The 103,536-nt window shown below is 41.7% G+C and overlaps 2 protein-coding genes, 1 long non-coding RNA gene and 1 pseudogene across 3 annotated transcripts; 2 read left to right on the plus strand and 2 right to left on the minus strand.

The window, feature by feature from the left end:
- The first annotated feature begins 738 nt into the window (after positions 1-738).
- Positions 739-39,289, plus strand: GAD1 (glutamate decarboxylase 1). The gene is made up of 17 exons (XM_006213960.3): positions 739-831; positions 2,287-2,431; positions 5,725-5,787; positions 11,330-11,488; positions 13,207-13,449; positions 17,949-18,039; positions 24,693-24,805; positions 25,950-26,065; positions 26,149-26,228; positions 26,454-26,508; positions 27,775-27,891; positions 29,126-29,190; positions 32,034-32,112; positions 33,201-33,350; positions 35,390-35,497; positions 36,920-37,009; positions 37,840-39,289. The coding sequence occupies exons 2-17, from the start codon at positions 2,350-2,352 to the stop codon at positions 38,011-38,013; spliced, it is 1,785 nt and encodes a 594-aa protein (XP_006214022.1). The 5' UTR covers positions 739-831; positions 2,287-2,349; the 3' UTR covers positions 38,014-39,289.
- LOC140696391 (uncharacterized) lies at positions 13,924-23,243 on the minus strand. Its single transcript, XR_012072656.1, has 4 exons — positions 23,037-23,243; positions 22,444-22,643; positions 15,048-15,229; positions 13,924-14,228 (listed from the first exon to the last, which is right to left on the minus strand). It is a non-coding gene; the product is annotated as an uncharacterized lncRNA (long non-coding RNA).
- A 2,599-nt stretch (positions 39,290-41,888) lies between the features above and the next one.
- Positions 41,889-64,378, minus strand: LOC102539693 (MKI67 FHA domain-interacting nucleolar phosphoprotein pseudogene; annotated as a pseudogene).
- Positions 64,379-74,523: 10,145 nt separating this feature from the next.
- On the plus strand, positions 74,524-103,138 carry GORASP2 (golgi reassembly stacking protein 2). Its single transcript, XM_006213959.4, has 10 exons — positions 74,524-74,772; positions 87,954-88,034; positions 89,227-89,430; positions 89,893-89,979; positions 90,734-90,864; positions 93,629-93,761; positions 95,456-95,579; positions 99,153-99,239; positions 100,267-100,377; positions 101,987-103,138. The coding sequence occupies exons 1-10, from the start codon at positions 74,710-74,712 to the stop codon at positions 102,334-102,336; spliced, it is 1,371 nt and encodes a 456-aa protein (XP_006214021.1). The 5' UTR covers positions 74,524-74,709; the 3' UTR covers positions 102,337-103,138.
- The last annotated feature ends 398 nt before the right edge of the window (positions 103,139-103,536 follow it).

Here is a 103,536-nt window from a genome sequence, read left to right on the forward strand (position 1 = left end):
ACCCCTTTGCAGGTGGCACTGGGTAGCTGCGCTCAGGTGAAATAATTGGGGAGGCTCCAAGCTAGATGAGGAAACTAAAGTGAAAAGGAGATGGAGAGATCTCTTAGAGTCTGAGTTTTCGCCCCTTATCTCTGCCTTCTTTGCTTTTACAACAATCCTGGCTCAGTAGAGAGCCAGCAAGGACACGACTCGGAGCGCGCTTTACCTCAAGGAAGCCTTGTGAGGTCGCAGAGCTGGGCGAACTGCGGGGAGAGAGACTGAGGCAAAGCTACTGCTCTTGACATCCCGAAGATACGGGAGTGGGAGAAGGGAAAGGCGGGGGAGATGCACTCAGTGAGGCAGAATTCTTCGTAGGAATTATCTGTTCCCTCGCCTTACCCGACACTGCCTATTTCAAAAAGCGGAGCGTGTTGAGTACGTTCTGGATTACTCATAGTCTTTTTCTTTCCTTTTTTTCCCGGGCGCAGACCCGTGATCTGGATTTATAATCGTCCTATAAACCTCCAGAGGCGGTCAGGCACCTGCAAGGAGCCCCGCCGCTCTGCCGACGAGCTGCCCCCGCGAGCAAAGGCCTCGTGATTCCCCCGCCGAGCCGGTCCCCGCCTCCCCACTCCTCCCCCGCCTCCCCCAAAGCCAAGCAGCCGCCTCTCTGGATCGCTCTCTTCTCTTCCTGGCGCTCGCGTGCGGGACGGTGCTAGCGGGAGCGAGGTGGCTGCTGGAGGTGACTCCGGGGAGATTACGCCTGTGGCAGGGCCGGGCCGAGTGGGTCAGATCGCAGGACGCTACGCAGAAGAGCGACCGGAGCGCGGGTCTTGCGGTCACCCAGCCTAGGTGGGTAAGTGCGCGGCCGCCCGGACCTTCCCAGAGCCCAGCCCAGACTGTTCAGCTGGGTCCTCTTCTCCCGCGGTTTCTTGACCACCCCACCTCCTACCTCCCGGTGTCTGCCTACGGAACGAGTGCGTTCCGCTGGCCCAAGTCCTGGCTCTCTGTTCTTGCGCGGCGCAAAGACCCCAGCCCTCTCAATCATCCTATCCGCACCAGTGCGATTCATGCCCCGGGGATACACAGAGACTAAATCTCCTGCAGAAGTGCAGCAAGAGCGATCCCCCCCACCCGACCCCGCTTCCCGGCTGCGAGCACCGGCCCCATCAATGGGCCTTTGGCCAGCAGCTGCCGAAGGCGTGACTCGGAACGGTAACCTGTTACTTCCCCAGAAGCCACGGTCTACCCGCTGCCTGTGTTGCTGTGCAAGTGCGCGCTCCGGGCTAGGTATGGGGTCCTATGGAGGGTGTGGAGGCGGTGGCCAGCGGGCGCTACTGTGTAGGCGCTTAGATCTACCCAGCTTCGCCCGCACTCCTTCTGTCCTCCGGCCTTCGGAAGCCATCGCACCAGCGCCAAACGCGGAGCAGGGGCGCTGCGCACGTATCCTTGTCTGCCGCCTCCCGCGCGCTGGGTGCAAGTTCCTTTCCCCGGTGACGTTCACCTTTCTTGCCTCCCTCACCCTTTCTGGGTCTGTGCATCGAGAAATCCAGGGACCTCAGAGAGTTGGGTGGAGGAGAAATACAGGAACACAGACCCAGCCCCGTCCTTGGCTTTGAGATGGCTCAAAATGGGGTGGGGCAAGAGGGAGACAAGCGAGGTTCCGACTCGCTGCTTTCTGGCTGTCTGGAGTACAAGGTGACGGTATTTCTTCCCCGGCCAACTCCGAGAGAGAACATAAAGATATGGGCCTTTTTTCCTCTCACCTTGTCTCACCAAAGTCCCGGGTCCCCGGAGCAGTTAGCCTTCTTTCCAGGGAATTAGCCAGACACAACAGCGGGAACCAGACACCGAACCAGACGTGCCCGCCCAGTGCCCCCCCTTTCCTCCCGCCTGCCCTCCCGCCGGCTGCCGAGAGCCTAATAGGGCTTGTCGCGGCTAGACTGGAAAATCGTGCACTGAGCCACCCTAGCCCTCGCGTAGCCCAGTCCTCTGCACCCCCAAGACCTGCACTGGCCTTGGGCTCCCCTGGTCTCAGCCCTGCGCTCCCTCTCGCCCCACCGCGTTGCCAGAGTCGCCCGGGGCTACGTTGCCGGCGCCCAAGTCCCAGAGCTCGCGCGCACGTTTCCTCCTCTCCCAGTCCTCCGCCCCGCACACCCGGACCCAACCCGCTAGCTGCCCTTCCTCTCGCCTTTCTCTCCGGAGCCCAGACTTCAGCGCGATCGTTCGCGCTCGCGTCCACTCAGTCGGCTCCCGCGTGCCGGACCCCGGAAGCCCTCCCCGCACAGCTCTCATTTCTCTTTGCAGCCTATTCCTGCGCCCAACCGGCCGAGGACCCTGGACATCAGAGGCCCCGGGACAACTGAGCTGATGGCGTCTTCGACCCCTTCCTCGTCCGCAACCTCCTCGAACGCGGGGGCGGACACCAATACTACCAACCTGCGCCCCACAAGTAGGTCCTGCCCCAGTTTCCTATCAAATGGACTGCGGGGAAGATGGGGGCGCTGGGACGTGAGGCGGCAGCACTGGCGGAAAGGGAAGGGGGAGAGCCGCCCAGATGATGGAGATTGGAAAGAAATGGGGCCCTGACCCAGGTTCCGACCAGAGGTCGTTCAACTGCCAGGGATGCTAGGCGATTCCAGGGCACTAAGAAAATGGGAATCATGCAGGACCAGAGCGGCGGCGATCCTCCGAGGCTTAGCTGCAGGCGAAGGACGCTTGGCGAGAGTGTTGTTTTTGTTGTGTATGGTTTCTTTGCTTGGAGGGACGACAGGGGTCAGGGCACCGGGCGGTGTGAGGAGTCGGGAGTCTCAGCTGGAATAGAGAATTTTCTGTCTTCAGCTTTCGTTGAGCCGAGATCTGACTGCCCCCTCCTTTCTTCCTGCCTTGTGCTCGAAGTCTATAATCAGAGGAAATTTCGACGTTAATTGCAGCTTTTAGAAAACTCGGGTTCCCTAATTGCTTCAAATTTGCGTTGAGCTATTGATGAGTGAGGGAGAAGCCAGGGGTAAGAAAGGTGCATAAAACGGTTTGAAATCAAGCCTCGACATTTTAGACAATTACATTTCAGAGACAAAAAAAAAAAAAAAGAAAGAAAGAAAAAGAAAAGCGGGCAGCATCCTGAGTGGCAAGAAGTAGGGAACCAGGAGGAGGCCAGAGCTTTGCCAGGGCTAGAGAGCAGCCCTCTCTTTCCTCCAGCGCCCAAGACCTGTCAGCAATTGACAAGTCCGGAAGAGAGAGGAAGAAAAGGGGAACCAGATAAAAGGTGGGGAGGTTTATGTTTCCCCACCTCTAGCTCCACGCGGCTCTGCAACCCATTTCCAGAATCTGTCTTTAATTCAGATTGATTCCCTACCTCTTTGTAGAGGCGTGGTGATGAAGGAATTGTTTTCCTTTTTTCCGATTTGGTTTGAAATGTGCTCCCTCAAAATCTATCAGCTCCAGATAGTAACAGCCCCAGAATTTCTGTGTAAAAGGGGCTTAGGGATGGTAGTGTGGTTAGAAAAAGGGCTTATTGCTTTGCTTTTATGGCTCTTTATATAAGCTTGAGAAAACGTCAATTGTTCTCACCAGCGAAGACGGGGCGGGGGAGGGATGTTATTGGGTAAGCCCTCTTTCCAACTCCTAGGTGTTGCCCTTGGCTTCCGGGCCAGAGGCCTTCTCTTAAATTCCAAGGCTACGTTCCAATTCCCTTTGCAGCTCCCTCTCCCCGCTCCCCATGCAAGCTACAATTACCCACACAACAAAGAGGGGCTCGGGAGAGCCTCCAGCCTTGGTGGCACGTGAGCTGGGCACTGGCTACCAGAGCTGGCCAGAACAGACCAAGAGAAACAGGAAGCCTGCGCGCCTTTGTCTGATGCTCTGGCCTTGATAGATTTCTTTTCCAGTCCTCTGCATGTTTCCTATCCCCTTTTTGATGTCTGGCAGGGCTGGGAAGCCGTTTTGTTCACCCACCCTTGAGACCCACACCCCACAGCCACCCGCGCACCTACTTTCCAGAGGCAGCAAGCCCTTTGGAGCGCATTCGCCCAACCCTGGGTCCGAGACCCAGCAGAGGTGCTGACCTGAGTTCGCACACGGCCTGCCGCACCTGGAAGCCACCAAGGGGGAGGGAAGATAGCCAAGGACCCGGCCAGGGAAGAGCATGAAGCACCTGTACTGAGAACACCATCGCCTGCCCTCCAGCCCAGCCGGGGCATGAGCATCTCCTAGGCTGCACACGCATGTCTGGCTGTCTACCCATTCTCGCCCTTTCTTGCAGACACATCCTCACCCGCCCAGCTGGCTCTGCTTCTCTGCCGCTCTAGGTCTCCTTGCTCAGTCCGCACAATCTTACTCCACCTTTTGCTCCAGCGATCCCCTCCTTCTTGCCCTTGGCCGCTCAATCTTTCCTGCTCTCAGTACCTCAAAGGGGCTCTCTCACTTCCTCTCCCTACCTCTCCCTTTCTTGCACTATAATCCTCAACTCTAAAAGGCAGTGCAGTGGATCTAAACTCTAATGCCATGGCTGAGTGACCTTGGAAGACTCCCAGCATCTCTGAGCCTCAATGTTTTTATTTGTAAAATGAGTCTCAGATGATGACTCCTCTTGTTTCATAGGGTTGTTATGAGGATTAGGTGAGACACTGTTTAAAATAAAAGCACTCTATGGGGTGGAAATAACTATTTAACTGCCAGGTATCATTATTAGGGTTTAGTTTTCACACCAATTTACTGTCTGTTGCAGGAACTCCATATGTGGCATGCTGTCTCACTGATGTCGCGCTATTTCTTCTCCCCGCTGTGGCTCTGTTGTGCCTCGGGTTTAATGGATGTCACTGTCCTTATCGCAGCCAACATCCGCGCCCTGCTGAAGGCACGGGCCAGGATGGGGTGGGGGATGGGAGTGATTGGAGGAGCCCTGCTTTGAGGAATCCTAGGGGAATTTCACACTAGATTCACCACGCTGGAAGTTGAACCCCGGGGGCAGGATAGACGCCGAGGAGTTTGAGAATATGGCAGCGCCTGGGTCCGCGATTCAGACGCAGAGGATAAGTGTCCGGTTCCCTTCGCCTTCGCCTGCTCCAGATCTGAATGTCTGAGGGAAGGGTTAATGAGGGGCAGGTTGGGAAGAGAGGGCAGGGGATGAGGACTGGAGGCATACTGTTGTCTTACCGACTCCCCAGTCCCACTGAAGAGCAGCCATGCGAGCCCGATCATCTAGTCAAATACTATTTTTCACCCAATTAATTCCTGAACTCTTCCGCGACCCCATTTCATGCCAGTTTATTTTAAGCTGCCACTCGGCTGGAGACCCGCCAAGAAATTATGAGATGTGTTGATCCCAGATGTCTCTGTGTTCCCTTTCCGGGCCGCTGTGGTCGCCCTTCGAGTCTTCGGGGTGGAAACCAAGGGACAGAGCCCGAGGGTCGGTGCTGAGTAACTCGAGGGTCCTCGCCTGGCCCTTTGCATGTGGGGTCAGCCCTTGGCTGCTACTCCACAGGGGCCGCTCAGAGGCAAGGCCGGGTCTCTGGGTTCGCGGCTCTCAGAGACATTGTTCTGTATCCAAGGTGGGAACAGAGAGGGCGTGTGGTAGGGCCTCGGAGGGCTCAAGTCTGTCCATCGGCCCGAAGATCTGGGTCTTCGTTCCTTTTGGGAAAGAGCTTCTCAATGAGGCGCACTGGCGAAGACCTGCCCCTATCCTCCCCAGAAAACCTTTGCCCCGACGGTCCGACCCTCACTGATGGCACCTCTCTTGCCTTCTAGCGTATGACACCTGGTGCGGCGTGGCCCACGGATGCACCAGAAAACTGGGGCTGAAGATTTGTGGTAAGTGAAAGAGCCCGCTGGGGCCCCGCAGCGAGGCGAGGCGAGAGGGCTATGTTGGTTAAGAAGAGTGGGACTTAAGCGGAAGGGGATCCTGGATTTTGCGTCTGGTTTTCTATAAGGTGTCTACAGCCGGGACGCCCGGCAGAGACGCTCGTCTACTGGCCTTGACCCTCCTCTGCCCTCTCCTGAAGCGCCCGCGAGGGACCTTTCCCGCTGGAGTCCCGCGCTTCCGCGGGGCTTCCTGGCTGGGCGCGAGCACAGCGCCCCCGCGTGACAGCCCCGCTCTGGGGCCGTATCGACCCATGCGTTCCGCCTGCGCTTCCCGAAGGTGGTGTAAAACGGCCTGGCTTTCCTGGAGAGCAGGCCCAAGGCAAGATATCCGCCTAAGACTGTGGCTGACACGTTGTCCCCCTTCCCTCTCCACCATCGCGCGTTTCAAGTGGCCTTCTCGGCGGGAGGTTTTTGACGTCCGTCGAAATGCGTTCAGATTTCGTTCATTGGGGCCTTGGCAGCTAAGAGAAAGGATTGCCTGCAGCCCTCGTGGCCTGCCTGGAGGAGGTGCGGGCGGCACAAGCTCGAGGGTTTGCCGAGCTTGCCTTTGAAGGAGAGGAAGGAAGGGAAAGAGGGCAGGCGGGGGTGTGAGGCCGCAAGAGGGAAAGGGGGCATCAGGCACGACTTACCAGAGAGGAAGGAAAATAGATCTGGGAGCTGGAGAGGAAAAAGAACTGCTTTCTGGAGACGTGAGGGTCTAAAATGAAAACGCCCAAGGGGTGCAATTTTTTTAAAGGAAAAAAAGGAGATTTGTTCGAAGGGATACAGCTGAGTGGCTCCGGCTGAACAATGAGGACTCGATTTCCTTGCTACATTTCACCGTCTAAAATCTCTACCCTTATCAGGCCAGAAAATACGGACGTCCCAGGGCAGGGGGTGGAGAGGCGGAGGAAGATTAACGAGGGGCTTATTAAAAGGCCATCCGTCAGCTGCTGCGCGCGGGAGATAGCGGCGGAGCAGGCGCTGGGCACGCCTGCCCAGCCTGGGAGCGCCCGAGAGGGCGGGCGAGCCGGTGGTCTCTGGGCCAGATCTTCCCAGCTGCCCCGCTTCCCGGGGCTTCCTGGCGGCGGCAGTTTGTGGCTGGAGCGAGAGGGGTTCTTTAGCAGCTTCCGGGGGTCACCCTCCCTCCTCCGCTTTGCCACGCGACGCCCTCCCCGCGTTTCTGCGGCTCGGTCCCCTCGATCCCGGAAGCAGCATTTACGGTGAGAAAGGGCTGCTCAACTCCTAGTCTGAGCTGTTTTACAGGGAAAGCCCAGCCCCGCGGCGGCGTGGCCCCGAGCTTTGACCCTCTCCCCAGCACGCGAGGTTCGTGGGGCCGCGTCCCCGCGCGGGGGCAGCTGGCGGCAGCCGAGCTTTGTTCTATAAATAGCCCCCTCCCCCAGCCGCCATTCCCAGCTTAATGGACCGTTTAGCGCCAGGTCCCTTCGGCGGCCGCGGCGCTCGGCTTCAGCAGCCGTCATTGTCTTGCAGCCGGGCAAGCAGAACTGAGCGAGCCCCGGGCGCCCGACGCGGTCGAGGACAGGGAGGAGGAGGCTCGGGGTGAGGGCTGCTTTCCCCGCGGTCCTAGGCCTGCCTGGCAGGCGGCCTTCATCCATCCGCATCCCCGCCTCCTGACCTCGGCCCAGGGAGGTGCCTCCTGCCTCCCCGACTGCAGGTCCTGGAGTCCCAGAGAAGAAAAGGTCTAAACGTCCCAAAGAGAGACACACCTAAAGTATCCCTAAAGGGTAAAGGGGCAGGAGCTTCCCCTGGGCCCCGAAATAGGGGAACAGAAGTTTGCATCAGCTTCCCCTGAGGGTGAGTTCTTGGGCATTTGGGGGCTACCACCCTGGGGGAGTTTCTTCTGCTTCTACCCAACTCCCCGACACTAATTTCAGGAAAGTTGCGACACCTGTGACAGGAGCCAGCTGGTAGTGTGTTAAGGGGAAGTTGTCTTCTGCTAAAGGCAGGTTAGGAGGCTCCACATTAGCGTTTATTTTCCATACTTTGGGCCAACTCAGGCTTTCTCCGTTAATTTAGTTCCCAAGACAAAGTGCAGTCTTTGGTTTTGACCTGAATCCACAGGCTCCTCCCCTCCTCCACACAGATACCTTCATCCCTTAATCCCAGACCTTCATGACCCTCTTGACCTGACACTATCCAGATTGGTTTGACCTCTGATCTTAAGGTAGCTGAAGGACTAATGGTCATCTCACTTCCAAATTCATTGCCCTGAGTGACCCCCACTAAGCATCTTCAGTGCCTTGAATCTTGATTCAACTGCTACCCACTCTCCTATCCCCTCTCCTGGATTGCCCCCTCCCCTAGGAGAATAAAGCTGCAAGGAAGGCCCCAGGTCTCACCAGTGGAACTCTTTGCTCTGGAAGCAGAATCCCCTGGGAGAGCAGTCGGCCAGAAGAAACCCAGGGTCTTGCCAAGAGGTAGAATGGGATGGCTACAGGCATGATGGCATGACCTAAATAGAAGAGATGTAGTGAGCCCTCAGTTCTGGCTCTGGGGTCTGCTAACTTCCCAGTGTGTCCTTGGGCCTCAGTCACTTTTTTACGCAGAGGTCCCAAACTGGCTGCCAGTTACAGCCCTTGAGTAGTTTTATTTAGCCTAGGCAGTGTGTGTATGTGTTTGTATGTGTGTGTTTAATTTTGTATGATTTGCCAACTTTTTAACAGAGAAAGACTTCAAATACTCTATATCTATGGCTTCTCTTAAAGTTAAAAAAAAAAAAGGTTTGGGGAGAGGAGATCTGGCAGGGTAATTTTAGCCCAGAAAAATCAGGCAAATAGCCCCTTCCTCTAGGGAGATGCAACTCCATGCTACAGCTTGGTGAGCCAGAGCAGGGGGGTTGAGCTTCGGTCCTCACTTGCCCCCTTGGGCATGTGCCCTTACACCAGGCACAGTTCCAAGCCTCACTTGGAAACAACTGGCTTGAGCTAGTGCTCTCCAGTTCTTCACACTTACGGTCACCCACTGGTCTGATTAGGCCTTTAAGTTGGGGGCAGCAGTGAGGAACCAGCAGCAGGATCCTCCCTTGGCCCAGAGGTTGAGTCATGATGGCCTTGCCTCCTATTCATCCCTGGAAGCTAGTCAGGGCTACAACTTGACCAAAGCCAACCGAGGCTTCAGCTCTCCTCTGCTTGCCTCTTTGCCTCCTAAGAATGTTGAGCTAAGTTCCCAGTTATTCACAGGCTTAACCCAGGTCCTCATAGCTGAGATGTAGAGCCAGAAGGGAGTACAGTCAGCTTCAGTCTCAGGGAACTCTGTTTCCAGGACCCCTTGTTTTCCAGGGAAGTTGTCAAAGTACAGACCTCAGTATCATCCACTATCCCATCATCCTTGGGAGAAGCATCCAATTCCTTCCAGAGCCTCTCAGAGCCCAGAGAGGACTGGGTCATTTCCCTTTCATTGAGGCTCCCAATATTTTGGAAAACAGATACCTTCCGAAAAAGTTATTCCAATAATAATATCCATTTAGTGTTTATATTAGCTAATTAATGGTTTTTAACACAAATTGTAATTTAATGTAAGTATGTTATTCATAAGACAATTACAAGATGTAAAAACACTGATTCCTAGAGCATTTCAGGAAGTGTGTCCAGGAATGGGATTCAGGTTTAAAGTTGTGTCATAATTGTCATTTCCGTTCCTATCAGGATACCTCTGGGAACGCCTGTGTCAAAACCTCCTTTGGAGATTAATATCCAAAGCCCAAATGGAAGTCCTTTCTCAGAGGAAAGGAGTTGCTAAGGGCTTTCAAGGCAGAGAGACTTAAAACTTTGCCAGAAGTGAATCCAAGCCTACCAGAGATCAGAGACCGAAAGAGTAGGCATTCAGCTAGGCAGGACCTCACCTCCATCTGGGCACATGGATTTGGTCTTTTTAGTGTGGCAGCATTCCACAGCTCCCTGTTCTGGGCACGGGGGAGCAATCTAACTCAGGAGCCAGGGAATCCTGCATCCATCCCTCTGGTTAATGAGTGCAGGCTCCTGGTTTTGGACTCTGGGGATTTGGAGGAGGAATTCAGAAAGTAGGAGAAGAGGCGAGGGAGAGGATAGACCACCCCAATCTTTATATCCAAGCATGGAGCTCTATTAGAGTGTATGTCCCCCTCCTGATATCCTTTAGGGCTTTTGTGGTAAGTTTAAAAGGTGCTGGGAACAATGAAAGGCCTGATGTCTCTGCCTTCCTATTCTTCCCTCCAAAAATAGACCCTGCTCCTGTGTGTGGGAGGATTCTAATCGCCGCAGTCTTCCCCTGCAGCCCTCCTTCCTCCACCCCTCACCACTGAACTGCAATCCTGGGGAAGTAAAGCCAAATTCCCCAGATTAACTTGTCTCTCCTCCAACCTCCTGGGACTTTCCTCCAAGCCTGCCTTGTGATGTGCATGACTCCCCAAGGACCTTGGTTGGCATCTACAAAGACAGCTTTGGGGTCACTGAGGAGTTTAGAACTTTCTTTTTTTAAGGGTGTTGCATTTCAGGCTAAGATCGAGGCTGAATTGGAGAAGATGCTGAGGGAAGGAGTGGGTCCAGAGGGGACGGGTGGGTGGAGGAACTGAGGCAGGGAATGTACTCCTAGTTGGCAGTCTCCAGCCCTTTTGGGTTTTCTGCTGGTGGTGTTTGCAGCTCGTCTCAAGTTGGAGAGATTTCCACTCCTTCTGAAGGCCAGAGTGGAGGTGCTTTAAAGCCTACTCTGGGCTCAGAGGTCAAGTCCGTGGAGTTCTTGGATGGCTTTCTAGCTTCATTACGTTGTTGGTCACCATCTACCAAGCTATAAGCTCCCAGAGAAGAGGGGATCAGTCTCATTTATCTTCATCTGCCCCATCCTAAATGCTTAGCAAAGTCCTTTCCCACAGTGGGTGCTCAATCAGTATTTCTAGAATTAAATGTCACCACACATAAAATTTTAGGCTTTCTTGTCTCTTTCCCCAATACCTTTATTGAAGGAGAAAGGGTGGTAGAGGAAAAGCCGCACTTTAGGTTTGGGTCCGAAAAATTAAACTTACATTCAACCCTGGTAGCATTTATGTGGTGCCCAAGGAAAAAATCTTCCCCAATCCTCAGTGCTGGTCCTCACTCCCTCCCTCTGCTGGTCCTCACCCCCTCCTCCCTCTGGTTGCACAGCCCATAAACCCAGTGCTGGCAGCATCCTCTCCGTTTGCGTCCCTTCCCTTAAAATCCCATCCTGGGGCTGGTTACTGGAGTGGAAGCTGTCCAATTGACTTAATTCTGCATTCACTGTCATGTTCAGAGAGGAGAATGGGCTTCACTTACTGTTTTTCTCTCTTGCATGACTGGGTCTGTGCCACTGATGACACTTGGCACTGCCCCCTCCCCGCCTGAAGGCGAGCAGTGCCAGACTCCTTGTATATAAAACAGACACTCAGTGGCTTCTCAGGAGAAGTGAGAACCCTGTTTGGAGAGCTGACCTGGGCCAGCAGCTGACCCTCCAAGGATGGGAGTTTGGTGCACTCCCTCTGACCCAGCTTCTTGTGCTACAGGCTTCTTGCAGAGGACCAACAGCCTGGAAGAGAAGAGTAGGCTTGTGAGTGCCTTCAAGGAGAGGCAGTCCTCCAAGAACCTGCTTTCCTGTGAAAACAGCGACAGGGATGGCCGCTTCCGGCGCACAGAGACCGACTTCTCCAACCTGTTTGCTCGAGGTAGTCCCCAGCCCCAGCCCCATCCCTATCCAGTAGGTTCCTTATTTGAATTTCTTGACTTTTTCCTGAAATTTTGCTTCTTTGACCAAAAATATCATTACTCTCTTTGAACCATCACAAAACTGCTTTTCCCATATTTGAATAGAATATACTCCCTCCTTCCTTACTTCCCATGTCTCCAACATTTGAGAGCTGAATGAGGGCAATCAGAACAGTCAACTCTAAAGACACTTGCAAGGACAAACATAGATTCATAGCATCTCAGAATCCAAAGAAAATGGAAAAAAATCCAATGATCCGTTAACATTTATCCTCCAAGGTGGTGGCAACAACCACCACAGAATCACCCTGCGGGAAGCTGTGTCACTGAACTTCATAACCAAGCACTGTCCTGAAACTCGATTTCTTTTTGGAAATCTTTCACTCATTACTGCTGCCCCTGCCATGTGGTCTCAGGCGGTGCTTTCCCGGTCTTTCCCAACCAGCTCAAAGGTAAACCCACCCCGACTCCTTTCCATGAACTCCCCATAAGTCATGGAGGCCAGACCAGAACAGTCAACAAGACTCACTAAACCTTGGAGAGATAATCCAAGAAATAGACACAGAGCCTCCTATGCAGACAGTCTGTTTTTGAGTAATGGCTTACAACTTCATTTTGGGGCCCCCTACAGATTTCCTCCCCAAGCCTGATTCTGCCTAACAGAGGCTGGAACCCAAAGTCCCCTCCAGGCATCCTGAAGTCCAAGCCCAAAAGGATAAGGTCAAGAGAGAGGCAGGAGCTCCCTCTCCCACCTTCCTGAGCCCCATCTTCCAGTTCTAGTTTTCTGTCTAAAGACACCATAAAGAACCACCCTCTTTAGGGGGACCTCAGCCTCTACTCACAGAGGCCTTACCCTCCACCAGCAGCAGATCAAGCACATCATAACATCAAACCAAAAGCCCAGTACCTGAACCAGATGTAGAGGCACTCACCTGGAATTGGGGGAGGCAAGACAGAAGCCCTGTCCATCACATGCCTCACAGGTACCCTGTCAGCCTGCAAATGGACAACAGCAGTGACAGGCTACTCATGGATTCTTGAAGCACTTTTTTTTTTATTGAAGTATAGTCGGCTTACCATGTTGCGTCAAATTCTGGTGTACAGCATAATACTTCAGTCATACGTATGCATATGTGTATTTATTTTCATATTAGGTTACTACAAGATATTGAATATAGTTCCCTGTGCTATACAGTGTGAACTTGTTTATCTATTTTATATATAGTAGGTAGTATCTACAAATCTCAAACTCCTAATTTATCCCTTCCCACCCACTTCCTGCCCTGGTAACCATAAGTTTGTTTTCTATATCTGTGAGAGTCTGCTTCTGTTTTGTAAATAAGTTCATTTGTGTGTTTTAGATTCCACATATAAGTGGTATCATATGGTATTTTTCTTTCTCTTTCTGGCTCACTTCATCGAAGCACTTTTTTAATGATCATTTCTGAGCAGCCTAACTATTAGAAACAACTTTCTATATATGCAATATATGCAAAGCTGCCATGCATATGCATACGTGCATTTTTCTGGGGAGATGGTACATCAGATTCTCAACATGCATACATATCCTGAAAGAAAATTAGGCCTATAAAGATATTATGGCTATTGGTGATTTCTAAGCCGAAGAAATCCAGATAGGAGTCACGTTATAACCACTCATTGGCTATTCCCCCTTCAGATCTGCTTCCAGCTAAGAATGGGGAGGAGCAAACTGTGCAATTCTTACTGGAGGTGGTGGACATACTCCTCAACTATGTCCGCAAGACGTTTGATCGCTCCACCAAGGTGCTGGACTTTCATCACCCCCACCAGCTGCTGGAAGGCATGGAGGGCTTCAACCTGGAACTCTCTGACCACCCCGAGTCCCTGGAGCAGATCCTGGTTGACTGCAGAGACACTTTGAAATATGGGGTCCGCACAGGTAAGGGTGAGAGCCAAGTGGACATGCAGTGGCAACCTTGCCCCGTGTTGGACCTTTGCCAGTTGTAAGGTTGGCAAAGTCATGCTGAAGGAGAAACACAAGCCCTGGTAAGGGAAGGCAGCAGAGTGCTCCTTGACCACAGGCCAAGCAGAGGCAGTGGCATCTGGGGGAAGGCCCAACCCAGGCAAAAGCCCGTCATCATTTATTGTTGTAAAAATAGATTTTAAAGATACAGCTACATGGTGCCATGTCAAGTCTGTATAAAGAGTTTTCATTCTTGGTTTTAGGTTGTTCACAACCTAAAGAGAGCAGAATGACCCATCACTACTTCTTTTCTCTCTTCCATTTTCATACCTCCTTCATTCAGATAAATCCTACCCTTGCCTGTCCCTGAAACTGGGGAGAATTGGGCCCATTTCCTTCCCTTTCTATATTAGTTTCCTAGGGCTGCTATACAAATTACCACAAACTGGGTGACTGAAAACAACAGAAATGTATTCTCTCACAGTCCTGGAGGCTAGAAGTTCAAAATCAAGGTGTCTGCAGGGCCACGCTTTCTCTGAAGCCTCTTGGGAAGGGTCCATCCTTGCCTCTCGCAGCTTCTGGTGGTGGCAGGAATTCCTTGGCTTTCCTTGGCTTGTAGATGCATCCCTCCAATCTTTGTCTTCACTTTCATATGACATTTTCCACACGTGTGCCCAAATCCGTCTCTTCTTTGGATTAGGGCCAGCCCTTATCCAGTATGGCCTCATCTTAGCTTGAATACATCTGCAAAGACCCTGTTTCCAAATAAAGTTACTCAGATGAACACTTGAACCTATCTTTTACAGGACACAATTCAACCCACAAAACCTGCTATTGGTGAGGCCCAAAATTTACACACGTCCACACCCTTTTCATTCTATTCCATTCTCTGGAGTTTAGACACACTGAGGTACCAAATCATATCTCCAGTGGAGGGAGGGGGTTGCTCTGGAGAATGCCCTCTTGCCTCCCTGTCATGTTATAGGAACCCTCTCTACTCAGCAATCCTGGCCAGATAGGTTACTTTCCAATTGCCTCAAGTTCAAGGAGTTTGGGGATCTCTGTCTGGCTCTTTCTAAGCCTAGGGATAAGAGGTGGTTTTTTTTTTTTCAATCTCCCTGCTGTCTTTCCCCACTGCAGCCTGGCTTTCCTGAGCTCTAGGGTAGACTGATCTGCAGAAATTGGCAGGCCATGGCATAGTTGTCACCACAGGAGAGGCCCTGAGGCCATGACCAGGAGCCCCTTGTGCTTTTTGCTTTCTCCCTCCTTTATTATCCCACTCACTCTTCCTAGTCATTTGGTAATATGACAGGGGAGGTTGTGGTAATAGAGCTGAGCAAGGCTATTGGATGTCAAAAACAAGTGTTATAATGAAATAATGAGGCTAGCCAAAGAGACATTTTTAAATAAGGAATCCCAAACAGCTTTTGAGGTCTGCCAACACCACTGGAATAAGTGTGGCTTCCTTGAATAACTGCAGGATGGACAAGGCACAGTTATCTTACAAAGCCTGTGTTGGATTTTGAAAGAAAAGCATTCTCATCAATTTAGTTACATCTCATCTTGTAACTCACCTACATCCGATGGCTAATCTGTTCTGCTGGAGATCAAGTAGTGTTATTTACTGGGGGAAAAAAAGAGAATTCTCCATGTGTGCTTTAGCTTAACTAGCTTTGGTCCAGTATTTGTTATTTTGTCAGTTCTTAGAGAGATGAGACCATATACTTTTATCATTAAAGCTCAGAATACTGTTGCCCTACAAAAAAAAATACACAGATTTGTCATAAAAGCAACCCATATTGCCCACAAAGCTGAAGTATCACATGGTGAGAGAAGCATGGACTCTTGAGCACAGTGTGTAAATGCACTTAGATATTTAGCCTACAGACATTCATCCCTGTTCTTCAAAGCAAATAATTGCATTTGCAGAGTTCGTAATCTTCAGGCATTGTGAATCCTGCATCTTTGCGTGTTGACCCTGGCAAAGTGTACTGTTGCTGCCCACGTGAAAACACAGTTCCTGGTTACTGGTCTGTAGTTTAGATGTAGTTACTGGAGCAACAGAGTAAACCCACATGTATTCCACATGGTGGAAAAAAACCTTTTAACGGTATTAATGCTCAGCAAAAATAATGAATCGGGTTTTAGTATGAAAACCTACTGATCTGGGTACAGTCTGTGGAGGGATGATGATAGCATTTGGAAATTTCCTTAAAAACTAACAAAGACTTCTGACAAAGGAACCAGTGTATATAGATTCTCCTTGAACTTAGACAGCAGTCAGCCCTCAGTCACAGTAGATATGCCAGCTTCCTTATTTTCCTTTTTATCATCAAAATTTTAAGCTTGTGCAGGAGTAAAATAGTAGAATGAATCCCATACACTCAACGCCGAGCTTCAACTGTTATCAGCTCTTGCCAATTTTACTGCACCTGTCCCCCCACCTGCTTCCCTCTCTTCTACATATATGGAAGCAAATCTCAAATATAATATTATTTCAATTATAAATATTCTTCACCCTCAAGGACTCTTAAAAAATACACTATCATTGGTACATCTGAAAAAAGCAAAATTTAATATCAAATTGTCAGTGTTCAAATTTCCAGTTGTCTCAGGAATGTCATAAATGTTTTATTTTGTTACGGCTTGAGTCACAATCCAAATGAGTCCCCCACTGCAGTTGCTTAATAGTCTCTTAATCAAGAGTTTTCCTTCTCCATGTCTCTCGTTCTTTTTTTTTTTTTTTTTGAAGTTTATTCAAAAACTTAAAAAAAATTTCTTTCTCCCTCTACCTGACTCTAAGCCATGTGCTGCTCAGTACCACATGTGTCGTCTGTTACTGTTTTCATTGACTATAGAGAGTTGAAATTGAAACTAGGTCATTTTGTTACTTGGTAGAAATTCTGGTATAAGATTTGGGGTATTAGGCTGAAGCCGTAAGACAAAAATAAGAAAAGTAAGGGGGGACTTTGTCCTTTATATTTTAATAGACAATGAAATCTGTTTGACTTTTGTTTGAGGGTATCTATGTCAGTCTATCTTTGTCCATCTTTTGCCTCTGCCATGCAGCCTGGTTTTGATACATTGTCAAATAGTGATTGCATTTATTTATGATTTTCTTAAAACAATGTTATTAAAAGTTTTCAAATGGGTATTGCATATATAATAGTAAACAGATTTCAAGAAAATTAGTCATGTTGTAGGAGATCTCATAGATTTTATTGGCAATGAGCAGAGTAGAGTGAAAAGACTAAGCTATTTGAGTCGTCTATATGAATGTCTGGAATCTGGCCTTGTGCTTACACTAAGCTACTGTTTATGCTTCTTTTATTTTTTCTAAAGATCAGTATTATTTCTGGGCAACTCTTGAGGTGCAGGGATTGGTATATTCTGATAGAAGAAATCATCAGCCAGGTGTTCTGAATGAGTTCCCATCATATGTAGAGAAAGACAGACTTCCTCAGAGAGGAGACTGAGATCAGGAACATTCAAACATCAGCTCTCTGACAGTTTTTTCAGAGGCAAAAGCAATTTCCACTGGAAACACAGCAGTCAGCATATCTTTCTAACACCAGTTCTCTGTCACACACCCCTAGATAATCTATTGCGTTGACTCCCTCATGACAGTCAAGCCAAGCCTGCTGATGTGAGGTTGAGTCTTCTGTGAACGCCAAGTTGGCCAAAACTTGGCAATAACCCTGAATTTGCTGAGAACAAAGACTGATAAAGCATAGAGTAGGTTGAAAGGGCTTAGAGTTACATAATAATAACAATTATTCTACCAACAACTCAGCGAGTGAATGAGGCTGTGTCTGCCCCTGTTTCACAGAGCAGATGCCAGGTCATCTCAGCAATAAATTTAGCTTGTCAGCCACCTTATTATACATGGGCAGGGCACACCAATGCTTGATGTTGCATTTGACTGACACGGAGACCCAGAGAGTGATGGCAGGCCCTCCACATCAGCCTCAGGGCTGGCACTTTCCCTGGGCTTGGTTTGGTCCACAGAGCCACCAACCCACTCTGAGGCCTGCAGCCTCTCCTCCTCCATCAGTAAACCTTGACTTGGGGATTAACTCCTTGAGATGTTAAATTAAAACTGGAAACATTATGGAGAAAATCAGGATCACCATATCCTGATTTATAATTTAAAAAATAAATACAACAGAGGAGTTCATATGGAAATCAATAAAAAAGATACCAGATTATTTGTTTTATAACATTGGATTTTGTTTTTAATTTCAAAGCATTATGCTGTAGAAACATATAATTGGGGAGGGGGACATCCTCAATGCTAAAGGTTGGTGTAGGGTGGGTCAACCTGCCCTTCCTTCTCCAATATTCTTGGGCAGCCCTATTAGACCATTGGGATGGAGGTCCCATCATTGTGGCCTAATGGAATGGACATTCTGCTTTGAAGATAGCTTGAAAAATCTGGGTTTGCCTTGATGCTTGCCTGTTACTCACCTCTCTAGGTCATCCTCGATTTTTCAACCAGCTCTCCACTGGACTGGATATTATTGGTTTAGCCGGTGAATGGCTGACATCAACTGCCAATACCAATATGTAAGTCCCCCATATTATTTTCACATAAGCAACCATGGTGTATGAGTATGGCTTATTGCACTAGAAGTCCAATTCCAATGGTTCTATAATAATTTTATTACAGGTGCCCTAGTCATCTTTTCCTATAAGATATTTTAGGTTTATCATAGTTCTGAGTTAATTGTAGATACTTGATAAAATATTTTTTAATTGAATAATACAATTTTATAAGAGCATCATCATGAGAAGTAATAACTCTAGCTTTCAAAATTTAGTGTGCAGCTTCATGTTAAAAGACTCCATATTTCTTAATGATATAGTTAAAGAGGTCATCTTTTAGGGTATGATCTTGGTCCATTTTCCCATCCAAGCATATTGGTCCTTATCATTTAGGTCCTATTTTCTTCATGATTAAAGCTACCAGAAAGCCACAAATCAATGTGATCAACCTATTGCTTAACTAAAAATTCCAAAACAAAATTCATGTTTTGACACATTATATATTCCTTTCAAAATACGTGGGGTTTTTTTTTTCTGAATTTGACATTTTTTCCCATACTTATTTGAGTAGGCAAAGCCTTTGTTTCTACGTTCTTGTAAATTTACATGAAACTGACTCTAAGGTCCTGGGAATGGGAGGGGTGGGTGTATAGGTACTACCTGGGTAGTCTTCTGGCAGTCACCCCAGTTTCTTCTACATACACATGCCATCTTTGGAGATAGGACAGGTTACAGGCTGATGGAGGGTCATCATAGCCTACTGAGTACTGTCTTTTTTTTCAACAGTATGATAATATCTTATCACTATACAGCCAGAGATGGTACCACACTCTATGAAAGTTCCAGGGGGAAATAATAAATTAAGTTATTTTACAATAATTTAAAAACAACTACATAAGAATTATATGAGTTTTAGTCACTGTGGAAATATTTAGAAAATAACCATCCACATTTTAAGTTTATGGTAAAGCAGATTTGAAAAATGAATTTGGGTGAAAGGGTGGTATTGTTTGAAATGAGAAATTCCGTTTGACTGCAAGATAGAATGTAAGTTATTAAAGTAGAAGTATTCTGTTTTTCTTAAAGAATCTACTACCAGCCACAAAACCTGAAAGGGCATTTAAAAATTATATATTGATTTGTGTGTGTCCCAAAGCTGTTTAATGCTGTGACTCAAATACTTAACTACATTCAGAGAAGTTTCTATTAATTAAGGAGTCCTGCTTTGTTTGCTAATTTAAAATAACAATGGCAAAATTTAAAAAGCAAATGTGACAAGTGAAGCCATTAGTGCTAAAGGCATAAAAAATTAAACTGGTTGAAAAACAAAATGATTTTCCTGCTCCCTGCTTGCAAGTCAAGGTTAACTTCACAGTGTGTCCAGGTTGGGTCACCAAGGCTCTGAAGGGCCAGGAGGAATTGGGTCAAAGGTACAATTGCCTGTATGATCTCCTCAGATAAAAAACCCTTCTTTGCAAATCTTTACTGTATTACAGTTTGTGAAATAAAAATATATCAGTAAGCACAGACATTATAATATACTAATTATAACTTGAAAAAAGACACTAATGTTTAATTGGAACATCTCACACTAAGGAACCATTTTAATTAAATAAAATAAAGCTTTATAAAGAAAACTTAACTATTTAGAAAATAAAAGAAAAATAGAGTAGGACGTATATACCCATTAATTCCCAAGTACCATTATTAATACAGGAACCGAACTCACCCAGTATCCTTAAGTGTGTATTCTGTAGGCCTCTTAGCTGATTTCCTAATACGTAGAGCTCAATCTCAAGGTTAATAGAAGAAATTCACCCTGTTGAACCATTTATGACCACATATTTCCCTAAAAGGCTGTTCTTTAACCAGCAAGATCTCACAAATTGTCCTTTATCTGGTATGTGTTCATAAAATCAAAGTCCCTCCCTCTTCACTTACCTCAGCTCAGCCATGAAACGCTAAAATATATTCCAGCCATCCGAGGTCAAGGCTGGCCCAACTAAATGGCACATCGTAATTGCAGCTGTCCCGACCAGTAGATATTTATGAAATACGGTCCGATTCCAACAGATCAATAGTGAAGGTTATTTAAAATAGTGAAATAGTTTCTGTCAGTTCTAGAGACAAGGCATTGTCTGAAGAAGTAATAACTATTATGCAGAAATTGTTCTAAGCCACTTCCCCTGGAAGATCATGAAATGTGGCAGCACTGTCAAGTGCTTATGCAGAAATTTGCTCTCTTGTGACAGTTCCTCCTCCAACTGGGAACAGCGTTCAAAACAAGCCTGGGAAAGAATGGCAAAAGGATCTTTTCTGGCAGAGGATTTAATTAGTGATATATTCATTTTTTTTGACCTGCACAAATAATTGAGTTTGGGTGGTACTAGCAGTAGGGAATAACAACTATATGCCTCAGAATAGTCTTTTAGAAGAGCTGTCCAGTATCTTAATCTGAGTGGCAAAGTGGGAAGTGTCTGACTGTTAGAATAGAAAGAACATTCATGTTCATGCTCTCACTCCTGCCTGGGCATGTAGCTTTGAGATAAACTCTTCCAAGCAAGGACTTAGTGACTATCCAAAGAAAACATCACCAATATATAGTTAGCCGTGGCATGTGCAGCTCTTTTCTTCCAAAATGGGGCCACCAAGCACAACTGTGCAGGTTGAGCAGTCCCCAGGTGTGAGCAACAGCCTACCCTCAAGCACCTGACGACAACACATACTCTTAGTGGCAAGGTCTATTACAGCCATTTGTTATCAGGTTATGATTTCAAGTATCTAGTCTTTTTTTCATAGAATTACCCAAGAGAGATTTTCTATGGGTTATCTGTCATTTTATGCTACTAGGTAGGTTGTTAAGAGGAGAACCTGCAGGAAATAGTTCTCCTTTGTCATAGAAAAGCAGCTGTGATGTAAAGGACTTAGAATTTTGGCTCTCAAAACATCCTAAATGTGAGATCTTCAAACAATTCAGTGAATTTCTCTGAACCTCAATCTATTCTTCAGAAAAATGGATAATTATATCTACCTTACAGGGTGGTTCTGAAGACTAAAAAGGCACCCATCTTAAGTACCTAGTGTATTTGAGGTGTAGTGCATGCACCTAGAAAAGGCAGTCACCCCACAGGTCACTGTTGCCATTTGCTACCCCTCTCTTCAACTTCCCAACCCTTTTGTTTCCATCTCTCATCATCTCTGGACACCAGAGGGGCTCACTAAGCTCCCCCCTCAGGTGTGTTATCTTTTAAGGTAAAGATGGGCTACCCACCACATCTATAAGGAGGGAAAATCTAAGAGGAGCATCGAATTTGAGAGTCAACATAGAAAATTATTTCTTTTTCTCATTAAAGATGTTCCCGGTTTGGCAAGATCCTTGTGCTGTTTGGATCCATATTATGCATGCGACTCTTGTCTTCAAAGTGACCTCATGGTACAGGCTGGCTGCTGGAGTTCTAGCCATCACTTATGAGTTCCAGAACTCAGGAAGGAGGGAGGGAGGAGGTAGGAAGGAAAAAGGAAGGAAAGAAAGAAAAGGAGGAGGGCGGAAGAACAAAAGGGGAATACACTCTTTCCTTCTAAGAAACTGCCTCAGAAGCTCCACACAGCATTTCTCATAGCACCTCTTTAGCCAGAACTTAATCCCATGGCCATACCTAGGAAGACTAGAAAATACAGTTTTGATCTGGATGAATTTCAACCCCAAATAAAGCTGAATGAAGGAAGGGAAAAATGATTGTTAGCACTCAGCAGATTCTGCCACAAAAGAATTATAGCTTAACAACCAATTTGCCTTGATTTGGAGTGAATCCCTCTGGGAAGGTGAGTTGAACTACTAAAACGGGGCTCACTGCCCTACTCAGAACATAGAAACTCTCCTTCAGTGTCACTCCATGAACATCCCTAACCTACTGTTTTTAAACCCTTATTTTCAATTCCATGTTCTTATGCTTCAACCTAGAGCTTTTGGCAGGTTTAGTTTCTTATCCTCTGACTCTGAAATGTCATCTTGTATGTACCATGACGTTAGCATCTGATCAGCTTCTTCTGAATCCATATTTGACCTTTGATCTCTTGACTTTATCCACTGTCATCTGTCACTTAGGGAAGGGGTACCTAACCTGGAGTCCCAGTTGCAAGAGGAGAATCTCCTGCAAGTATATACAAAATGAGATGCATATATCCTCATATTCTTCCTTGAGAGAGGGACCGTAGCCTTCTTTGGAGTCCCAAAGTTATCAGCAACCTCAATTAATTTAAGAACCACTGCTCTAGAGTGAACTGAAAGGCCTTCCCTAAGGCTTTGGGTGCAGGCAGACTCCCAGGATGAGAAGGCTAGGTCAGAGGAAGTATCGGGAACAGGGAACACCAGGTTAGCCCGTTTGTCAGGCCAGGCTGAGGATCCGCAGCCATGGAGCCACCTACCATCTTCCAAGAGAGGATGTCAGGACTAAAGTTACGAATCAGGATAAGCTTGTTGTTTGCTGTGGGATAACTGGTCCTTCAGACCCAGGCATGGACTGTCAGATAGGATGCAGCTAAGGCCAAGAACCAGATGCTGGATTCATTCTAGTAAGCTTCCTCCTCAAGGTTGGAAATGGTGTCTTATAACATCCAGAAGCCACCTGGCAGAGAATAGTCATTCATTAAGTTTTGTTGAACAGAATTGAAAGAAAGGTTTAGGATTCAGGAATCTGACATAAATAAGGAACCTGAAATCGATGAGATCAGAGAGTCTTACGACAGAACTCTCTAGACTCTTCCTCCTGATCCTGAGAGTAATGGCCACGTTCCTGGTCCTTAGGTAGGAGACTGATTCATGCAAACCTGGGACTGATGGATTCAAATCATGAAGTGGCCCAGCCCCCTGGCTTTCAACCCCATCCTTTCTCCCTTCCCCATGTGGTTCCTGCACTGACGTGACTCCAGTCCAGTTTCCATCCTGTCCTTGATAAAGTTCTGATATTATGGTATATGATTCTGTTTGTTCCTTGCCTTACCCTAGAGACCCTTCTCACCTTGTACTGTGAGCCTCCAGCACACACACTGCCACCAGTAACTCTTCACCACGCAAACATTTTTGCCATTCCAACATTTCCAACAATCAGGGGCACTGTTGATAACACATTTGTTCAAGAGTGGTTAGAACCACATCGTGAGTTTGCCCCCTTGGTACCCTCAGCAGCACAGGCTAAACCAGGAATCCTTCTCTTCTTCTTCCTTTATCAGGCCATCAGACATGAGGGAATGTTGGTTGCTACGGTGATGGGGCTCAGAGCAGAACCAAAGCATGATTGTGACCTCCAGAGGTGATGGTAACTGAACATATGATTTCCAAGGGTCTTCCTCCTAAATTTCAAGGGTCCTCCCAAGGAAAATGGATATATTCTTTTTTGGAAAACAGAACTCTTCTGCCAAAAGATACACCCTGAGGATCCTTCAGAATCTTTTTGTCCTCTTTTACCACCATGTGATTAATTTGAATGCTATATTTTTCTCCATGGTTAAAACTTAGGACCTTCACCTGTGTCTTAGGTACAAGTATTATCTCATCTTGCAAATAACTTTTCTAAGTCATTAAGCCAGCAAAAATTCCTGTGAGTCCTCAGCATTGGCATTCAGCCCAAACACCCTGACCAGTGATAAAGTCTCTCCATACCACTAGGCTGAGTCAATCCAGGAATCTCTCTTTAGCAAGCATGGTCTGAGGCGAGCCCACAGACTCTAATGCTTAAGAAGGTCAAGCGAAAAGAAGAAAAACAAACAGCCTCATAGTCAGTAAATATCTTTTTGTTTTCTGGCTTAATTTTCTGAAGATAGACTTTCTTTGATTTCTCTGAAGCCCTATGCTTGGTACCATGGTCTTGTTTCAATGACTAGTCACCAGACTGTGCTTCTGTTTTGAATTGTTTTGAGAAGAGGATGGCTTGCTACTTTTGAATCAGAAGACAAAGCTAACCTACCAGTGTATCTGATGCCCACAGTTAACTGTGTATACCAGTTGACATTCTTCTTGGGTTTTTTAAATTGGTAATTAGAAAATCATCACTTATAATTATTCTTGACAGATATTGACTTCAGCAAATTATAGAAACATAGCTGTCCTGGGGGATTATCAGTAGAAAAACCATGTAGATAATTATATTGAGATCTTTAAAACCTGGGTCAATATTTCCAATTATCTTCACAGTTTACATTGTTTTTAAAAGATAGACTTTGGCTCTGGGTTTTATAGATTCTACACGTGTGAAATTGGTAGTCAGTTGTTTTTTTTTTATTTTGCAAACCAATTTTATACAGAGCTTAGAATACATTTTTTCGACTAGCATTTGCATCATCCTATAATCTTAGAGGTGAAAGGGACCCAGAAGGGCATTTTCTTTCCTTCTATTTCTCTGTGTGGACCACATCTAAGACATTCCATTCAGATAAGAGTTTATTTTGTTGGTGAAGGATCACAGAGCCAGGTACTTCCACCACCTCTCTCGGTAACCCAGGCTGGTTTATGATATTTTATGGATGGTGACTTAATGCATTTCCAGGAAATGAATTGCTTCAGTGGTTTTGAGCATCTCTTTTTAGAACCCAAGTACAAATACTAAACCAGTTATCTGTGTTCCTCCATAAGCGATTCGAGTGCTTTATTTTCATTCTTTTTCTTACCGCCTTTCCAGGTTTACATATGAAATTGCACCAGTGTTTGTCCTCATGGAGCAAATAACACTTAAGAAGATGAGAGAGATAGTTGGATGGTCAAGTAAAGATGGTGATGGGATATTTTCTCCTGGTAGGTTTCTGTTCTCTTCCTCTGACTCTCCTCAAGGTTTGCAGCATGGATCCTTAAAAACACTAAACACAAAACGAGTTTGTGGAAGAACGATGACCTTAAAAATATGCGTTTTCAATAGCCCTGCCTTCCCGTCTTTGTCAGAATGAAGGCTAGGAAGACTGCTACGTTCTGTGTGGACTAACCAACAAAGGCTGTGCCCAAACCTACACAAACTGACAAAGGCTGTGTCTAAATCATGCTCAACAGCTCTGGTCTGTCAACAGCATTTGATGAACCGGGGGATTGGGGAATCAAGATCATCAATTGACTAATCCATGTCAGCCAAAATGGTGTATCTACCTTAAGTCTCTAGTTCAATATGGATGCAATAAGAATCTCTAAAACAAGGGCAGATAATCTTCAAGGTAGGAAGGAGTTTGGGGTGGTGTCAGAGACAACGTGGTTGTGTACAAGGGGAAGAGAAAAAATAGGAATTGCAAGTAGGCAATTTAAGCTGTCCATGAATTTGCCTGCTTTAATGTCAGGTAATTGATACAAACATGGCTCGTTTGTGTTGGCCAGACATACCTGCTTACCTCAGTTCTCCTTGCATCTTTATTTAAGTAAACACGCATTTGGTTTTAATTTAATATACTTAGAGCTCTCCTAAATGACTCAATAACTCAGTTGGGCTGTTCTTTGACGAGAGTATCCAAGCAATGTCACTGTTTCCTTCCACAGGCTCTATTACTCTCTGTTCCTCTGTCTTTCTGACTCAGAGAAAAGATTCATCTTTGTTCAGTAAATAGATAGAGCAGAAAGTGGAAGCAGGAAGGTTGTAACTCACCTGTGTCTTTGCAGCCACTGCTGCTGTCACCTCTTATATTTCTGCCTAGACTTCAGGTGGAACAGGCACTGACGTATGTGAATCACCTCTATCTAAATTGCCTAGATGGCTTGGTAATGAGTGTGATTATTTGTATTTCCAAGGCAAAGGGGCCAGAGGGAAGCCCTGGCAACAGAGAAGCCAGCAAAACCTATCAGGATATTTTCCTTCCCTTTTCTGACCTCCCTTGTCTCTTGAGACACCACCTCATCCTTTGTTGTTAGAAACAACAAGGAGGGAGTCCCAACACCTCCCCGTGTGTCTGCTTGCTGATAGGGGGAGCCATATCCAACATGTACAGCATCATGGCTGCTCGCTACAAGTACTTCCCGGAAGTTAAGACCAAGGGCATGGCGGCCGTGCCCAAGCTGGTCCTCTTCACCTCAGAACACGTGAGTTGGTGCTCTTGCTCATGGATTGCGGTGTTTTCCAAGGGACTCTCTCACATCTAACCTCAAGCCTGTGTTTGTTGCAGAGTCACTATTCCATAAAGAAGGCTGGAGCTGCACTTGGCTTTGGAACCGACAATGTGATTTTGATAAAGTGCAATGAAAGGTAGGCAGGAGAGAGTGAATATTAGGTTCTTGATGTATTAAATGTGCTCATCTGTTAAATTTGTTTTATTGTGCTTAAGGACTGACTCAGTACAGTGTGCCAAGCTGCTAATGGTCTGTTGAAAATATCCGATTAAATTACTTTTTTGCTGCTGCTGAAGTTTTTTTCCATGTGCAATCTCATTGATTCTTCACTTTAATTTCTCTCCTTTTATAATAATTACAGGGGAAAGATAATTCCAGCTGATTTAGAGGCAAAAATTCTTGAAGCCAAGCAAAAGGTATGTCCCCTAGGGTGCATCTAAACTCTGGTGAATACAAATTTTTAAAAATTCCTTTTTTCTGCCCTAGACAATAAGTCTTTAATAATACAAGAGATAATTTTATTGCATTACTAAAATTCTTTTCTTCAGTGTTTGCTTATTTCCAGCTTGTGTGATGACTTGGCTTTAAAGCTCTGTTTATACAATATCATTTTTTAAATGAAAAATTCAGTCATTAAACCCCCTCTGTCTTCATTGTGCCAAGTGATTAATTTGATGTAGATCAATAAATCCAGTCTCTAAGCATCATGAAGACACAGCCTAATTGAGGTTTTCACTTGCTACTTGTTAAGTGAAATTTCATTGTAACAAATATCATTTTAGGTTAGGATTCTATTTAGCAAAGTGCTTACATGCCCTGGCAGGTTGCCCATGATACTTGGTGAATCCAGCCTCAATAAATTCTATTAAACAGAAAAATCACATACAACAGATGTATCCACAGGGCACTGCCAGGTAACTGTCAGGCCATTTACCAACTCATCATTGTTTTGGTTACATTCTTGTACATCCTTCTCTAACTGTGGTTATTTGCCTGGATCTCAGCAGAGGAGATGGATAGAAATGTCACTGGGACTGAGCAAAGGGTTGAAGGGGCAGCTTCTAGGAGTCAGAGATTTCCCCAAGCCTGTCTGAGCTCTGTTACTCCACCTTATCACGTATTTCTTGTTCACATTGAAATTTTATCGTATCCACTATTAGGGAAATGGTGTATAGACTTGTTTTCAGTAACCAAACCGTGCTTCAGTATTACTATGGCATTAATACACTTAGAACTACACAGCTTCTAAAACATATGTCCAGATAACACCCAGAGCTACTTTCCCATCGCTCCAAACACTTATTATCACTCTTTACTGCTTTATTGTTTGCTATGTAACTTGCCGCTACTAAACATACTATTTATTTGGCTTATTTAATTTTGTTGATTGTCAATCACCCCCCACTAGAATGCAAACTCCCTGAGAACAGAAATCTTCTTTTGTGCTCGCTGCTGGATTCCCTGCATCCACAACAGAGCCTGGCACGTAAACGTCATTCAAAAAGTATTTGTTGAATAAATGAAGGAATGAAGGAATGAACCAACAGAGGATCTTCCCAGAGAGTCTGATACCACACCAGCTTAGCTGATCGCTGTTAGAAGTCAGTGCTACTGCAGATCTTCTTCATGTGGAAAGGAGGGAGGTTGGAAAGACTAATCAGCCTGTCTGTCTTACCTTATAGGGATATGTTCCTCTGTATGTCAATGCAACTGCCGGCACGACTGTTTATGGCGCTTTTGATCCGATACAGGAGATTGCAGATATATGTGAGAAATATAACCTTTGGCTGCATGTCGATGTAAGTGCTATAATTCAGAGTGGCCTGGTCCATTCAGGATGGGTGGGGTGGGGTAGGGGGGAGCAGCTCTGCTTTATGATTTGCCTCAAGCTCCTCCCGTCGCCTCTCTCCACACCACGTTTCTCTGCCCCCTGCCCCTTGGTGGGCCATTCACAGCAGGTGCATACCCCAGGCCTGTCTGTTCTCTGGGATTCATCCAGTCCTTTCTGGCCAACTGCTGTCTTCTGTGGTTCATCCTAGAATTCCATCTCTGTCACTTTCCCAGAAAGCTTTTGTCTGAACAAATGGCTACAGAGTGAAATACAGATGGGAAAAATATAAGGTATAACATATAGAAAGTGGCCGTGAATCTGAATCTGGACACTCAGCAGTATTCCTTTAGTCCAGCCATCTGTGAGACTTTCTTTATAAAAGAAAGGAAGAGAAGGTGGGAAGGAAGAAAGAAACAAAGGGAGGGAGGGAGGAAGAAAAGAATGAAACACATTATCTGGTACATATAGGAAAAAGAAGACAATATCTGGAAGGTGTTATCAATTAAGAGATTTATTTCCAGATTTTCCCAGGAACACAAGAAGTACATTTTCACACATGTGACTTGGTGGGTTTTTTTTTTCCTTTTTCTCTCTCCATTCTCATATGGGTTTAACTTCTCACAACTGGACAAGGGGGTGATCCACCCTTCTAGTGAACAGATGATGACATAGGCTGTTCCTGTGTCACGTGGGGTCCCAAGCCATTCGATAGACATGTATCAGGGGACCCACAAAAATGTCTTGCTGTTGCAGGAGCTGTTGTGGGACCTCCAGGTCTACCAGGGCTGCTACTTTCTGAGTTTTTCAGGAGCCCTTAGAGCTCTACTGTAGGCAGAATCAGACAGCAGCCTCCAGTCCTTTGTGTTGCTTCTGGAGCTCCCCAGGGGGCCCACTGAGTGTCTCTGGCTTTCCAGAGCACTTTGGGCCTGGGTCTTAGCACCACAGGCTCAGCCCCAGTTGACCTGAATCACTTGTGCAGATGCTCGATGTTAAGCTGGAGGAGCTCTTGAAGGAGAAGTGATCAAAATGAATAACTACAAATGCCCTCAGCTGAACAATCAGTGAGGGTTCCTCTTGTTACAGAAGCTTCTGTTTCTCACTGTTTACATTCTCTCTCATGCTTTGCTGGGGTGTGGAGGGGGCCAGGTTTGGGTTCTTCAGTGTCACAGCCCCCTTTCCCTCTCTTTTCTCTGTCCTCACAGGCCGCCTGGGGCGGTGGGCTGCTCATGTCCAGGAAGCACCGTCATAAACTCAGTGGCATCGAAAGGTAAGGGCTGAGCCAGGGCCTCCTTCCGCTCAGGCCATCAAACCTGCTGTGCTACCGAGTCCGCTGATGTCCCTGCCCTGACTCCCAGAATCATATTCAATCTAAGCTCATTTTCATTCAGCAGGAACTTACTGAGCACCTGTTATACGCTAGGTACTGGGAAATCAGTCATCTTTGAGCTTTCCCCACAATGAGTTCATGGTTTAGAAAGAGAGAAAAACAAGTAAACAAAGAGTGACCACACCTCGTGATAAGCTCACTGGCAGATGTGATTGCAAGGTGCCCAGGCAGGAGAGAAGGGAGACTTACTGTGTGGGAATTTGGAGGCTAAATGGGAGTTTGTCAAGGGCACAGGAAGGGGCACTGATTCATTTCATTCTTCTTTTTCTCTAAGCTTACACCTGGGGGAGGGGTAGGACACTCAGCTTACCTAACTTACTTATTTTCTTGTTCACTATTCAAGTTCAGTGGGTGTTCTAAGCCAAATATGATTTTGACCTGACTTCTAATTATTGATCCAAAATGAATTCATATTGAGTCATGGATTCACTAAGCAGGTATTTACTGAGTGTCTTTCACAAGACAGGCAGGCATGGACGTGAATGCTCAGGTACTCGTATTCAGTCCAGCCACCTCTGACACTTTTCTAAAAAGGTGTACCTGGTACATATAGGAAAAATAAGGCAACATGTAGAAGGTGGTATCAACTAAAAGATTTACTCTCCCGAAGCTTACTGTCTATGAATTAGATGTTCATAAACAAAAAGATATTTAATCTGCCAAGGCGTGCTATTTTAGACAGGGTCATCAGAGGCCTTTCTGAAGAGGTGACATTTCAGCAGACACTAGGATAAAGGGAGACAGGAAGCACAGATACAAGGAAGAGTATTCTAAGAGGGGGGAGGCCAAGTGCAAAGGCCCCGTGGTAGGACTATTCTTGGTGTGTTGGAGGAAAGCCCATCAAAGAGGCCAGTGTGGCTGGAGCAAAGTGAGAGTTCAGAGCAGACTGAGGTTGGAGAGGTGGAAGGGAGCAGGCATCAGGGACAGCACTCAAGTTGTTTGAGTTTTTGTTGCCTCTCCTATACTTCTTCCCCTGCGTTTCCATTTTGAAAGGCCAGTATTAAAGTGAGTGGGACTCACAGAAGCCTAGTTATGTGACCCTTAACTTGGAGGACAATATCTTAAATGTAGACGGGCCAGTCTAGCTGTGCTTTAGCTCTCTTAAACGTTTTGCCCTAGACTTTCTCTTTTCTAACATTTTAAAGCGTATATATCTTCTGAAGGAAATTGAATCCATATCATGTCTTATTACTTTCCGTTTGTAGCACTGAAGAATCATTGACCTTTAGGACATTAAAAAAAAAAGTTTAATTTAAGACATTTTGTGTGATCTATATATAGTTTTTTTTAATTGAAGTATAGTCAATTACTATCTATAGTTTTTAAATGATTCACTAAATGATGGCTATGAGAAAATTGGGTAAATTCTCTGCCTTGTAAGTATGGCTTGACACTGATGCTTTCTGATGAGATACATATTATAGTGAACTTTTCCCAAGTCTCTTTCATAAAGGCTTTCTTTATTATGCACGTGGCGGAAGGTACTTCAGGCCTCTCTCTCTTCTCCTTGATATACAGTGTACACCTTATAGTCACATATACACTAAATTATTTTCCCTGTAAAGGACCAAAGCAAGAGGAAGAGGTTAAAAATTCACAGCAGGAATTTAGATCCAGGGAGAGCAGAGGCAGTATAATTCCAAGCCAATTGATACGTCTGGGGAAAACATCCTTCACAGGTATTAAAGCACAGAGCCCAGCTGGGGGCTAGGCCATTGGGAAGGAGTTATCCAAGTTTTAATCATCATACATTACACTTAGTTGTTTCCGTAATGTCCTAGCTAGTGTGCTCCTTAACCATTTAATTGTGTCTGACAGAGTGATGCGGTTGCTAGGAGACCATGCTTGTTAAAGCTATCACTGCAGCCTAAACTGGCAAGATCATGTTTATTTAGCATTTAAACAATGCTGCTAAGTAGTCAAAGTCTAGAATTGTCTCACTGATTCTTGCTTTAAAATGTCAGTCTTCATAGTACCTTACAAGCAGCATCCCCAGCCTATAAGTAAGAAGAGGAAGGCAGAAAAGCCAGTCCGTTGACTAGAGGGAGGTAGTCTAACGGAGGCGTTATGAGCACTGGCTCTGCGGTTAGACTCCCTGAACTTGAATCTTGGCTCCAACACTTCCCAGTTATGTGACTCTGGGTGATGTATTGAACCCTTTTGTGCCTCAGTCTCTCCATCTAAAGTAAAGGTGATACTCATCCTTATGTCATAAGGTTGTTGTGAGAATTAAGTATTCCAAGCATGGTTATTAGTATTATATATTTAGTGATTCATTTTATCCTTTATTCAATTCCTTGAGGTAGACACTATTCTCCACATTTTAAAGACAGGAAAACTGAGCCACAAGGGAGTTATGTCATTTGCCCAAACTAGCAAATGTCAGAGCCAGGATTCAGACTTGGGTAATCTGGCTCCAAGCTTGAGTTCCTAACCATGACACCATACTGATAAAATGCTTGTAATACTCTTAGGACAGCAGGACACATAATAAATGTTCTTCATAAAAGTTAGCTATTATTAACAGAAGAGACAGTCTGCTGCTTAGTATTCTGAGACTGCCAGCAGAGTATTTGCTTACTACCTGATTAGTCAACTTAGGGGACTGGACACTGAAAACTTGTATTGACTAGGGTTGCAGTGGGCAGTGCTTTTCTCAAGAGGACGGTTGCCTCTTGTCGCCTCCTGCACCTTCTCCTCTGAGCATCGTGTATTTCTTTCAGGGCCAGCTCGGTCACCTGGAACCCTCACAAGATGATGGGCGTGCTGTTGCAGTGCTCCGCCATTCTTGTCAAGGAAAAGGTCTGTACTCCCCTCAAAGATGATCTGGTGGCCTGCACCCCGTTTAGAAGGCCCGAGAAGAGAAAAGCATGGGGTCTTTTTACAGTACTTGTAGAGGAACTCACAAGACTGATAGCTCTGTCTGGACTGCCCGTGTCTGTGAGGCTCCAGCTAACCTCGCACCCGCTCTGGGCTCCTGCTCTGTCTGCCCTCCTTCCTGGCTCAGGGCTCAGGGCTCCATCAGTGATAGAAACGACAAGGGCGTTATTTCATTTCACGTTCCTTCACGTTTGTTCAAATGAAAGTGAGCGCTATAGGGTGAGCCGCTAACCCTCACCTCACTGATGACAAAAAGGGGTCGCTGGAACGTACTTCATGTCCTTAGCATGAACTTGTGGTCCCAAGAGCTGAAACAAATTAGGCAGAACCAGAACTACAAATGTTAGCTTAGGGCAACCAGGGAGGTTGAGCAAGAAGCTTCTGCAAAGGAGTTAGTAGTGTATTGTCTCCTTTAAGCACCTGATAATAGGACCCTGCCCTCGAGAGCACTGTTCCTCCAACAAAACTTGCACACTGAGGCACTCCCAAAAGTCTGTCACCAACTTGTAGGATCCGGAACCTGCACAAGCTCCTTAGTCCACTCCTAAGTAGAGTGCCTGTTACTTCCACAGGAGATCCTGGGAAAGATTGGAACACTTTTTAGGGGATGCTTTGGGGGAAGAAATTTCTTCCACACTTGAGACTGTCCCACCTTCTACAGGAAGTTTATATCCCTTACCACTGCCGACTGAATGCTACAGCTCTCTCCAGCTGTCGAAGTAACCCAAAACACCCACACAAATTTCCAGATGCCCCTCAGAGGGACAGTAGAAGGGCGCTTGTTGGCATCTGAGATAAAAGATCATTTTCAAATCAGAGTGATAGAGGAAAAGGGGCAAAGGTTTTTCTAAGGATGGTTTTAGAGAAGGACATCAGAATAACGGCAAGGCCTCACGAGACGTGAGAAGGTTGTATGTACATGACCCCCAGTCCAGCCTGTCCTGTTTCAAAGCCATCCATGCCTCTGACCTGTGGCTGCAGTTACACACCTGCCTTGATTCCCCTGACAGGGTATCCTCCAAGGATGCAACCAGATGTGTGCAGGGTACCTCTTCCAGCCAGATAAGCAGTATGATGTCTCCTACGACACTGGGGACAAGGCCATTCAATGTGGCCGCCATGTGGACATCTTCAAGTTCTGGCTGATGTGGAAAGCAAAGGTACGGAGGAGGGCGTCTGGGAAACAGAGCAGAAATGTAATTTTCACAGGCTGGCTGGTGAAAGTGAGGCAAAGATATATTACAGACAATTTATTATGTCCATAATCAATAGATAATTGAGTTAACGGTATTTTCTTTGTTTGCGAATGAATTGTTTTATCCTTTATGTCAAAGTCTCTCTCCTTCCATTCAATCTCCTCAGTGTGAATTAGCATGATGTTTTCTTATAACTTTCTCTGATGAGCACTAAAAATTTTGCCAAGATAAGGACGTCCCCAGCAATCCTTAGGGATGCTGATATTATTTAGTGCAGATGTAGAGAAAGAGATAAAGAGAAAATTACTGCATTATTCTGTGCAGATCCCTGAGTTCCTTTATGAGGCCTCGAGTCATGGGCTATATCTGACAGTTTTAAGTTCTTTTTAAATAATGGCTTTCCCATTATTTGTACTTTTATACTCTCTTCTAGAAAATGCATACTTTATCCGGAGAAATCCTAGACAGAATCTTTCAGGTTCTATTTCTGGGTCTAGGGGAAAAAAAGCAACCTGTTTGAATTTCCCTCAAAATAAGGCTAAGGGAAAGGAATACCATGTGACTGTTTCAAAAGTATTTTTATGCAATCAGGTAAAGGCAATGTGAGTTCACAGCTTTCAGTTGCAACCATTGTTTTTATTTATCTACTGTAAATTAATTTTAATACATTTCCAAGTTTAAGACTGGGGCTACTGATACCCAAACAACAAGGTTTTCCAGCCAAACATCTAGTCAAATGTTTCTTCTGTAGGAAGAATTTGACAGATTATTTTTTTTCATCATTACATCATTTTGTCTTAATATAGAAATAGTCTGAATTTGATTTTTACCACAAAGTAATCATAGGTATTTGAAGCCTATATAGACCGAGAAATGGCAACAAGAGAAAGAACCCTATCATACAGAAACCTAATAACCACATGGCCTGTCTCAGGAATCTGCCTTCGCTTTGCCTAATAATTACCGCTGGAACCTGGGCTCCCAGTGAATTGATTCCTGAGGTGGGACTCTGGGGCGGGCTTCATTCCCAAGTGGAAAATGGACTGGCCGGGCTGTCCGCTCAGCAGTGACTGCTGCTTGGCCAGGATTGGACTTCATCCAGACACGTTAGCGATCCACCAGCCTCGTGCATCTGCTCTCCCTGTGAACACCGACCCACTCCACAACCCCTGTGCTGCTGTGACTAATCAGCCATGCTGGCTTTTGAAACTCGTGCTCAACCAGTTTGTCAATAGTTGGAGCGATGGCAATCTCGGGTACACATGCCGAGACCAGTGGCTTCCCCATCTGTCTGCCTGCCTGTCACCAAAAAGGGATAATAGCGTGTTGTGTGAAAGTAAGCCTGCCTGGGTGTAAGGGGAATGGCTTTGGCCAGGATTTCCAGTTGGGGAAGGTGGATTCTAAAGTAGTATTTCTCCACCTGTCTATGGTGCAGAACTAATTGTTTTGTTGGTTTTTTTTAACCTATCATCCACCAATACAATAAAGATAACTTGCTAGAAAAGTGAAATAAAAAACCATACAAAGTACATACAAAGATCAATTTTAAAAATGAGATTCAAGACATAAAGTTACTGTCAGATAGCTATACAGATTTCTTATTGCTTAATCTAAATTTCTCTGCTCATCTTATCATGGACTGATTACAGTTTGTGGACTGGCTTCAGTCCATAGAGGAGGATTTGGGTGACACTATCCTAAAGCAAACCAGAAATGGGCTTCAGGTTCAGGCTATGAATTACTAGCAAGAAGCAAAAAGCCCTTTTGAGAATAACTGCCCAGAGACCAGAGTGCCTTCAAAAGAGATTAGGCACACTTCATTTTATTGCATGCAGGGCTATGAGAAAGCTGTTCACATTTAATGAGATGCTTCCTGCTAACCATCTCCAAGAATATTCCTATGTATACTTCCAATAGACACAAACAACACAGCCCTTGCAAATGCCATCGCAGGGAAATGCAACCTCTCACCAATAAACATGACTTTTCTTGTTTTAAAACAGGGCACAGTGGGCTTTGAAAATCAGATCAATAAATGCTTGGAGCTGGCTGAATACCTCTACACCAAGATTAAAAGCAGAGAAGAATTTGAGATGGTTTTCGATGGTGAGGTACGTTGACATCCTGGACTTCTGGAAAATCTATGAGTGATGCTCCTGAAGCCATATTGTCCCCCATTGCCTATTTTCTGCTGAATTTTCTGAATTTTCGTTCTATGCATCCTTCATTTAATTCCCTCTGTGCCCACGAATGTTTCTTCCATTAGCATTGGGATGACTTTTCCCCTTTGCCTCTTCTAAAATGGTATACTCTCAGCCAGCCATTTGCAAACAAAAGGTCTTTCCTTGGCGGATCTGAATCCTTTATCATTCTCAGGTCTGATTATTGTGTTGCACCTCCAGGATAAAGTATTCCTCAGTCCCAAGAAGCTTATAGGATGGGTATATCCTTGTCTCCCAAGACTGGTTCTAAAGTGAAGTTCTCCTTTATGTAGATTCATTGTGAGGAGAGCAAGATAAAATTGCCTCTGCCCTGAGTTCAGATCCACACTGCACACAATAAGGTACTTGTCATTCCAGTGTTGACTGAGGGCCTGCTGGGTGCCCTCCCCTAGGCCAGGCGCTGGGACATACACTAGTGACCATAGCAAGTGCTGTCTCCGCCTTCCTGGAGCCCACAGCTGGATAAAGAAAGTTGGAATAGGAGCCAGTGTTGAACAAAAGGAAATCTACTCATAACCCAGTGTCATGGACCACCACCCACATTCAACTTAGTCTACTTAGCAGGCTCCTAGCCTGCCAGGAACATCCTGGAGAGTCACCAGATGAGCAAGAAGGAGCCCTGAGCAGTTCAGATCGGTCATATGGTGCTTGTGCATTTCACCTCTGTGGCCCGCTCTCATCATTTGCACTGTTTTAAACATTCTACTAGCAGGTTAAAACAAATGTGATGTCTCAAGCCTGTGAAAGTGATGGCAAACAGTAACTAGGAAGAAAATTGAAAAACAATAGCGAGAGTACAGAAGGACTCAAAAAGCACGAGAGTCTTTGGGATGGGAACACCAAACCGTTCTAGACACTCAGCAAGCTTGGTCTTAGCGTTGAGAACCGGTATTAATGTTCATTATGATAATCCTGAATCGTTAAGAGAAGGTTCAGTACCAATAAAATTAACTATGTTTCAAGCATCCTCTGTATATGAGGCACTGCAAAATGGCAAGGTAGATAATACTTTTCTTTTAAAACTCCCCATATGTAATTTTTTTAACATTTCAATGTTTAAAGTTGGGTAACTTTAGTCATCTAGAATCGGTTATGGGAAATAACTCTCTTGCCAAATATGATGGGATAAACCAAGCTTTGTTCTCCCAAGTGTAGAATTAACATGAAGCCTTTTATTTCTTTCTTTCTTTTCTTTTCTGATCTGAGGGACTACCACTAGGGGTACTTAGGGGTTTTGGAACAGCTTTCTCTCAAGTTCTCATAATTTTCTGTTTTGTTCGTATGTGTGCTTGTTTGTGAAAATCTCTGCAGCCTGAGCATACGAATGTCTGTTTCTGGTATATTCCACAAAGCCTCAGGGGCGTTCCAGACAGCCCTGAGCGACGGGAAAAACTGCACAGGGTATGGAATCTCTCCTTGTCTCATCTAACTCGCTGTGATTTCTCTGGCTGGTCAGAACATCCTCGCTCTAATGTGTCTTTCTAATAGGGGAGAAAAAAGGCTAAAGGCTTGGAGTGGTAGGGAATATCTTGTTACAGTCTTCTTCTTGGGTCTGGATGTCCCCTTGCTGTGGTTCAGATGCAGCGGGAACTCTGGGGGAATGCATCCCTGTCTTGGGGTGTTGTTTGTCATCATAGGGGCCATATGCAGGACAATTGAATAATATACATATTCCTAGGACCTTTCATATTAAACTATGTCTGTTAAGATAGCTTCTAAGTTGTAGTCTTCTCTAATCCTGACTCATTCTAGTTGTTGATTTCTGTGTCTAGTTTATATATGGTGTATAGTTGTTTGTATTATATTTAATTTATGTAATATTTCCTTGATCTAACTATTCAACACATATTTGTTGAGCACAGTCTATGTGCCAGACAGTACCCTAGGTGCTGAACAAGCAGAAGCCCTAATTTGTGTTGTTGGCCATGTGAACTTCTCAGTTTTGTTTTTGATTTTAATTTTATTATCATCATTCTAAGTCCGACTGTCAAAATTCAGTTGCACAGTGCTTTCTGTGGGAATTCATGATTGGGTAGACTTGAACAGTCGTTAGCTATTAGCCACTGAAGAAACCTGGATATAAAATATTTCTTTGCCTTTATGTCAGTATAAACACAAATCACAAAAGTCAAATAGCTCTTTTTTTTCCAACTAAGAAATGAATTGCATTGTTAAGAAGAGCATGGTGTTAATATCAGTCTTGAGTTTTGTTTTGTATTTTCCCTCACAAGGTGGCCCCCAAAATCAAAGCCCTGATGATGGAGTCTGGCACGACCATGGTGGGCTACCAGCCTCAGGGGGACAAGGCCAACTTCTTCCGGATGGTCATCTCGAACCCAGCCGCGACCCAGTCTGATATCGACTTCCTCATTGAGGAGATAGAAAGACTGGGCCAGGACCTGTGATTGTGTCCATAGACCATGAGTTTCTGGGAATTCCCTTTCCCCTGGCACTCTAGAACAACCTCTCTATGTCGCTGAAACACATAGGCCATCTCATTGGGTGAAAACTTCATCTCTTGAGGAATACTGTTCAAACCTTACTTAAGCTTGTTAGAGTTAGCAGGAAATAATGTTCTTTTTAAAAAGTTGTATCTTAGGAACCCAGTATATATGTACAGTTATATATACCTCTCTCTATAAATATATGTGTGTATAATGAGCGTGGTTTAGTAATAGATCGCAGCATGTCTCCCACTCCAAGAGAATGAACTTCACCATCAGCAGTTACTGAGGGGCCAAATGTGCTGCAAACCAGCTTGCCCAACCACCTCAGGAAAGAAGTTTTTCAAAATGTCATGTGTTCGAGACCAAGGGAAACACTGTTGGCGGGAGTTGACCTCATTGTCAGGGTTTCTCCCACCTGAAGTGATGATGGATGAGAAAAAGTGCCACAGGATGACAAGAGTCCCACCCTCCCCATTAGTACCCTGTTAGGGGGAAATAGTAGCAGCGTCATTGTTACAGGTGTACTATTGCTGTATTTTTAGAGATTAATTTGTGTAGATTGTGTATATTTCTGTTGTCTGACCTTGGGGAGGGGAGGGGAAGAACACATATAATGATTTTAAAGACTGTTTAATTGTAGGTAAATGAAATACTTGCTTATTTATATTCAGAGATTTACCATGTTAAAGAGGTGTCTTGTATTTTCTTCCCAATTGTAATGTATGATGTTTATATATTGATGCAGTAAGTTCTGAAAACTGTTTATGGTCTTTCTGTGCATTTGTGAGCCAAAGAGAAAAGATGAAAATTAGTGAGACTTGTATTTATATTAGAGTGCCCTTAAAATAGTGACTTAAGCATAAGTTTACTGTCTGCAAGAGAATCTGATACTGTATGTAATGTTGTATCCATGGCAATCCCATCACTCATGTGGCATCTGCTCTGCTCTTACCCTCTCTGTCTGGCTGTATGTCTGGTGTTCTCTATGCTTTTGTAGTAACTGTTGGATAATAACTAGACCTCCTGTAATGTTGTAGTAGTTCATGACCAATCTCTGTGACTCGCTTAGCTCAAACCTAAAGCAATGTTTCCCAAGACCTTCCGAAGAGCTCAGATAAATCGACCAGGCTCACAACTGTTTTTGAAGAAAAGGGAAATTCACACTGTGCGTTTTAGAGTATGCAAGAAGAATCTAAGTAAATAAAAATATTCTCCATGGAGAATTTGAACTTAAGTTTCTTCCAGTTTCTGTTTTGTGTAGGAAGAGAGGTTTCCAGTGACAGGTATTGGGATCACCACCAGCCATTCACTCTCCACTGACTTTAGGTGATGCTCAGTACCTTTATTCAACTAGGAATCAACCCATGGTCTTAGGTTCCCAAGCCCTTTACCTAAAAATCAGTGGGATTCTAATTAAATAAAATTTGCTGTTCACACCTAGAAAAAAAAAAAAAGCTCTTTCTCTTTTTCATTTTCTTATCTGCATCTTGGAGTTCTGTTCATTCAGTCATTCAACAAGCGTTTGCTTCCTCTAGAGCAGGCACTGCTCTAGCACTGGGGTTACAGAGGTGTTCATGGCAGACAAACTTTCCATCTAGTGGGGAATCTTTCATCATTTGGCGTCTGTGGTTCTGAAAGCCTCTAAGATTACAGAATTACTCCTTCCTGCTGCTTAACGCTTGTGCAGTGGGCCCAATTCACTTCCATGGGAAATACATTTTGATGCTGGATCATTAACGAATAGGATCCATTTTCTATGATATCCTATTAAGCTCTGATAATTAATTATCCTATTAAGCACTATAAACTTTAGTGTGCAAATTTTCGTGTGAACATAGGTTTTCACTTAACTTGGGTAAGTAACTAGTTGTAGGATTCCTTGATTGTACGGTAAGAGTACATGAAACTTGCTGAAACTCAAAAAAATTTTTGTTTTCCAGAAATATATCATCTATGGGTGACAGTTGTGTTTATTCCTTTCTGATCCTTATACATTTTCCCCCCTTTTCCTTGATATACTGTGCAGGCCAAGATACCCAGTGCGATGAGGAAATGAAGTGTTGGTAGCAGGCATCTTGCTTTATTCCTGATATTACAGGAAATGTTTTCACCAGATACCATTTAGTCTTATGTTTCCTATAGGTTTTTCTGTAGATATCCTTTATTGAGTTAAAGAAGTTTCTTTTTATTTCTAGTTTGCTAAGAATTTCAATAATAAATGAGTATTTAATGTTTAGTTAAACATTAAGTATTTAAGTTTTCCAAGTTTTCTTGAGTCAGTTTTTGTGAGTTGCATTTTTTTTCAGGAATTTAATGCATATTTTTGAGTTTTCAGGTAATTATGAAGTTGTCCATAATATTTTTTTCAATCTGTTGCATCTGTATGTATATTCTCCATTTTTTCCCCTAATACAGTAATTTGTTTCTTTGTTCCTTTTTTGTTCATTAATCTTAAACAGAAATTTGTCAGTTTCATTAAGCTGTTCAGAAAATATTTGTCTTGGTCAATACTCTCAATTGTATGATGGCTTTTTACCACATTAATTTCTGCTTCTGTGTTTATTATTTCCTTCCTTCAACTTTTTTTAGGCTTAACTGCTGTTCCTTTTTCTAACTTCTCAAGTTCTATGCTTAGGTCATTAATTTTGAGCTTTTCTTCTTTTCTAATAGAAGCACCTAAAGACATACTTCTCTGCAAACATCCCTTTATTTATATACTACAAGTTTGGACACATGATAATTTAGTATCGTTCAATTCTAAGTAAGATGTATTTGTCTATTTTTCCTTGTAGTTTAATTTTTGCTGTTATTACATATAAACAAGTTTCATCATATTTTTTCTGGCAATCTAAAACTTTTATCATTATGTAGTGACCCACTCATTTTTGCCTTCTTATCAATTTCATCTGATATTAATATAGTTATATAACATTCTTTAGTCTTTGCCTAATACATATGTCTCATTTGAACTATAATATTTCTGTATCTTTAAGTTTTAATTGAGTATCATATAACTAGCTGGATTTTATCATCTTTTCCGTCTGTGTCTTTCAGCTGAAGGATTTCATTTACTGTGCTTACTGATATCTTTGGACTTAATTCTATCATCTTATTGTGTGCTATCCATTTGTTCCACCTTTTACGCTCTTCTTTTCTCCTTTCTTGTAAAAGATTTAGATTAAGTGAGGGTTTTTTTTATGTTTCTTTTTTTTTTACAAAAAAATACAGAGAAAGTTTATTTGGTGGTCACCACCTGAATCTGGAAATACAACTCCAGGTTGATGATACTGACACAAAACGGTCGTTATTAATTAATCCATGCTAGCCCACCCCAAACTAACTGAACATCAATAAAAATGATCATATATACATAAATGATCTCTGTTAACATCTGCACTGCATTCTCACTTTCCATATCACTTAATTTCCAGTTTCAGCCATCTGATGGGTTAAATGTTCGTGGCCTAACAGAGAATCATGTAGATGATCAAGCAAGATTTCATTTTCTTTATTTGGTGGTAACAAAGGCTACAGTTTAGTTCTTAAACCTACAGCTACTAGTGACCTTCTATCCAGGCAGAGTAACAAAAGACAGCTATGAAAGATGCAGAGAAGACTAGAGGAGACCAGGACAAAGCAGCACAGGCCTGGCTCTACGCTGGCAGGCACCCTGTCCTTCAGCAAGGGGAGGTAAATTAGCCCAAATTAGATAGTCTTTCTTGTTGACTTGAACTGACAGTTTTTTTCCTCCAAAAATCTTGTTACTGACTGCATTCCATTTATCTAGTTAAATACAAATATAATCACATGTTTCAGAAGAACTACATTCAGAATCACCGATTGGCTTTTCTTCATCTTTTTTTCCTTGAACTTGTAGATGTTTGAGTCGCCTGGGTTTCTTCTTTTACACCAGATATGGTTTGTTTGAAAATGATTTCGTTATCCTTATCATCATCATTCATTGCAGCTGCTTCGGATTTTCGTTTCTCCAAAAATGTTAGTGTACAAACTGGTGTGGGGCCCTGGCTATCCGGAGACTTCCCAAGAGGGTTAGGAGTGACTGAAGCCTCTTTCTTCTTCTTCCCACGTAAAGCCTGGCACTTTCTGGAATTTCAAAGACTCGTGTTTGAAGCACTTTCCTCATTTTTATGTAAAATTAATGAAGGGAAATCATAATTAATTCCCTTTTTAGCTGATTTCCTCCTGAGTAATTTTTCCTTCCTTTTAAATCACTCCTCCATCCACAACTCTTGAAGAAGTGTCTGAATCTGATCACACCGTTTCACCGCTGGATACGTCAGCCTTTTAAATGGCATATGCCACTCTCTAAAAAGTTCTTCGTGTACTTTTTCAGGTGGTATAACATGACACTTCAAGAGTCTTTCACCAAAAAGATAGTTGTTCATTGTTTCAGCAACTATTTTGGCAACATCTTCAGACTCAAACTCCAAGAAGCCATAGCCTTTGCTGTTTCATCTTTTTACTCCTGGACAGCCTGAGTCTCGTAACAGTGCCGAACTGGGAGAAATACGCTCGGATCTGGGATTGCTAAAGCCATGGAGGTAAGTGGCCCACATACATTACTCCAGGAGTAGGTTTTTCTTTCTCCTGTCGCTTGGTTGCATGCTGGCAAACCTGCGCCAGCTTCTTCTGGAACTTGTCGTCCTCCTGCGGGTTCAGGGACAGGAGCAGCTTGGCTGGGCCAGAGGAGACCCCCAGGCTGCAAGCTCCCAGGATGGAAGTGCCCTCCCCGAGGTTTGTTTTTTGTTTCTGTTGTTTTTCAGTTTTAACTTAGGAAAGTATAACTGCTCATAAATTATACTTTCTATGTCTACCCTAAAGATATTTTTCCATTTCAAACGTTAATAATTTTACCCTCCTCCTGAATCACAAAAGAAACCTAGGATACTCTTATTTTGATCATCTTCCTCCCATTACGTATGCCATTGTTATCCAGCATTTTAGGTCTCTTTTTTTTAAGCCTACAATGTGTACATTATTAATAGTTTTATTCAACTGATTTTTGCTTAGTTATACCCACATAGTTACAACTCCTTTGTGCATGAGTCCTTACATCTCAGACCTTCCATTTGGGCCATTTTCTTTTTCCTTGATCTGCGTGTGTTTGAACTTTTCTTTATGGAAGCCTATTAATAGTCCCTCTCTGAGAAGGACTCTTTAACTTTGCTTCTCAGGCATAATTTGTGAGGCTGGATTGAAAGCACAGTGATTCAGGCGATTTGCTGCCTTGAAGCTGGAAAAGGTAACTATTAGATAAGTCAGACTTTTTAAAGAAGGAAATGTTCCAGCCATATCCAGGGCCTTGCTTCTGAGCATTATGGGGATTCTGTTATCTCTTACAGATAAAAGAAACCAGATACATGCATCAAATTTACTTGCAAGAATCTTAAAATCCTTTAATCTGACCAAATGATGTAAAGCAATTTAATGAAAGGAATCTCGCTTTATTTGAGGTTGAAGAGTGGAATTTTTAATGATACAAGGTTGCTTTAATATTCCAGTAAAACTACTTCAGAACTCCTGATTCCCTCAGCCTCCATAATGGACAACTGTGGGGTTTTTTTTTTCCCCTGTCTGGCATCTATACTCTCTTCTTCTGATCATACCACTCTACTTTGCCTTTGAGAGAATATCCTTTCTTCATTCTTGCCCCGTGTAATGGAAGGGATCAGAGCCTACGCTCAGATTCCAGAGATGGTCATCTGACTCAAGTAGGGGTGCCCATGGGTAGGATCCACTATAAATTAAATGTGAAGTGGGGCCAAGGTACTTCCTGACAAAAACCTTATCTGAGGAAAAGAGACAGTTGATGGTCCAAAGACAATGAATTGGTATAAAGAGGAATCTGTTATGTTCATCAGGGGATGTCTTATTGAGATTAAGTTTTTGAAGAGGGAGACCTTGGGTTATTCCTAAGAACTAACACCAGAAATCTGTGAAGAAGAGGTGATAAGAAAAGAAGTCATTTCACCACAAACTGTGAGAAATTTAGTGCACAAGCTGGCATGGCTTTGTAGTCACATAACAGAGTGGAATCCACATGGGGGAGCTTAAGGACTAGAGTCCAGTGGCTCTGTGGAAAGGGTCATGCCTTCTGCCTGGACCTCAAGCTATTGGATTAAGTTTGGCTAGAACGAAGAGTCCAATGACATGGCTTCAGAGTGGCTAACTTTTGGGAGTATTTTTCCCCACTCATAAAAATATTTCAAGTCCTCAAGGGAAGAGAAAAAGGTGCAAAGGAAATAGGTATCCTGTTGCCAGGGCTGCAGGTGTTTCTGCTTAAACGCCAGGACCACTTGGCCATTATAGAGCCCTTCAGCTCCACTCCAGCAGGTATGAGCAGAGAAACAACAGGCAGACCTAGTGGCAGAGGAGGTGTGCTGTTTCAGAGTCTGCCTGTGCTCCTGGTCCTCAAAGCATGTGGAGGAGGAAGGGAAGAAGGTGTGCGGGAGGGTTTTGTGCTCTGTAGCAGGTTACTGGGTGGGGTTTGCCCCCAAACTGGTACTTAGGATCCCAACGTACAGACAAAAAGCCGTAAGTACTTCACATTCTAAACAGCAGCCGTAGCCTCAGACCAGCCCTTCAACCCCACCACCTTCCCAGAGAGGAGAGAGGGGATCTTTCGGGGTTGCCAGTGGGGACCCAACACCCCAGAGCAGTTGGAGCCTGGAGATTAAAGGGGAGGAGTCCTCCCAGAGGGGATGCAAACCTCCCCCTATCCCCAGGTGAGTGCTGAAGGAAGAGGAACCAGCGGTCCATGGCCCTGCCTCTCCCGCTCAGATCTGTGAGCTGTAAGCTTGTCAAGATGGGGGAGTGGACAGCTTTGAAAAGCTGGAGCGTCTTTTAATAGTCTAGAATGAAGAAGAAGTTACAGAATTTAAGCTATTGACAAGGAATCTCCCTATAGAGTGAGAAAGAAAGGTTTACCAGTTGGAGCCAGAGATTGAAGACAAATAAAACAGGTTCATGTTTTACCCCACTGAGTTAGGATTGTTCATAAATGTTTACAACAAATTTACAGTAATGGTAGAAAAAGCAGCAAGAATCTTATTTTCTTCTGACAATGGGCAAGCTGTCCTATCTTTTCCTAGAAGGGAAAAAATACCTAGAGAGAAGGGAAAAGAAAGAGAGGAGAAGACTAACACCTGTGGCCGAACTTAATTGTAGGCCTTGGAGAAAATCAGCTGAAAGTAATGGAATGAAATGAGGTTGCTCAGTGGGCTCCAATTACAGCCTAACAGCAAATGAAACTGGTTGGGCAGTGGTTTCAGACTTAAGATAAAAGTACAGCCTTATTGCCTTACTCTAGTCAGGGGAGTCGGAGTTGCTGGAATCCTCCCGGGAGGGAGAAGTAGAAAGGTGACTTGTTTTAATGTTATTTTTAGGGTTGGAGGTGGTGGGGGTGGTGATGGTGGTGGGTGGAATAAGTAGAAAGGAAAAAGAAAAGCAAAGCAAAAGAACACTTCCTTTGTGCTGTTTTAACAAGAAAGTTTTCATTCTCTCCTTAGGCTCAATAGACGCCACCTAGTGGGCCAACGGTGGACTCACACTCAGTCAGCAGCTGTGGCCAGCCCAGGTTTGACATTTCATACTTAATTGCTTTGCCTGCCAAAGGCAAGGGTGTAAATGGTGTTTTAGCTCCTCGAAGGCTGCCCGTCACATTGGGGTAGAGGCAGCAGCTGATTCAAGCTGGTGGAAAGGGGCCCAGGAGCGCCAGGGAACCTGGGCACCTGATGAGGCTGGCTGGAACTCACTGGTCCTTATGACAGAAATCTGACATTTAGAGGGTCATTTTTATTCAAGACAGTGGCACTACCAGCAGAAATACAGCAGAGAGATTCACTCGAGGCAGGGACCATCTGTCCTCTGACCCAATCTGTATTTTATACCATTTCATGTGCATTCTGGGCCTGGAGAAGTCTCCTGGGGCTGGTGGGAGCCAGAACGTAAGGAATATTTCAACCAATGTAAAATGAGGTAGTTTTTTTTCTCCTAAGATATAGTTGACATGAAATATTACATTGATTTCAAGTGTACAACATAATGATTCCATATTTGGATATATTCTGAAGTGATCACCACAATAAATCTAGTTAACATGCATCACCATATATAGTTACAAAAAATGTTTTTTCTTGTGATGAGGACTTTTAGGATCTACTCACTTAGCAACTTTCCAATATGCAATACAGTATTATTAACTACAGTCACCATGCTGTACATTACACTCCCATGACTTACTTATTTTAGAACTGGAAGTTTGTACATTTGACCCTCTTTACCCATTTTTCCCACTTCCCAACCCCCAACTCTGGTTCCCACTTCCAAAACCCTAACTCTGGCAACCACCAATCTGTTCTCTGCATCTCTAAGCTTAGAGATTTCTTTAATGTTTTTTAGATTCCACATACAAGTGAGATAATATGGTATTTGTCTTTTTCTGACTTATTTCACTTAGCATAATGCCCTCAAGATCCATCCATGCTGTGGCAAATGGCAAGATTTCTTTCTTTTTTGAAATTGCTGAATAGTAGTCCATTATATATAATATATCACATTTTCTTTATCCATTCATCCATCAGTGGACATGTAAGTTGCTTCCATGTCTTGGCTATTGTAATGCTGCAGTGAACATGCAGTGGGGGGTGTATTTATCTTTTTGAGTTAGTTTTTTCTTTTCTTCAGATTAAATACCCAGTAATGGAATTGCTGGATCATATGATAGTTGTATTTTTAAATTTTTAAGGAATCTTCATACTGTTTTCCATAGTGGCTGCACCAATTTATACTCCCACCAACAGCGCACAAAGTTCTCTTTTTGACATATCCTCACCAACGCTTATTACTTCTCGTCTTTTTGATGAAAGCCATTCTAACGGGTATGAAGTGATATCTCATTGTGGTTTTGATTTGCATTTCCCTGATGATGCATGGTGTTAAACATCTTTTCATATGTCTTTTGGTCATCTGTATATCTTCTTTGGAAAAATGTCATTCAGATTTGCCCATTTTTTAATTGAATTGCTTGGATTTTTTGCTGTTGAGTTATAACTTATTTATGTATTTTTGGATATTAATTCCTTATCAGATATATGATTTGTAAATATTTTCTCCCATTCAGTAGGTTGCTTTTTCATTTTGTTGATGGTTTCCTTTGCTGTGCAGAAGATTTCTAGTTTGATATAGTCCCTCTTGTTTATTTTTGCTTTTGTTGCCTTTGTTTTTGGTGTCAGATCCAAAAGAATTCTCATTGAGACCAATGTCAAGGAGCTTACTACCTATATTTTCATTTAGGAGTTTTATGGTTTGGGGGCTTTTTTCAAGTATTTAATCCATTTTGAGTTAATTTTTGTGTATGATATAAGATAGTGGTCTAGTTTCATTTGAATTGATTTTACGATACTCACAATCAAAAGAATCCTAAATAATACAGCTGCTCAGTCCTACTGCAAAGCACTTTTGAGAGTGCCTTTGGTCAGATATAAAGTGGCAGTAAGGCAACAAATATGATCACAGTACCTACCTGCCAATATCCTCTTCTAAGGGACTGTCCTGCCTAGAATATCTTTATGAAGGTGTGGGTCTAAGCATGTTATTCCAAACCAGCACTTGGTCAGGAGCAGGTACTCAACCCTGGGACAGTCAGGATAAACCTTAAGGTTATGCTATCTTAAGAAATAGCACCCATGTTATTAGTGGCTTAAAAGAACATGGGCAAATAACGTTGTAAATCAACAATAGATCAATTTAAAAAAAAAAAAGAACATTGGAGGAGGGAAGAACATGGGTTTATTTCCTGATCTCACTCTCTGTCCGTAACATGTCAGGTAGTGGTCCCTCTCCGAATTGTCCTCAATCCAGGAGAGGTTGAAGGGGCAACCACCTTCTGGAGCATTGCTGTCACTACAAAACAAAACAAAACAAGAAAATGGCTGAGATAATACAAAAGGTTGAATTGTCAAACTCACAGGGATCATAGAGCCTACCTGATACTAAAATGTATTAATAATTCAAAGGATATAGGCAACTCCAAGATACCAGTTAACAGGGAGAAATTTGGGACTGTCAATGCCGTTTGTTTTCTTTCTTTCTTTTTTTCTATCTTTCTTTCGTCCTTTCTTTCAGATATTCTTGTTTAGATTTAAAATCTAAATCTAGGTTCTGAGGAGGGTTTCACTTGGAAAAAGTTACCAAACATCTCCAATTTATGCTCTAGTCGTGACGTAGCTGATTGACAATTTCCCAGGGGGTCATGCCCCATGAATGCAAAAATTGCAGATTTGTTGACAATAGCAACCTAGACAGACCAAGCACCTCCTGCTAATAACATTCCATAGGCAAAGACTCTCCATTATCTGCCATCAGGAGATGTGCTTAGCACATTTACAGGAATAATTTTTCTTTGAATCCCCCCTACTACCTGTCTATATTCCCAGGAGCAGGAGCAGGAGAATGAGTTGCAGGCCAGCTGCTAACCTCTTCTTTTCTGATGGTGAATCATGCTTTGGCTCTTAAAGGTTTCCTTCTGGAAATTAAGCATATCACTACTACTCACGTTTCACTGGCCAAAGCAGGTCACATGGCCAAGCCTGGAATCAAGAAGGTGGGAAGTATTAGAATCCTTCCTTGGGGAAGGAAACCAGATATTGTTGGGCTGTTATACAATCTATCTCAGGCAGCCAATTCATAGTCAGGAAGGGGGATCCTGATATACAGATTTGCATAGTGCTAAGGTAATGCTAACTGCTGTAACAGATAAGCCTCTCAATTTATGTTGCTTAATACAAAGAATGCTTAGTTTTCTTTCATATTATAATTCAATGTGATATTTATTTTTGGTTTTGTTTATTTTTTATTGAAGTATAATTGATTTTCAATATTGTGTTGGTTTCTGGTGTATAGCATAGTGATTTAGTGACACATATATCTGTGATGTTCCCTGTGCTACACAGTAGGGCCTTATTGTTTATTTAATATATAGTAGTTTCTATCTGCTAATCCCAAACTCCCAATTTATTCCTCCCCATCCTCTTTCCCCTTTGATAACTGTAAGTTTGTTTTCTATGTCTGTGATAAATAAGTTCATTTGTGTAACTTTTTTTAGATTCTACATATAAGTGATATCATATGATGTTGGTCTTTCTCTGACTTACTTTACTTAGTATGATAATCTCCAGGTCCATCCATGTTGCTGCAAATGGCATTATTTTATTCTTTTTTATAGCTGAGTAGTATTCCATTGTATATACATGCCACAACTTCTTTATCCAGTGATCTGCCGATGGACATTTAGGTTGCTTCCATGTCTTAGCTACTGTAAATAGTGCTAAATATGAACATTGGGGTAATAGCAGCTTAAAAAATTTTTTCATTTCTTATATGTAGAAGTCCCAAAATGAGCAGCCCAGGGATAGTATTTGGTTCTGCTCCTTCAAGTCCTCAGGGATCCAGGTTCCTTCTATTTTGTTTTAAAAGTCACTGTCTCCATTCCCAAGGAACAGTTTCCTCCTGGTGTCCCCAGTGATGATTCCATGTCCATCCATCTGTCTATAGTCTAACCAATAAGAAGGAAGACAGGACAAAGAAGGGTAGAGGGCTCATACTTCCTGTTATTTTCCATGAAAAGTTCCTGGAAGCTACCACAGGACACTTCTGTATATATTCCACTGCCCAAGACATATGGGCAAATCTAGGTACAAGAGAAGTCTTTATTCTTGTAGGAAGAAAACTGCTCTTTTGTTTTAGAAAAACAGCCTGATGATTGGAATTGGTTTTGAATAACTAGGATCCTTGCAGATTAACCTAGACGGGAAAGCTTTAGTTAAAGAGAATTCAATTGCTTTTCACAATAAAAATTAGATTCTTTCTCGGTTGTGCAAAAGAGCAAGATTGCAGGAATATAGGAGAGAAAGAGAACAGTCTTGGTGGAGGGGGGATCTCGGTACAATGGTGTATTGGTTTCCTAGGGCTGCCTTCACAAAGTACTTCAAACTGAGTAGTTTAAACACAGAAATTGATTGTCTAACAGTTCCAGAAGCTAGAAGTCCAAGATCAGGGCATTGGTAGAGTTGGTTCCTGCCAGATCCAGGGAAGGATCTGTTCCAGGCTTATCTCCTTAACTTGTAGATGGTCACCTTCTGCCTGTATCTCTTCTTATCATCTTCTCTCTGTGTGCTTCTGTCTCTGTGGCCAAATGTCCTCTTCTTATAATGACCTGGTCATTTTGGATTAGGAGCCACCCTGGTGACCTCATTTTAACTTGAATTCTTCTGTAAAATCATTATCTCCAAATAAAGTTACATTCTGAGGTACTGGGGATTAGAACTCTGACATATCTTTTGAGGGGACACAATTCAACCTACAACAAACTGTAAAGAAAAGGATGGTTGGTGAGAATTCTCTGGGAAGGAGAGGCAAGGGCCTTTAAGAATGGCAATGTTTAATATTCAATTTCAACGTTCTGCTTATTCAGAATAAGTATATTCAAATTTAGATGTAACTCCTCTCTGTTACCCCAGAACGTCAGTACAAAGTCTGCTGCATATGAATGACATTCAGCTTAGGGGTGCTGCGGAGCATGGGCTTCTCTGTCTGAGGAAGCAGTCTCTCCTGCTTGTCCTGCTCTGCCCTGCCTCCAAGCAAGCCTGGAAGGTTAGTGCCCGGGAAGCATCCCCCAGCCGCTTCCAGATGAGGAGTTAGTGAGTAAGTACCCCAACTTCCTCACCCCTGTTGGGGACAACTCTGAGGTTCCTTCCTGTCATCTCCAGATGCCCCAGGGGCACTGACACCCAACTGCCCACAGGGGGAGTGCACACTTTATTCACTTCCTTCTGCTCCTGACCACACACCCTACTCCCTTACTGGCATTTCCTGGGATCACCTCACAAATAAACTAACCCCAGTCCCGGCCTTGCTACCAGATGATCCTAAACTTAAACAATGACCAAAAATCTGAAAACTTACACTGGAATTCAAGAACTTTTTTATCTTAGTAAGCTTAGGAAAAAGTCCTACTATTCTTAATAAATGTCTACTGATGTCTTTGCTAATCCCCTGCCCTGGAAAGCAACACTGGATCAACATCATTGTTTCATCCATGAGCTTTCAGCATTAGATTTGAAAAGGTTGGAAATAACAAATAATTGTATTTTCAAAGTTTATTTTGACTTTGCTCCCTGCTCGCACCTTGAAACAGATGGTATCCATTCAAATGAAAATGAGGTATAAAAGTGATTTTTATTAAAATTAACATACAATTTAAGTTTTGCTTTATTCATACTACAAATAGCGATGTGAGTTCCCAGTAAACAGGTTGTATATATGACATAATTCATAGTTATTTGTGCTCTACCAATTATATTGAAGTTATGACTGACGTTACCACAGAACCTCAATAATCATTAGTATATAATTTACAGTTTTCCAGATTTGGGAGCTCTCTGGAAGCTGCAAGTAACTAGCCAACTGTTTTTAGAGAGTACAGTAATGACTGTGATTACTGAGGAGTTAAGTGAAGCTCCTTTTTATGCTCTGAAGATTACTTGATATTATACTTGATGCTATCATTAAAAAAAAAGGAACCAACAGACAGACAGACAGACAGACAGCAAACTAACTATAATAACAGTCCAATAACCTGGGCCAATATTGTTGGCTGTGAAAATTAACAATCTCCCATTGTTTCTGATTTCTCTAATGAGAACACCTGCCTATACAAGTATGCTTAATTAGATGGATTGCCCTGACTCATGAGTGGCATTAGATGAACAATAAGTGAAATTAAAGGGAAGGGAACATTTCTGAGGTTTTGTTTATTGTGTGAAAGCATAATCGGCCACAGAGATGACTCAGGCTCAGTCAGCTCCCCTCACCTCACCCAAAACAAACCTCGCTCTATCCTCCCTTCAGGGCTCCTAGAATGTGGCGTCCAGACCCACCACCACCATCTCCTTTCAGCCATCTGGCCCTGGCTTCTTTCCCTTTTAAACTAGATCATGGTAGACTTTCTCCAGACTTTTTTTTTTTTTTAATGTAGGGAAACATGCTTCTCATTTAGAACTGACCCTAGGTTAAAATGTTAGAAATTCAAGTTTGCTTTCAGTCCCATTAACCTCCTTTTCTGCCTTCCTCCTCTTCTCACCTTTATACGTTCAGGGCACATCTGAGCAAACTTGCTTTTGTAATGGTAACTCCTGCCATCCCCTGAGCTATCTTTACTGATGATGATTACTCTGTAAAATTTACCTCCAGGGAGTGAATAAAAGATTTTCTCCCCATCCTAAAGTACCTCAACCAGGGGGAGGTCAAGTGGCTTCTGAAATCTGATGTTAAGTTCCCTTCCTGCAAACTGTGTACAACCAGTGAAACTGCCTGCCATCCTAACTTCCCTGCTGGAAGAATGGAAGTCCCTGCCTGAAAACAGCCACAAGGACCGCATAGAGATTGAGTCTTTGGTGTCCTCATTTCCTGCAGCAGCTATTCCAAAATAAAAGCTCCTGCCTTTCACTAGTAAGTTGCCCTGGGAACCACTTTTAGAAGTCTATTAAGATGTTTGTTCATGCGCCATCTCGCTACTACTATTGGCTTCCAGTTCTAATTTTAATAAGACTTACACTGGCTAGCTCCCTGAAATAGCCCTCTTATATTTTTATTCAACTGACTAATTCCAACTGTTTTATGACTAAACCATTTTATTTAACGGTCTCCAAAAGCACCCCATAAAATGCTTTGTGAGTCCTTTCTTGGGGCCATTTTATCGAGGAAGACCTACTACACTTTCACAATTCTTGTGATCAAGTCTCAACCACTTCTGAAAGACTCCAATTGATGGAAATACCACCTGCAGAAGATCTACTGGCTGTGTGGAATATAAACACAGACTGTCCAGACAGATAGGAAGGCTGGAGTGAGACACTGCTGGGGCTCTGCCCAGCAATCCCGCTCTCAGGAAACCTCGTCCCCTCCTTCCAGAGTTGGGCACCGGCAGCCATGTTTACACTACAAGTGCCCGCTGTCTGGTCACAGCTGATTGGACCTGAGGGGAACAACTAACAGTCAGGCCATCCAGGTCCCTGGCCCCAGGATTTGGAAGTCAGACTGAGAACTTAGTTGGTCTGTGTATGTTTTGCATTCTCAGACGCAGGGGTTGGAGGTGGGAGGGGCTTGTGACAGCCCACCATGTGGACAGGGGAAGCCAGAAAGAGAAAGGAGAGTGAGGTGAGGGGAGGAGAGGACTAGGATGGAGGCGCAGTGTTCTGACAGCATTCCAGTGCTGGCTGGTGCTCAGCTTCATTTCCGCCTTCCCTAGGGCTTCATGAGCCCCACAGCCTTTTAACAAAGCCCCAAGTTCTGCTTCAGCTGTCCTCTTTCTCGTGGCCTAGGTGGTGGTTTTAAGACACATCCACAGATTCTTTGACATTCCTCCCTTCACAAGGTGAAGGCTAAATTCCCTCCCCAGAAATGTGGGCTGGACCTAGTGACTCACTTTTAAGAGAGAGAATGGAGTGGATTAGACAGTGTGGGACTTCCAAAACCAAGTCATAAAAGGCATTGACACCACCTTGCTCTCTGGCATCTCGCCCACTCTGGAGGACTCCAGCAGCCTCCAGAGACGCTCAAGTTGAGAGGCACTGAGGCCTCCCACAGTCCACCAGCTCTTCTTGCCCACCATGTAAGGGAGCCACTTTGGAAGCAGATCGATCTTCAAGCCAGTTTTCAACTAAAATCTCATAAGATTCTTAGCCAGAACCATCCAGCTAAGCTTCTCCCAAATCTTTGACCCATGGAAACTGTGAGGGTAATAAGTGTTGATTGTTTTAAACCACTAAGTTTGGGGTAACATGTATGCAACAGCCTTCAAGGCTCCACCCTATCTGGGCTCCCTTTCAAACCTCATTTCTGGCCCCTCCTTGCTCTTTATGCTCTAACTACATATTTTCCTCCTTACAGCCTTCACCCACAGTATTTCCATTACCTGAAGTCCTCTTCCCACAAATAGTGTTTTCTCATCTTTTAGGTCTTAGCTTAAATGACAATGCTTCCAAGAGACCTTATCAAGACCTTGCCCAAACTATCCTTCCACCCTATTCTCTCACAGTATTCTGTTCTTTGTCTTTGTAGATTTTACTACAACCTGTATAATTATTTGATTTGGGGTTTTCTTGTTGATATTTGCCTTTCCACAGTAAGTCCAAGGCCAAGCACCCAGTAGACTCTCAATGGTATTTGTGCAATAAATAAGTGAAGGGGGTTCCATTAGCTATGACTAAGGAGTTCTAACTAATGGTTCAACAAGTAAATACTGGGCCAGGGGTCCCAAATTCCATTTCCTTGTTTTCAATAAGCCAAATACCCCTTTCAGGGGGGTTTTAGCTCTTCCATGATATGTTTAGGACAGGTGGATACCTAATGAGGAGGGCCCCCAAGCCCAGGTGGTTACTGTCAGAGGCCAACGAGTTAAAAGTCCCTGGATGAGCTGGCAGGCCAGTGACTGAGGACCACAAGCACCAGCTTCAACAGGACGCTCCGCCGGCTCTCTCTGTACTCCCATGGATTCAGCATACCTTGCTTTCCAGCCATTTTTGGAACAGCAGTACTGACCTGAATCCCAGAGTGTTAGAAAGATCTCATTATCAGGGCAGCCGGTGTGAACTTTCTCCCTATACTAGAAACTCTCTGCTCTCCTGCTCTCCTCCATGGGACCACAGGGGGGCGTCCTTCCCTCGTCCCTCTCATTCCAACCCCACCCTGCCTGACTCACACAGCTCCTCCCCGAGGGCCATGTTCTCCACTGTGTTCTCAGACTCAGTGGTGCCAACAGCGCTGCCCCACTAACCCCCATCTTAAGTCTCTAGTTTACCTTTTAGGATATTTGAAGCTTCTGTGACCCCCATCCCTAGGGTCACCCACAGGTAAGGTGACTTGCTCACAACTAGCCAGGATACCAAGCAGGGCCTAAGCCTGAGGAGTACATGGATGACCTCCAGAAGAGTAGCCGTTTCATGGGCAGAGCCCATGGCTTAGGGAGATGAATAGAAAGCCACGGCTACCCGTCATCCTCCCCTCCAACCTCCCTCACTCCTTCCCTCTCTCTCCCTCTCCCCACCCCTCCCTCCATCCCCTCCCCTTTCCCACGATCTCTGGTCTCATCCTCTCTGCATTTACGTTTCTCTCCCTGCATCTACTCCATTCCTTTTTTTTCAGTCTCAACCAAATTCCTCTGTTTACTTACCTTATACAAGGCCCATCCCTTCATTTCTACAGGACCCAGTAGCCCAGCACCCATGGGTCACTGGGATTTCCCTCGGTGTCTGTTAGCTCGACTTTTTGAGACAGCTTGTGAGAATTCAGATCATCTTTTCAGGCCAAGCTATGGCAATCAGGGCAGTGGCTCACCTCTGCATGGAGGCATCTGGGGCCACCAGGGGCTGGGAGCAGGGTCCTCAGCCTACTGTGGGCAGGCAGGCTTCCAGAAGGGTGCAGAATGGGCAGGCCTCCTCAAGTGCCACTCTTCCACCAAGACCTGCCTCTTAGGAGGGTATTTGAGGGTCACCCCACAGCCTAAATATCTACTCCATCAACCTTTGGAATTCAAGGAATTTTCTCCAGGAAAAAAAAAAATCCTGATACTGGATAGTGTTATACAAGCACAGCTTAGAGTCTTACAAAATGGGACTTCAGAGACCATCTGCTCCAGGAATGGCCAACCTAACTCATGTCAGGCCAACTGTGCAGCCATTGTATTATAAAGAATTGTGCCCTCATCACTCTGTGATGTTTTGGTGTGAGGATTTGCTGGATACTTGCCTGGATGTCTTGAGTCATTCAGCATCACTTCTTCGAGGAAACCACTCTTTTCCCAGTCAATGTGGTGGAATGGAGTGTCCCTTATGGTGTCCTGTCCCTTCCATCCTTAGTGGTGAGCACACAATCCTGATTGAATCAGTTCTAGCCTGGCCTCTGATTGGTGCAGAGGTGGGACCCCTGTAGGACCACTTCGAGTCTTTTCTGTGATAGCTATGTCTTGTCAAACTAACACACCCTGAGGCTGCCAGGTGCCCTCTTTCCCATGACATGACAAAGCCTGCAGGCAGCCTGAAGACGAGGACATCCCACAGAACATAGAGATGGAGAGAGGGAGGGAGAACCTTAATAATACAGTTCCAAAGAAACCAGTTCCTTCCTTTTTTTCTTGAACTACAGCAGCCCCTCCCCCTGCTTAATCGCAGTTTTTCTTTTCATGGTTTCAGTTACCCGTGGCCAAATTTGGTCTGAAAATATTAAATGGAAAATTCCAGAAGTAAACAATCCATAACTTCTAAATCGCGGGCCTCTCTGAGTAGTGTAATGAAATCTTGCACGTTCTGCCCTGTCCCGCTTAGGATGTGAATCATCCCTTTGTCCAGCATATCCTGCCCCTTAGTCACATAGTCCACTCGGTTATCAGAGCCACGGTTGCAGTATCAATGTGCTTGTATTCAGGTAACCCTTATTTTACTTACCAGTGGCCCTGAGTGCAAAAGAAGTGATGCTGGCAATTCAGATCTGCCAAAGCAGCCGTAAAGGGAAAAGGTGAAATTTCTCTACTTCACAAGGGAAAAAGAAAACTTGTATGCTGAGGTTGCTAAAACCTGAGGTAAAAACTAATCTTTTCTCTGAGAAATTGTGAAGAAGGAAAAAGAAGTTCATGGAGTTTTGCTGTCACACCTCAAATTGCAAAAGTTATGGCCCCCATGTATGGTGATAAGTGCTTACTTAAGATGGAAAAGGCATTAAATTCATACAAGATTATTTTGAGGGAGAGACCACATTCACATAACTTTTAATACATTAGTATATTGTTATGCATTCTATTTTATTGATTATTGTTCATCTCTGTGCCTAATTTGTAGACAAAACTTTGTCATAGGTATGTGTACGTAGGAAAAAGCACAGCATATATAGGATCCAGTACTCTCCGTGGTTTCAGGCATCCATTGGGGTTCTTGGAATGTATTCCCTGCAGATAAGGGGGAGATGACTATAGTTTGAGTTGAGTTTTCTGTCACATGCAACTAACAGAATTCAAACTAATAATCCCATCTGCTTTATAGATGAGCCTAGGAGTCCAAGAGGGTAACTAATTTGTCTAAGACCATTCATCTAGTTAGTTATGTGGCCATTCAGGAAGCAGGTTCTAAAAGACTGACATGAGCCATCTCTCCTTGCTGGGTCGGAGAAGACCCTGCTGAAAGCTGTTTGGATACTGATTCTGTCATTAGCTTTCTCTTCCATTCCACGTCACTGGAAAATTTGATAAGCATCCCATAAATGTCTAAACCACTATTAATATTCTGAAAACAACACTAGATCCTAACCACAGAACCCTCCCCCCATGATGACACTGACCCATTGACCCTTCGTCTCTTGATACAGCTGTTGAATTGCTCACTAATCCACAAACTGTACTATTGTGCAGTCTGTACCCTTGCCACTCCAAGTGTGGAGTCTGGACTTGTACAACACCTTGGAGCCTGTTACAGTGCAGATTCTCAGGCCCCACTCCAGCCCTTCAAAATCTGCATTTTAACAGGTTCCTCAGGGGAGTCACTGTATGATAAAGCTTGAGAAGCAGGGATCTTTCTTACCTACCTTCCTTATGTAAGGATCCTTACCTTAATACACACACATACATTTTTGCCATATGCCTTCTGAAATTTAATAAACTTAAACCGTGCTCTTCATCTAAAAGTTAGGCAACCCTGTTGCAATTAGGAACATAGTTAATTTAGTGCATGTTTTTCTTGTTGAACCTAGGCAGGCTCCCATTGGTCCCTGATGATAAACCATAATTGTAATAAAAAGAAATATTGCCCAGGCTTAATGCCAAAATGCCAGAACTACAGATTAGAGCACCTTTTTTTGGTTAACTTTTTGAAAATTGGGATCATATTTGTCCATCTCACGTCTTTCCAAAACCACCCCTAATATTCTTCCAACACATTCTTCACAGTTCTTTAAAGATGATCAAAGGGGTTCAGTGATTTCATTTGCAAGTGTTTTCAATACTCTGGAACTCCTCCAGGTCAGGTCATTTAAGCTAATTTAGAGTATCTAGGTCAGTAGATTGCAACCCTGGCTGCACATAAGAGTTGCCTGAGATAGCTTTAAAACTACCCTTGCTTGGGCCCCTTGACAGAGCAATTGAATCATCATCTCCGGGTGGAGCCCAGCAGGGCATTGCTTTTTTAAGCACCCCCAGGTAATTCTAATGTGCCACCAGGGTTAAAAGCCATTGAACAGAGGGTGGTTTTATTTAATCTAACACCGAGGGCCCATGAAATCAGAATCTCTGTGGCTGAGGCTCAGGCATCAGTAGTTTTAAGCCCCCCAGATGATACTCAGGGACAGCCAGGATGGAGAACCATTGATAAGAAACTGTTCTCAATTTAAGGCAGGTATTATGCTGTATGTGCAGCCTCACCTAATCCAAACTGATGCAAGTAGGGTTCACCATCTGGGGAAGTTCCCCAGACATCCTTGAGTCCTCTAACCCAAGGTCTCCTGGAAAGCAAAAAGAAAAGATCAATTCAAGGAAAAATTCCAAAGACCAGTTTAGGAAAAATATATAGCTGCCAGATCAACTCAGTAACTGACGGTTTTATTGTTATTGAACTGAAAACATTCTTCTAAACCAGCGCAAAAATGTTAAGATGGCCCTTTGCCTGACCAGAAGAAAATGATTTAAAATCTTGTTGGATTTTGCCCCAAGTCCATAAAGGAAGCCTAAAGGAGGCTGGGAGCAATAGGAAGGAGGATGCTGGGTGGAGGGACGAAGGGAGGGAGGGTGCACTGTCTAACAGTGCCACCACGTGTAGGCTGATTTCCCCCTATATAGATGTAAAGATGCAGGAATCAATTCGAAGTGTCACTCAGGTCCTGAAGCTGACTTAGTGAGGCCTTTCAGTGTCACCTCGAGAACTAACCTCATGGCAAGGGCAGCATACATAGTAAGAAGCTCTAATTACTTTTTTCTTTTATTGATCTTGGCCGATCTATTCATTGGGTCCAACCTGCACTGAATGGAGGCTGGTCCTTTTAGCCTCCTCCTGGCTGAGGGGCTTGCTTAATTATTTTTGCCATCTAGTCATCACCTTTGAGCCTTCCTTGTGAAAGATGTCATTGACACCTCAGAGAAAGGAGTTCTTTATAAAGCAGCATTTTTCTCTGGAGAGGGTTTCGTCTGCCAAAATGGGAAAACACAGCTTGTCAGGCAGACAGGTGGAGCAGTTTTCATGCTCAGAGAGTTCTCTTTCAGCTGTTCAGCAGGCTGTGGTCTGGGTCATTTTCAAGCTGTACTGAGAGTCAGTGAATGGCTGCACCCACCGACCAGGCTGCACAAGCCACACAGCCCTCCTGTCCTTGGGCCCCCTTCATCACTACCATATGACTTTAGAAAGAGCAACAAGCCCCTGCTCTGGGTTCAGATTCTGACTCTGCCCCTGTGATAGGGGAATGTCTAGTAAGAAATACTTATATTGGTCTCTGCCCCCTGGTTCCTGACAGAGAACTCCTGAAACCCTTGTAATTTCTTGGATGATAGGAATGTCTTTTATTCCAGTGAAGCAACTCTGGTGGGCTCCTGGAGGATTCCTGGCTGAGGGCTGGTTTGGAAAGACCAAGCCATGATTAGAAGCTTGGAAGTTTTAGCCCCACCTCCCCTCATTATCTTGAGAAAAGGGCTGAAAACAGATTGATGACTGATCATGCCTATGTGATGATGGCGCCATAAAATCCCCAAAGTGTGCAGTTCAAAAGCTTCCAGGATGTCGAATACGTCCATACTAGGAGAGGGACACACTCCAGCTCCATGAAGAAGCTCCTATGTTTGGGCCTTCCCAGACCTCACCCATATGTGTCTCCATCTGGCTACTCATCTGTCTCCTTTATCATGTCCTTTAATGAACTGGTAGATGTAAACTGGTGTTTCCCTGAGTCTTACGAGCATCTCTAGCAAATTAATCAAACCCGAGGAGAGGGAACAATTTGATGGGAACCTCCAATTTGTAGTCAAATTGGACAGAAGTTGTGGATAACCTGGAGATGTACTTTTTGCAGTTGACATCTGCGCCCTTAACTTGTGGGATCTGACACTATTTCCAGTGGATCCTGTGTCAGAATTTAAATTGTAGGACACCCAGCTGGTGTCACAGAGAACCACTTGATGTGGAGAAAAGTTTCCATGCATTTGGTGACCAGAAGTAAAGTGTTCTTTGTGAGAGCAAAGACACGAAAGTAGGGAGAACTGGGTTTTTCTCAGTCCCTGAGAGGAGAAAATTGGATAGGTTTTTCCTTTTCAGCCCCTCCCTCTGACTTGGTCCAGGTGACATTTTGGGGCAAATCAGTTAGCTTCCCAGGGCCTCTGTCCACTTATTTGTAAAATAAGGGATTAAAGTATCCTTTAAGAAAGCTTTCAGCTTTAAAATACTGTAATTCTGTGGGGTTTCTTATCAGAAATAGAAAAATGAAAACATTTGTATTATTTTCACTGCACATGAGCAATTATTCTTTATTACTCAAATAGCACATGTACTTTGCCAGGAAAACAAATACATATTAGCAGAAAGATTAAAATGTAAATCTTCTATATTCTCACTACCTTTAAAATTTTCTATATATTCTTCAGACTTTTATCTAAACATAAAAATGCTAGAAATCTTTTTGCAAAAATATGATTATACCCAACCAACTGTTCTGTGGTCTGCTTTTTTCACTGAACACAATATTCAAATTATCTTTCTGTGCCATATATATACATTATCATGTTTGTCTCAAAGTATTTTTTAACTTCCTCTTTGATTCCATCATTGACCCATCGGTTTTTTAGTAGCGTGTTGTCTAGTCTCCATGCAGTTGTTTTTTTATACATCATCATGTTAATGATCACATAATAATATTCTAAGAATGTAGCAAAATTTATTTAACTATATTCCCTTTTTTTTGCTATTATAAATATTGTCATGTTGAACATTCATGTAAATATATCTTTGTCTAATTTCTTTTTCCTTAGGAAACATTCCTAGAAGTGAAATTCCTCAATTTAACAGTAAACTCCTTTTAGGGATTTTATGCATATTCCAACTTGTCCTCCAGAAAGTTATATGAGTCTGCATTCTCCAAACAGTAAGAATGCATTTTCCCCATTCTCTCCCTCATTCCTTTTACTTTTTGTCTTTCATAGATATATCCCATTACTTATAGTTTTACATTCTTTGATCATCAGTGGGATCTGTTCTTTTTATTTCTTTTTCTTGGAGATTTGTGTATTTTCTCTAGAAAACTGTGTCCTGTGTCCATTTTTCTGTTGGAACTGTCTCTGGGCTGTCATATAAGCATAGCTGCTACACCTTGAATGTGACAGATGAGACATGACAGGTGAAGAGGTGAAGAGGGAGGGAGTCCCCAAGGAAGGTTTCTAAGGTACCTGGAGTTAACAGATAAGTCTATGCACTCCTCACATCCCCATCCTGCACCCCTAGCCCCTGGGTAGCCCGCACCAGAACACAGAGAGAAAAGGGAAGCAGAATGTATGCCCCTAAGGATGTGGAGGGAACTGAAGTAGCTCTCCAGGTGACTGACAGAACCTTGGCTATCATAGCAGGGTCAGGGCACAGGAAGAGCCAGAGGAGCCCAGGAGCCATCATTCAGAAAAAGTGACCAGAAGGCAAGGGGTTGGGGTGTCTCTTACTGCTATCCACCACACCTTTATGCTTTAGTTATTTGGGAAATATTTATTAAGTAATTACTATCAGCCAGGGGATGCCCTTACCAAAATAAATAAATCTATAACAGAAATATTGTTACTTGTGTAACTATTTGGATTTTTTTTCTTCGAAAGGATTCCAATTTCAGCATCAGCAGACTAGGAGTATTTCATTTAAAAGAGTTAGAACACACAGTCAGAATTCTAAATGGGATAGTGTATGAACGGATGGAGATGGAATACTTCTCCAAATGATATGTTGTTTTTATAGAACCATGTGATTAGACAGGACCTGGAGATGGCCTGAGGATTTGCAACAATGCCTCACATGGTTTCCTTGGAGTGGAGGAAGTGATATTACCCTATTCCCAGCCAACTCACCACAGGGGAGTATGTTTTCACAAAAGGCAGACTTATCAAGGGTTTGTACTGGATAGCGTTAGGAATAGTACTAGCAGTGGTGGTGGAGCAGTTCTCAATTTTTACAGTGATGTGTGTGATAATACTTGAATGTAAAAATCTCCAGACTACTGACATGAGAGAGATGGAAACTTCTGGATATTCCCTGTGGCAGCTATTCAGTCAATCCCCACAGCTGCCTTAGGTTTCAAAATAAGTAGAGTTCAGTTCCTCTTCCTTGCCTGTCCTCAAATATCTGGCCCAATCAAAAATCGATAATTCAGTCATGTGGATTGTCTCAAAGGTGTGAGGTGCCGCAATAAATGAGTCCCTCATTTTGTGTGTCTCTGTAAGACTGGTTTCGCGGTTCATCCTGGACATATCACTTGCCCCTAGTTTTTCTTTTCTGTGAGTTTTGTTCCGTAGGACCAGAGGCTGAATACCACAGCGTGTACCTTCCTGGCCAGGCACTGGGGGTGTGGAGGGGATTTTGCGGTATCTCTAGCAATCTTCCAAGTAAGTAACAGCCATTCAGGAACGTAGACCTTTGTTTTAGCAGTTCAGGAGAATTCATTCTCAGTAGAGAAAACTCATTTGCTGGTGGCAGTGATTCAAGCCGCTGACTTCACAGAGAATATCTCAGGAGCCAAATTCTTTCACAGTTATAGAGGTCAGAGGTGAGGCAACTGTGCTTACAGGGCAAAGCTCTTTTACAGATTCTCTTGGCCTTCTGCTTGCTTCTTTACAGCTGACTAACACCCAATGGCCATTTCTTTAAAAAAGAAAAATTCAACCCCTCAGTTTAATTAACTTCCCTAACGTAGTGTTCACCACGGCCTGCTGGAATCCAGAGGATAACTTGAGACTTTATAATTCTTGATTTCAGTTCAAGGTGATAGATGACTGCAGTTCATGGAATTCCAAATATTGTCTCAGGGCCGTGTGGTCAAAATAAGGCCTGGACTTACCCCTTGGTTGGCACAGGTGAGGATTCCTGAGCAGTGCAGCTGTTGTAGGTGATTTTTGGAGAGCCTCAAACTTTTTGTCTTGGTTTAACATTTTGCCTCAAGTTCACGGTCAAAGCCATAAGGTCAGTCTTCCATCCTCCTTCAGTGCTTTTGCTGCCCACCTGGGTTTTGTTATTGTTCATTTTAACACACTGTGGGGCACTTCTTTCTGCCTTATTCTTTAAATTATCAATAAACAAATGTTTATTGAGAACCCAGAAAGCATGGTTTACTCTGTGCATTTCCTGAGTAGCTGTGGATTTAGACAATCACATGCATTTTTATTCTTTTATTATAGCTCTTCAATACTGTATGGTAGAGGCCATAAAGTATAATGGCTGAGTGCATGAATGTAAGTCAGTTTGCCTGGGTTCAAATCTAGCTCTGACATGTCACGGGTATGTGATCCTGGGCAAGTTAATTGACCGCTCTGTGCCTCAGTTTCCTCACATGTAAAATAGGGATAATAACAGGCTCCACCTTAGAGGGGTGAAGGAGTAAATTAGTTAACAAATGTAAAGCAGTTAGAACAGCAATCAGGCCTATGGTATGTCATCATCATGCTCACTCAGAGTGAGCATTTATTGAAGGATATCACTACTGAAAGATCATTATTACAACTGAGAAGGGAGATTGTAAATTATAGCTAATTGCTCTGTCCACTGTCATTCATCTGTTACCTGTTTTGTGCAGGGCATGGTGAGCCATGAAGCCATGAAGCCACAGAGGTGAATCCTACAGAAACTGCTCTCGAGTTGGCTGGCACTTTTGCATGTATATCCCAATTATGTGATGAGTTGCTGCATGGAGAAGTCACCCCATTGCACCAGCCCAGCTATGATTGAGTCAGGACCCCGTACATTACAGGACAATGTAAAGTGTCACAGGGTCTGATAGCCAACTCATTATTTCCTTTAAGGCTTTTTAAATTACCTCACCTTTGTCAGTGATCTCTGCACTTGGAAAAAGCCCAGGGCACCAGAAAAGAACCAATTCCTAGTGACCTCTAAAAAGGTGTTATTGTATGTCACTGATTCTAAGGCTCACGTTGTTTTCACCTTTTTACTTCTGTGAAATCAGATGCAGCTAGAAAGCCTTCACAGGAGCAAACATGGTCATAGGCGCTCAGCAGTCGCTTCAGTTGAGTGATGTGCATTGTTGGTACCAAGAGACTTGAGATTTATTGTCTGTGAAAATGTCTTCCAAAAGATTACACTGTGATTTAGATTAAAAGTTACTGTACAAACAGGAAGGCACAGAAACGGAGTACTGCAATATATGATTAAAAAAAAAACTATGCTTAGTGAGAATAAAAGAGAGCTTTCATTAAACCTAAAACAAAATTCTAAGTGCTAAGACAGCGTGGGCCATAGTTTAGTTGGCAGCATTTTCTTGTTTCTTTGTGATATGTAAAATAATGTTTCATTTTACAATTAAAATTACAATTTACATCTTAGATTTGATGACATAGAGTACATTTTAAAGCCCTAGAAATAATTAGGAGTTCCTAAAATAGTTACCTTGAAATTCTCCCCATCATTCCAAATTTTCCATTTTTGGCAGAACCAAATTCTGCCTACCTTCCTACTTGATTGATTTTTAAACTCACCTCATAAACCTAAATGCATTTATTTTGAAAGAAAAAGTGTATTATTCTTATAAAATGAAGTTTTGATGTGCTAGTGTAATGGCTTAAATATGAATTACAATAAATGCATAATCATTCAAATGAAAAAAAAATAGGTTTGAAAATTTACCACCTAAAATCATCTTACAACAGAATGCAGGCTCCCTTGGGGGAAATCCCCCGTTTAGATGAGATTTCACATGCTCAGATCCATCACTTCCTCCCAGCCACTGAGCCATTTACACCATTTCTAGTCTCTCTTTCTGCATTTGCTTTCAAGAAATTCATGCTGAAAAATCCTGCCCAATCTGAACTCACAGAGAACAGCTGCCAATTGAGTATTCGATTCCTCAGTTCCCCGTAATTCCCATGTTTATTTCTTTTACCAAGGGATAGAAAGTTGATGCCCTACTCCAGCTGTGGCAACTGACTCTCTAAAGTTGCCTGAGATTTTGCCATGAACTCTTACCAATGTTTTGACACTATAATTTTGGAACTTTGTAGAAGGTGTCTGATATTAGCCTAGGGACATTATTGTATGTATGGTACTTGTTCTTCAATTTACTTCCCATTTGTAAACCCAGTCAGACATCTTCTTTGACTCAATAGAGCATCACTTTCACATATGGGCAGGATCCTTATATCAACACGATGAGGAAATTCTGTTTATCAGAAGTGACACTTTCCCCACTTTGCACTTCCTACTAATTGTGTCTGTTAAGTTTTCAGCATCCTATCACAAAGAGCAGCTCATTAACTTTGATTATTTTTGAAATTCATTGGTTCCAATACAGAATGAAGCTGGCAGGTGCCAGAGGGTTAGAATTGCAAAAATTAATTAACAAAGAATGAAAGCTCTTATTAGCTGATTTTTTTTCTATCTTCCTTTTCCTCATTTAACCAGTTCAGAGTGGGCCTAAGACCCTTCAGTCTGGAAGTAGGGAAAAGGTAAGAGATGAAGGTTCAAGACCCAAGAAATCCAAGTCTCAGGCCTCAGCCAGGAGCAGAGGACTTGGTCCCTTGTCCACCATTTTCCAACTACTATATCATTGTCAGGTCTGGACTTAGAAAACCCCCAGATCAGTTGGGTCCCAAATCACCTCCAGCTGTTGTCAATGTTTAGTTGATTCTAGATAGAAGCTGACCCTTAAAAGCATGACTGGAATCCCTCTGGGTGGCAACCTGTTAAAACTGCATTTCAGTGGCAAGTGGATGTTCTCTGCTCTGTGAAGATGTGGTTTTTTTGCTGTTATTCATTAAACAGCAACCTGGTTTGAATCGATTGTGGTAGATTCCACTATTAAGTCCATGTCTGTTCCAATTTCTCTTTTTAAAAGTAACTTCCTGATGTGGCAAATCAGTACTCTCCAACACAACTAGAGGCAGTGTAAGTTGGTACGATCTGTCTTTCATTTTGTACAATCTTTCCTGAAAGAGAGCCAAAGGCATAAGATGCCATTAAGTGCACAGACTGACCAAGATTCCCACAAGTATTTTGTCCAAGGAAATAATAAGAAATGGGGCAAAGATTCATCAATAAGGAGGTTCACTGCAGCACTAATTATAGTAGTGAAATATTAGAAAAGCCTAAATATCCCAACCACTTGAATATTATACAGCCAGCAGAAGTAATGTCATAGAATATGACACAGGAAAATGTTTATCTTATGTTGTAAAGTTAAAGAACTATGTCACACAACTATATAGTGTTTTTCTGATTTTTAAGATTTGTCTATGTTTACACCAGTTATGAGGGGTAGAAGTACCATGCATTTTAATTTTCATCGCTGTATGTTTCTGTATTTTTCAATCTTTCTACACTGAAAACTATCACTCTTGTAATCAGAGAAGGAACGTTAAAGGCTTTTAAAAAGAAATAAAAGAAAGCAAGCATCTCCTTGAGGCATAGTACAATTGTTGAAATTAACAGTTTATCAGACTCAAAGATATTATTTGGCCAAACTACCAACAGTAGGTAAAATTAGATGAAAGGAAAATATTTCCAAAAGCGATTCCCTCCTTCATTCAACATCAGATTCATTGAGCTTCTGCTGTGTCCTACGCATTGTGCTTGACACAAAGAAGAGAAAATCGAATATGACCTGGTCCCTGCTCTCCACTTGCTGACATGAACACAATTAGATATACAGTGTTCCTCAGAGTGGTAAGTGCAGTGATAAGAGTTATGACTAGTGTGCTTTAGAGGCATAGAGCTTGATAAATAGAGAAAAGGAAACTATGGAGCAATTTCAGTAATAGACATAGATTTTTAATTTCTAATAAATACTAATAAATAAAATAAAATACTGTATTACAAATGGAACCTAGCAGCATAGTGAAGAAAATAAGGCCATATCCAAAAATGACTTATTTCAAGAATGCAAAATGCTTCAACAGTTTAAAAAACCTATAACCATAACAAGTTAAATGAGAAAAGACATGGATTAAGTGGAATTGTGTCCAGAGGCATTTGACATAAGCTGACATTCAGCAGCTCTTCCTAATAAAAACTTGAAGTAAAGTAGGTTTAGCAGGATTCCAGCCTAACATGATAAAAGATTAGTTGGCAAAAACTAAAAGCAAACATTGTATTAAATAATAAATTGTTAAATGCATTTCCACTTAAACCAGGAGTAAGATACCACTAGTAATCACCTTGTTTTGAAAGTCTTAGATAATAAAGCAAGTTTTTTTTTCAAAGAAATAAATAAATATTAAGCATGTCACAAGCATCTAATTGGAAGCTATGATACTGCTATTAAAATAGAAGGATGTTCATCATATATTATTAAATGAAAGGGAGAGGGAAAGCAAATTACAAAGTCCTGTGTGTAATGTGACCCTCTTGTGTGTGAGAGGATAAGAACAACTTGTGTGTGTGTGTGTGTGTGTGTGTGTGTGTGTGTACATGGGTGTGTACCAGCTTGTATCTGCCAGAGAAAGAAATGGCAATATACATACTCAAATTTTAACATTAATTATCTCAGAGGGGTAGAGTTAGAGAATAAGAGTTAGTGGACCTTTTATTGCTTGAATTATATATCTCTGTAGTACTTTTAAATGAGCACGCATCACTTTTATCATCTGGTAAAGTAAACAAAACTTTCCGTCCGTTGGGAGGTAGTCAAGGAAGCCTTGCTTTCTTTTTTTCAAATTGAAGTATAGTTGATTTACAATGTTGTGTTAGTGTCCGGTGTATAGCAAAGTGATTCAGTCATACATATATATATACATATTCTTTTTCACATTCTTTATTATAGGTTATTACAAGATATTGAATATAGCTCCTTGTGCTACATAGTAGGGCTTTTTTGTTTATCTATTTTATATATAGTAGTTTGTATCTGCTAATTCCAAATTCTTAATTATCCCTCCCTCCTGCCCTTTCCCCTCTGGAAACCGTAAGTTTGTTTTCTATGTCTGTGAGTCTATTTTGTAAATAAATCCATTTGTCTGATTTTTTTAGATTCCACATATAACTGATACCGAAGGAAAGCTTTCTCTAGTGAGGCTTGAGCTCAGTTTGAAAGATGAGCAGTTTACTGAGGATAGAATTGGTAAGAAAGGTTTCTCAGCAGGAACAATGAGAGCAAAGGCAAAGAATATACTGGCATGAAAACTCATCAATTTTCTCTTCCTGGACTGAACTTTCTCACTGAGAGAAATCTTCCTCAAAGATAGGGCTGGAGAAGCACTTTCTGGCTGTGTAGCAGAGACATATCCCCAAAGACGGAGTCGAGACCAGTGGAGGGGGTAGCCTCAGGAATATGGCATCCTTGGCTCATGCTGGAAGGCCCTGATTGGGGACACAGGCTCCCTGGAAGCAGGACACTCCTGTCCCTGCTTGGACAACTCTGTCCCTCAGAGCCTGCTTATTGGCTGCAGAAGGTGGCACTCAGTCAGAGGGAGACCTTTTTGGGGTGCTGTGCCCTGAGAGCTCTCAACTCTTCCCCCTTCACCCATGCAGATGTCCCACCATCCTCGTGCCACTCTCTTCTCCCCTCCTTGTCCCCTCCCTTTCCCAACAGTCTAATCTTTTGCCTTTATTACACAGAGCAGTTCACCTGTCCCAAACCCCTGCTCCAACTTGCACATCCAAACCCATCTTGATTTGAGAAGCCATTGAGGTTTTTTCTTTAGCATAACCCATCCTCTTCTGAAGACATATTTGAAACCATGTATAGCAATACATTTGGTTTGTTTTGAGTCACAATTATGGTTACTTCCTCTATGAAGAGTTTCTTGATTTTTTCTATCCACTCTGTCTTTTCACCAACATCTCTGTTGGCCTCTCAATACTTTTTTTTTCTTTCAAAATTATATATTTCATAGAAGAATTCTAATTTTCTAAGAAAACATTAAGCCTCACTCTAGAAGCCCAGTTGATATGCTATAAAAATACCTTTCCACTCAGTTAGATTCATTTACGAGATGGAGATGTGTGTGCCTGCAGCCAGGCTGACACTTTAATCAGGAATTGTAATCAATTTCTTTCACTTATCCCCACCCCCTGGCCAGGATTAATCTGTTTTCTGACCCTATAATTTTGCCTTATCCAGAATGACATATAAATAGAATCTATAGTATGTAGCCTTTTAAGTCTGACTTCTTTCACTTAACATAATGCTTTTGAAATTCATCCAGGTTGTTATCAGTAGTTCGTTCCTTTTTATTTCTGAGTAATATTCCACTGTTTGGATGCACCACAATTTGTTTATCCATTCACCAGTTGATGAACATTGGGTTGTTTCCAGTCTTGATGATTATAAACAAAGCTGTTGTAAACATTTGTATATAGGTTATTGTCTAGACATTTACCTTCTGTTAATATCTAGGAGTGGGATCGCTAGATTGTAAGATGTTTATTTAATTTCAGAAGAAACTGCCTAACGGTTCTCTAATGTGGCTGTACCACTTCACATTTCCATCAGCAATGTGTGAGTGTTCCAGTTTCTCTGCATCCTTGCTAGTGCTTGGTATTGTCGGCTTTTTTTAAAATTGACATATAGTCAATTTACAATGTTATGTTAATTTCTGGTGTACAGCATAGTGATTCAGATATATATATATATATATTCCTTTTCATTATAGGCTATTACAAGATATTGAATATAGTTATCTGTGCAGTAGGACTTTGTTGTTTATCTATTTTATATACAGTAGTTAGTATCTGCAAATCCTAAACTCCCAGTTTATTGCTCCCCATCCCCTTTTCCCCCTAGTAACTATAAGTTTCTTTTCTATGTCTGTGAGTCTGTCTCCATTTTGTAAATAAATTTATTTGTGTCCTTTTTTTAGATTCTGCATATAAGTGATATCATATGATATTTTTTCTTTTTCTTTCTGGCTTTCTTTACTTAGTATGACCATCTTCAGGTCCATACATGTTGCTGCAAATGGCGTTACTTTATTATTTTTTTCCTTGTATTTTATATATATATATTTATCCAGTCGTCTGTCGATGGACATTTAGGTTGCTTCCATGTCTTGGCTATTGTAAATAGTGCCGCTATGAACACTGGGGTGCATGTATCTTTTCAAATTAGAATTTCCTCTGAATATATGGCCAGGAGTGGGACTCTAATAAGTGTGTAGTGGTATCTTACTGTGGGTTTAGTTTTCACTTCCCTAGAGCTAATGATGTTAAGCATCTTTTCATGTTCTCATTTGGCATCTGTACTTCTTTGTGTGTGTGTGCGTGTGTTTGTGTGTGTGTGTGAAACATCTGCTCAAGCCTTTTGTTTGTTTCAAAAAACTGGGTTTTCTTATTACTGAGTTATGACAGTCCTTTATATATTGCGTATATATTTATTAGGTTTATGTTTTGCAAATATTTTCTTCAACTATGTGGCTTACCTTTTCTTTTTCTTAATAAGCATCTTTTGAAGAGCCAAAATTTTAAACTTTGATGAAGTATTACGTACCAATTTTTCTTTTATGGTTTACATTTTCTGTGTCCCTATATAAAAATATCTGCCTATGTTTTCTTCTAGAACTTTACATTTTTTAAGTTTTACACTTAGGTATATTATCTATTTTGAGTATTTTTGTACATAATGTGAAGTATGGATTGAGATTCTTTCTTTTTTCTCTCTTTTTTTGAATGTCCAATTGCTCCAGCACCATTTTGTGAAAAGACTATCCTTCCTCTATTGAATTTCCTGAGTACCTTTGTCAAAAGTCAATTAACCTTATATGTGGGTCTGTCTATTCTACACCACTGATCTTTGTGTCTACACTGTAGCCAGTATTACTGTGATTCGATTACTAACGCTTTATAGTAAGTGCTTCATGAGCCCCTCCCTTGTCTCAAGGGTACGTATCAATTCATCTAAATCAAGCCTGATATTTCTATTCTATTTGTCAGAATCTGGTTCAGATGTGATACAATCTTGGCTGATAAAACACAAGTGTTCTGGATGGCTTCTAAAAGAGTGTTCCTTGGTCTTAAAAAAGAGACAAAGCCAAAAACATATTCTCTTCTCATCTGTTGTCACATGACAATGTAACATGTGGAGCTGCCACTGCCGTCTTGTTTTCACATATGAAAAGTTAAGAGAAGCAGAGGGACGCTCACCCTGCGTGTACCCTGACATCATTGAGACCATGAGTTAACCAACTCTGGAATCTCTCTATCTCCAAACTTCTTGTTATGTGAAATAATAAAATTTCCTCAACTTATAAGCCAGTCTTCGTTGGCTTATGTTACTTGCAACTGAAAGCATTCCAATGCAGCCCACATTGAAAGCAACACAAAGGAGAAAGACTTTACTGAAAACACAGTAGGAAGCATGAAGACAGGATTAAGAAAAGTAAGAAAAATGAAAAAGAGATGAACAGAGTTAAAGAGGATTAGAGAGAAAATTATAGATATAGAAAATAGCCAAGGAATATCCTAATATAGAGACATTTAATGTTTTAATAATGAGAACTAAAATATTAAACCTGAACATATATTTGAATATATAGAAAAAATTTAAACATTACTAAGGAATATCTAATAAGCATTAATCAAATAGGAAGTCATTTCCCATTCTAAGATAAACTCAACATCATAAAGGGGTCAATTCTCTTAAATCTATAAATTTAACGTGATCTCAATAAAACACTAAGACCTTTTTTCTTTTATCTAGGCAAATGGTTTTTCTAATTCAGGGGCCAGTAAACAATGGCCTATGGGCCTAGTCCAGTGCATCCTATTTTTGTAAAAGTAGTTTTGTTGAAGCACAGCCACACCCACTGACTTACTTCTTGTTAATTGCTACTTTCACTATACAATGGTAGAGTTGAATAATTGCTATAGAATAATTGCTGTATAGGGGCTCCAAAGCCTAAAATATTTGTTATCTGGCCTTTTACAGAAAAAAAATTTGCTGATCCTTGAACTGTTTAATATGGAAAAACAAGCAAGCAAGAATAGAAGGGTAATTCTGAAAAGAGAAAATAATGAAGTGACTAGCCTACTAGCTCTTAAAATATATTGGAAGACTGTAGTAAATTATGAAATATGACACTGGTTCATGAATAGACAATGGAACAAAATACAAAGACCATGGATAGAATCAAATACATATAGGAACTGAGTATTTGGTAAAGGTGGTATTTCAAATGATATTTCTTCTGAGAAGAGTTGGATAATTCACTAAGTAGTTTTAGAACAACTGGGTAAGTATTTGGGAAAAAAATAAGATTGGTTCTCTACTTACTACTCTCATCAAAATAAATTACATTGAATGATTCCACCAGGACACACATTGGTTGCCTCCAGGGAAGGGAAATTCTTGAGAGGCTTGGCCACAGTGATGAAAGGGAGACTTATTTTTCACTGATCATTCTTTTATATCCATTGACTTTTGTTGTAAATAAGTGTATTACCTATTCAAAAATTAATAAAATTTTTTTTAAGTAATGAGATCTAAAAATGTCACAAATGATGCAAGGGAAGAAAAATCGTTGAAAAGCCCAAAGCCCTCACAATGTTTTATGTATTTCTAAAAAAAAACTATTAACACATCTTAAAAAATTTACAATAGTTTTTAATGTTTGTAGAAATTGAGATGCAGAGAAGTTAAATGATTTGTCCCAGATTCCATAGCTAGTAAATGGCAAAATCAGAGTTCAAACCCAGGCCCACCCATTGATTCCAAAGTTCATGCCCTTTAGTTACATCATCCTGCCTCCAGCTCCCCTGGAAAATGGAAGTAGAACTGAAGGGTTGTATCTGAATTTACACACTTACCTCTCTTGCCAAGCTGGAGGAAGGAGAATCCAGCCCAGGACACACAGAACACTGGATGTGGTTGGAGCATTTGTCCTGTTTCCACAGCCCGGTGTGGAACAGGGTAGGGAAGTTAAATTAGGGACCTCACTATTAATGTTCTTAAAATCTCATAGCTAGCTGGAGAAGCTCTGTTACTGTAGAACACATTTTATAAAAGTTTAGAGACTACATCTAGGTTTCAGTCAGAAAATGTTAATGGAAATATTGCTACATTGATACTTCTAAGATATTGTGAGGTGAAAAAAGCCCTCCAATCTGATCAAGCTTCTGGAAACTAATGACACATTTTCATGACAATAAATGCTTTTCTTCATAATATGCAGTTTTCACATTTTCCCAGTTAAGCCCAAAATGTTCTTTACAGTGCATCTCTCCCAATCAGCTCCCAAATCAGCTTTCATTGCATCTCCTGGTTATGTCCTTCATATGTCTTTTGATCCAGTGTAGACCCTTTCTTATCCTGACTTGATGGAAAAAAACTGTCTAGCTGTTTTGAAGAACATCTCACTTCCTGGAGTTTTTGCCTGGTAGCTTCTTTGTAAAGTCATTTTACTTGTTCTTCTATCCTCTGTATTCCTGAAGCTGGAAGATCTAACTAAAGGTGTGAGAGAAGCAAGGTAAACATTTTGGGGTAGAATACTTCGTGGATGATAATGGGTACTTCACGTTGCTTCACATCAGAATACATATGTTCTGATATCTGGTTGATCCACTGTTAGTGATGGTCAGATTGACCGCTGGGCAATAGCTATAACTGAGGATTTTAGAGGGAAGGGGCAAAAGGAGCAATTGAACAGGAAAAGTGTGAATAAAGTTTGGCTTCCTAAACGAAGCTGCAGGCGGTGGAACGCCAAGGTCATCCAACTGTGCTTCCCACTTTGGCATCGTTTAGACTGTGACCGATCTTGCTCTCTTAAATAGAGAAAGCAAAAAAACAAAAACAGAAACAGAACTTTGATAGGTCCTCAATGACTCTTCAGGACAGGTGTTTTACAAAGGGAACGTTTTCCTTTATAAAACTGAGTGGACGCGGTATTCCGTCCACGGAGGGCCACTACAACGCTCTTCTGTACAACTTCGGGGCAAGACCTCCAAACCCAAAGAATGGGGAGATCTCAGTGTTTGCATCCACCCCTATTCTTTTCAGTCGCAACCCCTTCGCGGCATCTGACCACCAGGGGGAGCTACAATCAAGCAACCGTGTTTTAGGCGAGCGGGAGCGCGTCTAGATGAATCTTGACAAGCCCAGGGACCCGTAGCAAGGTGCCGGCGCTAGATGAACCGTATTTCTGCGCTCTCGCGAGCACGCGTAGGCCCCTCCCCGCCCTCCCGCTCCAGCCCTCCTCCCCGCCTGGTGCGCTCAGGCCCCTCCAGGTGGCTCGCGGCAGGTGGCGCTGTCTGCGGCGTCGCAGCGGCCCTGGCTGCCGCGGCGACGATCTCCCAGCGGGCAGTGCGGCCCGGCTCTCCTGAGGCAGCGAGTGCCACGTCCCAAGTGCTACGCGGAGGAGAGGAGCGGACGGTGTGCGGGGGGCGGGGAGCAGCGCTGAGCCCGGTCCGGCCACACTGATCGCCCGCCGCCATGGGCTCCTCGCAGAGCGTCGAGATCCCAGGCGGCGGCACGGAAGGCTACCACGTCCTGCGGGTAAGGGCTTCGACGGCGGCCCTGGGGCGGCCGGCTGGAGGCGGAGGCCCCGACGGGCCCCTTCCCGGCACCGCCAGGCCCGACCCCGAGAGGGATCGGCGACCGCGGGCGCTGCCTTGGCCGAGGCCAGTTCGGGAGGCCGCTCGCATCACGCCTCCCCGGAGCGCCCCGGGCCCGGTGTACGCCTCTCGGGCTGCAAACAGGCGGCAGGCGGAGACTTGGCCGAGGGTGACCCAGGCGAGGGGGCAACCTTGACTCGTTTTTTTCTTCACGGCCTTTTCTGTCCTTTCCTCTCATTCTTAGCTCCCAAAGTTAGGGGAGGCTTGGGGGCAAAATCTGCAAAAGAGGTGAAGGTAGCATTTGAGTTGCCCTAGAAAAGGAAGCCTGGAACCCGCAGACCAGAGTTGGGGGATGCGACGGCAGGTGTTAATTCACCGCGGTGCTCTCTGGATGTCCAGAAAGGCCAATGAGGCAAACAAACGGAATGGCCTAGAAGGGGGTTGACGGACTTAAATCTACTTCATTTGGGCTGGACTTTTTTCTCTCCAGTGTCGCTCCTGACCTTCCTAAACCTCCTCTTCCACATTTCCTGGCGGGGAGAACTTCCGTTCTCTTTTTTCTGAGACTGCTCAGGGTGTGGTGGAGATTATTGTTTAGATCCACAGTGTAAAAGAGCTACTGGCGAGGAACGTTTTTAAAAAACAACTCAGGTAAATAAAGGACAACAACCTTAGGCACCAGGATGCAGAGAGACATAGTATCTCAAAAAGCGTTAGCTAAGCTCTTGCAATGAACAGCCTGAGATATACGGAGCATGTGGTCCTTTCCTCCTGAAACTGGGAATCTTTAAAAGTAGCATTGTTGGTTGTGTGCTGTGACACCTGCGTGAGTGATAACGTGATGGACTGTCAACAGAGTGGCCCCGATCAGTAGCGCCATTTCAGGGCATAATGAAGTGTCACTAGGCAATTGCTCCTCACAGACGAGCGTTTTCACCGAAAGTGGGAAAGTGCACTACCTAGTTCAACAGTCATTTTCTGCCTTAGGTCCGATGTTTTAGGTTAGACAACTTTTTTTTTTTTCTGAGACAACATTCTTAAACTAAACTACCAGATATTTGCTTGATAGGGCTGTGATCAGTCACCTTTCTGATCTTCAGGATTATCAAGTCTAGCTGCCACTCCATCCCCAAAAAATCCCTCTTGAAGCTACACTCTTGGTAAGAAAGGATGATTTTCTCAAAAAATAAAGGGAATCTATAAATCATATTACCTCCCTATTCCCTTCAGCTAAGCCAACCCCCAGGTGCCACTCTGGGGGAAAGGGAAGAATTGTCAGATCCCAGCTGTGAAGTGTAAGTTAGTGGCAGTACTTTTCTATTTTCTAGTTTGACTCTTAGTTCTCTGCTTGGGGTATGTTATCCAGTGTTACAGTCGCTGATTGTGGCCATGAGTCCTTAGGGACTTTGTGGTATGTTTATAATACATGCTCTAGGTAAAGCAATGAGTTTTAAAAGTCTGTTAGGAAGCTGTACATGTCAAAAGGATTCTGATTCAGTGACTTCTGTTAATGGCTATGTTTGATGTTAAACAAATTGAAGTGTGTTTTCTTTACATAAGTGCACTTCAGGAAATCAGCACTTATACATGATCAGTAGTATAGATTTTATTAATTTGTAAATATGATTTTTAGAAGCACTAGGGACAACCTTAGTTTCCAACTGCGTCTGGAGCATGAATGTTGCAAAAGATGAAATAATTCTTTCGTTTGAGTTTTATTAGAGAGAGCTTAAAAGTAGTCATCATCATCAAGTTTAGGAGAAGTTTTTCAATACATGGCCAAAAGTTACCATAAGATGTTGACTTTACAACCTAAATATCCAATAGCTGAGAAATTGTTAAATAAATCAGGGCCTAACTACAGACTGGAATGCTCTGCATTCAGTGAAAATTGTGTTTCAAAATACTCTGTGGGCGTAGGTATGCTTCCATTTATGTGCAAGTACATTCCAGTGCCCAGGAAAATAAAATGGAAAGATAATAAGCTAGGATATTGAAAGGATTACTGGTGGATGGTGATATTTGTATTCCTTTTAAACTTCAATATATTTTTTAAAAGTCTAACAGTGACTGTGAAGTACTTGTATTTTCACAAAAAAAGTTATAAGAATCATTTTTAAAAAGTAGACTCCTTGTGAAAGATTTTTAAATTTGTTCAGAATCTTTCTTTTAAAAATAACATTATATTTTGGATTCCCTGATGCAGTGGATCCAGTTCCATGTTTGCCATCCATATCATCCTCTTATCCCCATCCTCTAATCCTAACATTAGGCAGGAAAAATGTTAGCAAGGGCTTCTCAGTTTTGTTTGAAGTTATTGTAATTTACTACAGTTGAAGTATGTTGAATGAAGAATTCTTTTTTTCAGGGGTGGGGTGCGATTAGGTTGGTTTGTTTGTCTTTAATGGCGGTACTAGGGATTGAACCCAGGACCTCATGCATGCTAGGCAATGTACTCTACCACTGAGCTGTACCCTCCCCCGAAAAAAGGATTTTTGCCTATATTTTCTACTATTAAGCGAACCCAACAAGACCATTTTCAAAATTAGGTTTGGGGAATTGCGTCATGGATGCCCATTATAAGATGTTTCTAAATCAATATATTCAAATTAATTTCAGCCTACACTTAATTCTCTTTGAGTTGGGGGATAGCTGAGGATGTTCTGGAACCAGTGTTCACACCAGTATGGGGACATGGAAAATGTCATGTTCACTATTCCTTATAATTTCCTCTGAGAGAGATTTTGAGATGATGGATGTTTTGAAGAAAAGACCATTCAGATGAATTGTGTCTCCAGTGTAATAACAGGCCTTTATCTTCTGAGCCATTTGCTGCAGACTGGGCACCATTAGGTGTACTCTCCTTAGAGGAGAAAGTGACAGTAAGTGGAATTATTTCCATAGAAAACGGAATACCTAAGTCATATCTACTGTTATATGGATGTGCTCTTTTTTAATGGTGCCTCATTAATCTATATGAAATCCTGCAGGATTTCAGCTTAGTACTTATTTTGAGAAAGTCAATTCCCATTATTTGATAGTCATAATTTTTTCTTTATTCTACTCACACGGTGTTTCTCAAACCTTTTAAACTCATGTCCCCATTTGAAAAGCATAAAAATCTCACTATTATTTCCTTCTCGTCTCACTCATTTTGAAAACAGTGGGTGTAAAAAGAAAACTTTTGAGTTGTTTGATGTTTTCCAAATATAAAGTTACAATCAAAAAAGCTTTAAAAACATCATCTAAAGATTCTGACCTGCTCCCAAAATTGATCTCTTCAAATAAAAGACTGTGAAATTGTTTAACTAATAAACATTCTTTGAAATTGCTTTCAAATCAAAAAAAAAAAAAGAAATGGCTTTCAAATGTAGGAATCAGAATATTTCAGTTTATTAATGCCATGGGATATAATGTATGTGAACTGTAGGACACTTTTAGGAATTGTGAAGTATCATTAGACATAAACTTTCCCCAATGTTAATAGACCTCAGACAAGTTAGAAGTGTCATGTTGTTTATATACCCTTTCATGTCTTTCTGATGAAGTGTGTTCTAATGTATGAATCCTCAGGATCTTCGTTTGGAGAGACTTGCTGTTGCAGGGTAATTATGGTTTCTGTCTCTGGTCAGTAAGTAGCAGAGTTCACAAGACTGGCTCCAGTGCCTTCTAGGTCAGATACTGACAGTGCTTTTTAATAATTCCCCTGAAATTTTCATAAGAGTTGAACTTAGAACAACGATTAACATCAGTATATTCAGCTGGCTGCCTTTAATATTCTACTAAAAGGGTTATATTGATTGATTGACTAATAAAATATTAGTTGACAATATAAACTAGAAAATATCCATTCTATCCATTAAGATTTGATATGTGCTTTGGAATCTGACTATAGATTGTCTTGGGAGCTGTGATTTATCAAGTAGGTTGGCTTTTTTCCAAACAACATATGCAAAACCAAAGTAGTTACTTTGAGAGATTGTACACGTCCCTTTGGCATTGCAAATAAATTTACTGCAGCATGAAGAGAATGATGCTAGGGTTTTCTTGTTTTTGTTTGCTTGCTTGTTTGTTTTTTTTAAGCACCAATAAGAGATCATTCAGGCACATTATCAGCAATAAGGAACCTTGTCATCCGTGGACATGGATACATTGAGGGACATCATAGTAGACCACTGGAGACCACCTTTGGGAATCACTGGATTCTAGTATCATCACTTTATTGCTTTTCCTTGGGCAAACCCTTGAACTTTCTTTGAGCTTCGTTCTTTTTATATGAAAAATAGGGGTAATAGTATTGCCTTTGTCACTCTTTTTTTTTTTTTTTTACTAAAAACTACATTAGATATTGTACATGAACATATTTTGGGAAAAAATGAGCACATTAAATTTCTTTATTAAAACAGTGCTGTCTACCTCATTGGTTTATCCTGAGGATTAAATGACATATTCCATGTAAAGCACTTAACATCTGGTCTAGAATATCATAAAGACTCAATAAATGTTAGCTATGCTTTTGTTACTCGTTTTGCATTATTGTATCACCCGTTGAGAACCACTATTGTAGTGGCAATACTAGTTAAAATATACTTGTAAACATTTGAAGTGTATTTCCATTTAATCAATTATTCAGGAGCTACTTTTTTCTATGTACCTCACCCTGTACTGCTGTTTAAGTTTTGGATCAAATCTGACCCACTAATTTTGTAAACGTGCCTGTTAATTTTTAAATATCCTCATTTTTGGGGAAATTTTACATCTGTATTTTTAAAAGTAGGTGAGTACCTGCGACAGTGTTACTAAACTAAAATGACTAAAAGTCTATAAAATTAAAGTGATCTTGTTGGGTTTGATCTACACTGTAGACTCTATAGGTAGGTTAGTGACAGTGAGACTTACTTCATGGGGAGTCTTTCAGTCTTAGAGAGTATCTAGTCAGCCTCCTCCCTTTACAGCTAAAGAAAAGGAACACAGCTTATTGCCTCAAGTCACACACAGCAAGTTTTCTTTCCCTAAGAAACAAATACCTTGAGCCGGTTTCAAGGTAAAGGCAGTTTGCCTTGCACAACCGAGTTTGGGGGAAGGCCTTTCAGTATATGAAGATAGGCTTGTTTCCCAAGCACAAAAACTCTGTGTTCCCAACAAGGCAGATGAAGGAATTCTTCCACACACATTCGCTTCCCAGAATGGAAGATGTGTAAAAGATTTCATTCAGCTAGGCTGAAGTGGAAGGGGATCTCCCTAAAGTTGAAGGGAATCTGGTATTTGAAGAGTACAGAATGTGGCATGTGGTCAGAGTTTTAACTTCTTTTAGAATAGATTTCAGTTTCTTTCAACCTATAGATCTTTTCTAACCTACAGATCTCTTCTAGGAAGCTACTATGTAATGATGGGTTTTTATTTCATTTAGTTGTCATTAGAATTTTATTTCATATTGCTTCCTACGTTAGAAGTTATATCATTGGGTCAGTATCTGGAGAACATGCTCTTTGAGTTATTTTGGTAGAACACGTGAGGAGAATGTTTTAGCAAGGTGAGCCTCGAACTCTTCTAGTCTCTTGCAGAATTATTTATCACACATTTGTGTCAAATCCCAACTAGGGAAACTGGCCTTTTACAGATGTGAAAAAGCTCCCCTCTCCAAAAGTACCTTTTAAAAAAAAATAACTATGACGAATTTAGGGTTTATTTTTGTTACAGCACATTCTCAGATCTTTCCCTGTCATTTTGTTCACCTAAGCACGTACATATAACATGGAGTTTTACGTGTTTAGTTTAAATGAGTCACCATTTATGTGTTATTTGGATTGAATTTAATTTTTAGTCTTATTTAACATCTCTACTATTTTTAAAAACAATACTAAGGCGAGAGCGTTAACATTAAATTGAGAGCTAGAGGAGATGATGGTGTAAAAAAGTCATTCAAAGGGACTTATCTGCCTTTTATGTGTGAAGAAGGAGTTAGTGCTACAGTAGTAAAGAGGAGACAGTTATACATTCCGCTGAACTGATTTTATGGAAACATCTCCATGGTTAGAAAACTTAAGGGAAATAATTCACATGCGAGCCAGGAACTTGGGTATCTTTGTATATATCACCTTATAAAATACCTAATCTGGTAATATCCTGTGTTCGGAAAGTAGCCTGTGGTTTCCTTTCTTTGTTACTTTAGAGTATCAGTTGCTTAGCTGGAGGTATGTAAGTAAGTGGCCCAAATCAATTGGGAGAATGCCTTACTCCCACTCCACCCCAACTCTTCTTTCCTTCTACTCTTCTGTCCCTCTCTCCCCCAAGCCAGAATTTAAAAGAGAGATGGGTTCAGGCGAAATGACCTAAGCCTAGTATAAAATACTTTATACTTTTAGTCCTAGAAGAATAGATGGATGCTTCACTGGAAAACAACCAGTATAGAACAGTTAGGTCTGTACACAGAGAAGTCTGTCACAGAGACCATGTATTGTTTGTTTCCATTTATACGAAATGTGCAGAATACTCAAATCTGTAGAGACAGAAAGTAAGGTTAGTGGTTACCAGAGGCTGGGGGTCGGGGGAATGGGGAGCAACTGCTAATGGGTACAGGGTTTCTGGGGTGACCCTTATTAAGTTATGAATTTTTGTTGTCTATTCTGATATTTTTGTATTTTGACATTTGTCTAGTCTGTCATGATGCGCTAAATCGATCTCAGAACCTGCTCAAACTCCCTGTAGTAGTTGAATGACTCCACCTTAGGGATTATTTATGTAGAGTTGGTGATTCAGTCCAGCTGCCAGTCCTTGGTACTAATATCTTTCTATGTAATGGGGATGGCTGCCCCTTCACTGTGCACTTCCTATTGTAAACTCACATTTTACTTCTTGAGGAGTATAAAATGTCTAGCAAATTTCATCTTGTTATAGCTGTTTTTCTAGAGTGCTTATGAAAGAAGTATTTCTTCTCATGTTGTAAAGATGAATGTGCATTAGGGCAAGTTACTTTGCGGCCTTTACTCACAGTGCTTTTAGACTTAATTGTTGGTTCAAACTGTGTTCCTTACGGTTGAGGTGTTAGGTATGTTCTTAGATTGTAGTAATTTGATTTCTACTTTTTGGATAGAGGGGCATATCTTAAAATTTTTTATATTAAAAATGCACATAAGTGTACCTCTTGATGTATTTTCAAAAGCAGCACTCTAATGTAATCTCTTTCTGGTCACGTGCCAGCTTTCCCCTAACTCCCCAGAGTGAATACACTATCTTGATTTCTAACAGCAGAGATTAGTTTGGCTTGTTCTTACACTTTATGTAAATGAAATCATATGATATGGATTCATTTGTGTCTGGCTTCTTTTGCTCAAATATTGCTTGTGAGATGTAGCCATGTTGTTGTGTATTGTTGTAGAGCTTTCATTTCGTTAACATATTTTATGCCATAGAGAGAATATGCCAGAATTTATTTATCTTTTCTGCTGTTGATGTTCTTTTGTATGGTTTTTAGTTTGGAGCTATTACAAATAGTGCTGCTGTGAATGTTATATTATGTATGTCTTTTGGAGAACATAGCCTGTTTCTGTTGGGGATACTAAAGAGTGGAATATTTAGCAGAGGTGTGCATATTTTAACATTAATACATATTGCCAAATAGTTTACTGATCTCCATTCCCACCAGCAGTAGTTGAGATTTCTCATTGTTCCATATCCTCATAACACTTAGTATTTTCCATTTTGGCCATCCTGATAGGTATGTAGTAGTATCACACTGTGGTTTTAATTTGCATTTCCTGATGACTATTGAACACATTTTTATATTTACTGGCCACTTCAACATCCTCTTTTGTTTAGTGCCTGCTAAAATCTTTTCTATTTCTTTGTTGTCTATCTTCTTTTTAAAGCAGCTTTATTGAAATATCATTTACATACAATTAAATTCAGTGTTTTAAAGTATACAGTTCAGTGGGTTTTTTTGTATACTCACCAAGTTGTGCAACCATCACCAATATCTAATTCCAGAACCTTTTTATCACTCCAGAAACAAACTCTGTACCCTTTAACAGCTGCTCCCCATTCCCTACCCACCAGCTACTAGTAACTACTAATCTACTTTCTATGGATTTGCCTATTCTGGGTATTTCATATAAATGGAGTTATACAATATATGGCCTTTGTGACTGGCTTCTTTCACTTAGCATAATATTTTCATGGTCTATTCATGTTGTAGCATGTATCAGTACTTAATTCTTTTTTACTGGCAAATAATATTCCATTCTGTGAGTGTACTACATTTTGTTTATTTATTCATCAATTGAGGGATTTTAGGTTGTTTCCACTTCCCGGCTATTATGAATAATGCAGCTATGAAATTTGTTTACAGATTTTTACATGGATATATTTTCATTTCTCTTGGTTATATACCTAGGAGTGGAATTGCAAGGTTATACGATAACTTTGTGTTTAGCATTTTGAGGATTTGCCAAATGGTTTTCCACAGTGGCTACACAATTTTACATTCCCATCATCAGTGTATGAGGGATCTAGTTTCTCCATATCCTTTCCGATCCTTGTTACTGTCTTTTTTGTTTTAGCAGTTTTTGTAAATGTGAAGTAGAATCTTATTGTGGTTTCACTCTGTCTTTCTTAATGATTGCAGTAATTCTGAGTTTGTTCTGAATACTGTTCCTTTGTTGAATATATGTTCTATCTTCTCACTTGTGTCTTCTGATGAGCAGAAGTTGTTCATAGTTTTAGTATAGTTTATCAAATTTTTTTAGTTTATGGTTAGTGCTTTTGTGTTCAGTTTAAGAATTCTTTTCATACTTAAAGATCTTAAAGATATTCTCCTATGTTTTTCTCTAAAAGCTTTATTGTTTTACCCTTGATCTTTACATCTGCCATACATATGGGATTGATTTTTGAGAGACTTTTTTAAAAACTTTATTTTATTGAGTTATAGTCAGTTTATAGTGTTGTGTCAATTTCCATTGTAGAGCACAAATTTTCAGTTATACATGAACATACATATATTCATCGTCGCATTCTTTTTCATTGTCATCTACCACAAGATCTTGTATATATTTCCCTGTGCTATACAGTATAGTCTTTGTTATCTATTCTATATATACCTGTCAGTATCAACAAATTTCAAACTCCCAGTCTGTCCCTTCCCACCCTCCTCCCCCCTGGCAACCACAAGTTTGTATTTTATGTCTATGAATCTGTTTCTGTTTTGTATTTATATTCATTTTTTTCTTTCCTTTTCTTTTTTTAGATTCCACCTATGAGCGATCTCATATGATATTTCTCTTTCTCTTTCTGGCTTACTTCACTTAGAATGACGTTCTCCAGGGACATCCATGTTGCTGCAAATGGCGTTACGTTGTCATTTTTATGGCTAAATAGTATTCCATTGTATAAATATACCAAACTTCTTTATCCAGTCATCTGTTGATGGACATTTAGGCTGTTTCCTTATCTTGACTATTGTAAATAGTGCTGCTATGAGCATTGGGGTCCAGGTGTCTTTTTGAATTAGGGTTCCTTCTGGATATATGCCCAGGAGTGGGATTCCTGGGTCATATGGTAAGTCTATTCCTAGTCTTTTGAGGAATCTCCATACTGTTTTCCACAGTGGCTGCACCAAACTGCATTCCTGCCAGCAGTGTAGGAGACATTTTAAAAAGTAACTTATCTCCTTTTCCTAGCTGACTAACATTCCATATCTTTTTTCTTTTTCTTAAGGGATGAGAGATAATTAATACAAGATTATAAAGATAATGTAGTATCTAGAAATTAATTGGTTACAAAGATTTCCCCTCAGGTGGTGATTGCGGAGTTAGGAAGATGAGCTTAAGATTTGTAGGACTCCTGTCATATGTCAGAGACTTAGCTAGGCATTTCATAAATTTAAACTCATTCAGTCTCTTTACAGTATTCTTGTAAAGTAGATGGCATTATATTTTCCTTACAGATGAGAAAACTGAGGCCCAGCAAGATAAACTTTCCCAAGCTCAAAAAGCTAGTAAGTAGGCATACCATGACTCAAAACCAAGTCAGTCTGACTCTAAAATTCTATTATCTATTCACTGTGCATTTTTTCAAAATCGTGTAAAATCTTAATTATTAAACTTCCAAATTTAATCTGTTCATCTTAAACTGCTATATTTGGTCGAATAGTAAATGTTAAATAGCCCATGGAGCCAGGTATATATTCTTTTTTCTTTTCTTCTTCCTTTTTTAAAAAAACTAAGATGGTTTGAAAAAAGCAGACAAGGAATCAACAATCAAGAGATCTCATAGGGAAGGAAAGTATTGAGCAGTAATCTGATGCTTGAGAGATTAGGTGCCTAAGAGATTCTTATCAGTGGATAATATTGCCAGAGAAACTTACCTGTGTGGATGTTAATTTGTAGTGTTGTAGATCTTACTTTCCATGTTAAGAAATGTAGGAAATTTCCTTTAAACGTGTTAGTCAGTGACCATTTTCTAGGGCTCCCTCTGCTGGCTTCTTAGTAGTAATTAAGATAACTAGTTCAGAATTGTGCTGGTACTAATGATGTAAATAAATTTAGGAAAGAAATTAATTTCAAGGTCCGTTAAAAACAGAGAGGAGATTGATGTTTGTAGAAAATTAAAATGGGAAAATAGAGTTTGAGAAAGAATTATTTAAGTTTATTTATTTATTTTAGAACACAAATTTAGCTGCTGAATCTTTTTTGAGTTATGGGGAAGAATAATTCTAATGGTATTAGAAATTTTCCATTTCAAACAAATAGTGGTAAAACTCGATACTTGGATGGTAGCATGATGAGAAGCAGTGTGTGGGATCAACTTTCTTGGGTGCTGATGACATTACAAAAGTATTGTCTTTAGCCCTTTTTAACTAAAAGATAAACTGTTGGCAGCCTCCGTGGAGAAGTCTGAAATAATTGGACTAGTTGGTTTCTACATAAAATGGTCATTTGGAAAGATTCAGATGCAGAGAGTTAGATAATTAGATGTGGACACTATTAAATGAGAAACTCCCCTCAGAGGGGGCTCCTAAGATCTGTGCTAATTATCCTCTTTTCACACCTGAGACATTTCACATCTAATTGATAGGCACCTACAGGAGAGGCATTTCACATCTAGGGGATCATGACTTCTTCCCAGCTAGCTCCGACTTGACCTCTCTCTTCTTGTAATAGCTCCAGGCAGCCACTATTTTCCTTTCAGAGTTGCCATTTGAGGAGAAATCTATCTGCCATTTTGGGTTCTAGACATTTTGCTTGATAATATATAGAATATGAAATATCCCTTATTAAGGAAACTTAGTGTAAAGAAACAGGTATGTACTGATTATTTTTATTAGAGCTAACACTTTAAAATCATAAATCCCTTTGCTGTTTAACTTGTTTAACTTACAAAAATGATTTAGTCCCACATTTGTAGGAAATTGTACACAAAGCAATTTCAAACAGTTTCAGTAAGTTAAACATTGAACCATCTTTATAACAGGCAACTAACTATTCCTTACTGTGACAAATGAAGAAAGTCTAGTTTCACTTCTTCAGAGGCAATGATAATATATTTTGGCTTTAAATGAATAAAAGGTAACATTATTCCAAAAGTAATGAGTGTGTCATTAATCCAAGATTAAGTGTCATTAATCCAAGAAGTCTAGTATTGGGAACAGTTTGGATTCCATTCTGAAAGCATTAAAATGATTTGTTACTGTGTGAATAGCTACAAATGTATATATGAATGATGTGGCTCTATTATTTGCATAGCCTCAGAATTGACTATTAGAACTGTTTGGATTATTATAGAAAATCAGCCTATAAATATCAATGTAATCTTTGTTTTCATAGGATAGTTTTGACAGTATTTAATAACATCAAGCAGAATAAAAATTCTTTAAAACATGAAAATATTTTAGAGGAAATGCAAAATATTTGTATTAACTTTTTGCTCTTTTGTCACATTACTACTGTTACTAGCTACTGTATTTGTATTACTGCAGATTTACAAAGTTTAATAGTCTATTTTAATCCATTTCAATTGTGAAATGCTAAACATCTGCATCGTTGAGAAGCTAAGTAATCTTAATTTTCCATGTAAAGTCCTCTGTAAGTCTAGCTCCAACCCTTCTTTCCAGCCTGCTTACTGGACTAATAGTTACAAGATATACTTTTGAGTTTCACCTCTGCCACTAGCCAACTGTGAGACCATAGGCAAGTCACAGGATGACTTCTTCACCTGTAAAATAAAAGAACTGCACAAAATCCATGCTTTTAACACTTTATTTGGCTCATGGAGAAACCTTTTGAGAATTTGATGAAAGCCATGGACACCCTGAAAACTGCTGGTTGAAGTAAAATGTTGCATATTAATTTATTTCGATCCTATACCACCTGTTGTCTTAACTATACTATATTGTGATTCTCATTTTTCAGACTCCTTCTGGGTTTTTACTCATATTATCTCTTCAGCTTTCAGATGTCCTTCCTCATCCTCTTATCCATCTTCACCTTTGAAAGAAAGTTCAAAAAGCACAATTTTTTTAAAGCACAATTCAGATGTCTTTTTTTTTTTTCTGTGAAGTTGCTTCAATCAGATTTAATCTTCCCCTTAGAACTTTGTGCGTTTATATAACCTTTAAACTTTTTGGTCTTATATTACAGTTATTAGAGGTCTGTGTGTCCTCTGTCTCCCTTTCTTACTACCTGTTCCTCAACAGATTATAAATGTTTTGACATCAGCGGCTACGTTCCTATGTTAGTTTTGTAACTAAATGGTGCCTTGCTAGTAGTAGTCGTGGAATAAATAGAATATAAGTTAATTTGAATTTGACACTTAATTATAATGATTAACTGTCTGCCATGACATGTGCTAAATTCTGGGAAGATTGTCTCCCTATCCCCCAAGAAGTAGAAAGTGGTGTGAAATGGAACCATAGAGGAAAAACCTCATATCTGAGGATGAGTTTAAAGAATGAGTAGAATTTAGGGAGCTGCAAGGGCATTACCTGGGAGTTGAAGAGAAATGAGAGAACTAGTGAGTACATGTATTTCCTTATCAATGAAATTAATCTATTTTTACTGAAAAGTGATAGGTGTCACAGTTTGTAAGTAAGCTTTGCATTTTTCATTTTCGGCATTTTTGTTTTTACAGGTTCAAGAAAATTCCCCAGGACATAGAGCTGGACTGGAGCCATTCTTTGATTTTATTGTTTCTATTAATGGTTCAAGATTAGTAAGTTCAGCTTTTTGTATTTTTGCCTATGGTATTTTGCAATCTTTTGAAAATGGAAATTTTCAGATTATCTGGGATGGATGTTTATTCATCAGCCAATTTGTAAATGTAACCAACTGTGCATTAGTAAACATGAGAATGTCAAATACAGAATAGTATACTTCACGCTCCAGCAGTTATCTTAGGGGAAGAATATCACTGGAGACTTCTACTTTATGTTAAATTCTCAAGTTTTTTCTGTTTGTTTTTTAATGGAGGTACTGGGGATTGAACCCAGGACTTCCTGCAAGCTAAGCATGTGCTCTACGACTAAGCTTTTACCCTCTCCCCTACTTTACATGTTAAATATTTACTTTTTTTAATCAGGAAGACATGATTTTGTTGCTTTTTCAAAGAAGTCTGACATTTTTAGGTTAGGTTGAGAAATAAATTAGTTAAGACTCATCCTCAAATAACTTGTCAGTTTTCTTGTTGCTCAGTTGCCTTCCCTGATACATAAAACTGTTACAAAACTGGACAGAGATGTGTTCCAAAAGTACAGAATTAAAACCACTTTTTATAAGTTGCTCTCAGTTTACATGTAGTGAATCCGTATAGGAAGGAAATTATGTAATTTCAATAAAGGAAATTCTTAATGAAAATGGCTAGTTGGTTAGTTTATTTTTTCACAATGGTCTTAAGTTTTTGTTCATTACTTACCAACATCTATGTAATGGCCTGTATTCATTTATGTAATGAAAATTTAACATACTGCTTCCATTTTCTTTTCCTGCCAGTTCATGATAAAGTGTACATATAGGAGTAGAGTCCAAAATTAAACTTCAATCCTACCAAATGTTTTAGATTTTAAAGTTAAAGTCATACCAATTCTGTAAGTAATATGACTTCTTGTGGCTGTTTTAGTTTTTTAATCACTGAAACCCTAGATCATTTCAAATAATGTTGAGTTGCAAATTCCATAATCCATAGTCAGCTATTAGAAAAAAGTCACATGTTGTTGCTAGCATAATAGTTGCTCTCAATTTCTTGACATTCTTTTACTTTGGGGAATATTTGAATGTTAATGAAACCTCTGCCTGTTGAATGTTTATGCTAATTATTAATATTACTCCAGTAGGGCTATAGGATGCTAAAACTAAGATTGTTAACATTAGCTTTTCATTTACTAAGAAAAATTTCTGTGTATTTACAGAATAAAGACAATGACACTCTTAAGGATCTACTGAAAGCAAACGTTGAAAAGCCTGTAAAAATGCTTATCTACAGTAGTAAAACACTGGAGCTGCGAGAGACCTCAGTCACACCAAGTAACATGTGGGGTGGCCAGGGCTTGTTGGGAGTGAGCATTCGTTTCTGCAGCTTTGATGGAGCAAATGAAAACGTTTGGCATGTGTTGGTAGGTATCAACTGTGAACTGTCACTTGCAGTTTAAGAAGCAGTGTAGAAGGGTGTTTTAGTAGTGGTTGTCTCCAATTGGGTGAGATTATTAGGCTACCTTTAGTTTCTGAAAATCAGAATTCATTGCTTTTAAAATATAAATTAATAAAAAAGAGTAACAACTTGAGGAAGAGAAGCAAATATGATGCCTAAGAACTGTTTTTTAAATGATTTATCCATTAGAAGAAGAAATGTTAAAGCAAATAGCTATAGAAATATTTCAAATATTTATTAAATATTATGTGATTTTTTTTTATGCTTAGAGATTTGAACATATATATTCTATAGTTTCTGACATCTGACATCTCTAACAAGACATATAGGGGTATTAAAATCACTATAATTAAGGACTGTGAACTCTACAATTTGGCAGATTATTTTATATACATTAATTGGGGGGGCTGTTTTTGTGTCATCCTAGGAAGTGGAATCAAATTCTCCTGCAGCACTGGCAGGTCTTAGACCTCACAGTGATTATATCATTGGAGCAGATACAGTTATGAATGAGGTAATTAGTGTGTGTATTTATAATGAAAATTATTTAATATGTTCTTATTAATGTTTACGTTCAGAAGTATATTTGGGTACACTTTACATTTAGAGTTGAAATTTTGGTCTTGCTGATGAAGACAGCTTATGCCTCATGGTGTTAAACAGCTAACATCTGGGAGGTGTCTTACTAGGTATAGCTGTGAGGAAAGACATGCTGTGTGGCAGTTGCAGAGATTTTGTGTATGGTATGTGGAAATCTCTTCTGTACCTCAAGACTAAATCAGATCCTCATTTTGATTATTGATTTCATTTTCTCTTCACCTTTCTAAGGTAATAAAATTGGCTCAGCTATATTAGTTGGATCCTTCCCTTGTCTGTTAGCTAGTGGAGGTATATATTGCTAAATCAAAAATGAGAGAAAAAATAAGGTGCTCAGGTAACCAGATTTTAATAATGGAGAGTAAAAGCAGAATATGTAGAATTTGGGTATAGAAGAGTTTTACTAAAATTGCTAACTAGGTCTTCCAGAACTGGACATAAGTCCCTGCACAGTAGATAGGTAATATATTGAATTAAACCTTGTTTGGAGTATTGGTTTTAAGAAATGATCTTTATGTCTAGGGATAGGGCCCAGAATCTAGGGGGTTTTTTTGTTGTTGTTGTTTGGTGGTTTTTTAAGTTTTCCAGGTGATCCTGATATTAGCCAGGTTTGCAACCTACATTCTAAAGTTCTGTAACAAAGACATTTTCCTCCTATGATGCTTTTGCAGTCTGAAGATCTTTTCAGCCTTATTGAAACACATGAAGCAAAACCATTGAAACTTTATGTGTATAATACAGACACTGATAACTGTCGAGAAGTGATTATTACACCAAATTCTGCATGGGGTGGAGAAGGCAGGTAAGATCATTTTTTAGACTAAGTTATGACTGCTTAAATTTACCAGTCAGATACGTTGTAAGCATTGTTTGTTTTTATTTTGAAACAAGTTATTGGTTTGTTTTAAGACTTATCTTGTATATTCAAGACCTTGTGGTAGCTCACAGTGAAAAAGAATATGAAAATGATTATATGTGTATATTCATGTGTGACTGAAAATTGTGCTGTACACCAGAAATTGACACAACATTGTAAACTGACTGTAACTCAATTTAAAGAATAAAGAAGCTTATCTTGAAAATGACACAATGTTGTAAACTGACTATATACTTCAGTTAAAAAAAAAGACTTGAGGAAAGAGCTGACCTAGAATATTAAATTCAATATATTTTTTAAAGCACATATTTAGTGAGCATGAAATGTATACTCTAGTCTTTTTTTTTTTTAATTGATCCCTGTTTAGGTCTTTTGACAGTTTAAATTGTATAAATTTTAAATTATTTTGAAAGTTCTAACAGCCTTTTTTTGAGGAATTGTTGAGCATAAGCCATAATTATAGGAAAGCTTAGGGTTTGGAAACTTCTTCAGATGTTTTGTGAAAGTTCCAACATTGACTGGGAAAAGAGCCTCTGTTTGCTCACAATATCTTTACCCATACTGCCTGAGATTCCACAGCTGAATGTATGTTGCCATCAGAATGTTAACATGTTGGAATTTGAGAAAATGAGATAGAGCATCAGGCAGATCTGGGGGCCATACTTGATCAAGTCGTCATTGTCCACTGTCCAGATTTGTAAACACACAGAAGTATGATCTTCTCAAGGTCTTCAAAGTTGATTCATTTCAGAGGTACTGCCTCATATAAACTAAATTTGCAAAGAAACTTCTGCATTCATTAGAACAGAAAATTTTCAGTGTACAGTAGAAAAATACCCCCTCTCCAGTTGGAAGAATACTTAGATCCGATCACTACCACAGGCGTGCTTGGAGAGCATGGAATCAAAGCCTAAGGAAAAGATTCTGCAGGTGGTGAGGTCCAGCCACACAGAACATTACTAGTTCTTTAATTTTAAACTGTGCTGACTAAATACTGCTACTTTCGTGTTCTTGGAGCCCTTGTTTTTAGACTTTAGCAGTTCCTTCTTTTCTGTGAAAGATGTTTTTCCTTTTGACACGGTTTAGTACCATTGGTCAGCCATTGCTTTAGACAGGCCCGTAGAGACCATTTTCCTGAGTCTGTCCACATTTGGTATTTTTGTGCCTCTTGTTTTCATTCCTTCCTCAGAGGCTGACCACACTGCATTCATTACAGCACATTTTTCTTGGTTTCATTCTTCGGCTATCTTTGTTTGCAGAGGGTTTCTCTGTTGCCTCAAGTGCCTAATCTACCACCACTTAGTTATTTTGATTAATAAGCACCTTGTTTTGAAATACAGCTACTTCTGAAAGGCTTTCATTGATCAGTATAAATTATTGAATCTTAATTTCTTCCTCTAAATCTGTCTGAGGTCCAGTTCAGCAGGAACTGCAGTTTGATGGTAGAAGGGAAGAAAAGTGAGAGGAGAAGGAGTGAGTAATTTTGTAATATGAAACATTGATATTAAATCAGATTTGGATAAGGAAGAGCTGAAGTTAGCCGTTGCCTGCTCTCCCAGCTTTTGGTGGTAGTAGTACCCATGGAAATAACAGATGCCTTGGCAGGGGAGAAGCACAGAGATACCTGTGCATGTCCTACTCAGAAAGTGCAAGTAGTTTGGAAAATAAAAGCAGTCATAATGGAGGCATAAGTTGAAACCTGATTGTGAAAAGGTTTAAATACTGTGGTCAAGAATTTGGACATACTTTGGGCAATGGGACTGTGATACTATATCAGTGAGGATTCTTTGGTTCCAAACAGTAGAAACCAGCTGCAACAGACATGACTTCATTGCTGTAGAGTCACTCATATAATCAAAGAAACAGCTAAAACATCAGATTTCGAAAGGACAGGACTCAGAACACCTTTAGGGATTAGAGAGAAAGAACTAATTGGCAGTTTCATCAGTGTTCTACTAAAAGGATGAAGCCATTTGATTTTTTTTCTGTCACTCCCAAAATTTGAAGCCCTGGGTAAGAGAGATAGATTGTCCTGGCTCTGGTCATGAGCCACTTCTTGGTTTGGGCAAGACAGGCTCCCTGATTGATAGTCCCACCAACACTGCATACAATAGCAGGGAAGTAATTCTCTGAAGGAAAATGAAATGTGGGGAGGCCAGCAGGTTCTGGAAAGAAGCATTGTGATCATTTATATCTTATTAGAAATATGTTTCTGATGGCATTGGGAGGATGAATTAGAAGGAATCTGGATTAACTTGGATTGATTTGTGTCAGTCAGGTTAGAACTGTGGGATGTGTAAATGATAACATGCAAAAGTGCTTAGGGCTCTTCAGTGGAAAGGCTGTATGTCGTTCATTCAGCAAATAATATATTAAGTGTCTGCCATGTGCCAGGAACTGTTAAGGCAGTTAACAAAACAAGGTCTCTGTCTTCAAGGACCTTAACATTTTATTGGGGGAGACAGAAAATAAACAAATAAATATGCAGTGTGTTAGGTGGTGATAAATACTTGAAGAAAAATAAAGGAGAGTAAGGTTAGTCTCCATGGTGGATGGAAGGGTCATCAAAGGAGACCTCTGATAAGATGACATTGTTTCAGAGAATGTAGATTTGTTTTTCTATTTCAAACCTCAACAAATGCAAGCTGTGATTGATATGAATAACTACAAGAAAAAAATATTTTCATAGCCTAGGATGTGGCATTGGATATGGTTATCTGCATCGAATACCTACACGCCCTTTTGAAGAAGGAAAGAAAATTGCTCTTCCAGGACAAATGAGTGGTACACCTATTACTCCTCTTAAAGATGGGTTTATGGAGGTAAGATGACTTTACTACCCAATTATGTCATAAAGTTTCTGCCCAAACAAGTCAAGTGTTGTGTATGGCGGTAGCATTAATTGAGATAGGCAGATGAACAGTTAAATATTGACATGTTGGATTTGAAGTTCCTGTAGGGTATCCGGATGGATATCCTATGGTATTGGATTTCAGGAAAGAGGGCAAGGCTAGAGATACAGATTTGGGAAATCAACAAAGAGGGTAATTTAATCCAATGAGCATTGATAAAAATTGTCAAGGGATTGGGCTTGGGTGTGTCAGAGGACTGAGGCCGGAATCTTGAACATTCCTAATATTTAAATGGATGGGCAGAGAAAGGGGATTCGGCAAAGGAAGCTCAGGAGAAGCCCAAAGGGAGAACAAAGCTTCAAGAAGAGGGCCATAGGCAGCTGTGTGAGGTACTGCAGAGAAGCCAGGTGAGAGAAGGGGTGAAAAAACATGCCCTGGGCTAGAGCAGTTTAAGGCTTGACAGGGTGCAGATATCAACTTAAAGGAGACAGAGGGTGAATGGTGGAGGATAAGGTGATGATAGCTGGTGCTTACTATTTCAGGCACCTTGACTGGAAAAGCAGAGAGCTAGCTGTGTGGGGACTATTACAGAATCAGGGTGAGGCTTTTTAAGGAATGAGCGGTGTTTGCACAGGCCTGTAGGCTTTTAAAATGTTTCCTATGCAGGCCTTACAAGTCAGTTAACTCTTGTTTGCATGACTAAATAAAAAACAAACATTCAAAAAAGAATGCTCCAGTTGTAAAGAAAGGGCTGCTGCCACTGTCATTTTGTGGTGCGTGGTTTGACCATCCCCAGTTCTAGAGGAAATGTAGGGGTGCTGTAGAGCAGTGTCACCTCTCCTCACTCCCCACCCTACCTTAAGCTCACGACCACAGAGCCAGTGTTAGGTATTCAGACTCCTGCTACCATATCTGCTGCCCCTAATCAGTGCTCTCTGCCCCAGATGAGGCCCTGTGGGCAGTCTGAGTGGACCAGAGTGGGAAATGGCAACTAGGGAGAAGGGCCAGAATACAAGTTGTATTGGAATGTGTCAGAGGGCACTGGAGCTGGCAGACAGTGGAGGATTCAGGGGTAAAATCTGTCGAGCCCATATAGACTCATTCTCACCCCCACCGCACCCCATCTCCCAAAAGATAGAGATGCAGCTGCCACAGTCGTTGTGGATGAGAAAAGAGAACACAGACTCATGAGGTTAGACATCTTAAGAAACATCTAAGGACTCTATCATAGTATTAAGACTTCAAATGACTTCTTCCATGAGCAATGAAAGTGAAAAACAAAAAAATGGCTGAGAATTCAAAGAAGGGGAAAGCAGTTGAGTAAAATCATTTTGGGGTGACTGGGAAGGAGGAGAGAGTAGAACCTCCACCTAGTGTTGAAGTAGCACAGTGAACGCAGTGAGAGTAGAACAGTGTGTGTAATGGGCTAGATGCCGTGTGTCAGGAGACTGGAAGTGGCAGGATGGGGAGGAGTTCACAGTGCACAGTCCTTGGCATGTATCAAAATCAGAAAGTGTCTGAAAGCCAGGAAGGAATGCCGGGTGAAAGCCTTTGACAGTTAGTGCATGATCAAAAAGGTATCTCTAGGACCAATGAGAGCCAATATTTCTATTTTCAAGTAAACTTGAGTAATTTTATTTTTTCTTTCTGTCTTTTTTTGGAAGGTCCAGCTGTCCTCAGTTAATCCCCCATCTTTGTCAACACCAGGAACTGCAGAAATTGAACAGGGTCTGTCTGGACTTTCTATTAGTGCAACTCCACCAGCTGTCAGTAATGTTCTCAGTACAGGTGTGCAGAAGAATTTATTCTATTTTCAGTCTACTTTGTTTTACATGATATTCTTCTCTGTCCCAAGCCAGAATTTAAAAAATTAATGCCAGAGTACTTTGAAAACTGTGAACGTGCTCTGCAATGACAGGCCCTGTCTGAAAGCTGGTACTAAATCACCTCATTTAAACCTCTCCTCAGCAAATTTTAGACCTTGGGCTTCTCTTGTTATAGAGTCAGGATTCTACCTTTAAATTCTGTTTAATTGCTCTGTTTAATTTACTTAGGAAATGTTTGCATATTCCCTGGGTAGTGACAAAAAGTGAGCAGGGGATACAAAAGCAGGAAGGTTACCATTCCTTTCCTAGGGGCTCAGTCTTGCTCAGGGGACATGTGCCTATCTCTCTTTTTCTGCGTTCCTTGTTCTACCTACTACAGTCCTTTTTTTTAGTTTTTTTCAACAGCTTAATTGAGATGTAATTCACACAGCATACAATTCACCCACTGAAAGTATACGGCTTAGTGGGGTTTTTAGTGCACTTGGAGAGTTTTGCAACCATCACCTTAATCAATTTAGAATATTTCATTACCCCAAAAGAAACCCTGTACCCAGTCACTCCTTATTTTTCTCTGATCCCCCCCAGGCTTAGACAATTAATAATCTACTTTCTCTTTCTAATCTGGACATTTCATATCATATGTGTAGTCTGTGACCTTCTTCTATGGCTTCTTTCATTTAGAATGTTTTCCAGGTTCATTCATGTCATGTATATATTAATACTTCATCCTTTTTATGGCTAAATAATGTTCCATTGCATGGATATGCCACGTTTTGTTTATCCATTCATCAGTTGAGGGACATTTTGGTTGTTTCTACTTTTTGGCTATTATGAATAACGCTACTGTCAACATTTTTGTACAGATTTTTACGTGGACATATGTTTTCATTTTTCTTGATTATATACCCAGAATTGGAATTGCTTGCTCACCTGATATAGTTCTTGGTATGTTGGTAGAGTTCATTTTTGTCTTTCCTAATTTTTTTTATTTTCTTTATTTGTAACACCAGAGTATATTATAAATTCATTGTTGAGTAAGTAGATGAAATACTGACATGTTTTAGTTTTATTTTGTTAATAACCTTTTCTTCTTGAGCTCTTTTTAATATTTGTGTTCCAAATTTGCTCATTTTTCACTTTGTTCTGGAATGGACTTAAAACAGTCCATCAAGATGCAGTTAAGGTTAGGAGTATGATCCTTGGAGTTTGTCTTCTAGTTTCAAATCCCAGATCTTTTCAGAGTCTTTGTTTTATTTCCCAAAGACATTTTTCTAGATGAAATTTTAATTTTAATTTTTTTATAATTAAAAATTGGAAACATACTCAAAATTAGATCAACATTAATAAATACAGATATTCGTTTGTGTAACAAGTAGTGTAACAAACCTGTACCACGCAGCCTCACCATTTATCAGTGTAGTGACATACTTCCCCACCCCCTACTCACTACTGGGTTTTTTCCCAGCTTTATTGAGGTATAATTTGTGTACCATAAAATTAACTCACTGCAGGTGTAGAGCTCATTTTTTTTTGGAAATTTATGGAGTTGTGCAGTCATCATCACAATCCAGTTTTAGAATATTTCCTAGATAAAATTGAATATTAATGTCATCAGTATCAAGTCATAGGTACAGTTGGAAGAAGTTTTAAAGTTTATTTCATCCAAGCAGTGTTTCAGTCCTTTTTACAATGTTAAGATTTTTTTTTTCTTACATCCCATCAGATGTAAGAAATGGTCCTTTAGTTTATTCCTGATTACCCTTAGTTAAAGGTGGATTGGGTACTTCCCAAGGCAGCAACTCAATCTCTGAATAACTCTCACCAGGTTTTAGAGTCAGTGTTCAAATGCCATACGAGAGCCCTTCTGGTTTTAGGAGATAACTGACATCTCTTTTCAAGTTCCAGTTTCTTATTAGAGATATTTCAAATCTCCCCTCGTTACATTACAGTTATACTTGTATTGTTACAAGCACAAGCACTGAGATTCCTGGTCTTATACTGTAGAGAAGCGGCTTCTTGGAATATTAAAAGACAGAAACATAAATAAAGCAGTAACTGCTCAAAAGAGACCAAAAGAAATCAACATTTTTCACTTTGAGCAAATCAGCTTAAAGACACTCAAATATTCTAGCATCATGACATGTGAGAAACCACTTTTTCTTAGGCATTTATCTTCTGTCTTTGCTCTTAATTATATTGCTGCAAAGTAATCCAAACAGTAACTGCAGTAACATAGAAATATGTGGATTTTTTTAAGAAAATGTCTCCTGTGGATTTGAAAATTTTGGGATTGAGAAATTTTTAGAAAATGAAAATATCCTTTTGTAACGGCATTAATCAGTATGACCTTTTTTGGTTCACTCCTCAACACTTCCTGTCTTCCTTCCTTCCTTGATTTTTCTGTGGCAAACTTACATTTTTTACATGCTGTGTATTTTACTTATTTGATATCTGTCTCCCTTCCTTTTCCTGCCCCTCATCAGAATGTAAATTTCCTTAAGGTAGTGATTTCTATTTTCTTTATGCTGTGAAGTCCCTCAGTGCCTAGAACAATGTCTAGTATATAGTAGGTGCCCCCCCCAAACTTGAAAGGCTAAATAGACCAGCCAACCACTCAGCCCCTTTGAGAATCTGATAAAGCAGAGAACCCTCCTCTACTTTTGCACGCTTCCAACTTCTGCCAAAAAGTAAATACATGACTGAATAAGTTAATAACTATCTGAAAATGGGTGCTTCATACTTTTAGGCACAATTCATTCCTGCTACCTTATTTAAGCAGATCTCTATAAGACAAAATCTAGAATCCATGTGCACTATGACTGTTGTTTGAACACCAGCAAAACCTCCCACATGAGTAGGTGGTAAACATTAATAGGTAATCTTTATTAGGTATTATGCTAGGAGTTACTTGAATGTAAAGAACATAACCTCCTCAAGCCAACATCAGTAGAAATGGGAGTGCCCTAGACTTCAAAAGAGTGTCACAGAACCTAAGGTCAAAAGGAAATGGAGATTCAGGAAGCCAGGTCATTCTCCCCATCTCTGGAGGTCTGCGTGCTCATCTGCCTTTCACGCCATCTGTGTCATTCTCCTCTTTCACAGACCCAGCATCTGTTTCACAGGTCACTTGGCCCCCCAGCATCCCCAGGTTTACATGGCCTTCTAGGTCAGGAGCCCAGTAGAGACTGGCTAGAAACCTTGTGTCCCGTTTCCTAATTTCCAAAACACTTCTCTAATCCATCCCTGCTTAAGCCAGTTGTAAAACTCTTGCCTGGTGAGCTTAGCTGGGGAAGATTTGCAGAGCCCCCCACCCTCTTGGCCCAAGCTCTGCTCGTGGTCTTTGTTAAGGGCTGAGGGCAGAGAAGGAGCAATGGCAGTGACGCAGCTGGAGACCTGGACTAACGGGGGTCGCACTGAGTGAAGACCTGCCTGGCAGAGGGGCGGGGGGCCAGGGAAGGGGGCTGAAGGCTATCCTAGATAGTCTGCTCATTCCTTAGCAACTGAAATTTTTTGAAAGATTGTGCTTTTATTTTAGGTGTACCAACAGTACCATTATTGCCACCACAAGTAAACCAGTCCCTCACTTCTGTGCCACCAATGAACCCAGCTACAACATTACCAGGTACGCAGCAGGAGACTGGAGATGTAAGGAATAATGATAGTTTTACTGATATTTTGCATCCTAGAAAACAGTGGGAAAAAACTATACCTGTGTGTGGGACTTTTTATGTCTTTGATTCTCATTTTATCTCTGCTGTAACTTTGTGACAAGTGAGAGCAAGTGGCAGTGAGCTGCTCGTCACCAGCTAGTTAGCTGCTGAGACCTGGGCGTTTAGCCCCAGCCAACTCTCCACCCTCCTCCCTAGTGCAGCCTGAGTCAGGAGCAAGGAGTGTGTGGAAGCTCCTTCTTCTGTACTTCCTTAGTTAGGGCTTTCTGGTCGTTGTTCAGTGAATAAGACCTTGTGTCCTGGGGGAGAGTGCTCGTTACTTGGGTCTTCAGTAGCTCTGACATTAGGTGAGGTTTCCGTGTATTTCTCTTACTGTTCCCAGTGAAGACCGGGTCCCTTTATCCAGCAGAAGACGATCAGATATTATCAGTGATCAAATATACTTGCCTGTGAGAGCCTGTAATTATATGGCTAAAGATGTTGTTACACAGACGTATTAAGCCATTAGCCAAATGTGTACACACACACAGAATGATAAAGCAAGTGTGGTAAAATGTTCACGTTTGGGGAATTTGAATGATAGGTCTGCATGGGGGTTCTTTATATGAAATAGCAACCATGAGTCTGAAATTAAGTCAAAAGAAAAATAAAAGACTGAAAGACTGTAAACCTCAACCGTCAAAGAAAATTCAGTTCATACTTGCTGAGATGAATCAGCCCTTTCTCCAAGACACTTAGGCTAGCAACATTCTTGCTCTCGGGTTTAGAAGTATTCATACGTTTTAACCCTCACCCACTTGGCTGTCTAATCACTTAGGTATAGAAAGACGCTTCACTTAGGTGAGAGTTTGCTGTTACTGTTGTTAGTATACAGATCTGCCACACAATAAGTAGACTTCTGGTATGCTCACCTTAAGTGGGTAGTATTTTTTCCAATACACAGTGATTGAATGGTTTATCTTTTGTCTGCCTTCTCTTCAGGCCTGATGCCTTTACCAGCAGGACTTCCTAACCTACCTGCCCTCCCCAATCTCAACCTCCCTACACCGCACGTCGTGCCAGGGGTCAGCTTACCAGAACTCGTGAACCCGGGTATGTTGCCCGTCTTGCCTTCCTAGGACTCTGTCTAGTAAAAAGCTTTCTTCAGAAACGGCAGTCCTCTATTTCAGTTTTTTTCTGGAAAGGGCAGGTCAGTTTAACAAATTTTAGCTATTTTAATAAAAATTAATCTTTTTTATTTAAAAAGTTTGAAAAAGAAGAGGAAGAAGAAAATCTTTGTGATTCCTCTCTGCCTGGCTGCCTCTCTACCCACTTTCTCCTCTCCCTGCACCCTGACAGCTCAAACACCCTAAAGGCTACTTGTAGAAATAAAGAGCAGTGACATGGTCCGGCTGTAACTGAGCTGGATGTACAGTTTGCCCAGTGGAGGTGAATGAGCTCCCTGTGGTTCTCCTGTGTTTTGGGCAGCTGCCATCTAGGGGTAGTGATACCTGTTTCGCGTGGCCCAGAAACTTATCACCATTGCTCAGCTGGCTGGGTTTGTTATTTGATAAACATTCTCCATTATTAATAAATGTTTATATAATAAAAACTGAGGGTTTTAGCTGCAAATAGTTGTTAGCAGATATTCAGAGTGTTTACACTCAGATTTTATGCCCTGATGAAAATGAAGCAGCAGAGTGCCCACAAGTCTGCTCTTTGGTTAATGATTACCCAGCTTACCTGTAGCTTTGAGACGGTCATATGCCATGGCTGGCTTTTAATTGTTAATCTCGGTAGTTTGGCCCATCAGTGATGTCAGTGAGTGAGTTTATTCCACCATGGTGCACATTGTCACGTTTCTGTCTAAATCATAAATGCCCTTGCGTTAACACTCACCATCTATATATATTCACTGCCCATCCTCGTAAACTCATTTACTTTTCAGCACAGTGGTTTAAAAAAACAAGTGAAGTCGGTAAACTCAAGCTGATGTTTACTTTTTTTTAGCACTCCCTTTGTCTTTTCTTTTGTGCCCTGTATTCCTGGCTCCTGGCTCTGCCCTTTCCCCAGATTGGCAGACTCTAAGAGCACTGAGGGTTCCACCAGGCCACTGGTTACCCTGAACCTGTTGTACAACCTGCCTTTCCTGTTTCTTAAAGAAGTAATTTTCTCTTCTGTCTGCATTTCAAAATCGTTACAATAAAGCCGCCAAGTATACTATAAATAGTTATCAGTCAGTCTCAGGGTATGAATAAAGGCTGAGTACTTCTGGTGAGACCACTGCAGGGGGCTCCATGACAAGCCTCTCCCTCGTGACACCTTCACGGGATGCCTGGCCCGTGTCTCTTCCTGGTGTCTGTTCAGAGAGCAGCTTTAAGTCAGCCTGTAGCTTGCCTGGCTGAGTGGGAGTCCTCCTGCTGGACACGGTGTAGCTGCGTCGCCCGCTGGGTGGGCTCCTGTCTTTCCCAGCTGGGAGGTTCATTTCTTCCCTGAGTTGGGCTGAGGCTCGGAGGAAACCTTTCCTCCTGGCTGGCTGCTCCTGCAGTGAATATTTAACTCTGTCCCGGCCTCCAGCTGAGGATAAACAGAGTTGTGATTTGTGTTGTCTCTTCTCAGCTTCAGTTTTCTTAATGAAATGCAAATGAAAATAGTCATGTGACGACGACTACTGCTCTTTTAGTGCTGGGACAATGTGTGATCTGTGCCGTTTTTGTCCTAGGTTTGCCACCTCTTCCTTCCCTGCCTCCCCGAAACTTAGCCGGCATTGCCATGCCGTCCGAGTTCCCCATGCCATCCGAGTTCCTCCCGTCATTCCCTTTGGTTCCAGAGGTCTCTTCCGCAGCAGGCTCAGCGGAGCTGCTGTCCTCCCTCCCACCCACCGGCAGTCCACCCTCCGACCCTGTCCCGGCCACTGCAAAGGCAGACGCTGCCTCCGCACTCACTGTGGATGTGACGCCCCCCACTCCCAAGGCCCCTGCCACTGTTGAGGACAGAGTCGGCGAACCCACCCCAGCCAGTGAGAAGCCTGTCTCTGCGGTTACGGATGCAAATGCCTCTGAGTCACCTTAGCTTTGGACCAGCCTTCGGAATTGGCGTGGTGTGCTTATGTAACCACAGGAGCGTGTCTGGAAATGCAAACTGTCGTTAATTTCATACTAGTTTGTACCGTATCTGTAGGCGTCCTGTAAATAATTCTAAGGGGAAAACTAAGCAAGAGGATGTGGGCTTGTGTCCTGCCAGGTTGGGGTGGGGCTCACCGGCTGGGGAGGGAACAGTCAGAAAGTGCTTGTATTTTAAGACAACCAAAAGAGTAAGGGTGGCTTGCTGCCAGGTTTCCACTGCCATTCTTGGGGGTGTACATCTTTGGGAAAGGTGGTGATGGGGTGTCCACAAGGCTCCCTGTCCTCCTGCTGCTCCTTCTGTAAGAAAATGAAATATTTTATGCCTAATACCCACACGCAACATTTCTTATATTTTGTAAGTCATTTGCAAGAATGCAGACCACCTCACTGAACCGTGAAAGGGAAAGATAGTTTATGTTTGGTCTCTATGAGCCACATCTCTATTAAGGTTTACACAGAAATTCCAACTAAAGATGTTTGTTAAAGTTACACAATGTGCACTATTAATTGAACATCTTTTTATTCAGCCTATACACAGATCTTTGTTTTGAGCTCTCAAAATTACTCAGACAACATTTTGTAACTGCTGCTGTTGCTTTATACGTCCACCATAAAATGACATTTAAAAAGAAATAAAGGAGATGTTGCACAGTTTTAAACCAGAAGGTGGCACTTTGTAGCTACTTATAATATTATAGCTATACCGGGAAAGCAGAGATACAGCAATAAATTACAGTAATTTTGCTTTTCTTCTTGTGGTACATTTAGATTACAGCTCCTGATTGCCATGTGTGCACTTGTTCCTTCCCCGTGTGTCACACTGCACTAATGTAATTTTTCATGTCTGATGTCTACTTTCTCCTAAGTTTTCTAAGAGATGGTAAGTTACGTGGAATTGACTTACTGAATGAAATTAAATGCATATTATATCTCTGTTTTTAAAAAAAGATGAAAGAGATCCTTCGGTTATTGACCTGTTTCAATCATGAACGTTCCTAAGGGAGCAGGGTATGGAACCGATCTGTGACCACCCAGCTGGAAACTAGAGTTATCAGCGCCCTCCCAGCACCTGCCAAGTTTTAGGGTATATCCATTTCTGGAGCTAGGTTTATACTTAAAGCTAAATGATAAAAGAAGGCTGCAGCTC

The sequence above is a fragment of the Vicugna pacos genome, chromosome 5 (genome assembly GCF_048564905.1).
Source record: "Vicugna pacos chromosome 5, VicPac4, whole genome shotgun sequence".
NCBI classification, from domain to species: Eukaryota; Metazoa; Chordata; class Mammalia; order Artiodactyla; family Camelidae; genus Vicugna; species Vicugna pacos.

Excerpts from the sequence above, each read along its gene's own strand:
- GAD1 (XM_006213960.3), top strand. The coding sequence starts at position 2,350 with ATGGCGTCTTCGACCCCTTCCTCGTCCGCAACCTCCTCGAACGCGGGG. Across the intron at positions 26,229-26,453 it reads TTGATAAAGTGCAATGAAAG|GGGAAAGATAATTCCAGCTG; the intron begins GTAGGCAGGAGA and ends TAATAATTACAG. Across the intron at positions 27,892-29,125 it reads ACCTTTGGCTGCATGTCGAT|GCCGCCTGGGGCGGTGGGCT; the intron begins GTAAGTGCTATA and ends CTGTCCTCACAG.
- GORASP2 (XM_006213959.4), top strand. The coding sequence starts at position 74,710 with ATGGGCTCCTCGCAGAGCGTCGAGATCCCAGGCGGCGGCACGGAAGGC. Across the intron at positions 99,240-100,266 it reads CCCAGCTACAACATTACCAG|GCCTGATGCCTTTACCAGCA; the intron begins GTACGCAGCAGG and ends CCTTCTCTTCAG. Across the intron at positions 100,378-101,986 it reads ACCAGAACTCGTGAACCCGG|GTTTGCCACCTCTTCCTTCC; the intron begins GTATGTTGCCCG and ends TTTTTGTCCTAG.